This window comes from Panthera onca, chromosome E2 (genome assembly GCF_046562875.1).
Source record: "Panthera onca isolate mPanOnc1 chromosome E2, mPanOnc1 haplotype 2, whole genome shotgun sequence".
Taxonomy (NCBI): domain Eukaryota; kingdom Metazoa; phylum Chordata; class Mammalia; order Carnivora; family Felidae; genus Panthera; species Panthera onca.
In genome coordinates, this window is record NC_138353.1 from 5,920,900 (window position 1) to 6,046,662 (window position 125,763).

A 125,763-nucleotide genomic window follows, 5' to 3' on the forward strand; every position below is an offset into this window, starting at 1 on the left:
TCTCTCTCTCTCTCTCCCCCCCCCCCCACCATCTCTATCTCTCAAATAAACAAACAAGTAAATAGCTTTAAAAAAGTAAAATGAAAGAAACTACCAGGAATGAATCTAACAAAAATGTGTAGAGGCTATATGGGGAAAAAACTAAAACATTCCTGAAATATGTGAAAGGAGAAATAAATGAATGTAAATTTACATCATGTTCTTGGATAGAATATCTCAATTTTATAAAATCCCAATAATATAAAAATCTCAGTATTATAAAAGAAAATCTCAATATTATCAATTCTCCTTTAGCTAATTTATAAATTTAATTTGATCCTGATATAGATATGATCAGTTAGTTTTTCGAACTAATAATGTGATTGCAAAAATGTTACAGAATACTGAACAATAAAAATAGCCCAAAAAGTCTAAACAAAACAAAAAACCCAAAATGAGTATAGTTATCCTTATGAGACGTTATTTATAAACAGACTATTATATCAGTGAAGTTAAAAAGTTAAATGTATGCCAAAGTGCATAAGAAAAGTTAATAACCAGCAAAAACTAAAGTGGGGATAATATTAATGCTTGGTATGCGGGAAATGGGAATTCCTATCAAAATGACAATAAGTGTTCTTACTCTTCACATCCTAGAGTGGGATAAAGGTCAAACAAAAGAGAAGTCTATACAGTAAAAAATAATTAAAAATGATTAAATACCTTCCTAAGACCTGCTTCTCAAGGACCTGACTGTAGCCAACCTCTGGCTCATCTTCATTAAAGAAGTTGCTCAGCAACACTTTTGGCTTGAAAAACATCTTTGTTGAGTTTTGATACAACTTGTTTTGCATGTTCCGAGTGGCCAGTGGTGTATCCATTGGCAGCACCTGCTTCTTAAGTGTCTTCCAGGACATCACGATTGGCCCCAGGAACTCCAAGATGATAGAACTTAAAATAGAGGCTCTGCGTGCCTCTCTAACAGTCAGCTGCCCAATCGTAACTTGGTGGTAAACACCACTTTAATCTTCCTGTGACTGACTGAACCGAGAAAACATCACATAGAAACATGACTGGGGGTGCTGAATACCAAGATCACACAATCACCACTTTTAACCTTCCCTCCTGTCAGACATTTGGGATTCATGCCCTGGGGCAGTATCTCCCTAGTTTTCAAGCTTTTAAGATACAAGCAGTGGGTCCAGCACATTTACAGGAACATCTCCAGAATTTCCCCAGAGGTGAGGTCTAAGGCATCCTTGTCTTGGTAAGCACCTTTGTGTCTTTTTAAGCTCCCTCTTCCACCTTTTCATGTCATTTGGCTCTTTCTGAAAATCCCAGTTGGTGGGAGCTGAACCCCTGTGCTCTAATCACTCCATGTTTTTTTTTTTCTTAACAGTCAGCCCTTTTGTTCTCTGGAGCCCTGACCTTAATTGTGTCCAGGATCGTCTCTGCAGGCTGCAGAAGGAATACACAACTGTCTAAAATGACAAGATACCTATAAACTATTGTAAACTGTTAGACAGTGAGTAGTTACTTTTTAATTCACTCCTTGCAGAGATTTAAGCCCTGGAAGGGTCAGTCACATAATAGAGAGGATGTGAAAAGCAAATGCAGCCAGCACCACCTTCAGAATTTCCACAGGAAACAGAAGAGGAGCTATTAACTGGCACATTTCCTATTAAAAATTATTAAGAGTGTATATGACGCTGCTGAAAACGTGAAACACTAGTGGTAGAATTTGCTTGCACCATTTACGTACAGAACAGAAATCCTTATCACATGTTTGTGGAAATACTTCAAAACCAGTATTGCATCAGTACTAGGAAAAGTTACATCTCTCTGAAGTAGTCCACCTTTTAGAAGCTTCCTTATCGGCCCTTGACACCAAGCAATCAGAAACAGAAAACAAAAGGATCAGTTAAAATATCTAATTTTCTGGGTACCTGGGTGTCTCAGTTGGCTGAGCCAGGGACTCTTCGTTTCGGCTGAGGTCATATCTCAGGGTTTGTGATATCCAGTCCAGACATGGGGTGAGGGGCGGCGTACAGAGGGCTCTGCTCAGAGCCTGCTTGGGATTCTAGATCTAGCTCTCTGCCCCTTTCCGCTTGCATTCCCTCCCGTGCTCACTCTCAAAATAAATAAATTTTTAAAACTCTGAATTTTCAAGAAAAAAATAGACTTCTAAAATACCTGAGAACAATTTAATTAAAATTGCAATGAAATTTGGCAATTAAGGGCTTAAGCACATACAGGTCCCACTGGTAGGTCTCAAAGACATTTGGATTTGTAATTCATCTGGAGAGGTGTGGAGTTGAATATCAAATTTAAGAGAGAGACATTAATCAACACCCAGTGACGCAGAAACTTTTATTCCTTTAAAGCAACGTGCCAGCGCTCCGTCCCACAGCCCAAGGCCCGGCGGGGAAAGCCTGGAGTGCAGTCCAAGGAATAGCGAGAAGTGACAGTTGAGTGAAAATTCTGAGGACGAGTTAATACCGAACAGCACAATTCCCACAGGACAGTGTTTATTTCTTTTAATGTTTATTTTATTTTTGAAAGAGAGAGAGTGCGAGCGAGGTAGGGGCAGAGAGAGAAGGGAGACAGAATCCAAAGCAGGCTCCAAGCTCTGAGGTGTCGGCACAGAGCCCGATGGGAGGCTCCAACCCACCACAGGGAGATCAGGACCAGAACCAAAGTCAGACTTAACCTACTGAGCCACACAGGCGCCCCCCGCCCCCCAGAACAGTTGTGCGTGCCGCATTCTAGCGTCCATCACCGACACTGACCACCCCGGCTTTTACTTCATTTAAACAAGGAGCTGTCACTATCCGGGTCTCAGTCGACCCACAAGGACCCCGGGCGCCAGGTCCCCACACTGCTCCGCCTCCCCGCTAGAGCGCATGTCCACGGCTCTCTAAAGACTTTTCTCTCACCCCCCCACCCCAACCAGCGCCCCCCCCCCCCAAAAAAAAATTGCTTCCCCGGGCACCGGGCTCAACTTGTGAAATACCGCCGCTCCCAACAGAAGCGACCCACCCTTCCCTGAGGTTGCACCCAGCCTGGCTCGAAACGACACCAGCGGGATTGGGCGGAATCCAAAAGCGGAACCCGAAACCGCGCGGCCGGAAGAGAAAACAGACCAGCAGACGCTGGGAGGAGAGTGGTGCGCTGGACCCGCCCCACCGGATGTGTCCTGGACACGCCCCGGCACCGCCCCGCGACGCACGCGCATGCGCCATTTTCTGCAGCCCCGGAAGCTGATCCAGCAGGGTAACGTGCGCTGTGGGGTGAGCGAGTCTCCATTTTTCTGGTTCGCACCAGCGGTTGCGCTGCTCAGTGCCTGGGGCTCCACCCCAGGTTCCGGGGTCGCCTGGTAAGGTAAAATTCTTGAACCGTCTTCTCCCTTTCATCGATCGCGGCCTGGCTCTAAGACGTTCCAAGTCCTTTCTCTCGGGGCGGGTCCCGGGGGTCTGTGGTCGTTTTCGGTTAAAATCGCTCCGAGGCAGGTTCGGGCCAAGCCGTTCTGCCTGTGGCCCTTGCAGACCCCGATATCCTTGCCGGTCACTTTCCTGCTCAGAACCTTTCTCTGACTGCCGAGTGTCCCCCGTGCCCCCAGCCCCATATTGCGTCGGGCACAGTGGTCACTAGGGAGGTGGGTGCAGGCCGTTGGCCGCAGGGTGGCCGTCCGTCTGGGTGTGGACGGAGATGGGGGGGGGGGGGGAAGGACGCAGAAATCTGCGGAGTTAGAGGGTCATCAGAAAGTGTGGGGAGAAAAACCGGCGGGGGTTGACACAGGCTGCCGCAGAATAGGGTGAAACTGTCTGTTGGAGGAGGAATAGCGACGGAGGGAAACGGAAATGGACAAAAGGACTGAAGAGAAACAAGGACACAGACTTCTACAGAGAAGAAAACGCGTAGGGGTCACAGACAAGGCACAGGACCCAAACCGTAGTGAAGAACCGAGGATATCAAGTTGTGAAGTACCGACTTGAAGTTTTATGACCTCGTTAATCTAACATTTGGTGAATTGTTTCAGTTGTGGAGAAGAGATTGAGAGTGTGAAACCTGGTGTTTGAGGCATCTGCGCTTTCTAAGCATTGCATCAGAAGATCATGCCATTGGCAACCCCTCCTCATCCCGGGGGAGTAGAACTGTCAGTTAAAGGGGACTTTCTGTAACCACATGGTGCTTTTACGATGGCCATTGTTAACAATACTGTTTGTCTCTCCCCCTTTTTTCGTGGCTCGTGGCATTCTTTTCTGAATTTGATGTATCCTCACACTTGTTGTGACTTTAATCTCAGATTCCACTGGAGAGCTTTTCAACTTCCAAATTATTTTTTCTTGTAATTTTATTGTTCAAAGTAAGAGTTTTATATGCTTTCTACTCTACCATATGTTGCAAGGATTCTTTGATGTCTGTTAAAGAACTTTATGGTATTTCATTACACATCCGTTAAGGATGTTGGTAACCTTTTAACACTCAAAACCTAGTTTAGTGTGCTATTTTAATAATTCAGCAGTTCTCTTCTTGTGTTAAGGCAGTTTATAAATTATCAAGCTTTGAGCTGAGTTCTCCAGCTAAGTAGATGATCCCCTCAAGTCCCCTCTGTCTTCTCTGTACAGATGTTGAAGGGTGGTCTTGATTGATGTGGAACTTGGTTCCAGCAGAGCTCATCCGTTCATAATACAGAGAGTGTTCAGACCTCGTGCCCACAGGTGACCCTTTTTCATGTTTTCCAGGACCAGTAACTATTTGTAATTTCATATAGCTTTTCTGGAAAAGAGGAATTAAATGCTTGGGTTTGCTTAAACCCATAAAAGAGAAGCTTCTCTCCTTCAGGAACATGAAAGGTAATCTGGAATTAGGACAAGGCCTTTCTACTTCAACCTGACCAGGCCACCTTTTCAGAGATTTCTTACACCCAGTTCTGCTCATTCAACTGAGACTTCTTCAGGGTAACTTGGCAAATTAACTCCCCCTCTAACCCCTGATGGACCCACCTGTAACAGGAGACAATAGACCAAGAATTCTGAACTTGAGTTAATAAGATGCGTGAAATGATTTTCAAAACTAGGTGCGTCTTTGGTAGTGTTGTGGGAGAGAGTGTGCAGTTATAATGGGAGTTCACAATGTGACCCAGTTCCAAAAATATCGAAAGCCACTAAGAAAGAAGCAGGAGCATAGCTCAGAGACAGGGATGTGCCTCTGTCACCTCCACCCTCTGTGTATCCTGGCTAAATCTTAAAAATTTGATTGTGTCGTCTTTTGACATTAAACTCTCTTACAGGCTTCCCATCAGCATCAGGACAAAGGTCTAAACTTCTCAGTATGGCTTCCAGGGAGCTCTGGAGCTGGGTGGCCCTTAAGAGTTGGTCCATATTGATGGCATGGACAGGCTTCTCTGTCCTGCATCATCCATTCCTTGGATGCGGGCTACCTAGGGAGGAGCCAAGAACTTGAATGAGCCCATTCCCTTTGGCCAAGTGCCAGGTAGACAAGACAATGCAGTTGCAGTGGAGTGTGTAAGTTTGAGCCGTAGGGGAGGCCTTCGTGAAGAAGTGGGTAAAAAATGCACTTGTTGGCCTCCACATAGGACCTTATTGTCCCCGCATCCCTCCTGTTGCAGTGGGCAGCAAAGGCCTTTTTCCCATGGCAAGTTTCTCCCCATATGTATATTGTGGCAGAGGATGGGGTCATGTTGATTCTGAAAATTAAACAACATCCTTTTTGTCACACAGTATAACCTTACTTGAGAAAGAAGACCAGAAGAAGGGGGAAAAAAGAAGGAATGGCTCTTTTCCAGGTAAAATCCCATTTTTTGTTGATTTTTCTTCCTAAAATGTCACTTTGGACTTGTTAATCTTGTCTGTCTGTGAGGTGTCCTGCCTGAGTTGTTTACTCACACCCAGGGCTTTCTCCCAATCTCCCTCCTCTCCATGCATATTTCATCTTACTGTGACCAAGTGACGCGGAACTTGGGAAGAGGCACCTGTTTGGTGGTCATCCTGGGAATGTTGTTCTACACAGGCTAGGACTGGAGATAGGGAGTTAGCTCTTTGGTATCTTCAGGAAGGATTCTTCAGAGATCCCTCCTGGATCCTTTTTCAGCTCATATAAACCAGGATTAAAGAGATTATGTATGTAAGTCATGTATTAACGTGCAAAAGTACCTGAGGAACCCTGGAAAATAAGAGTGCTGGAAATTTACTTCATCCGGTTTTACAAATGCATTTTGATGTTAAACCAGGGACTCATTGTGCTTCTGACTCCACGATATTAATACTTTGGAATAGAATAGAAAGTTGAAAGTAGGAATGAGAAGTAGAGAGGGTGTCTTGGTTTATTAACATAATTGGTTTTCAAATGTAGAACCAACTCTCATGTCAAACAGTGTCACAGACGATGAGACTGGAGTTCTCTCTTGTCCAGAAGAGAGCAGATGCAGAATGGAATACGAGAAAGGGTGACGTCTGCGAGGAGACAGGGGCCCCCAACAGGGGTTTTGTCTCAGTATTTATTGACCTCACAAGATATTACGAGGTACACGTGAAGAAAACAAGATCTTACATACATGAACACGGAGAAAACCATCAAACAGGAATCATTAACTTGTGTGTGTAGGAAGCAGAGGGTGTGGGAGGCAAGTGGAGTGTGTAACCAAAGTACATTAGTAGATTGGGGTCAGATGGAAAGGAATTTCCTGCAGGTGATCTAAGAAGTTACTCGTGATCCCATTGCAATATCTCGCTAGCTAACTTCGGACACGTTCGCCCCATGGTGGGAGATTTTCGCCCTAAGCTTTTCTCTAGCTAATGACTTCACCTTGGGTGCTTTTGTCCCGTGGTGGCAGCTTTCTGCCCTAAGCTTTCTAACCTGTTTGTGGAAGTCTAAGGGATTTTTGATCCCCCTGGCTCCCCATTTTGGTTTTTTTCATCTTTAAGTTTGCGTGTGAGGACAGTCATGATGGCTACCTGATCCGTATTTTGCTGTCTGGTGGTTTGGAGAGTGATTCTGCAATGGCATAAAAGGAGACATCGTATAAGTATTCCGCTTCACAGAATTACAATAGAGGATTAGCACCTTTTGTCCTTTTCCCATAAAATGGATGGCAGCCATAAGGGCTTTTAGGCATGCCATTATTTGTTTGTAGAAGTTTGGCTTATTAGCTCTTCGATAATGTTGACCATAACTGGGTTAAGTTACATGTGCAGTTTCATAGTGTGCTGAAGACTAATTCGAGCAATGGTAGCAGAGGCTATAACGCTTACTGTGGCTTGGATCCCCATGATTAAGAGGCCTATGAAACGCCTTTGCCTGCTTAATACCAGTGGCGGAGATCATTGCCATCAGATGCAGATCAGGTGTGTAGGCAATACCACTGCGTTGTAAGAGGAAGTGGGCCTGGTTTGACAGGCGTTTAGGCTTCCCTCATGTTCTATGAGGAGCTAGGAATTGCATTTGTGGAGCGACTTCAGGATGATGGATGAACAGTGAAGTGGTTTCTTCCATCCTGAAAATGGAGCGGTGGTCGTTCATTCTGAGTCATTCTCTGGAAGTCCTGGTTGATGGGAAGGTGTTCTGGGGGTCTCCCCCATGCTATAATACGGCTTCACCAACCAAGAGGGAATCCCCAGAGGTCCGGAATCTGAAAGAATACAAGCATATTCTCAAACCCAAGTGAGAAGTTTGAACTGGCACCATAGGTGAGAGGGTTTATGGAATTTAGGAAAATGGAGCTTAGCTGCGTTAGTCCTTGAGGGTCAAGATTTGAAAACGTAAGAGTGATCATAGTGTGATCGAGGAGAAGTTGAGCTTGTAATGTAGACAACCATGGGTAATTCTGCCTTTTTTGTTGTTTTTAACATATTTTAACATATTTTTTAATGTGCTCATTCTACAACTGCTTGTCCTTGTGGATTGTAGGGAATTTTAATTTCATTTGCCATTTCCTTCTTCCTTTGTTTCCCACATTGTTCCCCCCTGAAAGTTTTGACTCTTAAAATCTTCAAGGTTGCTGAGGGTGGATGGTCTTCTCTTCTGTAACTTCTTCTTGCTGAATAGGGTCATAGAGAGTCCATCCCTAGGGGCAACATTGGTAAGTTGGGGTAGGTATAGCAGAGTTAGGAAAAGGAAAGACAGTGCAGGGGAAACAGCCTCCTTGAGCATAAAGGATTATCTGTCTACTGGAAGTGGTAGTGGTGAGGAAGTATTCCAACAGGAGTCACAAAACTATGACAAAAAAGACACAAAAATGGACATGATTAAAAGATCTAATGGAGGTGAGAAGGAAATTCAGTTACTTCTGTGGCACATAACACTTCAATTATCAGAATATCAAGTGATGACCCTATGCTAAAAAATATTAAAACTAGGAATTACATATAATCTCTATAATAGGTATAGCATGTACTCAAATGTAACCTAAGGATTATTATTTGTTTGACAGTGCTTCCAGAGTAATTCAACTTACTAAAGAAGCCTAATCGGTCAAAAAGACTTCATTTACAATTTAAATCTTTGAAAATTTGTTAGTAAAATACTCAGAAAGTTGTAATCCACCAAGTGTGTTTAGCATCAGACCCCGATATCCTCACTTTCCCTGCAATAAGAAGCTGAAAGCAGATGAGCCTTACTTAGGAATCAGTGATTTAGCATCCCATCCTATTTAGAAAAGGCCTAGATGTCCCAACAAATTCAATCCCAATTTATCATGCACGGAAAACTTTTCGAATTACTAAAGCCTTTGAAAGCTAGTGTAACAATGACTCATGAAACCTGTGAGACCAAGTTTCCAATTACTTTAAGTTGTAACATGAGCTTATTTGACCTTTGATTAACAGGTCTGTTTCAAACCAACAAACTTACATTAGGGTCCCCCTAACACAGTTTGTTCCCCATGGTTAATTTTTACCTGAAACACTGCTGAGGAAATCTCAAGTGGATGATCTTGGCTCGTTGACATATCAGAGACCATGTTTAAGGATTGGGAAAGGTTTCTATAGGTCATAATATGGCTGAATTTTGGGTAGACCCCGGTATAGTGTATAATATATGCTCCCAGTTTTTTCGAGTTTTCCAAGGGCAAGATGTCTTGTGAGTTTTCCCGTGGTGTTTGTAAACATAGTAAGGGCATTCTTAATAGGTAGTTGCAAAGGAGTGAGGATGTCTTCAGAGGGAATCTTTTGTTCCTTTGACAAGTCAGATGTTTTCCATTGACAAATGGTATAGTTGGCATTCTCAGGGTGTAGGGGTGCTGACGGGGCTGGCTGACAATAAGGAGGTTTAGGTTCCATGGAAAAAGTTTTTATTTACTTTGAGTGCGTCTATATGTTCATAAACATCATCCGCACATAAGGGGAGAGTGTCTGTCAGAACAATAGATCATGTAAGAATAACTCAGGCAGAACATTGGCGCCTTCCATATGTCATGCCTTTAGTGTTTTACCTATTCATTCCCAAGTGTCTAAGTGAAAGGTTCCTTGCTTAGGAGACCAAGGACAGTGTTGCTGGATAATCATTAATAATTTAAGGAGTGCTATATGAATGTGTTTTTTCTGTTCTAGGGATAGAGAGTCTCCCATAATAATTCTCTCAAAAGTTCAGTGGCAGTGAATCCCTATAGATTCGGTTTCTCTTACCTCATCAGGAGAGATTGTAGTCCCGTGCATTTTTCTATTTTTGGAGCTCTAGTTGTTACACAACTAGTTGTTTCCGCATCCTTGAGTAATGTTGGCTTCGTAGCCATGTCGCCTTCCAGTCTCGTCAGCCCTTAGCCACATTGGGTTCTCCCACATTGTCTTCTTAGCCACGTCCCCTGCTGACACATCCACTTCTTAGTCACGCTGGCTTTTCTTCTAATCATGTTGACTTCTTGTCGCCTTCTATCACATGGACATCTGTCACCTCTGCTTTTATCATGTCGACCTCTATCCTGTCGGGGTCACCATCTGGCGAAGACTAGGAGCCTGGAGTTCTCTCTTGCCCAGCAAGAGAGCAGATGCAGATGGAATACGAGAGAGGGTACTGCCTGGGAGAAGACAACAGCCCCCAACATGGGTTTCATCTTGTATTTATTGAGCTCTCAAGATACTACATACGTTGGGAACATGAAGAAAAGAAGATCTTACACATGTGAACATGGAGAAAGCCATCAGACGGGAATCATTAACTTGTGTGTGTAGGAAGCAGAGGGTATTGGGGACAAGTGGAGTTTGTGATCAAAGTACATTAGTAGATTGGGGTCAGATGGAAAGTAATTTCCTGCCGGTGATGTAACAAGTTGCTCGGTATCCCATTACAATATTTCCCTAACGAATCTCGAGTGATTTTGCCCCTTGGTGGCGGCCCTCCGCCGCAAGCTTTCGTAACTTATGTAGGTAAGTATAAGTGGTTCTAGAACCTATTTCCCCCCATAACAGTAAATGTTTTATAAATTATTGGTAGCACATCCATCTCATAAAGACCATGGTGTTCTTTTAGGAACTCTCACATGTTGCACATCTTTTAGAGAAAAATGTGTATAATTTAGCCAGACATAGGAGCAGAACTTTCATCACAGAGGATGGTGCTCAGTTTTAATTTCACATAATATTATTAAATTCTTTTTATTATTTTTGTGTGTATGTATTAAACTTCAGTAGTACAGATTTTTGCAGTTCAGTTCCACACACTAATACATTTTTGAAACTAAGAAGGAAAACATGTTCTTCCCTGTCATATCTTCCACCATCACTGATTTTCTTCAGTAAGAACCAATGTTCTCTTTCGTACATATTTTCCAAACGTGCGTTTATATATTGTAGCATGAGTTTAGAATATATTCTTCTGTAAGTGTGTAATCCTATTTTATTCTGCAAATTGATATCTTTACATGCGATATGACTTGAAGTCGTTTTCATGAGAGTCAGCAAGAGATTACTGCTTTTTTAGATCCTCATGGGAGCATTCTCTAAATGAAGATACATGGGTCCTTTACAACTCCTTACTGTTTCAAAGAATGCCACGATGGCTGCTTCTGAGCAGGCCGACTTCACTACAGACTTCTAAGGATGTTTTAAGATTGTACATCTTTTAAGCATGATTACCAGGTTGATGATGGTCTTTCTGAGGAGGCACAGACATTCCACTTAGTAAATAAAGATTTTAAATCAACCGTCTTGACCATCCTCAGCTAAAGGAAAATGTGGAAGAGAACTAAGAAGTAGGAGAACAATATTTCAACAAATAGAAAATATCAGTAAAGAGATAGAAATTATAGCAAAAGGAGGAAATAGAAATGCTGGAGTTAAAGTATAAACACCAGAATTGAAAATTCACTAGAGGGTTCCTCAGCAGATGGACAAAAAGAATAAAGAATCCGTGAACTTAAACAGAGGTTAACTGAAATTGTCAAGTGTGAGGAGGAGAGAGGGGAATAAAGCTGAATAAAAGGGAATAAAAGAAGAAAAATGGCCAGAGGCAAAGAAACCTTTGGGACACTATAATACTCCTATAAACGTAATAGGAGTTCTAGAAGGAAGGGCAGAAAGAATAATTGAAGAAAGAAGAGCTGAAAACTTCCCAAATTTATCAAAGAGAACCTACACACCCAAAAAACTCAGTGAACTTCAACTAGGTCCAATGCATGGAGATCCCTGGCAGTCACATAATCCGTCAAGTTTTATAAGATAGAGTGTGGAACGTAGCAAGACAGAAACAACTTCTCATGTACAGGGATTCTGAATAAGATTAATGGTCTGTTTCTCATTAGAAACTGTGGAGGCCAGGAATCCATCTCCTTTGGTATTAAAAGATTGAAAAATTTTAAAAAAGCTGTATCAGGAATTCCTTATGAGGCAAACTATACTACAAAATTGATAGTGAAGTTGAGATTCCTAGATGAACAAATGCTGAGGGGGTTCACACTTACAGACATAGACTATAGGCAATGCCACGTGGAGTTCTTCAGGCTGAAATGGATAGAAACTAGCAGTACCTCAAAGCCATAGGAACAAGTAACGCTAGTAAAGGTAATTACATAAGTAAATATAAAAGCTCATTATTGTGTTTGTTTTGTAACCCATTTTTTCCTACATGTCTAAAGAGATAGATGAGTAAAACAATCAGAAAAATCTGCTCTTGAGTGTATGCAACATCTGTTCATATCTTTTATGAAGTAGTTTTTGACAACAGCATAAAGGGAGAATGTGTAACAGCAGTTGTTTGTATGGCATTAAAGCTAAGTTAGCATCAACTGAAATTCAAATATTAGTGGTTTAATATGTAAGCTGTAATCCCCAGGATAACCACTCAGAATATAACCTGAAAACATACAGAAAAATAAATAGACCATCAAAATGGTATGCACGCACAGACACCCGAAGAAGGAAGGAATTATGTAACAAAATATTAGCCATACAAACAGCAGATGTTAGAAGTAATTCCTATCAGTAACAACTTGAAAAGTACCTAAATTAAACTCTTCATTAAAAGAGGAATTTTTAAAAATGGTTCCACTCTATGTCTACATACAGCTCACTTTATTTTTCAAAGTATTTATTGATTGTGAGAGAGCGTGAGTGGGAGAGGGGCAGAGAGAGGGAGAGAGAAATTCAAGCAGGCTCTGCAGTGTCAGTGCAGAGACCGTTGCTGGGTTCGGTCTCACAAACTGTGAGATCATAACCTGAGCTGAAATTGAGAGTCCGATGCTTACGCGACTGAGCCCCCAGGCACTCTGAAGCTCACTTTAGATATACAAATAGGTTGAAAGTTGAAGGATAGAAAAAGATATTTATGTGGATAGTAATGAACCCTAGCTGGGTAGCTATACAGGTTTCAGACCAAATGGGCTTGAAGGTGTAAAATTGTTACCAAGCATGTTGAGATTCATTATATATTGAAAAAAGGGCAAATCATCGAGGAAGTAAAACAACTATAAATAACAGGTACATAACAACAAAGCCCCCAAGCATTTGAAGCAAACATTGGGGAGATTGTTCTACTATACTAGTTGGAGCACTCAATGCTCCCTATTTAATAGTTGATAGAACAACCAGACATCAGTAATAAAGCAGTGAGCAACACTAAACCAGCAAGGCTCAGCAGACATATACAGAACAGTGCATCCTGCAAAAACTCAAAAGTTAGGGGTAGAAGGGAACTGGCTTAGTCTGAAAAAGCTTATTACTAAATTTCTATAGCTAACCTCATATTCGCTGGTGAACACCTGAAAACATCCCTTAATGCTGAAAACAAAACAAGCATGCCCCGTGTTGCCGCTCCAACTGAGCACTCTACTGGAAGTTCTAACCAGAGAAATTACAGAAGAAAAATAAATAAAATGTGTCAAATGGGAAAAGAAATCAAATTATGTTTACTCATAGTATACATGATCTCCTCTTTAGAAATAAAGAATACTCATTCCTAGAATGAATTTACTGAAGTTACAGAATACAATATCAACACTCAAAATTCAGTTGCATTTCTGTACACTAGCAGTCAACAAAGGGAAAGTAAGTCAACACTTCCATTTGCAAGAGCAAGACATCAAATGGGAATAAACTTAATTGAGTTTGAAGTTGTATACAGAGTGAAAACTACAAATGTTGGTGAGGGAAATTAAAACCTAAGTAAATGTCAAGATATCTTGTGTTTCTGCCTTGGAAGACTGTAAAATGGAGAGCTCCCCAGAGTAACATAAAGAGTAATGCAGTCCTTGGCAAAACCTCAACAGTGTTTCTTGCTATATTGGGAATCGTGATTCTCAAACTCATATTGAATTGGTATGGACACCACATAACCAAAATAAATGTGAGAAGGAACAAAATTGGAGGACCTACATTTCCCAACATCAATACTAATATAGTTACGTGAAGTAATGAAAAGCATAATTGCACCAGAGGCTAGAAATATTGATCAAAACGATAGAGCTGAGCATCCACAAGTAAACCCACACATCTTCAGTCCATTCCTTTTTTTACAAGTGTGCTGAAAACAGACACTGGAAAAATAAAAGTCTCTTAAATGGTACTGACACATTTAGATATCTGTGTGAGAATGAAATTGAAACTACCTTGTGCTGTGTAAGGAAATGAATTCAGATTTAATCAAAGACTAAGTGTAAGAGCCTAAACTATAAAAGTCTCACGTGAAAATATAGGGGGTAAGTCTTCATCACCTTTGGGTTGGCAGTGGATTTTTACACATGATCCCAAAAGAAAAAGAGAACCAGACAAAGTAGATAAATTGGTCATCATCTCAATTATTCATGTCTGTTCACTGGAGGACATCATCACCTAAGTGGAACAATCTAGCAAATGGGAGGAAATAATTTGCCAGCACATATCTACTAAGCATCTACAACCCAGAATATGTGAAGAACTTATACAACTCACAACCAACATACAAAGAACCCAACTTGAACAATGGTCAAAGGATTTTAATAGACATTTCTCCATAGAAGATACACAAATGAACCCAGCACATGAAGAAATGTTCAATGAAAGTAGTCATTATTAAAATGTAAAATCAGAACTACAGTGAGCTATCGTTTCACATCCACTAGGATGACTGTTGTGAAACAAAAATAAAGATGTGGAGAAATTCGAATCATGACACGTTGCTGTAAAAATATAGGTACTGTGGAAAAGAGTGTGACAGAGTCTGAAAAAATTAAACCATGTGCCCCAGTAATTCCACTCCTAGGTATATAACCAAAAGAATTGAAAACAGGCATCCAAACACTTCTACTGGAACTTAGTAATATTAGCCAGGGTCATAACTACCAAATGATTTACAGTAGTTGAGTGAATATGGTCTACTCCTGTAATCGAATATTCTGCAGCCAGAAGAAAGGAAATGGACCACTGATACATACTATATTGTGGATGAGCCCCAAGGATGATTCTATGTGAAAGAAGGCAGATGCAAAAGGCCACATATTTGATCCTTTTCCTTTTATATGAAACGATCCCAGATTGGTGAATCCACAGAGACAAAGCATTAGTGGTTGCCAGGGACTGGGCAATAGGAAGCACCTGTTAATGAGTAAAGTCTTTCCTATGGGGCTGATAAAAAAGTTTTGGATCTAGACAGAGGTGATGTTTGTGCAATATTTGAGTGCAATAATTGCCCCCTAATGGTATTTTAAAGTGGCTAATTTTATGTTCACTGTAACTCACTCAAAATTATCTTACACGGATCAAAGAACACTCATTCTAGTCAAGTCAGTCTTTACACATCTGTGCTTCTCTTGTCTTTGGTCAAATAAGAGCACATTCCCTGTGCACTTGGTGAAATGTGTTTTCCTTTCAGGGGCGGTTGACATTCAGGGATGTGGCCATAGATTTCTCTCAGGAGGAGTGGGAGTGCCTGGACCCCGCTCAGAGGGCCTTGTACAGGGACGTGATGTTGGAGAACTACAGGAACCTGGTCTCCGTGGGTGAGGATAACTTGCCTCCAGAAGTCGGTAGTTACTTTTTATGTCTGTGCTGTGCATTTTCTAATGAGAGCCCCTGTTTTGATCATAAGAGTTCCAATTCCTTGTTCTTAAGGGAGTGATTGCAGCTGTTTTGATTGAGAGTGGAAAGGGTTCATAATGTGGCAAGTGGACTCTAACTTCCCTTTCCTTCAGAAGTTCTGCATTCCTGCTTGTTGATGTGGTTGCAGAACTTAGCAGTCAGAAAAGCCTAAGGGAGGGAACTGGTGATGAGGAGCCTTGGGTGTTCTGTGTAAGTGAAGAATCTCTAAATTCTACCCCTGAAACCAGCATTACATTCTCTGTTAACTAGAATCTAAGTAACAATCTCAGAGTTGGGGAATAGGATCTAAAACCCTTATATTCTTAGCAAAGTCCAAGTTTGCTGACATCTTGAAAGATAAGGCTCAGAGAGAAAAACCGTATTTAAAGTAGGAGGGAAAAAAGGAAACCTCGTGGTGAATTTATTTAAATCTCTGATTCTGTCGTCTTACCCTTGTGCCTTTGGTTAAGTGGTTCTTGGAAAAAACCCAGATGTCTGCACACCTAAAATAATCCTTAAGCACACAGGCACTCATTTGAGTAATTTTTGAAATATGTTTCTACACCACTTAAAATGAATATCCTTTCTTGTTTGCTGAACCAAGAGCAGGGAATTTGTTCTGGAAGAGCCAAGCAGATCATGTTCTGTTTTTCTTGATAAACGAAAATCTATTCTTGAGGTGAATATCATCTCTGTTTTGGAAAAAGAGAAAGAGACTTGGATAGTGGAAAGTGAAATGAAGACAGGGGAACATCCACATAGTGGGCAATGTATTGGGGTGTGAGCACAAGTGAGAGCTCAGATGAGCAGAGGAAGGTGCTCCAGTAAATATCGTTTGGGAAGAATCTGTGAGAAAATACAAGTTTATTTCTTAGGAACTTTCAAAGGAAATCCGCCTCCACCCCCCAAACATTTCTCAATCTGTTAAATGTGTAGAAATTTAAACTTCCACTATTATACCTACAACCCTGTTACCTAGCCCCTCCGACCATACTGGTGCCGTGGTTTGAGAGGGACTGGGATTGCTGTCCCTATGGCGTCTTTTCCCTGATCCCTCTTGGTTCTCATTCCATACAGGTCAGAGGTGAGGCCTTTGTAGTGCAGACCCCAGGATGTATTCACTTTGCATTTCCATTTTGTATCCTTGGAGAACTTCTCAGGAGACACAAAAATTATAGTATCTGTCTAATAAAGTAGATAAAAGTCTGTGTCTTTCCTCGGCCATCCTGGCTTCTGAAGATCACTGCCTTGTGCATAAATTGGGCATAAGTCACGATGTGGATAATTCCAAAAGTGAAAAATCCAAAAGTAAATGTAGTATAAATACAGCTCAGCTTGGTGATATCTCTAGTTTGTTTTTCTGTAGGAAAACCATGTATCATTCTACAGATGTTTATTGCATTCCTGGTATACTGTAACTACCATATTGATTTTTTTGGTTTTGTTTGTTTGTTTTAAGAACTCAAGAGGCAGCAGCAATTTTTGATTTTAAGTAATTTCTACAACCAGAGTGGGGTTTGAATTCAACTGCAAAGTCAAGGGTTGCATGGTGTACTGACTGAGACAGCCAGGCAGCCCAGTTTTTTTCTTTATTAACCTTTTGATCACCTTCACCCTTTTCTGCTCAGCTACCTGTGTGTAGCAACCACCAGTATGTTCTCTGTATCTAATGGGTTTTTGTTTCTTTAAGATTGCACACATAGGAGCAATCATACTGCAGTGGTCTTTGACTCATTCCACATAGCATATTGTCCTCAGGGTCCATCTCTGTTGTCACAAATGGGAAGATTGTATTCTACTTAGTGGCTAGATAATATTGTGTTGTATATACACATCTTTATCCATTCACCCATCAACGGACACTTAGATTGTGTTCGTATCTCAGCTGTTATAAATAGTGCTGCAGTGAACATCAGAATGCTTCTATCTTTTCTAGTTAGTATTTTTGTTGTCTTCAGATAAATACCCAGTAGAATTGGTGGATCACACAGTAGTTCTCTTGGCTACACCAATCATTCTCCACCCGTTGACAACACGTGTTGTTTCTTGTCTTTTTACTAACTGCCATTCTAATATTAGGTGTGAAGCGATATTGTGGTTTTGATTTGCATTTCCCTGAGGATGAATGACGTTGAGCACCTTTTCATGGTCCTGTTGGCCATCTCTAAGTCTTTGGAAAATGTCTATTCAGATCTTGTGCCCATTTCTTAAATTGGGTTATTTGAGCATGTTTTGGCGATGTTTTAGATTACCAGTCCATTATCAGAAGCATGATTTGCTAATAGTTTCTCCCATTCAGTAGGCTGCCTTTTCATTTTGTTGAAAAAGTGTTCCTTTGCTATGTAGACATGTTTCAGTTTGATATAATTCCAAACGTTTTTGCTTTTGTTGTTTTTTCTTTTGGTTTTGAGAGTCAAAAAACAAAAGCAAAAGTCATTGCCTAGACATGTTTCAAGAAGCTCATTACCCCCTAACTTTTCTTAATAGGAGTTTTATGATTTCGGGTCTTAGGTTTAAGTCTTTAATCCATTCTTAGTTAACTTTTGTGTATGGTGTCAGATAGTGGTACAGTTTCATGCCTTTGCCTCTGGCTGTCCCGTTTTCCCAAACCATCAATTGAAGAGATTGTGCTTTCCCCCTTTGTATAGTCATGTCTCCTTTATTGTAAATTAAGTGACCATGTGTGTGGGTTTATTTCTGGGCTGTATTCTGTTCTGTTGATCTATTTGTGTATTTTTATGCTAATACCATACTGTTTTAATTACCACAGCTTTGTAGTCAGGGGGTTTGAAATCAGGGAATGTGATGCCTCCAGCTACGTACTTTGTTGTCAAGATGCTTTGGCCATTCAGGATCTTTAGTGGCTCCATAGAAATTTTAGGATTTTTCACTTTTGTGGGTATGTTTTCATGTGGACAGAAATTTTCCACTTATTTGTGTGAATACCAAAGAGTGGGACTGCTAGGTTGTATTTAAGGGTACGTTTAGTTTTGTAAGAAAGTGCAAACTGTTCCAAAGAGGAGTACCATTTTGCATCCCCCCCAGCAATGAATGAGAGTTCTTATGGCTCCACATTCTCACTAGTATTTGGTGTTAGTGTTGTGGATTTTGGCCATTCTCATAAATGTGCAGTGATATCTAATTGTTACAACAGATATTTTCCTCGATTAAAGTTATGACTTTTCTTTAATGTTTGTTTACTTTTGAGAGAGAGAGAGGAGGGAGGGAGGGAGCATGAGCGGGGTAGGGGCAGAGAGAGAGACACAGAATCCGAAACAGGCTTCTGGCTCTGAGCTATCAGCACAGAGCGTGTTGCGGGCTTTTGAAGTCCTAAGCCTGCAATCATGACCTGAGTCTATGTCAGACACTTAACTGACTGAGCCCCCCAACTGATGCTATGGTATTCTTTAAGAATTTGTGGTATCTTGAAAACATATTTTTTAAGTTCCTGTTTAGTTCCAGAAATATCATTAACCTGATTTGCCATAGGTTTTTCTGTAATGACACATTATGTTGGGGTGCTTGGGTGGCTCAGACAGTTAAGGATCTGACTCTTGATATTGACTCAGGTCATGAAGTCACATATGTGAGTTTGAGCCCTGCATTGCACAATGCGCTTACAAGCTGGAGACCTCAGGGGAATTTCCCCCCTCCCCCCACCCCCCACCCCTCCCCCTTTTGCAAGCTCGCTCCCTCTAAGCAACAACCTTAAAAAGCATTCTAGTACATTTCTCCTGGAACATGTATACATTATGTAATTCTCTTGAGTATATACCTAGAAGTGGAATTCATGGGATAGTTTGATAATTTTTAGAGCAAATACTGAAATAGATACAACTGTACAGTCTTCCTATGACCCTGTCTCCCTGTTGAATGTTTTCCACCTTTGCTTCATGCCCATAGTTGCATTCCTACAGAATGTGTCAGTATTATCCCTTTTGCTGAATGTGTTTTCTTTTTCCCCAAGGTCCTGCATTAAACTTACACCACAATCATATTCCCATAGATATGCAAGCACAAGCCCTGTCCCCACGTGGTCAGTTACTTCTTATGCTTCATTTTTGCTTTTCTGAATCCAAGTCCTGGCCTTTCCTCAGATGTTTCCTTGAGCTAAACAAACCATCCTCGTATATCCCGGTATATTAATTTTGATCAACAAAGCACCTCAGTTTACACAGCACCTGACTCCCCTGTCCCCTGTACTGCAGAAGGATCCCTATTCATACAGGGGAACATGCATATGAATTGCTCAGGACAGCAGCTTGATCTGGTGGTTAATTATACTGTGTGTTTAATAATGTGTGAACATATGATGAGAGAAACAAGATATTTTAAAGACTATGTTACAACCTACATATTGATAGATCTAGGAGGTTAAGTTAATAAGTAACCATAGTTACACAAACTAGTAGTCCCTGGGATTCTAAAGCAGTTTTTCTTGGAGACATAAAGACAGGATTTACATTCCATAAGGAACACATACTAGGAGGAATGAAAGATTCGTTGAGCATCACTGAAATATGAGATACTGGGTTCAGGTAAACACGTTTTTATAAAGACTAAGATTTAAGGAAGATAGACATCTCTATGATATTCATGCACAGTTATAAAATAACCAGTGTGTAGATGGGCTCTGTAATCATGAAGTGTCATTTAATTATCCAGTTATGTGTCCAAAAAATATGGATAGTGTAAAATGTGTTTCGAAAAATTACCTTAAAATCAGAGAAATTATTAATATGGAAAACGTTATAAAAAGAGAACTCAAAAACATTGTATATGACAAAAGTGTTTGAAGACCATTGTTGACTAACTTCCTTTATTTACTGTAATTATTTAGGTGTGTAATTATTGAATTTAGTATAAAATATTTACCTTCCGACTCTATTTGATAGGAAGCCTTTCTGCTGGATTTGCACTCATGGAATTGTCACCAGGGGAGGACATTTATAAAGAAGTATTTTACCACTTAGTGATATTGGAGAGAAATGAAAGCCATGGCATCAAGGATTTTGGTCTCAAGGAAGTCTGGGAAAATAGGCATGAGTTTGAAAATCGGTGGGAAGATGATGCAAGAAATTACAAAGAAGTGCCTTTGACCCATAACAAAAATCTCACTTGTAGGAAAGATCAGCCACTTAATCAGCCCTCAGTTACTCTTCCTGAAAAGCAGAGTGTTTCTGTGAGAAAAAATACATACCAGTATGTCATGAATAATGGACCATTCATCAGGACTTTGTTACAACAGGACAGTAACGTAAGTGGTTCTGGAAACCAGTACATAAACTGCTTGGAAAATAGAATTGGATTAAATTTGCAGGCACACCTGGATGAACTCCAGAGGTTTCACAGTGAGGAGAAAATGTATGAATGTAATCCAACTGAGAAGTCTGTCAGCAATGGTTCCTCAGTCTCACCACTTGAAAGAATTCCCAGGACCCAAAACATTTGGAATAAATCTAGGAAGATTTTTCATTTGTTACTTGCACAGGCCAGGAGAGCATGCACTAGACAAAAATCTTATCAATGTACTGACTGTGGGAAGGATTTTAGCAAAACCTCAAACCTCATGAATCATGAGGGTATTCTTTCTGGACAGAGACCTTACAGATGTAATGCATGCAGCAAAGCCTTTGCTGAGCGTTCAAGCCTTACTCAAGATAAAATCCATAGTGGAGAGAAACCTTACAAATGTAGTGAGTATGGCAAAGGTTTTAAGCAGTGCTCACACCTCTTTAGACATCAGAGTACACATCCTGGAGAAAAACCACACATATGTGATGTGTGTGGCAAGGCTTTTATCAGAAGCTGTAGGCTTAATCAACATCGGAAGATTCACACAGGAGAAAAACCTTATTCATGTAGTAAATGTGATAAGGCTTTTCGCACGCGTTCTCACCTCTCGGGTCATGAGAGAACTCATACTGGAGAGAAACCTTACAAGTGTAGTGAGTGTGGCAAAGCCTTTACCGATGGTTCACATCTTAGTCAACATAGAAAAATCCATACTGGAGAGAAACCGTACAAATGTAATGAGTGTGCCAAAGCATTTACCCAATCTGGAAACCTTACTAGGCATCAGAAAATACACACTGGTGAGAAACCACACAAATGTAATGTGTGTGACAAGGCTTTTATCCAGAGTTCAAGCCTTATAGCACATCAGAGAATTCATACAAGACAAAGACCTTATAAATGTAATAAATGTGATAAGGCTTTTATCAAACATTCACAGCTTTGCGGACATGAGAGAACTCATACTGGAGAGAAACCTTACAAATGTAATGAGTGTGGTAAAGAGTTTACCCAGTCTTCACGCCTCTCTACTCATCAGAGAGTCCATACAGGAGAGAAACTATATAAATGTAACATATGTGGCAAGGTCCATAGTCAAAATTCAAACCTTGCAAATCATCAGGATATGTATACTGGAGAGAAACCTTACAAAGTCAATGAGTGTGCCAAAGCGTTTTCCCAATTTGGAAACCTTACTAGGCATCAGAAAATACACACTGGGGAGAAACCACTCAAATGTAATATGTGTGACAAGGCTTTTATCCAAAGTTCAAGACTTATGGCACATCAGAGAATTCATACAGGAGAAAAGCTTCATAAATGTACTAAATGTGATAAGGCTTTTATCAAACATTCAGAACTTTTGCGTCATGAGAGAACTCATACTGGAGAGAAACCTTACAAATGTATTGATTGTGGCAAGGCCTTTTCATGTAGTTCACATCTTACTCAGCATAAGAAAATCCATACTGGAGAGAAACCGTACAAATGTATTGATTGTGGCAAAGCCTTTGCGATGCGTACACGTCTGACACAGCATAAGCGAATCCATACAGGAGAGAAACCTTACAAATGTAATGAATGTGGTAAGGCTTTTACCCAACGTTCACATCTTTGGAGTCATGAGAAAATTCATACTGGTGACAAACCTCACAAATGTAATCAGTGTGGCAAAGCCTTTACCCAGCCTTCAAAACTCACTAGACATCAGAAAGCCCATACAGGAAAGAAAACATGTAAATGTAACATATGTGGCAAGTTGTATACTACAAATTCAAACTTTGCAAATCATCAGAGAATCCATACTGTTGAGAAACCTTATAAATGTAATGAGTGTGACAAAGCGTTTACCCAATTTCAAAGTCTTACTAATCAACAGAAAATACACACTGGCTAGAAATCACACAAACAATATGTGTGTAACAAGGCTTTTATCCAAATGTCAAGCCTTTTGGCATTTCAGAGAATCCATACAGGTGAAAATCCTTGTAAATGTACTAAATGTTGTAAAGCTTTTAGCACAAGTTCAAACCTTTTTGGTCATGAGAGTACTCATACTGGAGAGAAACCTTACAAATGTAGTGAGTGTCGCAAAACCTTACTGAATGCTCAAATCTTACTCAACATAAAAAAAATCAATACTGGGGAGAAACTTTACTAATGTAATGAGTGTGTCAAAGCGTTTACCCCATTGGGCAACCTTGCTAAGCATCAGAAAATATACACTGGCATAATGTATACCATTATGTAATTACAAATGGTAATTTGTAATTTTCCAAGCATTATGTAATTACAGATGTAATGTGTGTAACAAGGCTTTTATCCAGTGTTCAAGCATTACAGAAGATTAGAGAATTCATTCAGGAGGAAAACCTTTTAAATGTAATAAATGTGGTGAGGCTTTTATCAAATGTTCTCACCTTTGGGGTCATGATGGAACTCATACTGGATAGAAACTGTACAAACGTATTGAGTGTGGAAAAGCCTTTATGGAGCATTCACATCTTACTCAATGTGAACCTAATATGTGTGGCAGTGCTTTTATTCAAAGCTCAAGCTTTGGGGGGCGCCTGGGTGGCGCAGTCGGTTAAGCGTCCGACTTCAGCCAGGTCACGATCTCGCGGTCAGTGAGTTCGAGCCCCGCGTCGGGCTCTGGGCTGATGGCTCGGAGCCTGGAGCCTGTTTCCGATTCTGTGTCTCCCTCTCTCTCTGCCCCTCCCCCGTTCATGCTCTGTCTCTCTCTGTCCCAAAAATAAATAAAAAACGTTGAAAAAAAAATTTAAAAAAAAAAAAAAAAACACAAAGCTCAAGCTTTGGGAAGCATCAAAGAACTCGTAGGAGAAATAAACAAATGAGCAAGTGTTCAAGACTTGCTCAGTATCAGATTTCACCATGGAGAGGAACCATATGAAACTAACATAAGTGGGAAAGCTTGTAACCAGGGTTCATACCTCACCTGATAGAATAGAAGCCTCTGAAAGAAAGCACACACTAGGAATGTATGACAAGGCTTATCTAAAGCTTCTTATACTTTGGGGAATGTAATTTCTTCTAGAGAGAACCCTTACAAATAAAATGAGTGTCATCTGGGTTATAAAAAGTGTACAAGTTGGGGATGGGTTAAAACAGGTGAATGGAGTTAAGAGGTACAGACTTCCATTGATAAAAAAACAAAATATACAACTTTGTTCTTTGTGGTCTAGAAAGAATTCACATAACATGGAAACCATATAAATGTATCAAAGTCTTTACATCAGCATACACCAAAGAATTCTTACTGGACAGGAACATTAAAGAGTAATGAAGGTGATAACTTCGCCAATTCTTCAATGGACTACAATTTAAAACTTCATGCTAGGGGGACCTCGGTTTGCTTTGACAATTAACCAATCTTAGGTGTTAAATTCCAGAAAATAAAAAGTATTTAAAACTCATGAGATGATGTGTGTCAATGGAATAAGTATATATGTGGAAAGACCTAATCATATTCCGTTGAAATCTTTTTATAAAGATTTTATTGTCAGGGCGCCTGGGTGGCTCAGTTGGTTAAGCAACTGACTTTGGCTCAGGTCATGGTCTCACAGTTTGTGTTCAAGCCCCACGTCGGGCTCTGTGCTGACAGCTCAGAGCCTGGAGCCTACTTCAGATTCTGTGTCTCCCCATCTCTCTACCCCTGCCCTGCTCACCCTCTGTGACTCTCTGTCTCTCAATAATAAATAAATGTTAAAAAAAAGTTTTTTCAAAGATTTTATTTTCCTCTGTATATCCAACATGGGGCTCACACTCAGAACCCCAAGAGCAAGAGTAACGTGCTCTTTTGACTGAGCTAGCCAGGTACCCCTATAACTTTTTTTACTCACTTATTTCAGGTTTCTTGACACTGAATTATCATTGATGACTTGTAACCTCAAGTTTGGACTCCACTGATGTTATACTTTAATTTTATGCATTTCATTTGTCAAGTGTAGTGGTGGTCTGAGAGAAAGCATTGGTAAGGTGAAAGGAACCTCTTTCATTGGGGGTGCTTAGCCATACATATATACCCTGGAAAAGCTAGGATTCTAAGCTTAAGATAAAGTGTACTATACATTTGGAAGCATAGGGAGTGGCAAGGAATAAACCTAACACTGATATGTAAATTGTCATATTTTCTGAGGTCATGGCCCCTTCTCTGGATTTGATGGTATGATTGAGTTCCTTTGTTGATTATTATAGGAGAGAATTACTCTGTCAGATAGATGATCATGAAATAGTAGGTTGGGACATGGAGAAAGAGATTTTCTTTTTTTTTTTAATTTTTTTAACATTTATTTATTTTTGAGACAGAGCATGAACAGGGGAGGGTCAGAGAGAGAGGGAGACACAGAATCTGAAACAGGCTCCAGGCTCTGAGCTGTCAACACAGAGCCCAACGCGGGGCTCGAACCCACAGACCACGAGATCATGACCTGAGCCGAAGTCGGACGCCTAACCGACTGAGCCACCCAGGTGCCCCGAGAAAGAGATTTTCATGTGAGAACTATGGGTTACTTGGGATAGCATTTGTACTAGAGAAAATAGAGGGGGGGATGATGGTCTGTCCATGTTTTGAAAGGTAATGGCTGTTGTATATCACAGATGAGTAAAAACTAGTCTTAATTTTGGAAACTGAAGAGAAAATTTTAGAGCATTTAAAGGAACCAAAGTAGGCGTGCTTGGGTGGCTCTGTTGGGTGACTGACTCAATTTCGGCTGAGGGTCATGGGGTTGACCTCTGTACTGGGCTCTCTGCTGAGTGTAGAGCCTGCTTGCTGTTTTCATTCTTTCTCTGTCTCTCTCTGTCTCTCTGTCCGTCTCGCCTACTTGTGCTCTAAAAAGAAAAAGAAAAACTAAACTCAAATGTAATATGCTTGAGAAAGACTCAATTTTGGCCACTTAAATTGCATTTTGATACCATTTTGTTTGGGATACCCTATTTCTCATTTTTGGGTCATTTCATAATGAACACTAATAATACATCCTTAGGGTTTGTGGTTGAATGTCATGTATAACAATGTCATTTCATGTTAGATTTAAACATACAGTTTTGGAAGTATATATTCATAAGTTGTATTTGAGAGTTACCTACCCAACGTATATCCCATAGTATTTTTGTGGCTCTAATGAAAATACTATTGCAATGCAATTTCAAACTCTCACCCTCTACCACCGGCCTCCCCATTCATGAATATACACCATATGATTCTGTTTCTCCCTGTCTTTTGTGCTGAAATGTGACCCATGGTTTGCACCTTTACATTAAATGAAATTAGAAAAATGGCAAGCATATGAAAAGTATTAGGAACTAAGAGAAAATGTGAGAAGGAGAAAAGTAACACAATCTTTATTTTGTGCTATAGTGGTTAGAGAATAATTTGAAAAGATAAATTATAATGACTTTACCCTCAAGAATGAACATTACACAATGGGAATCCTATTTGAAAACTAGAAATCTCCTATTTACCCTCTAAAACATTTTTTGCTCGTTTGCATTTGTGCCTGCTCCACTGGAACAGGATGTTCACATGTCAAGAATGATGGCTGCATGCAGCTAAGTGTTAGGAGGAAGTTGAGTATCTGATGATGCTTTCTTGGGAGCCCAGGATAGATTTCTCAAGTTCTGAAAATGGCTAGGGAGAACAGGGAATAGTGAACTACTTTGTTATGATGCATAATGTGCAGCGTCAGGTTGATGATACTCATTGACACTTTGAACTTACAACTACTGCCAAAGGAAAGGCTTGTCTGCCTTCATTATTAGCTTTTCCTGCCCAGATGGGCAGAATAGTAAGAAGTTGTAATGAAGCTTCACAGGTATCATTAGTCTGGTATCAAAAGTACAGTCAGATCCTGTAATACAAAACTGAAGTTTACTCCTTACTGACTTGCTTGGGAAAGACCACAATCTTCCTCGTGCTAACTAATACCTTCTTCTTTCTGATGCATTCATAGCCCCACCACACAGTATGATTGTGGAAAATGGTTGTGAAATACTGTTTATTTCAGTTACTGAAGATATTTTTAGACTTTTGATGTCACGATTCTTCTATAAAGTTTTGGTCTAATATTAAATACATTCAGACATGATAGAATATTCTCAGCTACAAACCTTCTGTAGATGTTTCACTTTAAAGGAGAATGGAAAGAATGGAATCTCAAAATCATTCCTTCCATTTTGCTACCAAGACACTAGAAGCAGGGACTCCCTGGGTGGCTGTCGGTTAAGCATCCAACTCTTGATTTTGGCTCAGGTTGTGATCTCATGGATCATGGGATTGAGCCCTGGGTCAGATTCAACACTGAGCATGGAAAAATAAACAAAATTTAAGAAGCTTTTTAAAAAAGGTACTAGCATCGGAAGCTCTGTATTGAAACTTGGCAAATTCGTGTCAAATTCAGGTAAATAAAATTAAAATTAATAAATTTCAAAGGAAATAAATGTGTAAGTTAGAAGACACTAAAGACTAATAACTTTTCACTCATTTGGAATACCTACGATACTGGTCATGGGTTGCATGTGATACTATACACTCAGGATAAAGAAAATCTGTGATGAAATCGGTCTTATCCACAGTTATCCTTCACTACCTTTTCAGTATTATTGAGTACGTATTTTTTGTTTTAATTTTTTAACATTCATTTATTTTTGAGAGACAGAGCACAAGTGGGAGAGGAGCAGAGAGAGAAGGAGACACAGAATCCTAAGCAGGCTCCAGACTCTGAGCTGTCAGTGCGGAGCCCGACACGGGGCTCGAACTCACAAACTGTGAGACATGACTGGATCCAAAGTCAGATGCTTAACCGAATGAGCCACCCAGATGCCCCAGTTATGGGGTATATTTAATTTGGTCTGCAAAATATTTTCTTTACGATCTTTTACTTTCTGTTGTTTAGTCATGAATATGAAATTTGAAAATTCCCCAATACCCTTATTTTAATTTATTCATTTATTTTACAGTGAGGGTGGACGCTAGTAGGGGACAGGGGCAGAGGGAGTGGGAGAGAATCTTATGCAGGCTCCACAGTCAGTGCAGAGCCTACCCAGGTCTCCATCCTACAACCCTGGGATGTTGGCCTGAGCCCAAATCAAGAGGCAGATGCTCAACTGACTGAGCCACCCAGTCATCCCCCTAAGACCCTTATCAAAATTAAATTACAATGTGTAGCTGATTGGGATGAACCTCCTGGGATTATTTCCATGTAAATAAGACAAAACCTAATAAAGAAAAGGCCTTTGCCCCTCCCCATTCATCCTTCTTGGTCCTACAGCGGCCATCCTGCTGTAAGGAGAGACAGTGCTGAGTGCTAAGGGAGGTGGAGCAGGCAGAGGACTGCCCAGGGGACCCGTCCCATCCCAACCTGCATCTCTGGGCCTCCTGTTATGTGAGAATGATAAACTACCTAGTTGTTTCAGCCACTGATTTCCAGGAGGTCTGTCCCTCACAAATGAACACTGTCTGACCTGACCAATAACATTAATGTTTACACTGAGAGTAGAATGGAGCATTTGAGAGGGAATATTGAATTTAACATTTTGTAGCTGAGAAGATCTACAAAAGGCATCATCCTTCACAGATGGGTTAGAGCTGTTTGGCACGTGCTGCCTAAAACTCACAAGATGAACCAAACAAAATACAGCTTGAAAATTTATGAGGAATGTGCAGAATGCTGGATAGAGAGTTACAGGAGTAAGGAATTTGGTGCCACAAATGAAATTACATGTTTACTGGAGCATGTGAACTATTAGTCTCTTAGCTTTTATGCAATACAGTAACTTTCTACTTTGTAGCAGGAAACAAAAATCCATGTCTTCAAGTAACTTAGATTCTCTCAACGGAAGTGTATAAAATATGATAGTGGTAAGTACCATGAACGTGTTCGTGTGTAATGATCGACTGACAGCGTTTCCTAATTTAAACAGTGTTTTCAGGCAATGCCCACATGCTGAGGTCATCTTTGTGCAGAACCACTGAAAGCGTATCATGCAAATACAAATGGGGAAGGGCAAGTGGGTGGAGTAAAGAAGCCGAAAATTGCCCAAATGGGAGCATACTAAACTGGTTGAGGAATATCCACAATTGTTGTTTGTCTTGGTGAAATGTGATACTACATTTCCACTATAGACATTTGAAATTTGGGACTCCTCGTAGTTAGAATTTTTATTTTTTATTTATATATTTTTGAAGTTTTTTTAATGTGTATTTATTTTTTAAGAGATGGAGAGATGGTGTGAGTGGGGAAGGAGCAGAGAGAGAGTTACAGAATCCAAAACAGGCTTCAGGCTGCGATGTCAGCACAGAGCCTGATGCGGGGCTCAAACCCAGCAGCCATGAGATTATGACCTGAGCTGAAGTGGGGCGCTCACCCAACCGAGCCACCCAGGCGCCCAGTAGTTAGAATTTTTGAAATTTTAATAACAAAACTCCCCAGAGGGCTTAAGATTATATGTGATAGATCCAAAACCATGACCTGTTTGGAGAATGCACAGACCTATTTCTTTACGTCAGACTTACCACTACCGAGAACACAGTGGTGGGGTAGGGTAATGAATTAATGGACAGATAGTAAATCTCATTTTTCAAAACTGTCTAGGTATTTGATCCCAGGACTTGTTAAGATACATACTTTTCCTATTGTCTACCCTTATACCCAGCCAGGGGTATGTTGCTTCTTCCACTTACAAAAGTGTATCAAGTAATATTGGGTGTGTCTTTTACACCTCAGTTATATCTTCAATGTCCATATCATCAAAAAAAAATTGTAAGATATAAGAAGATATTGTACTTGCAAATTGAAAAGGAACAAAATCGCATTATTTCATGTTTTCCTAATTTAAGACCTAGTAACTCCCAGTTCCTAGTTTTATTCTTACAGTTGAGAGCAATCTTGTGTTACCATTGCCTAATATTTTGACTATAAGATTGACCTTTCAGTACGTTTTATGTCCCAATTTTATACTAACTGAGATGTGATGAGAATGGGACTCTATGTGCAAGATCGGCAAATTTTTATGTAAGGAACATATAGTAGATATTTTATTCTTTGTAGGCCATGCTGTTTCTGTTATCGCTCTTCCAGTATGTCCTCATTGGGTCAAAAGTACCTAAATATGAGTGTGGCTGCATTCCAGTTACACTTCACATAAAAACAGACGGTAAGCTGTACTTGGCTCATGTTCTATAGGTGGCAGAGTCCTGATCTACACAAAGGAATTAAGAGCACTAGAAGTAGTAATTATATGAGTAAATAAAACCTGTCTTTCCTATTTTTAAGCCTCTTTAAAATATAGTGGACTGTGTAAGACACTAACAGCCTAGCATATACGTGTATAGCGTTTGGAAAAGAAACCTACACTAATGGTTACGCAGGGCAGGAATTTAGAGATGGAAGTCCATGTGGAAAGGAAGGGTCAGGTCAGATGCTCTATATGAAGAAAGTATAGACTCACGTGAAGGTAGATTGTGGTAAGCTGTACAGGATAACCCTTAAAGCAAACAAAAAACAATAGTTACAGCTAACACCTGTGAACCAAAGAAATGGATTTAAAATAAAATCATTTGTAAAAATTCAGTCATTTCAAAGAAGACAGAAAGACAGGGAACAGAGGAAAGGAGACATTATAAAAGCAAGAGGAAAATAATTTACGTCTATATATGTGTAAAAGGAAATCGTCTAAAGGCCCCATTGACGAGCAAACATTGTCACTGGATTTTTTTTTCTTTTTGTTTTTTTGCTTATTTCTTTTGAGAGTGAGGGAGAGTGATAATCTCAAGCAGGTTCTGTGCTGTCGGTGTAGGTCCATCATGGGGCTCCATTTCAAGAGCCGTGAGATCATGACCTGAATGAAATGCAGAGTCTTACACCAATAACCCTGTGAACCAACCAGGCGCCCCTGACAATTGGACTTTTTAAAGACAGGCAACACAATGTATCCTAAGAGAAATTCACTTCATAAATTAAGAACACAAAATAAAATCCTAGACCAAAGATAAATGGAAACGCTATAATGAATATAGTGGCTATATTAAGATTAAAGTAATTTCAAGAACAAATAATATGACCAGGGATAATGAGAACTATTTCAATATCATAAAGAGGTACATTCACCAGAATGACATGAAAATCCTAATTAATCCCTTGTTTTCACTACAAACAAATATGTAATCAAATACTCCCTATTTCCAAGTCAGACACTAGGACCATGATGGTGGACATCCCCTAGTTCACAAACACACACATACAAACATTACACATAGATGCAAATACATGTGCATATACACAACATAATCTTAAATGCACAGCCATATACCCTCACACTCTCAACATACACTCCATACCAACTCACACTCATGCACACACTCGTGAAATACAAGCACATATGTTTACACACACCCGTACTCCCACATTCCCAGTCCCTTGTATGTAATTACATTCAAAGAGTCTGCATGCACGTGTGTATCTCAACAATGTGCTCATATGTTGGAAGAATACAGGCATCGCCTGACCTTGGATGCCTGAAAATGGGGGGCACTTGCCACCTTTTTTACTTCTTCCATCCTTTCAACAACCCCCAAGGATGATATTTGTCACATGCAATATCTTAAACTGCTGTGGGCATTGCCACCTCAGGTCCAGGTGAACGGGGCAGAGTTGGAAGGTTACAGACGAGTGATCCAGCAGGGTCCAAATGAGGCCAGAGGGAGGGGGTTATAGGCAGTGTGCAGAGAGCATGGGAGCGTGGAGGAATAGATGGAAAACTCTTCAAAGGTGTATGATGCCATAGTACTTGACAAATAAAGATAGGGACAGAGAACCTAGGGGAGAGGTGAAAATGAACCTTGAAGTATGGGATCTGAGTCATCTACATCAGTATGAGCACAGAGTTAGCTATGGATAAGTAAATAAAATGGCAAAGAGAAAACTATAGATCTGTGTGAGGACAGGTAATTCCCAGGTTGGTCTACTCAGAGAACCTAAGAGCAATGACACCCCAGTAGCAAGGAGAACACCCAGCACCCACATCTTGGTTTCTAACACTATTCTCTAAAAAAAAAAAAAAAAGTGCTCCTTGTAATTATGGCTGATTCTATGGCAGGAGCAGGGAAAATACAAGATGAGCCTGGGGGATCTTATAGTGACAATGTTAAGAGTAAGGAAATAATGTTTTTTAAAAAAATGGGGACATATCTAGGGGACATAATGGCCAAACCTGAACAGAACTCCTGCAGCCTGTCACCAAATCTCTGATACCAACTCAGTGTCCGGTGATGCAATGTAATTGTGACTTCATTTGGTCTTAGTACAGACCCCACAAGTTAAGGGCAAAGTTGTTCCCGGGACTGCCCCCACTTCAGACACCAGTCATGAGTCAGGCATTCCCAAACCTCCCACACATTTCCAGCCAGCTAAAAATTTAAGGTTTCCTCCACAGTTCCCTCTGCTTCAATATTTGCTGGGATGACTCACAGAACTCGGAAAGTGCTATATGTATGATAATCGTTGATAATTAATTTCTATATTGGGACCTAAAAAATTGTAGGCCACATTAGTGGCCTGACCCACATCACAAATCTAAACCTAAATCAGCCTGCTCTTACGTGAAACATCCAGCAAAGAAACCAAACATACACCAATCACAGTCCTCCAATGAAGCTTCAGGTAGCCGATCTTACCCTGTATTCAGCACCTCCTGGTCTTCCAAGGAAATTCCTGACTTCCTAGCCAATCATGCCCTAATCATGCCCTTTAGATTGAGTTCTAAAAGTCAATCTTGCCCCAAATCCATCAGGAAGAGCACTCCACTCCCTGCATGGGAGGCTCTGTCCTCCCCAAATCAAGGGTTGTCTTCCCTGGAATAAAAGACAGCAAACTTGTTACTAAATTGTTTTAGTTTTGTCATTTCACATTTTATTGTAAAGGATAGCAGTAAAGAGCCAGATGAAGGCATCCATAGGGCAAGGTTTGGGAGGACTGCCCATACAGTAGCTTTTGTCCCCCACCACGAAGCTCCCAGGAGCTTCTCCAGGAGTTTAATCAGGGCTTCGCTTAAGTCATTGGCCATATGACTGAACTCAATCTCCAGGCAGACTCGTTCCTCTCCCCAGAGGCTGGGGTGCTGAGTGTTTCCATCCAATCATGTAGTTGGTCTTTCAAAGGTGTCCAGTCCCCTATTTTGAAGTTCTGTGGGGGAACTCGACAAACCGCGAGTTAATGACCCAACATGAAGTCAGAAGTCCAAGCAACTGAGCCACCCAGGTGCCCCTAAAGTATTTCTTTTTTTAAATTTTCTATTTTTAAGCAGTCTTGATACCCAATATGGGACTCAAAGTCACTATCCAGAGATTAAGAGACACATGCTCTACTGACTGAGCCAGCCAGGCCCCGCAAAAGTCTTTCTATGTTTCAGTTATATCTTTTGTTTTCCTTTCGATGGTGTCCATGTTGCCTTGGGGGTGATTTCAAAAGCAGTACTACCCCATGTTAAAATACGTTCCTATACTCCTGTCACAGAACCTGGTCTGGATCACCCGGTGAAGAATCAAGTGGCACTTGAAGAAATTGGAAGGCAGGAGGTTTATTTCACACTGGCGGGCTCAGAGGAGATCACTCTCCAGAGATCTGAGCCCCGAGCACAAGGATGGGGAACAATTTATAGTCTGTTACTTCTGCATTAGTAGTAATTTGGTGCGCGGCAAGCAGGGTAGGAAAAAGAACCCAGAAGGGGAGTCTTCGGGCAGCGACTGAAATTCTCCTACCAGTCCTGTCGGTCATCTTCTAACATAATTTTTCCCTATCACTCCCGCTTCAAATTGCTAGTTCTCTCTGGCACCAAGCTTGATGAAAGGGTCCTCCATAACCTCTTGTATCCTCAAGTTGGAAAAGCAGAAATCCGTCTTGAAATCTCTTTGTCGCCAACACAGCCAACTGCCATCAAGATTTAACACAGTACAGGGGCGCCTGGGTGGCGCAGTCGGTTGAGCGTCCGACTTCGGCCAGGTCACGATCTCGCGGTCCGTGAGTTCGAGCCCCGCGTCGGGCTCTGGGCTGATGGCTCAGAGCCTGGGGCCTGTTTCGGATTCTGTGTCTCCCTCTCTCTGCCCCTCCCCCGTTCGTGCTCTGTCTCTGTCCCAAAAATAAATTAAAAAAAAAAAAAAAAAAAAGATTTAACACAGTACAATCTACCTTCTAAACATCTCAAAAGTCATTTAGTCTTTTCCCACATACCAATCTGTTCACTGGCTCCTTCCCACCTGCTCCTTTTGTAAAATTCAGCTGACACTTCCCCCTTGTTCCTCTTTGTCCCCTGCAGTTTACTCTTCAGAAGTTGACCAGAAAATATTTTCATGCACTCCTCTTGCTCCTTAAGCGTTACCGCATTTTCAAACATCCCCAATTTCTCTTAGATATGAGGCATAATATTCATAGCATAGCCTCCAAAGCCAGCAATAAATAAAACCTGCCCCCCCTCCTCCCGCCACCTTCACCCAAGGCCATTTGCATGACAAATCAGGCTTTACAATTGCATTCTCAAGTACATCTTGGGAAAGTTTAATATCTCAATTTTAAAGTTACACATTGAAACATAATTCCAGTATGTTCACAGTATTTCAAGACTGTTTTATGGAATCTATCCTTCTGTGACCAGTAATAATACAACTATAGAAGTACATCGATATTAATTACAGATGATTTCATGTACCATGCTCTTTACCATTTCATATTAGGTTAGTGTCAATGTGTCTCATTTACCCCTGTCTATGCAATGAAATTGGCTCATTGTTCTTAACATTCTTTGAGGTCTCAGTGCGTCTATGACTGAACAGGTAGGTGGAAGACAATTCATATTTCCCTGATGGGATGAGGGAATTCTAGATTTCTTCCACAGCAGACATGGTACAGCCTGAATATGCTTGGGTCATGATTCATGAGAACAAAACGGCTAATAGTTGAAAAATATGTAGTGATTAGTCCAGTGACATTCACCAGCTACCAACTAGAATTATCAAGGAGATCCAAGTAAACTTGAACGATGGACAAAACGGCATAAAACGATACAATGGTGGTCACCAAAATAAGGGTGCTTTCGGTGGCTCTGGTCTCATGGTCTCACAGATGGGTCTGGGGGAGAGAGTGTTCCTATGGATGCATTGGACCGTCTGCTTGTACCTGTGAGGGAGAAAAACCATGGAGCTGGTGGCCAAGGTCATGAATCCCAAACACAAAATGTCAAAGAAAGATGTCATTGCTGCATATAATAAGCCTGTGATCTTGTCGCTACACTGTGAAGCAGAACAATGTCCCAAACCACTTTTTTTGGTAGTAGTTTTGTTGTTCCATTTACCAGCCATATAAATAGGAAAAAACAAGTTTATGAACATGCAGAACACCCCACACAGGATACTGGAGGGGCCAATGTATTTCGGAGTTTTTACTTTAAGCTCTATCCACCTAGAGTTCCCAGGGTTGATTGGGATAGCTTGGAAGACCCTCAGGGGGCAGGTGGAACAAATGGACATACCTCTGGTCACTCTGTGAACATACAAAAGAACATAGCATCCATAATAATTAGTGAAATGTTTTAGTCCTAAAGCTATCATGGTCTCTGGGATTCCTCTGGAAAGAATGACCAAGGAGTTGGCTACAGACAGGTTCCTAAGAATCAAATTCATGGATCTCGGCTTGCATCCCTTGAAGCAAAAGGACGTCTAATGATAGAAGAGTCAGAAATTGCCCAGAATTCCAGTGACTCCCAGGATAGGAAGATCATTGCTATATTCACATCCACCGAGGCCATTCTGTCATTGTCTAGAATTCAGTACTCAAAATCACAGGCAGCGAGTTCTGCATGAAAACATGAGTTTCAGCCTACATTTTCCTGGAAGACAAAATCTGCACTTACATTTCATTTCCCGAGAATGAACATCTAAACTATATTGTCTTTTGTTAAGAGATTTCCCAAGGTACATATGTGTCTCTTTATAGCACTTACAATGTGTGAGTCTGTTATTAACGCTTTCCCTATTGTAACATATAATATTCACAACTCTATGAGTTAGGAATTAACATTACCCTCATTCTATAGACGAGGAGAATTTAACCGTAGGAAGTTAAGTGACTCATGTAAATAGCAGTAGAATCAGGATTTGAACCTTGGTGGCCTAGTTGCCATGACACAAATGCTTTCTACTGCTCTCTACTCTGCCAGGAACCTCGTCGTGGGTACATGCACGCACACACACACACACACACACACACACAGACACCTCATATTTTAAATTTATTTTACTTTCTAAACCTGGTTTGGTCATTTCCCAGTTTTAAGTATTCTTTATAACTAATATAACTAAAGAATGAAGATTGAAAGCTTTAATAAATTTTACATGCATTGAATAATTTTATATGAGCCAGTCTGATTTATTTAATGTAGAGAACTGTTAGGATGACAGCAGAAGTCATTTCATTTTTTGCCTGGACCAAAAGGACAATGGCATCCATAACAGAAATTATTGTGCGGAACTGCTCTGTGTGCTAACGTATGGGACATGAAACATCACATAGTGATAAAGCTTATTAGGGCAGAAAATAAATTAATCATACTTAAAGATCACATCACTGTATATTTGTTATTTTAGAATACACAAATTGAAACTCGAATTGATATTTGATTTAGAAAAGCTATTCAAATACAATACAAACCTGCAAAATGGATTTGTAGACTTGGAGTCTTGGGCATTTAATGAGTTGAAAAGTAAGAGAGGTGAGTAGTGAGCTGGGAATACTGTTGAAATAATTTTAAACCAGAAGAAATGTAGCTTAAAGTTGTCTTTTTTTCTTGATGTGATTATATTTTTTAATTAATTTATTATTTTAAAATTAAAATATAAATTAAAGTCCTTCATTTCCCCCCCTTGAATCACTCTATAGTTAATAACCTTATCTTAAAGGACCTTTCTTAATTTCAGGAAAGAAGATTGTCTCACAGATCAATATTGCACAGAGGTTTTCAGTAGAGACACAGTTACTGTCTCCATTAAGCACATCACACTCAAATTACAGAAGAATAAATTTCAGCAATTCCCATTAGACACGCTGTTTCTGCTGTGAATCAGGTTTTTCAGTTAGTTCCATCATACACTTTATCACATGCACATGCCTTTACAGTGCTCACAATATTGCTTCTAAAAATGTCTCTCTGACTCTTCCTCACGGTATTGAATGGCTGCTTAATTCTGGAAGTATTTTTTTTTTTTCTAAATAGACTGTCCATGCCCAGTGCGGAGTTAGAACTCACATCCCTGAGATCAAGACCTGAGTTGAGGTCGAGAGTGGATGCTTAAACGACTGAGCCACCCCGGTGCTCCCTGAAATTACCATCTTGACGTATCTTAAATTCAGACTCTGATGGCACTTGGATCAAACACCAAGAACCCCGTTAATGGGGGTTTTATTAAATTTCGTTAGCAGCACTCATGCACTGATTGAGCAGTCTCTCTCACAAGCTCAGCCTGTGCCGGAAGATTCTTTTCCCAGACATGCTCACCTATGCTCAGCAGATTCCTGCTGCATCTCCCAACCGTAGAGACTGTGGTCTCACACTAAACTAGAAGATACTCACAGACTCCTTCCTGCTGCCAGGACTGGAAGCTGGGTGTAAAGTAGCAGGCAAAGCATGTGTGGGAGGGAGGAAGCCAAACCCTGAGATAGAGGTTAGTGATTCTGTGACCTCACCTCCCCAAAGAATTGCCATCAACATGTCAGCTGTAGTGACAATGATAGTTCAACACTTGGGGAACTGAGAACGGTTCTGAAAAACTCTTTAATTACCAGGATCTATTAGAAGTTTGTAGTGAGCAGGTCCAAAGGGACCGTTGGAGTGTTTTAGAGAGATTCTTCCATTATTCCTGGAAGCAGACAGGGTGTCACATGGCAGGAGGAAATGCCAAGGGATGAGCCCTGAAAGACCAGCCGAGAAGCACATGAGCCTCATTGGATTCTGTGCTTCCCTGAGGATTTCTCTGACCCCAGTCTAATCCTTTGTTACTCCCCAGACCCGAGGACCACCACCATTTAACTTATGGGCAGAGAGAAAGAATCCTCCAAATGATCCAAGAAGGATTTTCTGTTTTTAAAATTTTCAATAAATGCAAATAAAGAGCTTGGTGAACAAATGAGATTAAAAATCATTTGTCCACCTCTGCAATTCAAAAATAACTAGAAAGCCTATATAAAGTGGACATTTTCTCAGAAAATACATTTTACCAAAATTGACTTAAGTAAGATAGGGAGTCCAAACAGACCAATATTCATAGAGAAGAGGAAGTCGTCTTTTTTTCATTTATCAGTCCCTCACAAAAACAAACAAACAAACAAACAAACAAAAAAAAAAACCCACCAGGATCAGATAAGCCACCAGATTCTTCCATTTCTTTAAATAGAAGACATGCTAATGCTGCTTACTGAATTCAAGAGCATTAGAGTGGAAGTAAAATTTCCAAATTATCTTTATACTTCAAATGACATTCTGAGACTAAAACATCCTAAAGTTTATACTAAAAAGAATACTATAGAAAGATGTCATCTCTCCCTACAGATGGTACCATGGACAATAAACAGCCAAAACCCTGAAGAAGAATAAAGAATTATAATGAGCCAAGAAATTTGTGTCTCCCATTCATGAATGAGTCACTGTTAGGAAATTAATATACTTCATATTTTTGAAGAGAAATCAGAAATCTTACTCATAGTTACAAAAACATTATTTGGAAGAATACAACATCTAAGGATGTTAAGTCAAAACACTTGAAATTAGGAATTTCTTTCGGATCTTTCCCAACTTGGCAAAACAAAATCTTCTTCTTGTTCATAGGGAAGTGCTAGAGATACTCCACTAAGGCCAGAAAACAACACTAAAAAAAGTACATGATCACCTGTTGTATTCATTTCTCATTGTGTTGGAGGTTAGCCAGGGCAATGTAAAATGGCATAGAAATTAGAAACAAAGACATAGAAGTATGTTTTTCAGATGATAAAAGTTTGTCTGGAAACACAAAGGAACTGTTAGAAAATCTACAACAAAAAATAATTCCATAAGCTAACAAGACAGGATACTGACATTCAAAAACAGTAACGTCTTTTTGCATAGGGTTTTTTTTTTTAATTTTTAAATGTTTATTTATTTTTGAGAGAGAGACAGAGTGTGAGAGGGGGAGCGGCAGAAAGAGAGGGAGACAGAGAATCCAAAGCAGACTATAGGCTCCGAGCTGTCAGCACAGAGCCCAACATAGGCCTCGAACTGACCAACCGCGAGAGCACGACCTGAGCCAAAGTTGGACGCCCACCCGACTGAGCCACCCAGGTGCCCCAATAGGGTAGTATTTTTAAGATTTCATTTTCAGAAATCTCTACACCTAACATGGGGCTCAGGTCATGATCTTGAGGTCAAGAGTGGTAGGCTCCACCAACTGAGTCACCGAGGTACCCCTGTACATAGGATATGTTTGTACAGTAGCCTATGTACAACAAATAATCGTTTATGACTTACAGTAGGAGGGTCATGCAGTTACAAAATTGTAACATAAAATGAAATAGGGGCACATGTGGTCCTCAGTCGGTTAAGCATCCAACTCTTGATTTCAGCTCAGGTTGTGATCCCAGGGTCAAGGGATTTAGCCTTGTGCCTTGTTCTGTGCTGAGCCTGGAGCCTGATGGGATTCTCTCTCTCCCTCCCTCTGCCCTTCTCCCTCACTCTTTGTGTAAAACTAACAAACAAATAACTTTAAAATCATAAAATGATATACTCTAACCAGGAATGAATCTAACAAAAATTTGTAAAGCCTATAGGGAAAAAAAAAACATTCCTGAAATATATGAAGGTAGAAATGAATGTAAATTACATCACGTTCCTGGGTAGAAAAACTCAATATTATAAAAAGGTCAATTCTCCTTTAGCTAATTTATTAATTTAATTTGATCCTGATAAGAGATACCATCAGTTTTTCAAACTAGCAATGTTGCCGCAAAAATCTCAGAGAATAGTAAGAATAGCCACAAAAAGCTCTAAAAAAAAAAAAAAAAAAGAAGGAAAACCCAACCCAAAATGACTACAGTTATCCTTCTGAGATGTTTATTTTTGAACAAACTATTAGATCAGTGAAGGTAAAAAGTCAAAAGTATGCCAAAGTGCATAAGAAAAGTTAATAACCAGCAAAAACTAAAGTGGGGATAACATCATAAACACTTGGTATTTGGGGAATGGGAATTCCTTTCAATAAATGGACTTATTCTTCACATCCTACAGCGAGACAAAGGTCAAACAAAGAGAAGTCTATATGGTAAATAATAATTAAAATGGTTAAATTCCTTCCTAAGACCTGCTTCTCAAGCACCTGACTGTAGCCAACCTCTGGCTCATCATCTTTAAAGAAGTCATTCAGCGATAGCTTTGTGTGTGAAACGTCCTCATTGAGTTTTTATGCTAACTTGTTTTTTTAATGCTTTTATTCATTTTGGAGAGAGACAGATGCGAATGGGGGAAGGGCAGAGAAAGAGGAGGAGACACAAATTCGAAAGCAGGGTTCAGGCTCTGAGCTGTCAGCACAGTGCCTGACATGGGGCTGGAACTCACAAACTTCGAGATCGTGACCGGGAGAGAAGTCAGATGCTCAACCCATGGAGCCACCCTGGTGCCCCATATGCAAACTTGTTTTGTATGTTCACAGTGGCCAGTGATGTATCCATTGGCATCACCTGCTTCTTGAGTGTCTTCAGGACATCAAGATTGGCCCCAGGAACTCCAAGATGATAGAACTTAAAATAAAAGCTCTGCATGCATCTCTAACAACCAGCTGCTTGATCCTAAGTGTGATGGTAAATACCACTTTGTCTCTTCCTGGGACTGACTAGGAACAGTGAAAACATCACAAAGAACTTTGACTGGAGGGGCGCCTGGGTGGCTCAGTCAGTTAAGCCTCCGACTTCAGCCCAGGTCATGATCTCAGTTCATGAGTTCGAGCCCCGTGTCAGGCTCTGTGCTGACAGCTTCAGATTCTGTCACTCCCTCTCTCTCTCTCTGCCCCTCCCCAGCTCATGCTCGCACCCTGTGTCTGTCAAAAATAAATAAACTTAAAAAAAATAATTAAAAAAAGTTTTTAAAGAAGTTTGGGGATTCTGAATAACAGTATCTCACAATCACCACTTGCCCTACTTTTAGCCTTCCCTCCTGTCGATATTGGGATTCATGATCTGAACCAGGAACTGCATAATTTTCAAGCTCTTAAGATATAAGCAGTGGGTCCAGCACATTCAGAGGAACAACATATCCAGATTTTTTCCGGAGGTGAGGTCTACCCAAGGCATCCTTGTCTTGGTGAACACCTTTGTATCGTTTTAGGCTCTCTCTTCCACCTTTTCATGTCATTTGGCTCTTTCTAAAAACCTCAGTTGGTGGGTGCTGAATCCCTGTGCTCTAATCACTCCATTTTTTTTTTTAATAATCAGCCCTTTTGTTCTCTGGAGCCCTGACCTTATTGTGTCCAGGGTCGTCTCTGCATGCTACAGAAGGAATACTCAACCCTCTAAAATGACAAGATACCTATAAATTATTGTAAACTGCTGAACAATGTGTAGTCATGTGTTCATTCACTCCTTGCAGAGATTTAAGCACTGGAGGGGGCAGTCACATAATAGGATGCGAAAAGCAAATCCAGCCATCACCTCCTTCAGAATTTCCACAGGAAACAGAAGAGGAGCTACTAACTTGCATATTTCCTGTTAAAAATTATTAAGAGTGGATATGATGCTACTGAAAATGTGAAAAACTAGTTTTACAATTTGCTTGTATTATTCACATAAAGAACAGACATCCTTATCACATGTCTCTGGAAATATTTCAAAACCAGTATTTCATCAGTACTAGGAAAAGTTAAATATCTCTGAAAGAGTACACTTTTAGGAAGCTTCATTATCTGCACTGGGCACCAAGCATTCAGAAACAGAAAACGAAAAGATCAGTTGAAATATCTAATATTCGGGGTGCCTGGGTGACTCAGCTGGCTAAGCCTCAGACTCTTGGTTGTGGCTCAGGATCTCAGGTTTTGTGATATCCAGCCCAGAGTTGGGGGGGGGGGGGGGGCGGCGACAGAGGGCTCCGCTCAGAGCCTCCTTGGGATTGTAGATCTAGCTCTCTGCTTCTCCCCGCTTGCACTCCCTCCTGTGCTTTCTCTCAAGATAAATACATTTTTAAGAATCTAATTTTCAAGGAAAAAATAGCCTTCCAAATAACTGAGAAGAAAGATTATTAAAAATGCAATTGCAATGATATTTAGCAATAAGGGCTTAAGCAAATACATGTGCCATCTGGTAGGTCTCAAAGGCGTTTGGATTTATACTTCCTCTCGAGAGGTGTGGATTCGAATATCAAATTTAAAAACAGAGATTAAATTAATGAACTCCCATAGAGGCAGAAATGTTTGTTCCTTTAAAGGAACATGCCAGCCTTCATCCCCCACCGCCCAGGGCCCAGAGGGGAAGGTCAGGGAACACAGTCCAGCTAATTAGAAGTGACAATTCAGGGAAAAGCTTTGATGGGAGCTAATACCAAACTGCACATTCCCCAGAGAAGAGTTTTCGCATTTAGCGTCCATCACCGACACTGACCACCCCGGCTTTTGCTTCATTAAAGAAGGAGCTGCCACGTCCGGGTCTCAATCGTCCCATGAGGACCCCCGACCCCAGGTTCCCGCACTGCTCCGCCTGCCGCTGGACGCGCGTCTCCACTGCTCGCTACAGAAGTTTCCCCGAGCACCGGGCTCAGCTTGTCAAATACCGCCGCTCCCAACACAAGCGGCCTACCGTTCCCTGAGGTTGTACCCAGCCTGGCTCCAAAGTACACCAGCGGGTCTGGAAGGGATCCAAAAGCAGAACCAGAAAACGCCAGACAGGAAGGACAAACGGACTGGCCGACGTTACGAGATGGGCAAACGGGGTAGCACCCTGCGCGCCCAGGCCCCGCCCCCAACCAACACGTCCTTTACCTGCCTTGGCACCGCCTCGCCACGAACGCGCCTGCGCGGTTTTCTGCAGCCCCGGAAGCTGATCCCGCAGAGCAACGTGCGCTCTCGGGTGAGAGAGTCTCCATTTTTCTGGTTCACACCAGCGGTCGCGCTCTTTAGTGCCCGCCTCCACCCCAGGTTTCGGGGTCGGCTGGTAAGGTAAAGTTCTTGAACCGTCTCCTCCCTCTCCCTTCTTGCGGCGTGGCTGTAAGAAGTTCCGAGTTCTTTCGCTCGGGGCGGGTCCCGGGGGTCTGCCGTCGTTTCCGGCGTAAATCGCTCCGAGGCGGATTCGGGCCCAGCCTTTCTGCCCGTGGTCCTGCAGATCCCGATATCCCTGCCCGGTTACGTTCCTGCTCAGAACCTTTCTGTGATTCCCGAGTCTCCCCCCGACCCCATCCCCCAACTGTGTCGGGCGCAGTCGTCACTAGTGAGGTGGATGCAGGCCGTTCGCCCCGCCACAGGGAGGGCAAAGAGGGGACACACACGGCGGGGAAAGACGCAGAAATCTGCGGAGTTAGAGGGTCATCAGAAGGTGTGGGGAGAAAGAACGGCGGGGATAGAAACAGAGGCTGCAGCAGAGTGGGGTCACACGGTTGGAGGAGGAATAGCGAGGGAGGGAAACGGAAATGGACCAAAGGACAGAAGAAAAACAAGGACACAGAGAGACTTATACAGAGAACAAAACACGTAGTGGTCTGGGCCAAAGCACAGGACCCAAACTCTGGTGAGTACTGAATTGATTGGGTATGGGATGTTACGTCGTGACGTACTGATTTGTGGCCCTATGACCTCATTCATCTAAAACTTGGTGAATTGTTCCAGTTATGCAGGAGAGATTGCGAGTTGTGACACCTGGTGTTTGAGGCATCTGCACTTTCTAAGTATTGCATGGGAAGATAATGCCATTTGCAACCCCTACTCATCTAGAGGGCAGAGGCCTAGCTCAGTCAGTCAATGAGGGAAGACTTTCTGTAACCACATGGTGCTTTTTACAGTGGCCATTATTAACAGTACTGTTTCTCTCCCCCTTTTTTATGGCTCATGGCATTCTTTTGTAAATTTGATGTATCCTCTTTATCTTTAATATCATAATCCATTGGATAGCTTTTTAATTTCCAGATTATTTTACCTCTTAATTTTATCGTTCAGATTATGAGTTTTACATGCTTTCTACTCTATCATATATTCGAAGTATTCTTGGATGTCTGGCAAATAACTTTATAGTGTTTCATTACACATCCGTTAAGGATGTTGATAATCTTTTAACACTACCTTAAACCTACTTTAGTGTGCTAATTTAATATTCAACAGCTCTCTTCTTCCCTTAAGTCAGTTTTTAAATTACCGAACAGTGAGCTGATATCTCCAAATAAGTAGATGATACCCCCAAGGCCCCTTTATCTTTTCTGTAAAGAAGTTGATGGGTGGGCTGGATTGATGTGGAACTTTGTTCCAACACTGCCCATCCTTTCATGATTGCTCAGAGCTCAACCCCACAGGTGACCGTTTTTCATGGTTTCCAGGACTAGTAACTATTTGTAATGTCATACAGTTTTTCTGGGAAGGAGGAATTAAATGCTTGACTTTGATTAAACCCATAAAAGAGAAGCTTCTCTTGTTTATGAGTATGAAAGGTAATCTGGAATTAGGACAAGCCCTTTCTACTTCAGCCTGTCCAGGCCACCATTTCAGAATTTACTTACATCCAGTTCTGCTCACTCAACTCAGACTTCTTTCTTTTTTCACAAACAAGTTGGATTTATTTTAGGAATAAAAGAATGGTTTAACATTTCAAAGGCAATAATGTAATCCATTACATTAACAGAAAAGAAGACTATATGATCATCAGAATAGAGGCAGAAAAACATCTTTGATAAAATTCAACACTTATTCATGTGTGAAAAAATCTTGGAAAACTAGGAATTGAAGGAAAGTTTCTTAATTAGATAAAGGGTTTTAAAACATTCCCAACACAAGGCATGTTAATAGTGAAATATTGGAACCTTTCCCTCTAAGATGACAAATGAGAACTGGTTGTCTGTGTTACCATTTCTAATCACACTTGAACTGGGTGTTTTAGAAGATAAACTAAGAAAGAAAAACAGATCAGGGTGCCTGGGTGGCTCTGTCAGTTAAGTGTCAGACTCTTCAGTTTGGGCTCAGGTTGTGATCCCACAGTTTTCTGAGTTGGAGCCCCACATCAGGCTCTGTGACAACAGTGCTGGACCTGCTTGGGATTCTCTCTCTCTCCCTCTCTCTCTGCCCCTCCCCCGCTCGTGCCATCTCCATCTCTCTCAAAATAAATAAATAAACTTAAAAACAATGAAGAAAGAGAACCAGATCTTACAAAGATTGAAAAGGAAGAAATAAGTGTTTCATTACTTACAGATGACATGGCTGTGTGTGTGGAAATTCTAAAAGTATTTGCAGAAAAAACTTACGAGAATTAATAAATAAGTTTAGCAAGTTTAACAGATAGAAGGTCACCAATAGGATATATTTAGGAAAGGAGGTATTATGAGCAATTGCTTTACACAATTAGGGAGGTTGTGAAGTTCCTCAATTTGCCATCTGCAGGCTGGAGATCCGGGAGAGCCAGTGGTGTAACTCAGTCAGTCTGAAGGCCTGCGAATGAGGATCCAGGCCAGCAGGAGAAGATTGATACCCCAGCTCAAGCAGTTAGGTAAGAAGGGCTCAATTCTTCCTTTGCCTTTTTTTTTTAATTTCATTTTTTTTAATTTACATCCAAATTAGTTAGCATATAGTGGCAACAATGATTTCAGGAGTACATTCCTTAGTGCCCCTTACCCTTTTAGCCCATCCCCCCTTCCACAATGCCTCCAGTAACCTCAGTTTGTTCTCCATACTTATGAGTCTCTTATGTTTTGTCCCCCTCCCTGTTTTTATATTATTTTTGTTTGCCTTCCCTTATGTTCATCTGTTCTGTCTCTTAAAGTCCTCATATGAGTGAAGTCATATGATTTTTGTCTTTTTCTGACTAATTTCACTTAGCATAATACCCTCCACTTCCATCCACATAGTTGCAAATGGCAAGATTTCATTCTTTTTGATTGCCGAGTGATACTCCATTGTATATATATATGTATACCACATCTTCTTTATCCATTCATCCATCAATGGACATTTGGGCTCTTTCCATACTTGGCTATTGTTGATAGTGCTGCTGTAAACATGGGGGTGCATGTGTCCCTTTGAAACAGCACACCTGTATCCCGTGCATAAATGCCTAGTAATGCAATTGTTGGGTCATAGGGTAGTTCTATTTTTAATTTTTTTTTTTTTTTTTAATTTTTTTTTTTTTTTTTAATTTTTTTTTTTTTTCAACGTTTTTTATTTTTATTTTTGGGACAGAGAGAGACAGAGCATGAACGGGGGAGGGTCAGAGAGAGAGGGAGACACAGAATCAGAAACAGGCTCCAGGCTCTGAGCCATCAGCCCAGAGCCTGACGCGGGGCTCGAACTCACGGACCGCGAGATCGTGACCTGGCTGAAGTCGGACGCTTAACCAACTGCGCCACCCAGGCGCCCCTCTATTTTTAATTTTTTGAAGAACCTCCATACTGTTTTCCAGAATGGCTGCATTGCCACCAACAATGCAAAAGAGATCCTCTTTGTCCGCATCCTCACCAATATCTGTTGTTGCCTGAGTTGTTAATGTTAGCCATTCTGACAGGTGTAAGGTGGTATCTCATGGTGGGTTTGATTTGTATTTCCCTGATGATGAGCATTTTTTCATGTGTCGGTTGGCCATCTGGATGTCTTCCTTGGAGAAGTGTCTATTCATGTCTTTTGCCCATTTCTTCACTGGATTATTTGTTTTTTGAGTGTGGAGTTTAATAAGTTCTTTATAGACTTTGGATACTAACCCTTTATCTGATATGTCGTTTGCAAATATCTTCTCCCATTCTGTCAGTTGCCTTTTAGTTTTGCTAATTGTTACCTTCGCTGTGCAGAAGCTTTTAATTTTGATGAGGTCCCAACAGTTCATTTATGTTTTTGTTTCTCTTGCCTCCAGAGACGGGTTGAGTAAGAAGTTGCTGTGGCCAAGATCAAAGTGGTTTTTGCCTGCTTTCTTCCCAAGGATTTTGATGGCTTCCTGTCTTACATTGAGATGACCTGTCTTACATTGAGGTCATTTTGAGTTTCTTTTTGTGTATGGTGTAAGAAAGTGGTTCAGGTTCATTCTTCTGCATGTCGTTGTCCAGTTTTCCCAGCACCATTTGCTGAAGAGACTGTCTTTATTCCATTGGATATTCTTTCCTGCTTTTGTCAAAGATTAGTTCGTCATACATTTGTGGGTCCATTTCTGGGTTCTCTGTTCTGTTCCATTGATCTGAGTGTCTGTTCTTGTGCCAGTATCATACTGTCTTGATGATTACAGCTTTGTAGTATAGCTTGAAGTCTGGGATTGTGATGCCTCCTGCTTTGGTTTTCTTTTTCAAGATTGCTTTGGCTATTCGGGGTCTTTTCTGGTTCCATTCAAATTTTAGGATTATTTGTTCTACCTCTGCGAAGAATGCTGGTGTTATTTTGGTAGGGATTGTATTGAATATGTAGATTCCTTTGGTTAGTATCAACATTTTAACAATATTTGTTTTTCCTATCCAGGAGCATGGAATCTTTTTCCATTTTTTTGTGTCTTCTTCAATTCTTTCATCAGCTTTCTGTAGTTTTCAGTGTATACGTTTTTCATCTCTTTGGTTGGATTTATTCCTAGGTATTTTATGGGTTTTGGTGCAATTGTAAATGGGATTGATTCCTTGATTTCTTTCTGTTGCTTCATTGTTGGTGAATAGGAATGCAACCGATTTCTGTGCATTGATTTTATATCCTGCAACTTTGCTGAATTCATGAATCAGTTCTAGCAGTTTTTTGGTGGAATCTTTAGGGTTTTCCATATAGAGTGTCATGTCATCTGCAAAGAGTGAAAGTTTGACCTCCTCCTGGCTGATTTGGATGCCTTTTATTTCTTTGTGTTGTCTGATTGCAGAGGCTAAGACTTCCAGTACTATGTTGAATAACAGTGGCGAGAGTGGACATCCCTGTCTTGTTCCTGACCTTTGGGGGAAAGCTCTCAGTTTTTCCCCATTGAGGATGATATTAGCGTTGGGTCATTCATATATGGCTTTTATGATCTTGAGGTATGATCCTTCTATCCCTACTTTCTTGAGGGTTTTTATCAAGAAAGGATGCTGTATTTTGTTGAATGCTTTCTCTGCACCTGTTGAGAGAATCATATGGTTCTTGTCCTTTCTTTTATTGATGTGATGAATCACATTAATTGTTTTGCAGATATTGAACCAGCCCTGCCTCCCAGGTATAAATCCCACTTGGTCGTGGTGAATAATTTTTTTAATGTATTGTTGGATCCAGTTGGCTACTATCTTGTTGAGAATTTCTGCATCCATGTTCATCAGGGAAATTGGTCTGTAGTTCTCCTTTTTAGTGGGATCTCCGTCTGGTTTTGGAATCAAGGTAATGGTGGCTTCGTAGAATGAGTTCGAAAGTTTTCCTTCCATTTCTATTTTTGGAACAGCTTCAAGAGAATAGGTGTTAACTCTTCCTTAAATGTTTGGTAGAATTCCCCTGGAAAGCCATCTGGCCCTGGACTCTTGTTTTTTGGGAGATTTTTGATGACTAATTCAATTTGCTTACTGGTTATGGGTCTGTTCAAATTTTCTATTTCTTCCTGTTTCAGGTTTGGTAGTGTATATGTTTCTAGGAATTTGTCCATTTCTTCCACATTGTCCATTTTATGGCATATGGCATATGGCTTCTGATTTCATTGATCTGTTCTACTGGTTTTTTTGGTTTTGATAGCATTAATTTCTGCTCCAGTCTTTATTATTTCCTGTCTTATGCTGGTTTTGGGTTTTATTTGCTGATCTTTTTCTAGCTCTTTAAGGCATAAGGTTAGGTTGTGTATCTGAGATCTTTCTTCCTTCTTCAGGAAGGCCTGGATTGCTATATACTTTCCTCTTATGACCTCCTTTGCTGCGTCCCAGAGGGTTTGGGTTGTGGTGTTATCATTTTCATTGGCTTCCATATACTTTGTAATTTCCTCTTTAACTTCTTGGTTAGCCCTTTCATTCTTTAGTAGGATGTTCTTCAGTCTTCAGGTATTTGTTACGTTTCCAAATTTTTTCTTGTGGTTGATTTCGAGTTTCATAGCGTTGTGGTCTGAAAATATGCACAGTATGATCTCAATCTTTTTGTACTTGCTGAGGGCTGATTTGTGTCCCATTATGTGGTCTATTCTGGAGAACGTTCCATGTGCACTGGAGAAGAATGTATATTCTGCTGCTTTAGGATGAAATGTTCTGAATATGTCTGTTCAGTCCATCTGGTCCAGTGTGTCATTCAAAGCCATTGTTTCCTTGTTGACTTTTAGATCAGATAATCTGTCCAGTGCTGTGACTCGGGGGCCTTTTTGATTTGTTCAGGCTCTCCACAGATTGGATGATACCAATTCACCCTGTGGGTGTGTTTGTTTTTGGCAGCTTTCTGGGAGAGGGTGTGCAGTTATAATTGGAGTTCACAATGTGACCAGTTCCAAAAATATTGAAAACCACTACGAGGCAGGAGCATAGCCTCAGAGACGGGGACATGCCTCTGTCCGCTCCACCCTCTCTGTTTATCCTGGCTAAATCTTAAACATTTGATTGTGTCAACCTTTGACATTAAACCCTTTTACAGGCTTCCCATCACTATCAGGACAAAGATCTAAACTTCTCAGTATTGCTACCAGGGAACTGTGGAGCTGGGGTGGCCCTTAAGGGCTGGTCCATATTGATGGAATGTACTGGCTTCTGTGTACTGCATCAACCATTCCTTGGATGCTGGCTGCCTAGGGAGGAGCCAAGATCTTGAAAGAGGCCATTCCGTTTGGCCAAGTGCCAGGCAGACAAGACAATGCAGTTGCAGTGGAGTGTAAATTTGAGCAGTAGGGAAGGCCTTCGTGAAGAAGTGGGTAAAAAATGCACTTGTTGGCCACCACATAGGACATTATTGTCCCTGCATCCTCCTGTTGCAGTGGGCAGGAAAGGACTTTTTCCAACAGTAAGTTTCTCTCCTTATGTATATTGTGGCAGAGGAAGGGGTTATGTTGATTCTAAAGGTTAAACAACATACCTTTTGTCACACAGTATAACCTTACCTGAGAAAGAAGACTAGAAGAAGAGGGAAAAAAGAAGGAATGGCTCTTTTCCAGGTAAAATTCTTTTTTTCGTTGATTGTTCCTTTTCCTAATGTGTCACACTTTGGACTTGTTAATCTTCTCTGTCTCCAAGATGTCCTGCCTAAATTGTTTACTCACACCCAGAGCCTTCTCCCAGTCTCCTCTCCTCTCCGTGCAGATTCCATCTCACTGTGACCCAGTGACGTGGAACTTGGGAAGATGCTCCTTTTAGGTGGTCATCCTGTGAAGGATTTTCTTCACAGTCAAGAACTAGAGATGGGAAGTAGGCTCTGTGGTGTCTGTGAGGTTGGGCAGTAAGAATTCTTCAGAGGTCCCTTCTGAGTGCCCTTTCAGGTCATATAAACCAGGATTAAAGAGATTACATATGTAAGTAATGTATTAATGTACACAAGTACATGATAAGCCCTGGAAAATACGTTTGACGGAAATTTGTTTCGTCTGTTTTTACAAACGCCTTTTGACGATAAAGATGGGTCATTGTGCTTCTGACTGTGCAATATTAATACTTTGGAATAGAATGGGAAGTTCAAAGTAGAAATAAGAAATATAGAGGGCGTTTTATTAACATAATTAGTTTTCAACTGTAGAATCAACCTGCTGCTCTAACAGTGTCACAGTGTATGAGTCTGGAGTTCTGTCTTGTCCAACCAGAGACAGACGCAGAATGGAACATGAGAGAGGCTAATGTCCAGGAGGAGACAAGATCCCCAAACAGGGGATCTCTGTATTTATTGAGCTCACAAGATATTACACACATGGTAAATGTGATGGAAACAAGATCTTACAGACGTGAATGTGTAGAAAACAATCAGTAATCATTGTGTGTGTAAGAAGCAAAGGGTCTGGGTCAGGAGGTGGAGTTTGTCATCAAAGTACATTAGTATATTGACGTCAGATGGAATGTAATTTCCTGCAGGTGATGTAGTAAGTTACTCCTGATCCCATTACAGTATTTCCCTAGCTAACCTCAGGAAGTGTTCTTTAAATTATTTATAGCACATCCATCACATAAAGACCATGGTGTTCTTTTAGGAACTCTTACACGCTGCACATCTTTTAGCCAGACATAGGAGCAGAACTTTGTATCATCGGAGAGGCTGGTGTTCAATTGTCATTTTGCAAATTATTGTTAAATTTTATTATTTTTGCACTAACCCACTCTAGTATATATTTTTCTGGTTCAGTTCCACGCAGTGATGCAATTTAGAAACTAATAAGTAAAATGTCGCCTTCCGTGTCGTATCTTCCAGCATCATTGATTGTCTTCATCAGGAACCTGTTTTTTAGTGCAAATCTTCTAAAAAATCATTTAAATATTGTAATGTGATATTAGAATATATTCTCCAATAAATGTTTAATCATATTCTGCAAATTGAAATATTTACATACCATATAAATGCAAGTTGTTTTCATCTTAGTAAACATGGAAATAACTGCTATTTTAGATCCTCATTGGAGCATTCTCTAAATGAAGATACTTGGGTCCTTTAAGGAATGTTTTAAAGAATGCCATGATGGCTCTTTTTGAGTAGGCTGACCTCACTACAGACATCTAAGGATATCTTAAGATTGTACATCTGTTAAGGATGATTAGCAGGTTAATGATGGTCTTTCTGAGGAGGCAGAGACATTCCACTTATTAAGTAAAGATTTTAAATTAACTGTCTTGAACATCCTCAGCTAAAGGAAAACATGGAAGAGAACTGAGAAGTAGGAGAACAATGTTTCAACAGATAGAAAATGTCATTAAAGACAAAGAAATAATAGTACAGGGATGGAATAGAAATTCTGGAGTTAAGAAAGTATAAACACCAAAATTGAAAACCACTAGAGGGTTCATCAGCAGATGGTCAAAAAGAATAAGAATCCGTAAACCTAAACATAGATTAATTGAAATTATCAAATGTGAGGAGAAGAAAGGGGAAAAAAGCTGAATAAAAGGGAAGAAAGGAAGAAGAATGGCCAGAGACCAAGAAACCTTTCGGACACTATAACAAATACTGATACAAACGTAATAGGGGTTCTAGAAGGAAAGGCAGAAAGAACATTTGAAGAAAGAAGAGCTGAAAACCTCCCATGTTTATCAAATACAACCTACACGTCCAAAAAAAATGCAGTGAACTTGAACTAGGTCAAATGCGTGGAGATCTCTGGCAGTCACATAATCATTCAACTTTTACAAGACAAAAAAAATGTGGAACGTAGCAAGACGGAAACTTCTCAGGTACCGGGATTCTGAATAAGTTTAACGGCTTGTTTCTCATTAGAAACTGTGGAGGCCAGGAAGCATTCTCATGACATAAAGTTTGAAAGATTAAAACAGAATCTACCAGAAATTCATTATCAGGCAAACTATACTTCAGAATTGATAGTGAAATTAAGAGACTCCTAAATGAACAAAGGCTGAGGGAGTTCACACTTACAGACTTAACCTACATCAAATGCCAAATGGGTTCTTCAGGCTGAAATGGGTGGAAATTAGTGGTACCTCAAAGCCATAGGAACAAATAAAGAACACTAGTAAAGGTAACTACATAAGTGAATATAAAAGCCAGTATTAATTTATTTTTGTTTTCTAACTCAGCTTTTCCTGTGTGTCTTAAGAGACAAATGTGTAGGGGTGCCTGGGTGGCTCAGTCGGTTAAGCGTCCGACTTCGGCTCAGGTCATAATCTCGCAGTTTGTGGGTTCGACCCCCGTGTTGGGCTCTGTGCTGACAGCTCAGAGCCTGGAGCCTGCTTCGGATTCTGCGTCTCCCTCTCCACCCCTCCCCTGCTCATGCTCTGTCTCTCTCTGTCTCAAAAATAAATAAAAACATTAAAAAATTTTAGAAAAAAGACAAATGTGTAAAACAATAATAAAAATCTGCTCTTGAGTGTATGAAACATATGTTCATATCTTTTATGAAGAAGTAGTTTTTGACAAGAAGATAAAGGTTGTATAACAGGCTTGTTAGTATGCTATTAAAGCTAAGTTAGTATCAACTGAAATTCAAATATTAGTAGCCTAATATGTAAAAACTGCAATCCCCAGGATAACCACTCAGAAAATAACAGGGATATATACAGAAAAATCAATACAAAGGCAGTCAAAATGGTATGCGCACACAAATACAGACATCCAATGAAGGGAGGAATTACGAAAGAAAATAGTAGACATACAAGCAGCAGATGTTAGAAGCAATTCTTAACTAGTAGTAACTTGAAATGTGCATAAATTCAACTCTTCAGTAAAACACAAAGGAATTGTATAAAATGATTCCACTCTGTTTACAATGGCTCACATTTTTTTTTTAAGTTTTTATTTATTTTGAGAGAGAGTGTGAGTGAGGGAGGGGCAGAGAGAGAGGGAGAGAGAGAATCTCAACCAGGCTCCACACTATCACCGCAGAGCCTGATGCAGGGTTCAAACTCATAAACTGTGACATCATGACCTTAGCTGAAATCCAGAGTCAGACACTGCATCCAACAAAAACTCAAACATTAGGAGTGGAAAGGAACTTGCTCAGTGTGAAAAAGGTCATTATGAAAATTCCGTGGCTAACAACACACTCAGTGGTGAACAACTGGAAACTTCCCCCTCTTACCAACAACAAAACAGGTGTGCCCCATTTTGCCACCACAAATCAACACTCTACTGGAGGTTGTAACCAGAGAAAATACAGAGTAAAAATAAATAAAATGTGTCAAAATTGGGAAAGAAATCAAACTAGCTTTATTTATAGCATACATGATCTTATATTTAGAAATAAAGAATCCTCAAACTTAGAGACAATGTATTGATGGAAGTTACAAAATACAATGCCAACACTCAAAATTCAGTTGCATTTCCATGCAGTTACAACCAATGGAAAGTAAACAGTTTCATTTACAAGAGCAAGAAAACAAATGGAGATAGATTTAACCATGAGAATGGAAGATTTATACACAGTGAAAACCAAAAAGTTACTGAGGAAGATTAAAGAAAACCTAAATAAATGTCAAGATACCCTGTGTTTGTGGATTGGAGGACCATAAAGTGGGAGTCCTCTCCAGAGTGATACAAAGAGTAATGCAGTCCTCAGCAAAATCACAACAGCGTGTTTTACACAAATGGGAATCCTGATTCTAAAACTCATATTGAATTGGTAAGGATGCCAAATAACCAAAATAAATGTGAGAAAGTACAAAATTGGAGTGCCTACAATTCCCAACATAAATCTCACTACAGTCACTTGGAGTAATCAAAACTGTAATTTCATCAGAGGCTAGAAATGTAGATCAAAGTGATAGAACTGAGCATCCACAAATAAACCCATACATCTGCAATCCATTCCTTTTTCACAAGTGTGCCAAAAACAGACAGTAGGAAAACAATAGTCTCTTAAATGGTACTGGCACAACTAGATATCTGTGTGAGAATGAAATTGAAACTACCTTGTACCATATAAGGAAATCAATTCAGAATTAATCAAAGACTAAATGTAAGAGCTAAAACTATAAAAGTCTTAAGTGAAAAGATAGGGTTGAGTCTTTATGACCTTAGGGTTGGCACTGGATTTTTATCCATGACCCCAAAAGCAAAAGAGGAAAAGACAAAGAAAATAAATTGGTCATCATCAGAATTAATCATGTCTGTGCACTGAAGGACATTATCACATTAAGTGAAACAATCTACCAAATGGGAGGAAATAATCTGCCAATCACATATCTATGAAGGGTCTAGACCTAGAATAAAGGAAGAACTTGTACAACTCAACAACCAAAATACAAAGAACCCAACTTAAAAAATGGTCAAAAGATTTTAATAGACATTTCTCCATAGAAGGTACACAAATGAAACCAGCACATGAAGAGATGTTCCATGAAAGTAGTCAATTAGTAAGATGCAAAATTAAAACCACAATGAGGTATCCTTTCACACCCACTAGGATGACTATTGTAAAACAACAACAACTACAAAAATAAAGATGTAGAGAAATTCGAATCATGACACGTTGCTGTGAAAACATAGCTGCTGTGAAAAAGCTTGTGGAAGATTCTGAAAAAAATTAAACCATGTGACCTCGTAATTCCACGGCTAGGTACAAACGAAAAGAATTGAAAACAGGTATCCAAACACTTGTACTAGAAAGTTCATAGCAACTTATTAACATCAGCAAAGGTAACAACAAAATGCCCATCAGTAGTTGAGTGAAAATGGTCTAGTCCTGCAATGGAATACTCTGCAGACAGAAGAAAGGATATGGACCACTGATGCTACTATATCATGGATGAACCCCAAACGATTCTATGTAAAAGAAGGCAGATGCCAAAGGTCACATTTTTGATACCTTTCCTTTACATGAAAAGATCCAAAATTGGCAAATCCATAGAGACAAAGCACTAGTGGTTGCCAGGGACTGGGGACTAGGAAGTACCTGCTTAATGGGTAAAGGATTTCCTTTGGGGATGAGACGTGATGTTTGTGCAACATTGTGAATGCACTAAATGTCACTGAATGGTACTTTAAAATGGCTAATTTTATGTTATCTGCTCTTCAAATTATCTTACATGGGTAAAAGAACACTCACTCCAGCCAAGTATAATTTTGCTTCTCTCATTTGTGTCAAAATAAGAACAGTTTCCGTGTTCACTTGGTGAAGTGTGTTTTCATTTCAGGGGCGGTTGACCTTCAGGGATGTGGCCATAGAGTTCTCTCAGGAGGAGTGGGAGTGCCTGGACCCCGCTCAGAGGGCCTTGTACAGGGACGTGATGCTGGAGAACTACAGGAACCTGGTCTCCCTGGGTGAGGATAACTTCCCTCCAGAAGTCGGTAATTTTACGTGACTTTGCAGTTTCTTGAGAGGCCCTGACTTGATCATAGGAGTTTCACATCCCTATTCTTTTTTTTTTTTTTTTTTTTTAATTTTTTTTTCAACGTTTTTTATTTATTTTTGGGACAGAGAGAGACAGAGCATGAACGGGGGAGGGGGAGAGAGAGAGGGAGACGCAGAATCGGAAACAGGCTCCAGGCTCCGAGCCATCAGCCCAGAGCCTGACGCGGGGCTCGAACTCATAGACCGTGAGATCGTGACCTGGCTGAAGTCGGATTCTTAACCGACTGCGCCACCCAGGCGCCCCTCACATCCCTATTCTTGAAAGGACTGATTGAGGCCGTTTTGATTGAGAATGGAAAGGCTTCATAATGTGGCAAATGGACTCTTAACTTCCCTTTGCTTCAGAAGTTCTGCATTCCTGCTTGTTTAGGTGGTTGCAGAACTTAGCAGTCAGAGAAGCTAAAGGGAGGGAACTGGTGATGGGTGTTCTATGTAAGTGAAGAATCACTGAATTCTACTCCTGAAACCAGTACTACACTCTGCTAACTAACTAGAATCTAAGTAAAAATCTCGGAGTCTGGGGAATAGGACCTAAAACCCTTAAATTCTTAGCAAAGTCCAATTTCTCTGACCTCTTTAAAGACAAGGCTCAGAGAGAATAACGTTATTTAAAATTGGGGGGAAAAGGAAACGTTATGGTGAATTTATTTAAATCTCTGATTCTGTGGTCTTACCCTTGTGCTTTTTATTCAGTAGTTCTTAGAAAAGAACCAGATCTCTGCATACTTAAAATACTCCTTAAGCATTCAAGCAGTCAGTTGATTAATTTTCACCCACATATAATGAATGTCCTTTCTTCTTTTCTTTGCTGAACAAAGTGCTGGGCATGTGTTCTGGAAGAGTAAAGCAGATCATGTTCCTTTTTTCTTTTAACTGGAAATCTCTTCCTGAGCTGAATATCATCCCCATCACCTGTTTCCAGAGAAAAGAGCCCTGGACTGTGGAAAGTGAAGTGAATATAGGGGAACATTCAGGGAATGTATGGGGATGTGAGCACAAGTCAGAGCTCAGATGAGCAGAGAGTAAGCTGCTCCAGTAAATATTGTTTGGGAACAATTTGTGGGAAAATACAAGTTTATTCTTAGGAGCTGTCAGAGGAAATCCTTCCCCACCCACACACACTTCTTATTCTGGTATTCAGATGAGTAAGTCACATGTGTAGAACTTTAAACTCCCACTGATAGGACCTACAACTGATAGCACCTGGCCCCTCTGACCATACTGGTGCCTTGGTTTGCGGAGGACTGAGCTGAGGCCTCTGTAGTGCAGACCCCAGGACCTATTCACTTTCCGTTTCCATTTTGTATCCCTGGGAGAACTTCTCAGGAGACAAACAAAACGTAGTATCTGTCTAATATAGTAGAGCTAAAGTTTATCTCTTTCTTTCCTGGGCCATCCTGGCTTCTTGAGGTTGGATGCTTGTGCATTAATTAGGAAGAAGTCATGATTTGGATAATTCCAAAAAGTGAAAATCCAAAATTAGATATAGTGTAAGTACAGCACAGCTTACTGATATCTCTAGCGAGCTTTTCTGTGGGAAGAACTTGTATCTTTCCATAGATGTGTATTGTATTCCTGGTATACAGAAAGTACCATATTGATATTTTGGGGGGCTTGGTTTTGTTTTGTTTTCTTTTTATTGTTTTAGGAACTCAAGTGGCAGCAGCAATTTTTGTTTTGTTTTTAAGTAAACTCTGCACCCATGGTGGAGTTTGAACTCACAACCCCAGGATCAAGGGTTGCATGCTCTACTCACTGAGCCAGCCAGGCATCCCTCATTTTTTTTTTAAACATTTTAATCACCTTCACCCTTTTCTGCCACCGTCCCCTCAATACCTGCCTCTAATAACCACCACTATGTTCTCTGTATCTAAGAGGGGTTGTTTTGTTTTTTTAAGATTCCACACATAAGAGAAATCATAATGTATTGGTCTTTGACTCATTCCTCTTAACATAATGTCCTCAAGGGTCCATCCATGTTGTCACAAATGGCAAGATTCTGTTCTTTTTTATGGCTGGATCATACTGTGTTATATATACACAACTTTACCCATTCACCCATCAGTGGACACTTAGATTGTGTCTGTATCTCAGCTACTGTAAATGATGCTGCAGTGAACGTCAGAACGCTTCTATCTTTTCGAGTTAGTAGTTTTGTTTTCTTCAGATACATACTCAGAGGTAAAATTGGTGGACACACGGTAGTTCTCTTGGCTACACCAATTTTGGCTCCACTAACAGTGCACAAATTCTCCACCCCATCAGCAATACTTGTTATTTCTGGTCTTTTTGAGAACTGCCATTCCAATAGGTGTCAGGTGATATTGTGGTTTTGGTTTGCATTTCGCTGATGATGAATGGGCGTTAAGTCTCTTTTCACAGTCCTTTAGGCCATCTCTAGGTCTTCGAAAATATCTATTCAGATCTTCTGCCCATTTCTCTAGTTGGATTATTTGAGCGATTTTTGTCTATGTTTTGGATTATTAGGCCCTTATCAGATACTTAATTTGCTAATATTTTCTCCTATTTACTAAGGATGCCTTTTCATTTTGTTGAAAAAGTGTTTCGTTTGCTGTGCAGACACTTTTTAGTTTGATGTAGTCCCACTTCTGCATTTGTTGTTTTTTCTTTTGCTGTCAGCAGTCAAAAACAACAACAAGAAAAGAAAAACCACATCATTCCCTAGACCTCTATCAAGGAACTCATTACCCCCTATCTTATAGTAATTTTTTGGTTTCAGGTCTTAGATTTAAGTCTTTAATCCATTGTGAGTTACTTTTTGTGTATGGCGTTAGACAGTGGTCGAGTTTCAGTCTTTTGCCTGTGGCTGTCCAGTTTTCCCAAACCATCTACTAAAGAGATTGTTCTTTCTGCATTGTATAGTCATGTCTCCTTTGTTGTAAATTAATTGACTGTGTGTGGGTTTATTTCTGAGCTCTTTTCTGGTGATCTGTGTGTCTATTTTTATGCTAATACCCTGCTGATTTAAAAAAATTTTTTTAATGTTTGTTTATTTTTGAGACAAAGAGAGACAGAGCATTAATGGGGGAGGGTCAGAGAGAGGGAGACACAGAATCTGCAGCAAGCTCCAGGCTCCGAGCTGTCAGCACAGAGCCCAACGTGGGGCTTGAACGCAGACTGTGAGATCATGAACTGAGCCGAAGTTGGATGCTTAACCGACTGAGCCACCCAGGCGCCCCTAATACCCTGCTGATTTAATTACCACAGCTTTGTAATTAAGGAGTTTGAAATCAGGGCATGTGATGCCTCCAGGTTTGTTTTTTTCTCAAGATGCTCTGGGCTTTCACAGTCTTTTGTGGTTCCATACACATTTTAGGATTCCTCTATTTCGTGTGTAGGTTTTTATGGGGACATAAATTTTTAACTCATTTGTGTGAATACCAAGGAGTGTGATTGCTAGATCATATTTAAGAGTACACTTAGTTTTCTAAGAAAGGGCAAACTGTCTTCCAAAGTGGCATACCATTTTGCATTCCCATCAGCGATGAATGAGAGTTCTTACTGTTCCACATTCACACTAGTATTTGGTGTTAGCATTCTGTATTTTCACCATTCTCACGTGTAGTGATATCTCATTGTTATAATACATATTTACCTCAATTAAATTTATCTCTTTTTTATTAATGTTTATTTTTGAGAGAGAGCGAGCATGAACAGGGTACGGGTGAGAGAGAGGGAGAGAGAGAGAGAGACAGTGTCTCAAGCAGGATCCAGGCTCCAAGCTGTCAGCACAGAGCCTGAAGCAGGGTTTGAACCTATAAACGGTACGATCATGACCATAGTCAAAGTCGGGCACTCAACAGACTGAGCCTCCCAGACGCCCCTGTGGCATTCTTTAACCTTAGTATTTTTTATATTTTGAAAGCGTACTTTTTTTTTTTTAAGTTACTGCTTTAGTCACAGACATATCATTAACTTGATTTGCCATAGCTTTTGTATATAATGATACATTATTTTGGTGAACTTGGGTGGCTCAGACTGTTAAGTGTCTAACTCTGGATTTTGGCTGAGGTCATGATCTCATAGTTCCTGAGTTTGAGCCCCGCATTGTACAGTGCGCTTACAGTGTGAGGACTTCTTGGGATTCTCTTTCTCTCCCTGTCCGTCCCCCATTCACAAGCTCAGTCTTTAAATAAACTTCAAAAAAAAAATTCTTGTATGTGTCTCCTGGAACATGTATATATTATTTAATTCCTTGGAGTATATACCTAAAAATGGACATGGGATACTTAGTTTGATAATTTTTAGAGCAAATACTGAAATAGATGTAAGCCTACAATCTTCCTATAACACTATACTGTCTCCCCGTTGAATGTTTTCCACTTGTCCTTCATATCCATAGTATAAGTTCTTACAGGATGAGTCAGTATTATGTCTATTGCTACATCAGGTGCTGTTTGTAAGGTCAGGCTTTTAATAACACAATCATATTCCTATAGATGTGTAAGTATAAGCACTATCCCCACATTTATAAAAAGAAACTTAAAAACATTGTATTTAGCAATAGTGTTTGAAGACCATGTTTGAGAAACTTCCTGTGTTCAGTGTAAAGTATTTTGGTGTGTAATCATGTAATTTGCTATAAAATATTTACTTTCCAACTCTATTTGATAGGCAGTACTTCTGCTGGATTTGCAATCAAGGAATTATCACCAACAGAGGACATTAATAAAGGCGAATTTTATCACTTAGTGTTATTGGAGAGAAATGAAAGTCATGGCATCAAGGATTTTGATCTCCAGGAAGTCTGGGAAGATATGCATGAGTTTGAAAGTCAGTGGCAATGTGATGCAAGAAATTACAAAGAAGTGCCTTTGACCCATGACAAAAATCTCACTTGGAGAAAAGATCAGCAAGTTAATCAGTCCTCAGTTACTCTTCCTGAAAAGCAGGGTGTTGCTGTAAGAAATAGTACATACCAGCATTTCATGCATGATGAACCATTTATAAGGAATTTATTAAAAATGGACAATAACAGAAGTGGTGCTGGAAACCAGTACATAAACTGCTTGGAAAATAGAATTGGATTAATTTCTCAGGCACATCTGCCCAAACTGCAGACATTTCATAGTGAGGAGAAAATGTATGAATGTAATCCAACTGAGAAGTCTGTCAGCAATGGTTCCTCAGTCTCACCACTTGAAAGAATTCTTCCCAGTACCAGAAACATTTGGAATAAATCTAGGACGATTTCTAAATATCCTTTGTTACCTGCACAAGCCAGGAGAGCATACACTAGAGGAAAATCTTACAAATGTAATGAATGTGGGAAGGCTTTTAGCAAAAGCTCAAACCTCATGAGTCATGAGATAATTCATTCTGGACAGAGACCTTATAAATGTAATGACTGTGGCAAAGCCTTTTCTGAGCGCTCACGTCTTATTCGACATATGAAAATCCATACTGGAGAGAAACCTTACACATGTAATGAATGTGTCAAATCCTTTAACAGGGTTTCGAGCCTCACCAGACATCAGAGAGTCCATACAGGAGAGAAACCATATAAATGTAACATATGTGGCAAGGTCTGTAGTCAAAATTCAAACCTTGCAAATCATCAGAAAGTGCATACTGGAGAGAAACCTTACAAATGTAATGAATGTGGAAAGGCATTTATCCACCGTTCACAACTTTGGAGTCATGAGAGAGTGCATACTGGTGAGAAACCTTACAAATGTAATGAATGCAGCAAAGCCTTTTCTGAGCGTTCAAATCTTACTCAACACAAGAAAATCCATACTGGAGAGAAACCTTACAAATGTAATGAGTGTGGCAAAGCTTTTAAACAGTGCTCACATCTCATTAGACATCAGAATACACATCGTGGAGAGAAACCACACAAATGTGATGTATGTGGCAAGGCTTTTATCCAAAGTTCTAGCCTTATAGAACATCAGAGGATTCATACAGGAGAAAAACCGTATAAATGTAGTGAATGTGATAAGGCTTTTATCAGACGTTCACACCTCTTGGGTCATGAGAGAACTCATACTGGAGAGAAACCTTACAAATGTAGTGAGTGTGGCAAAGCCTTTGCTGAGCGCTCAAATCTTACTCAACATAAAAAAATCCATACTGGAGAGAAACCTTACAAATGTAATGAGTGTGGCAAAGCTTTTACCCAATTTGCAAAGCTTAGTAGGCATCGGAAAATGCACACTGGAGAGAAGCCACACAAATGTAATGTGTGTGACAAGGCTTTTACCCGAAATTCAAGCCTTGTGGAACATCAGCGAATTCATACAGGAGAAAAACCTTGTAAACGTAATAAATATGCTAAGGTTTTCACCAAACGTTCAGACGTTTAGAGTCATGAGAGAAGTTATACTGGAGAGAAACCATACAAATGTATTGAGTGGCAAAGCCTTTAGGGAGCATTCACATCTTATTCAGCATAAGAAAATCCATATTGGAGAGAAACCTTATAAATGTAATGAGTGTGGCAAAGCTTTTACTCGATTTGCAAAACTTACTAGGCATCAGAAAATTAACTGTGAAAATAAAGTATAAACCTAATATGTGTGGCAGTGCTTTTATTCAAAGCTCAAGCTTTGCAGATCATCAAAGAACTCAGAAAGAAACCTTACAAAAAATGAGCAAGTGTTCAAGCCTTACTCAACATCAGAGATTCCATCAGGGAGAGGAACCATGTGGAACTAATGTATGAGGGAAAGCTGATAACCAGGGTTCACACCTCACCTGATATCAGAAACAAATCTCTGAAAAAAGCACACAAAATGGATGTATGGCAAGGCTTATCCAAAGCTTATTATCCCTTATGGAACATAATTATTATTAGAGGGAGCCTTACAGATGTAATGAGTGTGATCAGGTTTATTAAAAATGTAGAAATTGGGGAGGGGGATAAACAAGGTTAATGGGATTAAGAGGTACAGACTTCGAGTGATTAAAAAGACTGTAAACAGTGATTTAAAAACACTGATTAAAAAAATGTACAACGTTGTGCTTTGTGGTCTTGAAGAAATTCACATAACATGGAAACCATACATATGTGTCAAGTTCTGTACTTCAGGAAACACCAAAGACTTCATACTGGACAGAAACATTACACATTTGTAATGAAGGTCATTTTTTTTTAATATTTTTGAATGATTATTTTTGAAAGAGAAACACAGTGTGAGTGGGGGAGGGGCAGAGAGAGAGAGAGAGAGAGAGAGGGAGACACAGAATCTGAAGTAGGCTCCAGGCTCTGAGCTGTCAGCACAGAGTCTGACATGGGGCTCGAACCCACCAATTGTGAGATCATGACCTGAGCTGAAGTTGGACGCTTAACTAACTGCCTGAACCACCCAGGTGAAGGTCATCATTTCTTTAGACAATTCTGTCAATATAAAAATTCATACTAGGGGGAACTAGGTCTGTGTTGTGAATTAACCAATCATAGGTGTTAAATTCCACAGAAAATTAAAATTATTTAAAACTCATGAGATGAAGTGTGTCAATGGAACAAGTGTATCTGTGGAAAGACCTACTAATCATCTTCTGTTTAAATCTTCTTTAAAAATCTCATTTTTCTCTCTATATCTAACCGTGGGGCTCAAATTCACAACCCTGAGATCATGAGTCACATGCTATTCTGGATGAGCCAGCCAGGCACCCCTATAACTTTTTTTACTCAATTATTTGAGGTTTCCTTTTTCTTTTTTTTTTAATAATGTTTTTTTTGTTTTTTTTTTTTTTTACTATTATTTGTTTTTTAATTTACATCCAAGTTAGCATGTGGTGCAACAATGATTTCAGGAATAGATTCCTTAATGCCCCTTACCCATTTAGCCCATCCTCCCTCCCACAACCTCTCCAGCAACCCTCTGTTTGTTTTATATTTAAGAGTTGATTATTTGAGGATTTGTGAGGCTACATTGTTATTGATGACTTACAACTTCAAGTTTGCAATCCACTGATGTTATACTTTACACGCTTTTTATTTATCAACCATGGTTTTCACAGAGAAAGGATCGGTTATGTGAAAGGAACATGGGGCTTAGTCATACCTGTATATCCTGGAAAGGCTAGGATGCTAGTTTTAAGATACAGTGTAGTATAAATTTGAGATCATGAGTAGTGACAGGGAATAGATGTAAAAGTATTATCTAAATTGCCATGTTTTCTGTGGTCACAGCCTCTCTAGATTGGTTAGTATGATTGAGAGTCTTTGTTGATTAGTACAGGAAACGATTCCTCTATCAGATGATCATGAAACACTATAGGTGGGGACATTGAGAGAATGTGATTTTCATGTGAGTGATGGGTTACTAGGGGTGGCATATGTGGTAGAGAAAATGGAGGGGGAATGGTGGTCTCTCCCTCTTTTGAAAGGTAATGTATAAAATTACTCTTATTTTTGAAAACTCAAGGTTATAGAGGACATTTTAATCAGAACCAAGGTAGGGGTTCTTGGGTGGCTCAGTATGTTGAGTGTCTGACTTGATACCAGTTCAGGGTTGTGTCGTTGGGCTCTCTGCTGAGCGTGGAGCCTGCGTAGGATTCTCTCTGCCCCTCTCACCTACTTGTGCTGTCTGAAAAAACAAACAAAATGCAAAACTAGTACGCTTGTGAGGATTGAAACTTGGATTTTGATACATTTTGATTTATTGTACCCAATTTCTCAGATAATATCTAAGTACGTAAAATATAGGCTTTTGTGTAACCCTAAATGAATGATGTTTTATTAGCCCATGTGCATCCCACCTCATTGGGCCATTTTATAATGAACACTAATGGTACATCCTTGTCCTCTCTAGGTTGAGTGTCGTCCATAACATTTTTTTTTCCGTGTTGGATTCAAACCTGCAGTTGTAGAAATATATATTCATAAGTTCAATTTGGGAGTTACACACTCCATAGTATATCCCAGATTATTTTTGTGGCTATAATGAAAATAACATAGCAATGCAATTTCAACTCTCACCCTTTACAACCTGCCTTCCCATTCAGAAATATACACCATATGATTATATTTCAGCATGTCTTTTGTACTGAAATAAGACATATGTGTTGCACGTTACATTAAGAGAATAGAAAAGTAGTGGGTATATGAAAACTATTAGGAACTAAAAGAATATTTCAGAGGTAAGGATAAAGGTAACAATGTATACTTTGTGCTGGAGTGCTCAGGGAATAATTTGAAAAGAAATCTTCATGAGTTTACTCTCAAGAATGAACATACTCAATGGGAATCTTTTTTGATAACTAGAAATCTCATTTACCTTCTAAAACATTTTTTGCTCGTTTGCACTTGTGCATACTCCACTGGAACAGATGGCAGATGTCAAGAATGATGACTCCATTGTCTGAAGTGTAAGGAGAATGTTTATTACATAATGATGCTTTCTCGGGAGGGCAGGATAGGGTTCTCAAGTTCTGAAGATGGGTAGAGAAAGCAGGAAATGGTGACTACATTGTTATGATGCATCCTGTGTGGGGCTGGGGAGAAGGTACTCATTGACACTGTGAACTTACAACTACTGCCAAGGGTATGGCCTCTTGGGCGTCATTATTAGCTTGCCCTGCCCAGATTGGCAGAATAGTAAGAGGTTGTAATGACCCTTCACAGGCATCATTAGTTGGGCATCAAAAGTGGAGTCAGACTGTTTAATACAAACCTGAATGTTTACTCTTGACTGACTTGGTTGGGAAAGACCATAATCTTCCTCATGCTGACTACTACCTTCTTTTTTTCTGATGCACAAATAGCCCCTACTGCATAGTATGATTTTGGAAAATGGTCATGAAATACTGTTTAGATCAACTACCGAAGATATTTTTAGACTGGTTATGATATGGATATGATAACTATTAAGTTATAGTCTAATTTTAAAATATATTCAAAAGTAGTAGAATATTTCTCAACTCCAATCCTTTTGTAGATCCTTTTGTAGAATGGAATGAATGGAATCTCAAAATGAGTTCTCCCATTTTTCTACCAAGATGCTAGAATCAGGGAATGCCTGGGTGACTCACTGGGTTAAGCTCCCAACTCTTAATTTTGGCTTCAGTCATGATCTCACGGTTCAAGGGATCAAGCCCTGTGTTGGGCTCCACACTGAGTGTTGAAAAATAAACTTTAATAAACTTTTTTAAAAGGTGCTAGAATCAGTATATCTGTATTGCATATTGGCAAATTAGTGTCAGATTCAGGTAAGTAAAATTAATAAATTTCAAAGGAAATAAATGTGTAAGTCAAAACATTAAGGACTAATTATTTTTGACTTATTTGTTACACCTATCAGACTGGTCATGGGTTACATGCAATGTTATACTCTCCGGATAAATTACAGAGTCTGCTGATAAAATCTGTCTCAGCCTACAGTTATCCTGACAACCTTGTCATTTAATTTTAATAAGGGGTAATTTTACATTTGATTTGCAAAATGTTTTCTTCCCCATCTTTTTCTTTTACCTTCCTTATTTAGGCGTGAGCATGAAATTTGAAAATTCCTCAGTATCCTTATTTTATTTTAATTTGTTTGTTTTTGAGAGAGAGGGAGAGTATGCAAGTGGGGGACAGGGGCAGAGGAAGAGGGAGAGATCTCAAGCAGGCCCCACGCTTGGTACACAGTTGACACAGGGCTCAATCCCATGACCCTGGGATGTTGGCTTGAGCCAAAATCAAGAGTCTTGACGCTCACCTGACTGAGCCACTCAGCCGCCCCGAATATCCTTATCAAAATGGCATTATTAAAATATGTATCTAATTGGAAAAACCTCATAGGATTATTTCCATGTAAATAAGACAAAACCTAATAAAGAAAAGGCCTTTGCCCCTCCCCATTCATCCTTCTTGGTCCTACAGCGGCCATCCTGCTGTAAGGAGAGAGAGTGCTGAGTGCTAAGGGAGGTGGAGCAGGCAGAGGACTGCCCAGGGGACCCGTCCCATCCCAACCTGCATCTCTGGGCCTCCTGTTATGTGAGAATGATAAACCACCTAGTTGTTTCAGCCACTGATTTCCAGGAGGTGTGTCCCTCACAAATGAACACTGTCTGACCTGACCAATAACATTAATGTTTACACTGAGAGTAGAATGGAGCATTTGAGAGAGAATCTTAAATTTAATATTTTGTAGCTTAGAAAAAGCTTTCTTAAAACATTACTTCCCTGATGAGTTAGAGCTGTTCAGCATATGTTACCTAAAACTCACAATGCGAATGAAAAAAAAATACAGCTTGAGAACTTATGACAAATGTTCAGAATGTTATGTTAGAAAGTTACAGGAGTTAGGGGCACCTGGGTGGCCCAGTTGGTTGGGCGGCCAACTTTGGCTCAGGTCATGATCTTGCAGTCAGTGAGTTCGAGCCCCGCATCAGGCTCTGAGCTGTCAGCCTGCTGAGCAGAGCCTGCTTCAGATTCTGTGTCCCCCCTCTCTCTGTGCCCCTCCCCCACTCGTGCTCTGTCTCACTGTCTCTCTAAAATGTTAAAAAAAATTTTTTTTTAAGTTACAGGAGTAAGAAATTTGGTGGCACAAATAGAATTACATGTTTACTTGACCATTTCAACTATTAATCTCTGAGATAATGCGCTGCAGTAACTTTCTACTTTGCATGGATAAATGCATTCACTTCTATCAGGAACTATTCTAATCACTGACATTAGCAGGAAACAAATTTTCTGCCTTTAAGTAGCTTATATTCTATACGGGTAAGTCTATAAGGATAAAATATGATACTGGTAAGTACCATAAATGTGTTCATGTGCAATAATAGAGTGACAGGGTTTCCTAATTTAAACAATGTTTTCAGGCAATACCCACATGAGGTCATCTTTGACCAGAACCACTGAAAGTGTATCATGCAAATACCAATGAGGAAGGGCAAGTGGGTGGAGGAAAGCAGCAGAAAATTGCCCGAATGGGAACATATTTACAGTTAATGTTTGTAATGTTTACACATTGGTATCCACAATTGGTGGATTGTGGAATATCCACCATTGGTGTGTGGCTTGGTGAAATGTGGTATTAAGTTTCTACTGGAGACATTTAAATTTTGGGACTCCTTGTACTTAGAATTTTTAAAATTTTAACAATAGAACTCCCCAGAGGGCTTAAGAGCATATGTGATAGATCCAAAATCATGACCTGTTTGGAGAATGCACAGACCTATTTCTTTATGGCAGCCTTACCACTATTGAGAGAACACAGCAGTGAGGTGGGGTAATGAATTAGTGGAAAGATGGTAAATACCATTTGTGAAAACTGTCTAGGGAGTTGATCCCAGGACTTATTAAGATACATACTTTTCCTGTTGTCTACCCTTATACCCAGCCAAGGGTTTATTGCTTCTTCCACTTACGAATGTGTACCAAGTAGTGCCTGGTGGGTCTTTTACGCCTCAGTTATATCTTCAATGTCAATATCATCAAAAAGTCTTTAACCTGTAATAAGATACTGTACTTGCAAATTGAAAAGTAACAATTGCATATTCCATGTTCTCTTCATGAGTACAAGACCTACTCCCAATTATTCTTAGTTTTCCAATTGAGACCAATCTTGTGTCACCATTGCCATTTCATTATGTTTCATATCCCAAATTTTATACTAATTCAGATGTGATGAGAATGTGACTCTGTGTGCTAAGTTGGCAAACTTTTATGTAAGGAACATACAGTAAATATTTTATTCTTTGTAGGCCATACTGTTTCTGTTACCATTCTTCCAGTATGTCCTTATTGGGTCAAAAGTACCTAAATATGAATGTGGCTGCATTCCAGTTACACTTCACGTAAAAACAGACGGTAGGCTGTACTTGGCTCATGTTCTGTAGGTGGCAGACTCCTGATCTACACAAAGGAATTATGAGCACTAGAGTAGTGGGGTGCCTGGGTGGCTCAGTTGGTTAAGCATCCAACTTCGGCTCAGGTCATGATCTCACAGTTTGTGAGTTCAAACCCCGCATTTGGCTTTGTGCTGACAGCTTAGAGCCTGGAGCCTGCTTCCAATTCTGTGTCTCCCTCTCTGCTCCTCCCCCACTCATGCTCTGTCTCTCTCTCCTTCAAAAATAAGTAAAAACATTTTTAAAAAATTTAAAAAAAGAGCACTAGAAGTAGTAGCTATATGGGTAAATAAAAACTGTCTTTCCTATTTTTAAGCCTCTTTATAGTGGACGGTTTAAGAAACTAACAGTCTAGGGGCACCTGGGTGGTTCAGTTGGTTGAGCGTCCGACTTAGATGCAGGTCATGATTTCAAAGCTCATGAGTTTGAGCCCCGCATCGGGCTCTGTGCTGACAGCTCGGAGCCTGGAGCCTGCTTCAGATTCTGTCTCCCTCTCTCTCTGCCCTTCCTCTGCTCACTCTCTATCTCTCAAAAATAAATAAATGTTAAAAAAGAAAAAAGAAAAGAAACTAACAGTCTAGTATATATGTGTATAGTATATGTAAAAGTAATCTATACTAATGGTAGCACGGGGCAGGAGTGGAGAAATGGAACTCCTTGTGGAAAGGAAAGGTCGGGTGCTCCATATGAAGAAGTATAAACTCACATGAAGGTATAATGTGGTCAGCTGTATAGGATAACTCCTAAAGCAAACACATAAAAAATAGTTATCGCTAACACCAGTAAACAAAGAAACAAACAAAAAGTATTTAAAGCAAAATTATCTATAAAAATTCAGTTATTTCATGGGCACCTGGGTGGCTCAGCCCATTAAGGGTCTGACTTCGTTCAGGTGATGATCTCACGGCTAATGAGTTTTAAGCCCTGCATCTAGCTCTGTGCTGACAGCTCAGAGCCTGGAGCTTGCTTCAGATTCTGTCTCCGTCTCTCTGCCCTTCCCTCACTCAAGCACAGTATTTCTCTCTCTCTCTCTCTCTCTCTCTCTCTCTCTCTCTCTCTCTCTCTCTCTCAAAAAGAAACATTAACAAAAATTCAAAAATAATATTCATATACTTCAAAGAAGACAGAAAAGGAACAAAGGAGACGTTACAAAAGCAATAGCAAGATAATTTATATATTAATATCTGTAAAACAAACTTAAGGCCCTGTTGTAAAGCAAACATTGCCACTGATTTTTTTTAGTTTTATTTATTTTAAGACAGAGAGAGAGGGAGAGAGGGAATCTGAAGCAGGCTGTATGCTGTCAGTGTAGGCCCAACATGGGGCTGAATCTCAAGAGCCATGAGATCATCACCTGAGTTGAAATCAAGAGTCTTGCACCTAACCATGTGAGCCAACCAGTTGACCCCATGAATTGAATTTTTAAAAGACAGGCAGCAAAATATTTCTTACAAGAAATTCACTTCAAAAATTAAGGACACAAAGTAAATCATGAAAAAAAGATAAACATAAATGGTATTAACAATAGAGTAGCTATATCAGATTAAAGTTAATTAAAGAGCAAATTGTATGACCAGGGATAATGAAATCTATTTCACAGTCATAAAGGGATACATTCCCCAGAATGACATGAGAATCCTAAACCATACACGTGGCAACAGAACTTCAAAACCCCTGAGAAAACGGACAGGAACGCAATGACAGACCAATCAACAATGACAGTCAGAGATCTCCATGTCCCTTCTCTCCATAATAGAACAAGTAGACAAAATCAGTACCTCAGCGACTGTAACATGACTATCAAGGAAACTGCCCCAATTGACATTTACAGAGCTGTGAGATAAAAGAAAAAGTATGTATTGTTCTCTGCTCCTGGCTCCTGCACAGAACTCCTAACGTCCTTGTATTTCCTAAGTGACGAGGGTAACAGCAGCATCTTTTGTTATAATGAGGCCTCTCCTGTGTGGGCTCTTTGGGTGGGGCTGCTCACCGGAAGGATGGTGATTTTGAGCCTTATCCCCTCATCCTCCAGAGAGAGGACAGGGGCTGGAAATGGAGTTAATAATGACTGGTCATGCATATATGAGGAAGTCTCCTCAAAAGCCCAATGGCTGGAGGTTCAGAGAGATTTCAGGCTGGCGAACACCGCCCCTCCAGGAGGTGACACACCCCAACTCCATGGGGACAGAAGCTTCTGCACTGAGGACCTTCCCAGACCTCATCCCGTGTGTCTCTTCATCTGACTGTCCATCCGTATCCTGTATCATAGCCTGTAATAAACTGGTAAATGTGTTTCGCCCAGTTCTGTGAGGGGCTCTAGCAGGCTAGTCACAGACAATGAGGGGGTTGTTGGCACCTCTGATCTAGACCAGTTTGCAGAAGCACGTGAGTCAGCCTGGACTTGCGGGGCGGCTGGAGTGTGTGGAGGGGCATCCAGGGAGAGGGTGTCACAGTTGAGGTGAATGGTAGGAAGCCAGCTGGTGTCGGAGACTGCTTGTGGGTGGGGGAAACCCTCCATGTATTTGTGACCAGAAGTGTCAGAAGTGAAGTCTTCTGTGTGAGTAGTGAGGGAGACAGGATAGAAGCACACAGTAGGGGAAAAAACAGACTTTTCTCCCTACACAGGAGAAATACTGATTTTTTTCATTCATAAGAACGCTCCACCTAACCAGGGAATTAAACACAATCTTTAAAAGTGCACACAGTACTTTCCCAAGAGAAACCATATTCTGGGCCATCAAACTAGTCTCGCTAAATTTTAAAAGAATTCACATCACACAAAATATGTGTACGACCACCATGGAATTATGATAGAAATCACTAATAGAAAAGCCTCTGGAAAATCCACAAATACTTGGAAAACAATGACCTCCTTGTGACTAACCCTGGGACAAAGAAGACGTAGAGAAAGAAATGAGAATGTAGCCTGAAGTGAATGAAAATGAAAGCAGAACATTCATTATTTGCCACCACAGCGGGAGAAACTGAAGACCACGTCCTTGGAAAAGGGCTAGCCACAGAACACCTAAGCCAAGGACTCTTCCTTTTTGTTTGTTTGTTTGCTTTGGGTGTTTAACCAAGGGGTGTGAACCTCCTCCTAAGTGAGCTCATGTAGTTCTGAGGCTTACTTAGGTGAAGCAGGACAGTGAAGACGGCAAGGTTCTTGAGGTTATTTATAAATATTTGATTGTGATAAACCAGCTGAAAATGTTGTGACTGAGAACACATAGTCCACTGATGGTAGGTGGATTGTAAAGAGCAATATATTTCTAGATGCATTAAAATAAATGGGGGTACCTGGGTGGCAGAGTCAGTTGAACAGAGCGTGGAGCTCCCTTAAATTTCTCTCTCCCTCTCTCTGTCTCTGCCCCTACCCCACGTGTGCATGAGCTCTCTCATGAAATAAAGTTACAAAATTAAAACAATAAAATTAAAAATAAATGGATATTTTAATGGAAGTAGAGAATATAACATGGCAGATATGAGGGTAGTAATATAGGGAGGGAGTAAGTGAAAACATGATTTCAAAGGTGGTACAATGACTGGAGACAATGACTTTGGGTAGTTAAGATGGGTAAGGAGAAAAGAAAAGGTCACAAAGTACCAGTCAGCTTTCTAGAAGGGTTTTGTATGGTAACAAATATCCCTGAATTCTCTTGGGTTCATCAGAACAAACATTTATTTCTTCCTCATATCACTTCTATCATTAGTCACCTCTTGCTTGGTTCTGTCATTTGAGTCTGGGATTCGGGATAGAACTTCAGTCTATGTGGTTATAACTATTCTTGCGCCAGAGAGAGAGAGAAGGAGCAAACAAAGCTTTGAAAGCTTCTGTTTACACTTAAAATATGCCATTCTACTCACACTGCATTAGTCAAGGTGGCTATAAATTGGGAAGGACGTGTAGTCCCCTCAAAAAGAAGAAGGGCTGTGTAAGTCAAGTGGCCAAACTTGATATCAAAGAGCAGAGACATTTAATCTCACAAGAGGGTGATAATTAATTGGAAATATTACAATGTACGATAGTACAACTTCTATCAGAAATCATTTATCCCTTCTTTGTATTTCACACAAAATACACTTAGGTTTGTCCCGAAAGAAAAAATTTCTACCCAAACATGACTACAGTCACATGGGAGGGTCTCGCGACAGTCTCGTGAGATTCCTCTTGGTTGAGAGCCTGACGTGGAGTCCTCACTCCTAACACATTATGGTGGAACAGAAAAAAACTCAATAAACCCTCCCATTCGGAAAAGAAAAGGAAAGGAGGGACCCAGCAGTCTCTGGTCCACAGCAAACAGGGAGGGGCAGGAACGAGGAAGGATCTTTTCTTAGGTTCTTACTTTTCCCCTGAGAATAGCTTTCCAGTCCTTTGTGTTTCACCGTTCTTGACTTCATGTAGTTACATCTGCTAAAGTGTCAGAAACCCTGTCTTCCTTGCACAACCAGCCGTTTTCCCCAGTGACCTCCTTGCCATCATAATGTACATCACCAAACATTACTGCATGATCACAGTTTCCTTCTGGTGCAAACTTGGCGCATCGTGGACAGCACAGTATTTTTAAATAGCACTTTATGTGATACCAAACAGCTACATCTATTAGCTACGCCCACCATATTTAGCTAGACATGCCATGCTCTTCGTATTTATTTCAGGGTCATTGAGCCTCTCGGGCCCCTCTAATAGAGCCACGCCTGTGCTTTCCGTTCACTAAGCCATGCTGTCCAAGAGAAGCAATCCCACAGGACCTACTGCAGTCAACGGCAGGTAACTTCATAGGGCATTAATTAGGGCCATGTCTTTCATGTAGACTTTGCCATGATTTTGAATTTTAACTTGCGCTTGACCTCAAAGGATTTATTAATGGTAAGTTTTACCCGCTAGAGATGAGACACAGTTACGTCCTTAAGTCCTACTTGCAAATCAGGTCATTCACTTCTGACATCAGGTCTTTCTTGGAATACTGTGTTAAATGCAGCTGAGAACAAAGTGGCATGGTAGTATCTTTTGCTTTCCTGATCTCTATATTGGTGGAATTGATATACAGGGGGGATAACCATCCCCCACCTCGGGAGCATTTACAAAGTTCTGGGGACATTTTTAATGTCATCATTGCCGCGGTTCCACTACTATCTAGTGGGTACAGGCCGGCGATGCTGCTAAATATCCCACAATGCACAGTACAGCTTCATACATGAAAGAGTTATCTGAGCCCCAATGTCTACAGAATAGTATAACTTATACCATGTAAACCTCAATCAAAAGAAAGCAGGAATGTCTATATTAATACCAGATAGAACAAATTTCAGAGAAAACAAAATTACTGAGGATAGAGGGGGAAATTACATGATTGACGGGTCAAACAAGGTGACTTTGCAATGCTGAGTGTATATCCACCAAAGAATAGCTGCAAAATATGTTAACCATCAAATGATAGAACTGAAAGGAGAAACAGACAATTTGACAATTACAGCTCGAGACTTGTCTCAATAATTGATAGAATAATGACAGAAAGTCAGCAGGACACTGGTGAACACTACAACACCATCAAGTCACATGATCTCATCAACATTTTTCTAACACCACCCAAACACAGGAGATTACACATTTTTTCCCCCTCAAGAACATATATCAAGACAGTTCTTCTGCTGGGTCCTAAGGCACCCTTCAGCAAAGTCAAAAGAATAGAATCCTAGAGGGTGTTCACTGCCCACAATGGAATCCAAATCCAAAAAGAAAACAAAACAAAAAAATTAACTGGAAAATCTCCAAACATTTGGAAACTAAACAAAATACTTTCAAATACCCCACAGTTCAAAGTGGAAGACTCAAGTGAAATATACAGGCTGAAAGAAAATGAAAATACAACCTGCCATTTTTGTGAGGTTCAACTAAAGCAGTACTGAGAAGGAAACTGATAGGACTCAATGTACTAGAAAAGAGGGAAAATATCCAAGAATAATCTAAGTTGCAGTAAGAAATCAGAAGGAAAAAAAAGAAACACAACCGAAGCAGAAAGAAGGAAATAATAAAGGCAAGAGCAAAAATAAGTAAAACTGAACACAGGAAAACAGTAGAGATAATAAAGCAAAGAGATGGTTCACTGAAAAAAATAATGTTCATGATTCACTAGCCTAACTACCAAATAATATAAGAAAAAACACAAATTCCTCCTAACAAATTAAAAAGGGAATATTACTCCAGAACCTGGAGACATCAAAAGGGTAGTAAGGGATTAATACAAAACTCTACACAGATATACTTGAAAATTTAGGTGAAATAGATCAATTCCTCTAAAGGTACACCTTACCACAAGTCACCCATGTGAAAAAAATGATAGGAATGCTTTGAATTGCAGAATAAGGTTGTAATCTTGAAACTCCCTCCCAAAAAAGAAACCTGCAGGTACATAGAGTGAGTGTTGAGAGTTTAGCTAATACTGGTGCCTCAGGATCCATTCTGTGTGGCCAGGTGGTCTGTAGGGACCTTGAACTGATACTAGCCTTTCCCTTGAGCACATACCCTAATAAGAGCCACGAAGTCAGAAGCAAACTGTACCTTTTCTTTCAATGGTGTCCATATTGCCTTGGTGGTGATTTCAAAAGCGATACTACTCCTTTTGAAACAAACTACATCGTGTACTCCAGCTTCAAATTACTACTCATCTCCTGCACCAAGCTTGATGAAAGGGCCCTCCATAAGCTGGGAGTTATGAGTGTGGGATTCAGGATAGAACTTTGTTTTTATATTTTAATATTTAAATAATAAATTTATTTAAAAATATCTCATCAAGAAAAAAAGACAATTTTAAGCTATATTTCTTCTGGTTTAAAATCATTTCAACAGTATTTCCACTTCACTAACTCACCTCTCTTGCTTTTCAAGATCCTCTCTCTTGTATCCTCAAGTTTGAAAAGCAGAAGTCCATCTTGAAATCTCTTTCTCCCCAACCATGCCAGCTACCATCAAGATTTAATACAGAACAGTCTGCCTTCTAAACATCTCAAAAGTATGTTCAGTCTTTTCCCACATACCCAATGTTTACTGACTGCCTCTCACCTGCACCCTTTCTAAAATTCACCTGACACCTCTTCCTATGTTCCTCTTTGTCCCCCACAGTTTACTCTTCAAATGTTGAGCAGAAAACATTTTCATGCACTCATCTTGCTCCATGAGCATTACCATATTTCAAATGTCCCCAGTTTCTCTTAGGATATAAAGCACAATATTTCACGACATAGCCTCCAAAGCCAGCAGTAAGTAAACCTGGTTTTCCCTCCGCCTTCACTCCAGGCCATTTGTATCACAAATCAGGATTCACAATTGCAATCTCAGGTACATCTTGGGAAATTTTAATATCTCAGTTTGAAAGTTACACATTCAAAGATCTATCCAGTATGTTCACATTATTTCAGGACTGTTTTGTAGAATCTTAACTTCTCCACTGTTACCATTAATAAAAATAGAAACTATATAACTACACACATATTAATTACAGATGATTTCATGTACCATGCTCTTTACTATTTCCTATTAGGCTGGTGTCCGTGTGTCTAGTTCACCCCTCTCCCTGCAGTGAAACTGGTTCATTATTGTTCTTCACATTCTTTGAGGTTTCAGTGCATCCCTGACTGAACAGGTGGAAGACAATTCATATATCCCTGATGAGATGAGGGAATTATGTATTTCTTCCACAGGAGACACAATACAGCCTGAATATGCTGGGGTCATGGTTCATGAGAACAAAAGATCTAATACTTGGAAAACATGCAAGGATTAGTACAGCGACATTCACCAGCCACCAACTAGAATTATCAAAGAGAGGCAAGTAAACATAAATAATGGAAGAAATGGCATTAAACAATACAATGGTGGTCACCAAAACAAGGATGCTTTGGGTGGCTCTGGTCTCAGGGGAGGTCTGGGGGAGAGATTGTTCCTATGGATGCATTGGACCATCTGCGTGTGACTGTGAAAGAGAAAAACTATGGAGCTGCTGGCCAACGTCATGTGTCCCAAACACAAAATGTCAAGGAAAGATGTCATTGCTGCCTATAATGAGCCTGTGATCTTGTCTCTACACTGTGAAGCACAACAATATCCCAAACACTTTTTTGGTAATAGTTTTGTTGTTCCATTTACAGTCATATAAATGGGAAAAAACTTATTTGCTAGCATGTGGAACACCCTGCACAGGATACTTGAGGGGCCAATGTACTTTGGAGCTTTCACTTTAAGCTCTGCCCACCTGGAGTTCCCAGGGCTGATCGTGATGGCCTGGAAGACACTCAAGGGCAGGTGGAACAAAGGGACATACCTCTGGCCACTCCGTGAACATATAAAAGAACGTAGCATCCATAATAAATGGTGAAATGTTTCAGCCCTAGCGCTGCCATGGTCTCTGGGATTCCTCTAGAGAGAATGGGCAAGGAGCTGGGTATACTCAGGTGACTGAGAACCAACTTTGTGGATCTCGGCTTGCATCCCCTGAAGCAAAGGGACATCTAATGATAGAAGAGTGAGAAACTGCCCAGGATTCCAATGACTATGTGGAATAGGAAGATCACTACTATATTCAAATCCACCGAGGCCATTCTGTCATTGTCCAGAACTCACACGTAGAGGATTCTGCATGAAAATAATGAGTTTTGGGCTACACTTTCATGGAAAATAAAATCTTCACTTACCTCTCCCTTTCCCTGAGAGTGAACATCTAAACTCTATTGTCTTTTGTTAAGAGATGTCCAAAGTTACATGTGTGTCTTTTTATAGCACTTACAATGTGTGGGTCACTGTTATTACTGCTTTCCCTATTGCAACTTATATAATATTCACAACCCTATGAGTTAGGAACTAACATTACTCTCATTCTATAGACGAGGAGAATTTAACCATGGGAAGTTAAGTGACTCATGTAAATAGCAGAGGAATCACGATTTGAACCTTGGTTGCCTAGTGGCAGTGACATGAATGTTTGCTACGGTACTATACTATGCCAGGAACCTCATTATGGATACACGCACACACATACACACACACACACACACACACACACCTTCTCATATTTTAAATTTATTTTACTTACTAAACCTGGTTTGATCATTTCCCACTTTCGTTTAAGTATTCTTTATAACCAATATAACTATGGAGTGAAGATTCAAAGGTCTTAATAAATTATACATGCACTGAGTAATTTTATTGAGCCAGTCTGATTTATTTAATGCAGACAACTGTTAGGATGGCAGCTGAACTCATTTCATTTTTTGCCTGGACCAAAAGGACAATGGCATCCGTAACAGAAATTATTGGGCAGAACTGCACTGTGTGCTAACATATGGGACATGAAACATCACATAGTGATAAAGCATATTAGGGCAGAAAATAAATTAATCCTATTTAAAGATCTATCACTGTATGTTTGCTATTTTAGAACAAACGGAATCTGGAGCCAATATTTGATTTGGAAAAGCTATTAAAATACAATGCAAACATGCAAAATGGAATTTGAAGACTTCAACTCTTGGGATCTTGAAAAGCAAGAGAGGTGAGTTAGTGGATTGGAAATACTGTTGAAGTGATTTTAAACCAGAAGAAATATAGCTTAAAATTGTCTTTTTTTCTTGATGAGATATTTTTATTTCTTTTTTTTTTTTTTTTTAATTTTTTTTTTCAACGTTTTTTTTATTTATTTTTGGGACAGAGAGAGACAGAGCATGAACGGGGGAGGGGCAGAGAGAGAGGGAGACACAGAATCCGAAACAGGCTCCAGGCTCCGAGCCATCAGCCCAGAGCCCGACGCGGGGCTCGAACTCACAGACCGCGAGATCGTGACCTGGCTGAAGTCGGACGCTTAACCGACTGCGCCACCCAGGCGCCCCTTGATGAGATATTTTTAAACAAATTTATTATTTAAATATTAAAATATAAAACAAAGTCCTTAATTTTTTGCTCTTTAAATCCCTCTGTGGTGACATTAGCTTTTTCTTAAAGTATCTTTCCTAATTTCAGGAAAGAAAATTGTCTTGCAGATCAATAGTCCACAGAGATTTTCAGGAGAGGCACACTTACTGTCTCCATTAAGCACACAAAACTCAAGTTATAGAAGAATAATTTTCAGCACTTCCCATTCAGTCACACTGTTTCTGCTGAGAATCAGGTATTTCAATTGGTTCCATCATATTCATTATCACATGCACATGCCTTCACAGGGCTCACAATATTGCTCCTGAAAATATCTCTGACTCTTGCTCATGGGATTGAATAGCAGATAAGTTCCTAAAGTATAATCTTTTTTTTTTTTTTTTTTTTTTTTTTTAAGTAGACTGTTCATGCCCAGTGCGGGGCTTGAACTCATGACCCTGAGATCAAGACCTGAGCTGGGATCGAGAGTTGGAAGCTTGACTGAGCCACCCAGGCGCCCCCTGAAATTATAATCTTGAAGTATCTTAAAATTCAGACTCTGAGCGCACTTGGATCAAACACGAAGAACCCTGTCAATGAGGATTTTGTTAAATTATGTTAGCAGCAGTCATGCACTGATTGAGCAGTCTCTCTCACAAGGTCAGCCTGTGCCGGAAGATTCTTTTCCCAGATATGCTCACCTATGCTCAGCAGATTCCTGCTGCATCTCCCAACCGTAGAGACTGTGGTCTCACACTAAACTAGAAGATTCTCGCAGACTCCTTCCTGCTGCCAGGACTGGAGGCTGAGTTTAAAGTAGCAGGCAAAGCATGTGTGGGAGGGAGGAAGCCAAACCCTGAGATACTGGTTAGTGATTCTGAGACCTCACCTCCCCAAAGAATTGCCGTCATCATGTCAGCTGTAGTGACAATGATAATTTAACACTTGGGGAACTGAGAACAGTTCTGAAAAAGTCTTTAATTACCAGGATCTATTAGAAGTTTCTAGTGAGCATAGCCAAAGGGATCGTTGGAGTGTTTGAGAGTGACTCTTCCTTTTCCATTATTCCTGCAAGCAGACAGGGTGTCCCATGGAAGGAGGAAATGCTGAGGTCTGAGCCATGAAAGACCAGCCGAGTAGCACACGTGCCTCATTGGATTTTGTGCTTCCCTGAGAATTTCTTTTACCCCAGTCTAATTCTTTGTTACTCCTCACACCCAAGTACCACCACCATTTAAAACTTATGGGCAGAGAGAAAGAATCCTACAAATGACTCAAGAAGGATTTTTCTATTTAAATTTTTTTTTCAACGTTTTTTATTTATTTTTGGGACAGAGAGACAGAGCATGAACGGGGGAGGGGCAGAGAGAGAGGGAGACACAGAATCGGAAACAGGCTCCAGGCTCCGAGCCATCAGCCCAGAGCCTGATGCGGGGCTCGAACTCACGGACCACGAGATCGTGACCTGGCTGAAGTCAGACGCTTAACCGACTGCGCCACCCAGGCGCCCCGGATTTTTCTATTTAAAAATTCTTCAATATCTGCAGTACATTTTAAATCTTCAATAAATGCAAATAAAGAACATGATGTCAATACATGAGATTTAAAAATATTTGTCCCACTTCCCCAACTCAAAACAAATTAACTAGAAAGCCTATATAAAAATGGACATTTTTTAGGACTATACATTTAAAAAAAATTTTTTTAATGCTTATTTATTTTTGAGAGAGAAACAGAGTGTGTGTGAGCAGGGAGCAGGCAGAGAGAGAGAGAGAGGGAGACACAGAATCCAAAGTAGGCTCCAGGCTCTGAGTTGTCAACACAGAGCCTGACATGGGGCTCGAGCCCACAAATCATGAGATCATGACCTGAGTTGAAGTGGGTCGCTAAATGGACTCAGCCACCCAGGCGCCCCTCTAGGACAATGCATTTTATCAAAATTGATTTCAGTAAGATAAGGAGTCCAAACAGACTAATATTCATAGAGAAAAGGAAGACATTTATCAGAGTCCCTCACAAATAAAAGCACCCAGATTCTTCCATTCTTTTAAATAGCAGATAAGCTAATGCTACTTACTCAATTCAAGAGCATCAGAGAAGAAATAAAATTTCCAAATTATCTTTTTATGTCAAATAAAATTCTGATACTAAAACATCCTAAAGTTGGTACCAAAAAGACTGCCACAGAAAGATCTCACATCTGCTTAGATATGGTACCATGTAAAATAAATATAGGCAAAACCCCTGAAAATAATCTAAAAATATGATGACCAAGTGAAATTTATGTCTGGAATTCAAGAATGACTCACTATTAGGAAATTCATTAATATAAGTTCATCATATTTGTGAAGATAAATCAAGAAACTTACTCATAGTTACAAAAATATTATTTGGAAGAATTCAACATGGAAGAATGTGGAATCAAAATACTCAAAATTAGGAATTTCTTTAGGATCTTTCCAACTTGATAAAACGAAGTCCTGTTCTTGCTCTTAGGGAAGCCCTAAAGATAGTCCACTAAGGCCAGAAAAACCACAGTAAAAAAAGTACATGATCACCCATTGTATTCATTTATCATTATATTAGAGGTTTAGCTAGGGCAATTGATGTGTGTATCTATATTTTTATTATTTATTATTATTATTTTTAAATATAGTTTATTGTCAAATTTGGCTAACATACAGTGTGTAAAGTGTGCTCTTGAGTTTTGGGGTAGATTCCCCTGGTTCATTGCTTACATATAACACCCAGTGCTCATCCCAGCAAATGCCCTTCTCAATGCCCATCACCCATTTTCCCCTCCCCCCATCCCCTCAGTTTGTTCTCTGTATTTAAGAGTCTTTTATGGTTTGCTTCCCTCCCCCTCTGTTTGTATCTATTATTTTTCCCCTTCTCTTCCCCCATGGTCTTCTGTTACGTCTCTCAAGATCCACACATGAGTGAAAACATACAATATCTGTCTTTCTCTGACTGACTTATTTCACTCAACATAATACCTTCCAGTTCCATCCACGTTGCTCCAAATGACAGGATTTCATTCTTTCTCATTGCCAAGTAGTATTCCATTTATATATAAACCACATCTTTCATATCCATTCATCAGTTGATGGACATTTAGGCTCTTTCCATAATTTTAGCCAGGGCAATTTAAAATGGCAGAGGAATTAGAAACAAAGATGTAGAACTATGTTTGCAGATGATACAAGCATACCTCTAGAAACACAATAGAAAATTCACTATGAGAAATAATTCAGTAAGATAATAGGATATAATACCGATATGCAAAAACAATAGCCTTTTTGTACATAGGCTATTTTTTTGAAGATTTTATTTTTAAGTAATCTCTACACCCAACATGGAGCTTAATCTCACGATTCTGTGATCAAGAGTTGCAAGCTCCACCGCCTGAGCCACCCAGGCGCCCCTGTACATAGGATATTTTTATACAATGGCCTATGTATGACAAATAATCATTTACCAGTTATAGTAGCAGGGCCTGCGATTACAAAAGTGTAATGTAAAATGGGGTCGCATGGGTAGCTCAGTTGGTTGAGCATCCGACTTCAGCTCAGGTCGTGGTCTCAAGATTCCTGGGTTCAAGCCCCGAGGGGGGGCTCTGTGCTGACAGCTCAGAGCCCGGAGCCTGCTTTGGATTCTGTGTCTCCCCCTCTCTCTCTGCTCCTCCCCCACTTGTGTGCACTCTCTCAAAAATAAATAAATAAATAAACGTTTAATGAAAAAATGCAACATAAAATGAAATAGGGACACGTGGGCAGCTCAGTCAGTTGAGCGCCTGACTCTTGATTTCAGCTCAGGTAGTTATCCCAGCGTTGTGGGATCCCGCCTTGCTGAACATGGAGCCTGCTTGGAATTCTCTTTCTGTCTGCCCCTCTCCCCTGCCTATGCACTCTCTCTAAATAAATAAATAGCTTTAAAATATGAAATTAACTAGGAATGAATCTAACAAAAATGTGTAAAACCTATATGGGGGAACCAATAAAACATTCCTGTAATATATGAAAGTAGAAATAAATGAATGTAAATTTACATCATGTTCTTGGGTAGAAAAACTCAATATTATAAAAAGATGAGTTCTTCTTCATCTAATTTATGAGTTTAATTCGGTCCTGACCTAGATACCCTCAGTTAGTTTTTTGAACTAGCAATGTTACTGCAAAGATCTTACAGAATAAAGAACAAATAAGAATAGCCACAAAAACTGTAAAGAAAAGAACACCAAAATGAGTATTGTTATTTTTATGATATGTTTATTTATGAACAGACTATTACATCAGTGACATTAAAAATTCAGAAGTATGCCAAAGTGCATAAGAAAACTTAATAACCAGCAAAAACTGTAGTAGGGATAACATCATTAATGCTTAGTATTTGGGAAATGAGAATTCCAATCAAAATGATAATAAATGGTCTTATTCTTCACATCCTACAGCGGGGTAAAGGTCAAAAGAGAAGTCTATATGGTAAAAAATAATTAAAAATGGTCAAATTCCTTCCTAAGACCTGCTTTTCAAGCACCTGACTGTGCCCAACCTCTGGTTAATTGTCTTTTTAAAAAAAATTTTTTAAATGTTTTTATTTTTTTTTTGAGACAGAGAGGGACAGAGCATGAGCAGGGAAGGGGCAGAAAGAGAGGGAGACACAGAATCCAAAGAAGGCTCCAGGCTCTGAGCTGTCAGCAGAGCCTGATTCGGGGCTCGAACTCATGGAGTGGGAGATCATGACCTGAGGTGAAGTCGGACGCCCAACCGAGCCACCCAGGCGCTCCTGGTTTATCGTCTTTAAAGAAGTCCCTCAGCAACAGATTTGGGTTGAAAAACGTCCTCAATGAGTTTTGATGCATATTGTTTTGTATGTTCAGAGTTGCCAGTGGTGTATCTATTGGTTCCACCTGCTTCTTGAGTGTCTTCCAGAACATCACGATGGTCCCAGAAACTCCAAGATGTTAGAACTTGAAATAAAAGGTCTGCGTGCCTCTCTAACAATCAGCGGCTGGATCCTAACCGTGGGGGTAAATACCACTTTCTCTCTTCTTGTGACTGAGAATGAACAGTGGAAACATCACAAAGAAGTTTGACTGGGGGTGCTGAATAACAAGATCACACAATCACCGTTTGCCTTACTTTTAACTTCCTTCCTGTCGGCCATTTAGGATTCACGATCTGGGCCAGCATCTCCATAGTGTTCAAGCTCTTAAGATATAAGCAGTGGTCCAGCACATTCACAGGAACAACATCTCTAGAATTTCCCTGGAGGTGAGGGTTACCCAAGGCATGCTTGTCTTGATAAGCACCTTTGTATCGTTTTAAGCTCTCTCTTCCACCTTTTCATTTCATTTGGCTCTTTCTGAAAATCCCTGTTGGTGGGTGCTGAACCCCTCTGTCCTAATCACCCCATGTTTTTTTTAACAATCAGCCCTTTTGTTCTCTGGAGCCCTGACCTTATTGTGTCCAGGGTCATCTCTGCACGCTGCAGAAGGAATACACAACCCTCTAAAATGACAAGATACCTATAAACTATTGTAAACTGTTAAACAATATGTAGTCATTTGTTCATTCACTCCTTGCAGAGATTTAAGCACTGGAGGGGGCAGTCACATAATAGGATGTGAAAAGCAAATGCAGCCATCACCTCCTTCAGAATTTCCACAGGAAACAGAAGAGGAGCTATTAACTTGCATATTTCCTATTAGACATTATTAAGAGTGGATATGATACTACTGAAAATGTGAAAACCTAGTTTTACAATTTGCTTGTATTATTCACATATAGAATAGATATCCTTATCACATGTCTCTGGAATTATTTCAAAACCAGTATTTCGTCACTACTAGGAAAAGTTAAATATCTCTGAAAGAGTACACCTTTTAGAAGCTACGTTATCTGCCCTTGGTACCAAGCATTCAGAAACAGAAAACAAAAAGATCAGTTAAAATATTGAATTTTGGGGGCACCTGTGTGGCTCAGTTGGTTAAACCTCGGACTCTGGGTTGTGGCTCATGTCAGGATCTCAGAGTTTGTGAGATCCAGCCCCAGTAGGGGCAGGGGCTCTGCCCAGAGCCTGGTTGGGATCCTCTCTCTGTCTGCCTCTCCCTTGCTTGCGTTCTCTCCCTTGCTCTCAATATAAATAAACGTTTTTTAAAATTTTAATTTTCAAGTGAAAAATAGTTGTCCAAAATAACTGAGAACAAGGATCCTTAAAATTGGAATTGCAGTGATATTTAGTAATTAATGGCTTAAGCAAAATATAGGTGTCATATGGTAGCTCTCAAAGGCGTTTGGATTTATAATTCATCTCGAGAGGCGTGGATTCGAATATCAAATTTAAAGAGAGAGAGAAATTAATGCACACCCATAGAGGCAGAAATGTTTGTTCTTTTAAAGCACCGTGCCAGCCCTCCGCCCCCACAGCCCAGGGCCTGGAGGGGAACGCCAGGGAACGCAGTTCAGTGAATGGAGAGCAGAAGTGACAATTCAGTGAAAAGCTCAGTTAATACCAAGCTGCACATTCCCCACAGAACAGTTGTGGTGTGTTTTTTTTTTTTTAATGTTTATTTTATTTTTGAGAGAGAGTGAGACACAGTGCGAGCAGGGTAGGGGCAGAGAGAGAGAGGGAGATACAGATCCGAGGTAGGCTCCAGACCCTGAGATGTCAGCACAGAGTCCAATGGTGGGCTTGACCCCACAACCCGGGGATCATGACCTGAGCTAAGTAGAGGCTTAACCTACTGAGCCACTGAGGCTCACCCTCACAGAAGAGTTTTGCATGTCTCATTCTAGCGTCCAACACCCACACTGACCACCCCGGATTTTGGTACATTAAACAACGAGTTGTCAGGTGGGTCTCATTCGCCCCACGAGGATCCCGGATCCTAGGTCCCCGCGCTGCTCCGCCTCCCTCGCTGGCGTGCGTCTCCACCACTCGTTACAAATGTTTCCCTGCGCACCGGGCTCAACTTGTCAAACACAGTCGCTCCCAACAGAAGAGGCCCACCCTTCCCCTAAGGTTGTACCCAGCCTGGCTCCAAACGACACCAGGGGGATTGGAAGGAATCCAAAAGCACGACGCGAACCCGCCGGGCAGGAAGGACGCACCGGCAGAAACCCGGAGGAGGATGGCCTGCGGGGCGGGATCCAGCGCGCCTCGGCCCCGCCCCACATGCCACGCCCTCGACCCGCCTCGGCCCCGCCCCGCCGCGCACGCGCCAGAGCGCTTTCCCGCAAACCCGGAAGCGGATCGAGCAGAGAAGGGCCGCGCTCGGGTGAGTGAGTCTCCCGTTTTGCTGGTTGGTTCCAGGGCTCGCGCTCCTCAGGCCCCTCCTCACAGCCAGGTTTCGGGGGTCGCCTGGCAAGGTAGAATCCTTGAACCCACTCGTCATTCTCGCTGGGAGTTCGTCCCTTTCGCCTCTCGCGGCGTGGCCATAAGACGTTCCGAGCCCAGTCAGTCGGTGCGGGTCACGGGCGTCTGCGTTCGTTTCCGGTTAAAATCTCTCTGAGGCACGTTGGGGCCCAGCCTTTCTGCTTTTGGCCCTTACAGACCCCAGTCGCCTTGCCGGTCGTTTTCCTCCTCAGAACCTTTCTCTGACTCCCGAGTCTCCCCCCGGTCGCCACCCCCCAACCCCCAACCGCGTCGAGCACAGTCGTCACTAGGGAGGTGGATGCAGGCCCTTCGCGCCGCCGCAGGGAGGGCAGAGTGGGGGCAGAGATGGCGGGGAAAGACGCAGAAGAAATCTGCGGAGTCGGAAAGTGTGGGAGGAACGGCGGGGATTGAAACAGAGGCTGCAGCAGAGTGGGGTCACACGGTTGAAGGAGGAATAGCGAGGGAGGGAAACGGAAATGGACAAAAAGACTGAGGAGAAACAAGGACACAGAGAGACTTACACAGAGAACAAAGCACATGGTGGTCTCAGACAAAGCACGGGACCCAAACCCTGGTGAGTACTGAATTGATTGGGTATGGGATGTTACGTCGTGACGTACTGATTTGTGGCCCTATGACCTCATTCATCTAAAATTTGGTGAATTGTTCCAGTTATGCAGGAGAGATTGCGAGTTGTGACACCTGGTGTTTGAGGCAACTGCACTTTCTAAGTATTGCATCGGAAGATAATGCCATTTGCAACCCCTACTCATCTAGAGGGCAGAGGCCTAGCTCAGTCACTTAATGGGGGAAGACTTTCTGTAACCACATGGTGCTTTTTACAGGGGCCGTTATTAACAGTACTGTTTCTGTCCCCCCTTTTTTCTGTGGCTCATGGCATTCTTTTCTAAACTTGATGTTATCCCCACACTTGTTTTGCCTTTAATCTCAGAATCCATTGGATAGCTTTTTAATTTCGAAATTATTCTACCTCAATTTTATTTGTTCATGAGTTTTACATGCTTTCTACTCTGTCGTATATTGGAAGTATTCTTGGATGTCTGGCAAATAACTTTATAGGATTTAATCACACATCCGTTAAGGATGTTGATAATCTTAACACTCAAAGCTAGTTCAGCCAGTTAATTTAATATTCAGCAGTTCTCATCTTCCCTTAAGTGATCTTTTAAATTTCCTAGTTCTGAGCTGAAGTCTCCAACTAGGTAGATGTTCCCCTCAAGCCCCCTTTGTCTTTTCTTTTTCTTTAAAAAAACATTTTTTAAATGTTTATTTATTTTTGCGAGAGAATGAGAGAGACACACACACAGAGTGTGGGTGGGGGAGGTGCAGAGAGAGAGGGAGGACAGAATGCAAGGCAGGTTCCAGGCTCTAAGCTGTCAGCACTGAGCCCAACGCGAGTCTCGAAGTCATGATCCACGAGACAGTGACCCGAGCCAAAGTTGGTCGCTTAATTGACCGAGCCACGCAGGCGTCCCCCCTTTGTCTTTTCTGTACACATGTTGAAAGGTGGTCTGGATTAATGTGCAACTTTGTTCCAGCAGAGCCCATCTGTTCATAATACAGAGATTGCTCAGACCTCATCCCCACAGGTGACCCTTTTTCATGTTTTCCAGGACTTGTAACTATTTGTAATGTCATATAGTTTTTCTGGAAAAGAGGAATTAAATGCTTGGGTTTGATTACACCCATGAAAGAGAAGCTTCTCTTGTTCAGGAATATGAAAGGTCATGATCTGGAATTGGGACAGGCCCTTTCCACTTAAACATGTCAAGGCCACCATCTCAGAATTTACTTATACCCAGTTCTGCTCACCCAACTCAGACTTGTTAAGGGTAACTTCATAAAGTATTTCCCCCTCTGACCCCCATTTTACTCACCTTTAACATGACACAATAGACCAAGAATTCTGAACCTGAGCTAATAAGATGCTTGGAATGATTTTCAAAATTGGGTGTGTGTTTGGCAGTTTTTTTGGAGAGTGTGTGCAGTTATTATTAGAGTTTCAATGTGACCCAGTTCCAAAAATAATGAAAACCACTAAGAAAGAGGCAGGAGCATAGTCTCAGAGACAGAGGCTTGCTTCTGTCAGCCCCACCCTCTCTGTGTATCCTAGCTAAAGCTTAAAAATTTGATTGTGTCATCTCTTGACATTAAACCCTCTTACAGCTTCCCATCACCATCAGGACAAAGATCTAAACTCAGTGTAGTTACCAGGGCATTCTGGAGCTGGCGTGGCCCTTAAGTGTTGTTCCAAATTAATGGAATGGACAGGCTTTTATGCCCCGTGTCAACCAGTCATTGTATGCTGGGAGGAGCCCAGAACTTGAGTGAGGCAATTCCTTTTGGTCAAGTGCCAAATGGCACTGGTGCCAATGGTGTAGTTGCAATGGTGTAGTTGCAGTGGAGTGTATTTGAGCAGGGGAGGGCTTCCTGAAGAAATGGGTGAAAAATACACTTGTTGGAATTTATATAGGACTTTATTATCCCTGCATGCCTCCTGTTGCAATGGGCAGCAAAGGACTGTCTTTCTCCTACATTACAACTCTCACCAAATGTATATTGTGGTAGAGGAAGGGGTTATGTTGATTCTAAACATTAAACAACATACTTTTTGTCACACAGTATAAACTTACCTGAGAAAGAAGACCAGAAGAGGGAAAAAAGGAGGAATGGCTCTTTTCCAGGTAAAAGTCATAATTTTGTTGATTGTTCTTTTTCCTAAAATGTTACATTTTGGACTTGTTAATATTCTCTGTCTCAGAGGTATCCGGCCTACAATGTTACTCACACCCAGGGCCTTCTCTCATCTCCATTCGGATTCCATCTCACTGTGACCTAGTGACGTGGAACTTGGGAAGATGCCCCTTTTAGGTGGTCATGCTGTAAAGGACTTTCTATGCAGGCAAGGACTGGAGATGGGGAGTGGGCTCTGTGGTGTCCATGAGTTTGGGTAGTAAGGATTCTTCAGAGACTCCTTCTAGATGCCCTTTCAGGTCATATAAACCAGAATTAAAGAGATTATATACGTAAGTGATGTATTAATGTGCACAAGTACCTGAGAAACCCTGGAAAATAAGACTGATGGGGGAAATTTCCTTTGTTTCTACAAATGCCTTTTGATGTTAAACAAGGGAGTCAGTGTGCTTCTGACTCCAAAATATAAGTACTTTGGACTAGAATGGGAAGTTCAAAGTAGGAATAAGGAATAGAGAGGGTGTTTTGTTTTGTTAACATAGATTTAAACTGTAGACTCAACAAATTTGTTTAACAGTAAATGTTTTTTAAATTATTTATAGCACATCGGGGGCGCCTGGGTGGCGCAGTCGGTTAGGCGTCCGACTTCAGCCAGGTCACGATCTCGCGGTCTGTGAGTTCGAGCCCCGCGTCGGGCTCTGGGCTGATGGCTCGGAGCCTGGAGCCTGTTTCGGATTCTGTGTCTCCCTCTCTCTCTGCCCCTCCCCCGTTCATGCTCTGTCTCTCTCTGTCCCAAAAATAATAAATAAAAAACGTTGAAAAAAAAAAAAAAAAATTAAAAAAAAAAAAAAATTATTTATAGCACATCGATCTCATAAAGACCATGGTGTTCTTTTAGGAACCCTTATGCCACAGATCTTTTAGATAAAAATATTTATAATTTAGACAGACATAGGAGCAGAACTTTCTGCCATCAGAGAGGATGTTGCTCAATTTCATTTTGCAAATTATTTTTAAGTGGTTTTTTTTGTTGTTGGTATAAACCCCTCCAGTGTATATGTTTTTTTGGTTTCAATTCCATACAGTGATGCAGTTTAGAAACTCAGTAGTAAAATATCCCCTTCCCTGTCATATCTTCCACCATCACTGATTGTCTTCATTGGCAACGGATGTTCTCTTTATTGCAAATCTTGTAAAAGTGGATTTATATATTGTAATGTGATTTAGAAAATATTTTTCAGTAAATGTTTTATCCTGATATTTTATTCTGCAAATTGAAATATTTACATACTACATGTCTTCAAATTGTTTTCTTGTTAGTGAACATAGAGGTAACCGCTTTTTTAAAAAGACCCTCATTGGAACATTCTCTAAATGAAGATACATGGGTCCTTTACAATCTCTTACTGTTTTGAAGAATGCCATGGTCACCGTTTCTGAGCAGGCCAACTTCACTACAGATATATAAGGATATTTTAAGATTGTACATCTTAAGCATGATTACCAGGTTAACGATGGTCTTTCTGAGGAGTCACAGGCATTCCACTTAGTAAAGATTTTAAATCAACTGTCTTGAACATCCTCAGCTAAAGGGAAATGTGGAAGAGAACTAAGAGGTAGGAGAACAATGTTTCAACAAATAGAAAATATCAGTAAAGAGATATAAATTATAATAAAGGGATGGAATAGAAATTCTGGAGCTCTGGGCGCCTGGTGGCTCAGTTGGTTAAGTGTCCGAGTTCAGCTCAGGTCATGATCTCATGGTCCGTGAGTTCAAGCCCCGAAATGAAAACATAGAGGTAAATCTTCATGACCTTAGGGTTGGCAGTGGATTTTTATATATGATACCAAAAGCAAAAGAGAAAATGACTAAGTAGATAAATAGGTCATCATCACAATCATGTCTGTGCGCTGAAGGACATTATCACATAAGTGAAACAGTCTACCAAAAGGGAGGAAATAATTGCAAATCACAAATCTAGTAAGGGCGCAGAACCTAGAAATATATGAAGAACTTCTACAACTCAACAACCAAAATACAAAGAGCCCAATTTGTGAAATAGTCAAAGTACTTTAATAGACGTTTCTCCATAGAAGATATACAAATGAAACAAGCACAAGAAGAGGTGTTCAATGAAAGTAGTCATTAGTAAGATGCAAAGTCAAAACCAAATGAGTTATCATTTCACACCCATTAGGATGCCTGTTGTAAAACAACAACAACAAAAAATAAGTGTTGGTAAAGATGTGGAGAAATTAGAATCACAGCACATTGCTGTTAAACTATTGCAGCTGCTGTGGAAAAGAGTGTGGTCAATTCTCAAAGTATTAAACCATGTGACCCAGTAATTCCACTCCTAGGTGTATATCCCAAAGAATTGAAAACAGATATCCAAACTTACTGCACTTGAAAGTTCATAGCAACTTATTAACATCAGCCAAATGTGGTAACAACCAAATGCCCATCAGTAGTTGAGTGAATATGGTCAGTCCTATGGAATACTCTACAGACAGAGGAAAGGAAATGTACCACTGATACATACTATATTATGGATGAACCCTAAACATTATTCTACATGAAAGAAGGCAGATGCAAACAGTCACATTTTTGATATCATTCCACTTACATGAAAAGACCCAAAATCGGTAAATCCATAGAGACAAAAGCATCAGTGGTTGCCAGGGACTGGGGAATAGGAAGCGCCTGTTAATGGGTAAAGGATTTCGTTTGGGGATGATAAAAATGTTTTTGATCTAGACAGGTGATGTTTGTGCAACACTGTGAATTCACTAAATGCCACAAAGTGGTACTTTAAAATGGCAAAATAGTTCTTTAAAATGGCTGATTTTATGTTAATTGTAGCTCTTCAAAATTATCTTGCACGGATCAAAGGGCACTCACTCCAGCCAAGTCGGTCTTTACACGTCTCTGCTTCTCTAATTTTGTGTCTACTTGGTGAAATGTGTTTTTATTTCAGGAACTGTTAACATTCAGGGATGTGGCCATAGAGTTCTCTCAGGAGGAGTGGGAGTGCCTGGACCCCGCTCAGAGGGCCTTGTACAGGGACGTGATGCTGGAGAACTACAGGACCCTGGTCTCCCTGGGTGAGGAAAACTTCTCTCCAGAAGTTGGTAATTAACTTTTTATGTCTTTGCATTTTCTATTGAGAGCCCCTGATGTGATCATAGGAGTTTCAAATCCCTATTCTTAAGAGAATGATTGCAGCTGTTTTTATTGAGAATGGAAAGGTTCATAATGTAGCAAATGGACTCTAACTTCCCTTTTCTTCAGAAGTTCTGCATTCCTGCTTATTTAGGTAGTTGCAGAACATTAGCAGTCAGAAAACCTTAAGGTTTTCTGCTCCCTTAAGGTTTAAGGGAACTGGTGATAAGGAACATTGGGTGTTATACGTAAGTGATGAATTACGAAATTCTGCTCCTGAAACCAATATTACACATGTTAACTAACTAGAATTTAAATAAAAATCTGGGAGTCGGGAATAGGATTTAAAACCCTTAAATTCTTGGAGCACCTGGATGGCTCACTCAGTTAAGTGTCTGACTTCAGCTCAGGTCATGAGCTCACTGTTCCCAGGTTTGAGCCCTGCATCGAGTTCTGTGCTGCCAGCTCAGAGCCTAGAGCCTGTTTCAGATTCTGTGTCTCCCTCTCTCTCTTTCTGCCCCTCCCCTGCCCATGCCTTCTCTCTCTCTCTCTGTCTCTCTAAAAAATAAAAAACATTAAAAAAAATTTTAAACCTTGAAAATTCTTAGTAAAGTCAAATTTCACGGACATCTTTAAAGATACGGCTCAGAGACAATGAAGTTGGGGAAAAAAAGGAAACCTTATGGCGAATTTTTTAAAATATCTGATTCTGTGGTCTTACCCTTGTGCTTTTGGTTTAGTAGTTCTTGCAAGAGAACCAGATCTCTGCATACCTAAAATACCCATTAAGCATTTAGGTAGGTAGTTGACTAAGTTTTGAAATATGTTTCTACACCCACATATACTGAATGTCCTTTCTTGTTTGCTGAACAAAGAGCTGGAAATGTGTTCTGGAAGAACAAAGCAGATCATGTTCTGTTTTTCATTATAAACGGAAATCTCTTCTTGAGCTGAATATCATCTCCATTTTGGAAGAAGGGAAAGAGCGCTGGACTGTGGAAAGTGAAGTGAAGATAGGGGAACATCCAGACAGGTGGGAATGTATTGGGGTATGAGCACAAGTCAGAGCTCAGGTGCACAGAGAGTAAGCTGCTCCAGTAAATACTGTTTGGGAACGATTTGTGGAAAAATACAAGTTTATTTCTTGTAAGCTTTCAAAGGAAATCCTTCCTCACCCACACACACTTCTCTTTCTGTTATTCAAATGTATATATCAAATGTGTACATGTCTAAACTCCCACTGTTATGACCTACAACACTGTTACCTGGCCCCTCTGACCATACTGGTGCCGTGGTTTGAGAGGAACTGGGATGGCTGTCCCTAAGGAGTCTTTTCCCTGATCCCTCTTGCTTCTCATTCCATACAGGTCAGAGGTGAGGCCTCTGTAGTGCAGACCCCAGGACCTGTTCACTTTCCATTTCCATTTTGTTTCCCTGGGAGAACTTCGCAGGAGATAAAGTGTAGTATCTGTCTAATAGAGTAGAGCTAAAGTTTATCTCTTTCCTGGGCCATCCTGGCTTCTTAGGGTCGGGCCATTGTGCATTAATTAGGAGGAAGTCATGATGTGGATAATTCCAAAAAGTGAAAATCCAAAATTAGATGTAGTTGAAATATAGCACAGCTTACTGACATCTCTAGTTAGCTTTTCTGTAGGAAAAACATGTATCATTCCACAGATGTTTATTGCATTCCTGGTATATGCAAAGTCATCATATTGATAAATTTTGGATTGTGGTTTTTGTTTTGTTGGTTTTGGTTTTGGTTGCTTTAAGCACTCAAGAGGCAGCAGCAAGTTTTGATTTTAAGTAATTTCTGCATCCAGCATGGGGTTTGAACTCACAGCCCCCAGGTCAAGGGTTGCATGCTCTACAGACAGAGCCAGCCAGGCATCCCTCTTTTGGTTTTTTTTGTTTTTTTTTTTTTTTTTTAACATTTTAATTACTTTCACCCATTTCTGCCACTGTCCTCAACTTCCTGTCTTTAGCAATCACAAATATGTTCTCTGTATCTAAAAGGGGTTGTTTTGATTTTTTTAGACTCCACATACAAGAGAAATCATACTGTATTGGTCTTTGACTTCTTCCTTATAGCGTAAAGTCCTCGGGATCCATCCATGTTGTCACAAATGGCAAAATTCTGTTCTTTTTTATGGCTGTATAATATTTTGTTGTATATATGCATCTTTATTCTTTCACCCGTCAATGGACATTTGGACTGTTTCTGTATCTCAGCTATTGTAAATAGTGCTACAGTGAATATCAGAACACATCTGTCTTTTTAAGTTAGTAATTTTGTCTTCTTCAGATAAATACTCAGAAGTAGAATTGGTGGATCACACAGTAGTTCTCCTGGCTGCACCAATTTTGGCTCACACCAACAGTGCACAAATTGTCCACCTTGTCACCAACACTGGTTATTTCTTGTCTTTGATAACTGCCATTCTAATAGGTGTGAAGTGATAGCTCACTGTGGTTTTGACTTGCATTTCCCTGATGATGACTGATGTTGAGTATCTTTTTATGGTCCTGTTAGTCATCTCTAGGTCTTTGGGAAGTATCTATTCAGATATTCTGCCCATTTCTTAAATTGGATCATTTGAGCTTTTTTTTTGGCTATGTTTGGACCATTAGCCCCTTATCAGATACATGATTTGCTAATATTTCTCTCATTCAGTAGGTTGTCTTTTTGTTGAAAAAGTGTTTCCTTTGCTGTGCAGACACTTTTTAGTTTGATGTAGTCCCACTTATTTTTGCTTTTGTTCATTTTTCTTTTGGTGTCGAGAATAAAAAAAAAAAAATCATTGCACACCTGTGTCAAAGACCTCATTAGACCCTTTCTTTTCTTTTAGAAGTTTTATAGTTTCAGGTCTTAGATTTAAGTCTTCAATCCATTCTGAGTTAAGTTTTGTGTATGGTATCAGACAGTGGTCCAGTTTTATGCTTTTGCCTGTAGCTGTCCAGTTATCACAAACAATCTATTGAAGAGATTGTACTTTACCCATTGTATAGTTATGTCTCCTATGTTGTAAGTTAATTGACCATGTCTGTGAATTTATTTCTGCGCTCTATTCAGTTCTGTCCATCTATGTGTCTATTTTTATGCTAATACCATACCGTTTTAATTACCACAGATTTGTAATCAGGGAGTTTGAAATTGGGAATGTGATGCTTTGTTCTTCTTTCTCAGGCTGCTTTGGCCATTCGGGGTCTTTTGTGGTTGCATAAAATTTTAGATTTTTCTATTTTGTGTGTAGGTTTTTATGTCGACAAATTTTCAACTTATTTGTGTAAATACCAAGGAGTATGATTGCTAGATCATATTTAAGAGTATGTTTAATTCTCTAAGAAGCTGCAAACAGTCTTCCAAAGTGGCGTACCATTTTGCATTCCCATCAGCAGTGAATGAGAGTTCTTACTGCTCCATATCCCCACTAGTATTCAGTGTTAGTGTTCTGGATTTTGGCCATTCCCATACATGTGGAGTGACAGATCATTGTTATAACACACATTGTCCTCAACTAAATCTATGGCATTCTTTAAACTGAGAATTTATGATATCTTGAGAACATACTTTTTTTGTGGTTTTTTAAAGTTACTGCCTTAGTCACAGAAATATCATGAAATTGATTTGCCATAGCTTTTTATACAATAATACATTATTTTGGGGCACCTGGATGGATCAATCAGTTTAGCATCTGACTCTGGATTTGGGCTCAGGTCATGATCTCACAGTTCAAGAGTTTGAGCTCTGCACTGGGCTCTGTGCTGACAGTGTGGAGCCTGTTTGGGATTCTCTCTCTCTGCTCCTCCCCCACTCTCCCTGTTACTCTAAGTAAATAAACTTCAAAAAAAAATTATTGTATGTGTCTCCTGGAACATGTATATATTAAATAGTTCTGTTGAGTACCTAGAAATGGAATTCATGGGCTATTCAGTTTGATACTTTTCAAAACAAATACTGAAACAGATGTCAGTCTACACTCTTCCTGTAACACCATACTGTCTCCTTTTTGATATTTTCCACTTTCACCTCATACCAATACTATACATTCTTACAGGATGAGTCCGTATTATGCCTGTTGCTAAATCAGTTCCTTTCACCAAGGTCAGGCATTTAACTTACAACACAACCATGTTCCCATAAATGTGCAAGCACAAGCACGGTCGCCACATGGCCTGAAACTCCTTGGGCTTCACTCTTGCTTTTCTGAATCCAAGTCCTGGCCTTTCCTCAGATTTTTGATTGAGCTAAGAAACTATACTGGTAACTCCAGGTATATTAGTTTTGAGCACCAAAGCACCTAAGTTTCCACGTGATATGCTCCTCCCCACAGTGCAGAAGGACCCCTCTTCATACACAGTACCAGTTGCTGAAGACTGCAACTTGAACTGGTGTTTAATAATAATGTGTGTTTAATAATGTATGAGAATATGATGAAAGAAAGAAGATATTTTAAGAAACCTGTATATTACAATCTAAAAATTGGTAGCTCTAGCAGGTAAAGTTAGTGAGTAATCACAGTTACACAAAATAATAGTCTCTGGAATTCTAAAGAATTCTTCCTTGAGAACTAAAGACAATTTGCATTCCATAAGGAACACACAGTAAGAGAAATGAAACATGTTGAGATTCACTAAATTATGAAATATCAGGTTCAGGTGAACACACATTTTTTAAAGATTAAGAATTACGGAAGATAGAAATCTCTATGACTGTATGCACAGTTGTAAAATAGCCAGTTTATAGATGAGCTCTTTAATCATGAAGTATTTCATTATACAGTTACATGGCCAAAAAATATGGATAGTGTATACTGTATGCTTGGAAAAATGACATTAAGATCAGAGAAACTATTAATATGGAAAAACTTATAAAAAGAAAACTTAAAAATGTTGTATACTACAGTAGTGTTTGATGGCCATGCTTTAGAAACTTCCTATGGTCACTATAAAGTGCTATTTTGGTGTGTAATTATGTAATTTAGTAGAAAATATTTACCTTCCAATTCTATTTGATAGGAAGCCCTTCTGCTGGATTTACAGTCAAGGAATTATCACCAGTAGAGGACATTAATAAAGGAGAATTTTACCACTTAATAATACTGGAGAGAAATGAAAGTCATGGCATCCAGGATTTTGATCTCAAGGAAGTCTGGGAAAATATGCACAAGTTAGAGAGTCAGTGGGAGTATGATGCAAGAAATTACAAAGTAGTGCCTTTGACCCAGGACAAAAATCTCACTTGTAGAAAAGACCAGCAACTTAATCAGTCCTCAGTTACTCTTCCTGAAAAGCAGAGTGTTTCTGTAAGAAATAATACATACCAGTATTTCATGGATGATGAGCCACTTACAAGGACTTTGTTAAAACGGGATGGTAACAGAAGTGGTTCTGGAAACCAGTACATAAACTGCGTGGAAAATAGAATTGGATTAAGTCTGCAGGCACATCTGGCTGAACTCCAGAGATTTCACAGTGAGGAGAAAATGTATGAATGTAATCCAACTGAGAAGTCTGTCAGCAATGGTTCCTCAGTCTCACCACTTCAAAGAGTTCCTCCCAGTTCCAAAAACATTTGGAATAAATCTAGGAAGATTTTTAAATATCCTTTGTTACCTGCACAATACAAGACAGCATACACTAGAGGAAAATACTACAAATGCAATGACTGTGGGAAGACTTTTAGCAAAAGCTCAAACCTCATAAGTCATGAGAGAATTCATTGTGGACAGAGACCTTACAAATGTAATGACTGTGATAAAGCCTTTACATACCGTTCAAATCTTACTCGACATAAGAAAATCCATACTGGAGAGAAACCTTACAAATGTAACGAGTGTGGCAAAACATTTACCCAATGTGCAAACCTTACTAGGCATCAGATAATACACACTGGAGAGAAACCACACGAATGTAACGTGTGTGGCAAGGCTTTTAACCAAAGTTCGAGCCTTACGGCACATCGGAGAATTCATACAGGGGAAAAGCCTTATAAATGTAGTAAGTGTGATAAGGCTTTTATTAAACGTTCAGACCTTTGGTGTCATGAGAGAACTCATACTGGGGAGAAACCTTACAAATGTAGTGAGTGTGGCAAAGCCTTTGCTGAGCGTTCGAATCTTACTCAACACAGAAGAATCCATACAGGACAAAAACCTTATAAATGTAATAAATGTGATAAGGCTTTTATCAAACGTTCAGACCTTTGGGGTCATGAGAGATCTCATGCTGGTGAGAAACCTTACAAATGTAATGAGTGTGCCAAAGCGTTTTCCCATTTTGCAACCCTTAGTACACATAAGAAAATACATACTGGAGAGAAACCACACAAATGTAATGTGTGTGACAAGGATTTTATCCGAAGTTCAAGCCTCAGGAGACATCAGAGAACTCATACAGGAGAAAAATCTTATAAATGTAATAAATATAATAAGGCTTATATCAAACATTCAGACCTTTAGAGTCACGAGAGAACTCCTACTGGAGAGAAACAGATGTAATGAGTGTGGCAAAGCCTTTACGGAGCATTCACATCTTGCTCAGCATAAGAAAATCCATATTGGAGAGAAACCTTATAAATGTAATGAGTGTGGCACAGCTTTTAGTCAATTTGCAAAAGTTACTAGGTTTCGGAAAATACATAGTGAAAAGAAACAGTGTAAATCTGATATGTGTGGCAGTGCTTTTATTCAAAACTCAAGCTTTGGGGATCATCAAAGAACTCATAGGAGAAAGAAACCTTGCAAATAAAATGAGCAAGTGTTCAGGCCTTACTCAACATCAGAGATTCCATCATGGAGAGGAACCATATGAAACTAACGTACGTGGCAAAGTTTGCAACCAGGGTTCACACCACACCTGGTATCAGAATATAAATGTCTGAAAGAAAGCACAGAAATGGAATGTATGGCAAGGCTTATCCAAAGCTCATAGCTTGCCGACCATAATTCTTGCTAGAGAAAAACCTTACAAATGTAATGAGTATGATCAACTTTATAAAATTGTACAACTTTGGGGAAGGGGATAAAAATAAGTGAATGGGATTAAGAGGTACAGTCTTTCAGTGATAAATGTACAACTTTGTGGTTGCAAGAATTCACATACAATGGAACCCATACCAGTGTGTCATGGTCTGTACCTCAGGAAACACCAAAGATTTCATACTGGAGAGAAACATTACAAATGTAATGAAGGTGATCATTTGTTTACCCAATCCTTTGAAAGGACTACAGTAAGAAAATTCATACTAGGGGGGGAACTAGGTTTATTTACAGCATTAACCAATCTTAGATGTTAAATTCCACAGAAAATTAGAATTATTTAAATTCATGAGATGAAGTGTTTCAGTGGAACAAGTGTATCTGTGGAAGGACCTAATCATCTTCTGTTTAAATCTTTTTTAAAGATTTTATTTTCCACTCTACACCCATCAAGGGGCTAAAACTCCCAACTCTGAGATCCAGAGTCACATGCTTTTCCGACTGAGCCAGCCAGGCACCCCTATAACTTTTTTTCTAAATCGTTTGATGTTCCTTGAGACTACATTATTATTGATGATTTATAACCTTAAGTTTGGAATCCTCTGATGTTATACTTTAATTACATGCATTTCATTTGTCCACTGTGGTGGTCTCAGAGAATCCTGGATCAGTCAGGTGAAAGGAGCCTGTTTGATTAGGTCGGGTTCAGTAATAGTATATACCCTGGAAGAACTAGGATGCTAATTTTAAGATAAGTTTTAGTATAAATTTGAGAGCATGAGGAGTGGCCGGAAATAGATGTAAAAAACTATTATCTGAATTGCCATGTTTTCTGTGGTCACAGCCCCTTTTCTAGATTCGTTGGTATGATTGAGAGGCTTTGTTGATTTTATTACAGGGAAGGATTCTCTGTCAGGTGATCATGAAACAGTAGGTTGGCACACTGAAAGAATGAGATTTTCACATGAGAATGATAGGTTACTAGGGATGGCATGTGTGGTAGAAAAATGGATGGAGAATGATGGTCTTCCCTCTTTTGAAAGGTGATAGCTATTGAGTATCATGGATGAGTAAAAATCAGTCTCATGTTTGGAAACTGAAGGGAAAGTTCTAGAGGAGATTTTAATCAAAAGAAACAAAGTAGGAGCGCCTGGGTGGGTCAGTATGTTGAGAGTCCGGCCTGATTTCGGCTCAGGGTTGTGGGATAAACCGCATTGTTAGGCTCTCTGCTGAATGTGGGACCTGCTTAAGATCGTCTCTCTCTGCCCTTCTCACCTACTCATGCTCTCTCTGAAAAAACAAAACAAAAACCTAAAAGTAGTGTGCTTGTGAAAGATTCAAATTTGGCCACTGAAATTCCATTTTGATACTATTGTATTTAGGATACCCTGTGTTTCATAGTGAGTGAAACGCTTAGTGAGTGAAAGCTTTTGTGTAATGCTGAATGAATCATGTGCCTTCTCTTAGCCCAAGTGCATCCCAACTCATTGGGGCATTTCATAATGAATACTAATAATACATCCTTGGGCTCTCTAGGTTGAATGCGATCCATAACAATTCTTTTCCATGTTAGATTCAAACCTACAGTTTTGGGAATAAATATTCATAAGTTGAATTTGAGAGTTATGCACTCAATAGTATATCCCAGATGATTTTTTTGGCTCTAATGAAAATACCATAGCAATGCAATTTCAAACTCACCCCCCTACAACCTGCCTTCCCATTCATGAATATACACTGTATGATTATATTTCTAACTGCCTTTTGTGCTGAAATGAGACCCGTGTGTTGTACCTTTACAATAAATGAAAATATAAAAGTCATAGGCATATGAAAAGTATTAGGAACTAAAAGAGTATTTCAGAGGTAAGGATAAAGGTAACAGTCTATATTTTGTGCTGGAGTGCTCAGGGAAATAATTTGAAAATCTAAATCTTCATGAGTTTACTGTCAAGAATGGACATACACAATGGGAATCTTTTGATGACTAGAAATCTCACATATTTACCCTCTAAGACATTTTTTGCTAGTTGCACTTGTGCTTACTCCACTGGAACAGGATGTTTGGATGTAAAGAATGACGACTCCCTACAATTAAGTGTTCACAGAATGTTTATTACATAAAGATGCTTTCTCAGGAGAGCAGAGTAGACTTCTCAAGTTCTGAAAATGGCTAGAGAAAAGCAGGAATGGTGGCTACTTTGTTATGATGCATACTGTGTGGGGCCAGGGTGATAGTAATTTACAGTGTGAACTTACAACTACTGCCTAGGGAGGGGCCTCTCAGGCTTCTCTCCATAATAGTACAAGTAGACAAAATCAATACCTAGTGACTGAAAGAACTAGTCAGTTTCGCAGAAGCTTTTCTGCAAGTATCCTTGAATTCTCATGGGTTTATGAGAACAAACATTTATTTCTTCCTTCTATCACATCTATCATTATTCACCTCTTCCTTCGTTCTGTCATTGAGTCTGGGATTCACAGTAGAACTTAAGTCTATGTGGGACATAACCATTTTTGCACCAGGGAGAAGAGAGGGTTAGAAGAACCAAACAAAGGTTTTAAAGTTTCCATTTGCAATTAAAATGTGTCAATCTGCTCACATTGGTCTACTCACATTGGTCAAGCTGTCTATTAATTGGGAAGAAAGTATAATCCCCTCAACAAGAAGGAAGGGTTGCCTAAGTCAAGTGGCCAAGTTGATATCAAAGAGCAGAGACATATACTCTCACAAGAGGGTGATAATTGGAAATATTAAAATGTATGATAGTACAACTTCTATCAGAAATCATTTGTCCCTTCTTTATATTTCACACAAAATACTTTTGTCCCAAAAGAAAAACAAAATTCTACCCAAATGTGACTATGGTCACACATGAGGGTCTCGTAACAGTCTCATGAAATTCCTCTTGGTTGAGACCCTTATGTAGAGTCCTCATTCCTAACATATAGTGGAATAGAAAAAACTCAATAAACCTTCCCATTCAGAAAAGAAATGGAAAGGAGGGACCCCGAATTCTTCCCCATCTCCTAAAGTCTTCCCCTTGTGCCCTGTAGACAAGACCCTCCCCACCCACCTCCAAAAGCTTGCCAAAACCGTGCTCTGTTTGGTTTGAATTGACCAATGCGGCCTGAGCTCAGGACCCCAAAGCATTCCTTTGAGGGACCCTAATAAAGGCATGCGCCCTTGGTCCTGCCCTAGGGATCTCTGCCTGCACCCTGCCTTAATCTTCTCACACAGCCCCCATAGGTGTGCAGAAGAGCTCCCCCACGATCTGTGAGTAATAAACTTCTCTACTTTCCCTTATAATCTGTTGAACCATGGCTCACCATCTGACATCTAGGACTCTACCTAATAAATACTAGTACAACAAAGTCACAACAGCAACACTAGGCAATTCTGTCAAACCTACAAAGAATTAACAGAAATTCTCCACAATTTATTTCAAAAAATAGAAGAGTGAATGATTTTCCCAACTAAATGTATGAGGCCGGTATTAGCATAATTCCAAAACCACACATAAACATTAAGGGTGGGGTGGGGGTGGGGAAGATAACTACCAACCAAATCCCAAATGAAGGTGCAAAAATTCTTAGCAAAATATTAACAGAAGTCAGCAATACACAGAAAGAATTGTACACTATGACTAGATAGATTTATTTGAGGGACAGAAGGCAGTTTCAAATTCCAGTCAATATAAGCCATCATGTTAATAGGCTGGACAAGAAAAACCACAGGATCCTGTCAATTGATACAGAAAAACATTTGATACAATTCAGTGCTATAAACTTTAAGAAAGCTAGGAAGAAAGGAAAATTTCCTCAACTCAGTAAAGAACACCTGTGAAAATCTTATAGCAAACTTCATACTTACTGGTGAAAGATGGGATGTTTTTCCCCAGAGACTGAGATCAAGATAAGGATGTCCACTATCACCACTGATATTTGACATGTTTTTATAAGTTCTAGTCAGTGAAGTAAGGGAAGAGATGCAAACAAAAGTAAAGAGAAAAGATAAAATAGTGTAGCTACTTGCAGAAGACATCATGGTTGTGGTAGGCTGGATAACACCCTCATTCCAAAGTATGGCCATGTCCTCGTGCCTATCACCTGGGAGTGTTACTGTAATGTTGTAAGGGAGTCTGCAGATGTGCTCTGGTGAAGATCATGAGGTGGGCGATTATGCTGGATGATCTGGTAAATGTGATACGGTCCCGAGGGTCTTTATAAGAATGCAGGTAGAGTTACTCATGTAAAGGTTGGTGAAGTGATGACAGAGGTAAACAAGATTGAAGATGCTGTTTTGCTGGCTTTGAAGAGGGAGGAAAGGGACCATGAGGCAGAGAATATAAGCGGACTCCGGACATGGGAGGGTGTCTTCTTTGGAAAACTATCTGTACATCTCTTCTGCTCATTTCTTCACTAGATTATTTGTTTTTCAGGTGTTTGGTAAGTTCTTTATAGATTTTTTATACTAACCCATTATCCAGTATGACATTTGCAAATTTCTCCCATTCTTTCGGTTGCCTTTTTGTTTTGTGGATTGTTTTCTTTTGCTTTGCAGACACTTTTTATCTTGTTGAGGTCCCAGTGGCTCATCTTTGTTTTTATTTCCCTTGTCTTAGGAGACATGTCAAGTAAGAAGTTGCTGCAGCTGAGGTCAAAGAGGTTGCCTGTTTTCTCCTGTAGGATGTTAATGGTTTCCTGTCTCACAGGTCTTTCATCCATTTTTAATTTATTTTTGTGTATGGTATAGGAAAGTGGTCCAGTTTCATTATTCTGCATGTTTCTCTCTAGTTCTCCCAGCACCATTTGCTACAGAGACTGTCTTTTTTCCATTGGATACTCTTTCCTGCTTTGTCGAAGATTGGTTGGCCATACTTTTGTGGGTCAATTTCTGGGTTCTCTCTTGTATTCCATTGGTCTGTGTGTCTGTTTTTGTGCCAATACCATACTGTCTTGATGATTACAGCTTTGTAAGCTAGACTAAACTCCAGGATTGTGATGCCTCTGGCTTTGATGTCTTTTTCAACATTACTTTGCTTACTTGGGGTCTTTTGTGGTTCTGTACAAATTTTAGGTCTTTCTTTTCTATCTCTGTGAAGAATGCTGGTCCTGTTTTGATAGGGTTTGCATTGAATGTGAAGCTTGCTTTAGGTAGTATAGACATTTTGACAATATTTGTTCTTTCTGATCCATGAGCCTGGAATGTTTTTCTGTTTCTTTGTGTCTTCTTCAGTTTCTTTCATGAGCTTTCTATGGTTTTCAGCAAACAGATATTTTATCTCTGGTTAAGTTTATTCCTAGATACTTTATAGTTCTTGGTGCAATTATAAATGGAATCAATACCTTGATATCCCTTTCTGTTGCTTCATTATTGGTGTAGAGAAATGCAACCAATTTCTGTACATTGATTTATATCCTGGTACTTTGCTGATTTAAAGTATCAATTGTAGCAGTTTTTTGGTGGAGTGTTTGGGTTTTCCATGTAGAGAGTCATGTCATCCGTGAAGAGGGAAAGTTTGACTTCTTTGGTAATTTGGATGCCTTTCATTTCATTATGTTGTCTGATTGCTGATGCTGGGACTTCCAACACTGTGTTATTAAACAACAGTGGTGAGAGTGGACATCCCTGTTGTATTCCTGATCCCAGGGGGAAAGCTCTCAATTTTTCCTGAGATTGATACTAATTGTGGGCCTTTCATATATAGCTGTTATGATGTTAAGGTATGTTCCTTCTATCCCAAATTTATTGAGGCTTTTTATTAAGAAAGGATGCTGTATTTTGTCAAATGCTTTTTCTGCATCTATAGACTGGATCATAGGGTTCTTATCCTTTCTTCTATTAATATGATGTATCACACTGATTGATTTGTGAATATTGAACCAGGCTTGCAGCCCAGGAAGGAATCCCACTTGATCATGGTGAATAATTCTTTTAATGTACTGTTGAATTCAATTTCTAGTATCTTGTTGAGGATTTTTGCATCCATGTTGATCAGGGATATTGGCCTGTAATTCTCCTTTTTAGTGGGGTCTTTGGTTTGAGGATCAAGGTAATGTTGGCTTCATAGAGTGAGTCTGGAAGCTTTCCTTCCATTTTTATATTTTGGAACAGCTTGAGAAGCATAGGTATTAACTCTTTTTAAATGTCTGGTAGAATTCCTCCTGGGAAGCCTTCTGGCCCAGGACTCTGATTTGTTGGATTTTTGATAGCTGATTCATTGTCTTTGCCTGTTATGGATCTGTTCAAATTTTCTATTTCTTCCCTTTTGTGTTTTGGTAGCTTGTGAGTGTCTAGGAATTTGTCCATTTCTTCCATATTGTCCAGTTTGGGGCATATAATTTTTTATCGTATTCTCTAGTAATTGTATTTCTGTGATGTTGGTTGTAATCTCTACTCTTTCATTTATGATTTTATGTATTGGGGTTCTCTCTCTTTTCTTTTTGAGAAGTCTGGCCAAGGGTTTATCAATTTTGTTTATTCTTTCAAAAAATCAGCTCTTAGGTTCATTGATCTGCTCTCCTAATTTTTTGGATTCTATATTATTTATTTCTGCCCTAATCTTTTTTATTTCATTTCTTCTGCTGGCTTTGGGCTTTTTTTTTTTTTTTTTTTTTTTTGCTGCTGTCTTTCTAGTTCCTTTAGGTGTAAGGTTAGGTTGTGTATTTGTGACCTTTCTTGCTTCTTGAGATAGACCTGGATTGCAGTGTATTTTCCTTTAGGATGGCCTTTGCATCCCAAAGTGTTTGGACTGTCATGCATTCATTTTCTTTTACTTCTATATATATATATTTTTTGTTTCTATATTTAAAAAAATTTCTTCTTTAATTTCCTGGTTAACCTGTTCTTCTTTTATTAGGATGTTCTTTAACCTCCATGTATGTGGGGGCTTTTCAATTTTTTACTTGTCTTTGATTTCAAGTTTCATATGATCTGAAAAATATTTATGGTATGATCTCCATCCTTTTATACTTGTTGAGGACTGTTCTGTACTTGATGAAGGCTTTTTTTCACCCAATATGTGATCTATTTTAGAGAATGTTCCATGTACCCTTGAGAAGAGTATGTATTCTGCTGCTTTTGGATGAAAAGTTCTGAATATATATGTTAAGTCCATCTGGTCCAGTGTGTCATTCAGAGCCATTGTTTCCTTATTGATTTTCTGCCTAGGTGATCTGTCCATTGCAGCACAGTGGAGTATTAAAGTCCCCTACAATCACAGTTTTAGTATTTATACATTTATTTATGTTTGTGTTTAATTGATTTATGTATTTGAGGGCCCTCAGGTTGGGGGCATAAATAATTACAATTGTTAGCTCTTCTTGATGGATAGATCACTCAGTGATGATATAATGCCTTTTTCATCTCTTGTTACAGTCTTTGTTTTAAAATCTAGTTTATCTGTTATAAGTATGGCAACTCTGGCTTTCTTTTGACATCCATTAGCATGATAGATGGTTCTCCATCCCCTCACTTTCAATCTGCAGGTATCCTCAGGTCTAAAATGAGTCTCTTGTAGGCAGCATATAGGTGGATCTTGTTTTGTTTTGTTTTTTATCCATTCTGATACCCTGTGTCTTTTGATTGGGGTATTTAGTGCATTTATATTTAGAGTGATTATTGAAATATATGGATTTAGTTTCATTGTGTTATCTATATGTTTCGTGCTTGTGATGATGGCTCTGGTCTTTGTAGTCTCTGCTGCTTTTCACTCACAGAGTCTCCTTTAGGATCTCCTGTAGGGCTGGTTTAGTGGTCATGAACTCCTTTAGTTTTTGTTTGTCTGGGAAAGCCTTTATCTCTTCTCTTCTGAATGACAGCCTAGCGAAGTAAAGGATTCTTGGCTGCATGTTTTTCTATTCAGCACATTGAATATTTCCTGCCACTCCCTTCTGGCCTGCCAAGTCCCAGTGGACAGGTCTACTACTACCCTTCTGTGTCTACCCTTGTAGGTTAAGGCCCATTTGTCCCTAGCTGCTTTCAGAACTTTCTCTTTGTATTTGCTGGTTTCACTATGATATGTTGTGTTGTTGGCTTGCTTTTGTTGATTTTCATTGGAGTTCTCTGTGCCTCCTGGACTTGGATGTCCATTTCCTTCCAAAGATTAGGGAAGGTCTCAGCTATAATTTGTTCAAATAAACCCTCTGCCCCCCACTGTCTCTCTCTTCATTCTGGAACTCCTATGATACAGATATTATTTTGTTTCATTGAATCACTTAGGTCTCTAATTCTCCCCTCGTGGTCTAGTAATTTCTTTTCCCTCTTTTTCTCAGCTTCATCATTTTCCATAATTTTATCTTCTATCTCACCTATTCTCTCCTCTGCTTCTTCCATCCTTGCTGTCACTGTATCTTTTGCATCTCATTTAAAGCATTTCTTAATTCATCATGACTATTTCTTAAGTCTTTGATCTCTGCAGCAATAGATTCTCTGCTGGCTTCTATGCTCTTTTCAAGCCCAGCTATTAGTCTTATGACTATTCTAAATTCTTGTTCAGATAAATTGTTAAATCTGTTTTGAGCAATTCTTTTGCTGTCATTTCTTCCTGGAATTTGTTTTGAGGAGAATTCTTCCATTTCATCGTTTTGGCTAGGTTTTTGTCTTTTATGTGTTTTAATAGCTTGTTGTGTGTCCTGCACCTGCAAGTACTACTATATTAAAAAGGGGTCATGGGGCACCTGGGTGGCTCAGTTGGTTAAGCGACTTTGGCTCAGGTCATGATCTCATGGTTTGTGGGTTCAAGCCCTGCGTCGGGCTCTGTGCTCACAGCTCAAAGCCTGGAGCCTGCTTTGGAGTCTGTGTCTCCCTCTTTCTCTCTGTCCCTCCTCTGCTCATGCTCTGTCTCTCCCTCTCAAAGATAAATAAACATTTAAAAACTTTTTTAAATTTAAAAATAAATATAAAAAGGGGTCATACACTGTCCAGAATCTGGCACTTCAGGAAGTGTTTTTAGAGTGTGTTGTGTGCACTCTGTTGTTGCGGCTTTGGCTGTTCAATCCCACCGCTCATAGTGGTGGATTGTTTGGACCTTCCACTAGGTGTGCTTTGATTTGGAAAAAAAGGGGGGAAAGGGGGGGGGAACTTATCCTGTACAGAGAGAGAAATCAAAGGGGCGAGAAAAAAAAGATCAGGCAGAGAATCAAAGAAAATATAAGACTTAATCCAGAGAGAGAGAGAAGAAAGTAAAGAAGGAGATATAGAAAAGGTGAAAGAGAATAGAATAAAAATACCTCATCAAACAACCAGAACAGAGAAAGAAAGGGAACAAAAGACTATATATGTATGTATGTATGTGTGTATGTGTATGTGTGTGTGTGTATATATATATATATATATATATATATATATATATATATATATACATATATGCAGATCAGAAACTAAACCTGAATCCAAAGGGAGAAAAAAAGAGGAGAGTAGAAAGAAAAAGAAGAGAGAAGGGAAGGAAAAAAAAGAAAAAATAATTAAAAACTCAAAAAATAAACAGACTAATACACAAAACCACAGGCCAGTTGTCTGTCAGTGCCTGGGAGTGATGGCTTTGCTGGTCTGGAGGAGAGTCCATCTTGCTTGTTCAATGTCAGTCTCATTCCAGTAGATAAGCAGTTACCAGCCACAGAGGGGCAGGGTTTGGTGTAAGCAGGTCCTGCCTCCACTAGGGGCTCTGTCTTGTTCCCTGAAGCCTCACCATGTTAGTGATAGGGGGATAAATGATAACACCCCAGTCTCTCCTCCCTGGACCATGTGTCTCAAACCACATTGTTCAGTGGTTTTGTTTGTTTTTCATGAATTTGATGTAATGGGGCACAAAAATAACGTTACTTTCTATACAAGTTATATGTTATATTTATTCCAATGGGAAATTAATGAAATGTGAGCACTAAAATATTCCATGCTAGAAAGAATGCATTCCCACCCCCACCCCCCCCCCCCCCGCGCATTATTACTGTCTTATGTTTTTATCCATGGAGGACCTACTACCTGCCAGGTGCCAGTAATAAGGAAATGGGTAAAACACAGTTGAAAATCCCAAAAGAGCCCTCACAGAGTAAAGTAGGTGGTCTGCCTGTCCTGCTTCACAGTTTCCCGTGCCTCCTGGGTGCTGTGCTGGGATTGAAAACCCAACGTCTTAAAGAATCCAGCACCCCACAGATCTGGTTTTGAGGCAGAGCCACTCTGCGCAGCCGACAAAGGGCCGGTGGCTGACCCTGGCAGGGTCTTTTGTCCTTGGGGGCAATAAACCCTCTTCCCACAGTACTCGAGGGAAGGGACTGCTCTCTCCCAGTGTTCTCCCAAAATCCCTGCTGCACCTTGGGCCGGCTGCCCTTCATCCCAGGCACTCACAGCAGCAGCTCTGGTCCAGAGAAAGTCGTGCATGCCTGAAAACTCTCATCTTTAGCTTTAAGGCTGTTTGCAAAATAGAAACTGGTTTCTCCCAACTTTTGGTTCTCCTGCCCCTCGTGCAGGGAGGTTTTTCTCTTGTCCAAGTACAATCTCACACTTCCACAGTCTCTCTTTCTCTTCCTTTTGTCTCTCTACAGAAGGCGTCCCCTCCCCTCCTGTGCCTATGCTGCCCACAGCTTTATCTATCCCGATTCGCAAACACACACCTCTGTCCTGCTGAGCTGTCTCAGTGCACCTGTGGAGATTATTCTGTCACTCCACCGACTGATTTCCTGGGTGTTCTAAGTGTTCTGACTTCAATATAACTGTGTTTGAGGGAGGAGGGAAATCCTGGTCCCCCTACTTTTCCGCCATCTTGACTACTCCCTCTGGGAATTTTACAGTTTTATGACTCATGAGTTTAGGTGTCTGATCCATTTTGAGCTAATTTTTGTGTATGATGTAAAATAATGAACCAACTACATTTTTTTTTTCATGTGGATATCCAGTTTTTTCAGATCTTTCATTGAACAGACTGCCTTTCCTCCACTGAGTGCTCTTAATACCCTGGTGGAACATCATTTACTATATACAGAAAAATTTCTGACATCTGTATTCCATTTCGCTGGTCTCTGTCTTTCTTTATGCCAGTACTACACTGTTTTGATTACTTTAGCTTTTAATAAATTTGGAATAAGGAAGTGTGAGACCTTCAACGTGGTTCTTGTTAAGTTGTTGCTATGCAGTGGTCCTTGAGATTCCATATGAATCTTAGGATAGGATCATGTACTTCATCAAAAGATTTTATTAGGGATTGTATTGAATCTGTTGATTGCTTTGAAGAGTATTGACATCTTGGCAATACTAAGTCTTCCAATACATGAACTTGGAATATCTTTGCATTTATTTGTGTCTTCTCCCCAAATTTCTTCAGCAATGTTCTTAGTAAGAGTGTACAAATCTTTCCTCCTAGGCTAAATTTAAGCTTAATTATTTTATCCCTTTTGATGCTATTGTAAATGGAAATGTTGTCTCAATTGCCTTTTTGGATTGTTCATGGATAATGTGTAGCAACACAATTGATTTTTGCATGTTGGTTTTCTCTCTTGCAATTTTTCTAGATTCATTCTTCAGTTCTAGCAGTTACATGTTTTGTGTCTGTGTATGTGTGTGTAATACACAGGATTTTCTACATATAATATCATGCTGGCTGTGAACAGAGGTAATTTTGCTTATGCTTTTTTTTATTTGAATACCTTTTATCTCTCTTCCTCTTTTTGCAGGGGCGGCTATCTGTTACGGCTAGGACTTCTAGTAGTACGTTTTATAGAAATAGAGCAGGCATCCTTGTATATATAAACTCTGTGAGTCTACTCACAGGGTTGGAAAAATGCTGCTAATTTAGCTGAATTATTTAAAAGCAAATTAGTGCTGTTAGATGCACTGAATATTGCATGTTTTATAGTAGACTCAGAAGTTACTTTTGTAAGATGAGAGGTCTTAACAAATGTAATGAGTGTGGCAAGACTTTTAGCAGGGATTTACACCTTTGACTTCATGAGAAAATTCATACTGGAGAAAAGCCATACAAATGTATTGAATGTGGCAAGGCTTTTAGACAATGGTCTGACCTCAGGATTCACCAAAGAATTCGTCCTGGAGAGAAACCTTACAAATGCCATGAGTGTGGCAAAGCCTTTACTCGAGGCTCACCCCTCACCAGTCATCAGATAATCCATACTGGAGAGAGCCTTATAAATGTACTGAATGTGGCAAGGCTTTTAGATATTGCCTTAAACTCAGGGTTCACCAAATCGTTCATATTTACAAATCCAACAAATGTAGCAAAGTTTTGAATTAGTACTCTTCACTAGATATGAGTAAATCTCCTGGAGAGAAACCACACACATGTAATGTGTGTGGCAAGGATTTTACCCAAAGATCAAAATTGCAGGAACATACTAGAGCATTTACCTTATAAATGCAATGAGTGTAGCAAAGCTCTTAGCTTGAGTTCCAAGTATTTTGCAACAAGAGTCCATGTTGAAGGGAAACCATGTAAATGTTTGTGGCAGAGCCATTTTCCATGCCTTACAATGAGATTAAAATATATACCTTTCAGACAAACCACACAAAACTAATGTGCATGGTAAGTCTTTTGCCTCAAGGTCAAAACTGTGGAACATCAGAGGATTTATATTGGAGAGCCACCTTATAAATGTAAAGAATATCATAAAATTTCAATAAATTGTCATGCCTTTAGAGTAATGAGAGAATTTATTCAGGGGAAACTATACCAAATATGCTGAATGTGGAAATACCTTTAAAAAACTGTGTGTCCTCAGGATTTGACAACAAATTTGTACTGGTGAGAATCCTTGCAAATCCTTACAACTTTGGTAAATATTTTGACCAATTCACAGAACAGACCACACATTAGAAAATCCAGGAATAACTGGATCCAGCTGGAATAACTAAGTCTGTAGGTCTCAGTGATTAATGTGAAATGTTACACACTGCAGAATAATTATGTCACAAAATGTTAAAACATCTATATCACGGGAACAAGGACATGTGGAAGTAGCTCATGATTTTCTGTGTATAAGATATTTGAGTTCTCTTGAAAAGGCTACATTACTATTTATGAGTTTCACCCTCAAGTTTGAAATCTGTTGATCTTAAGCCTTCCTTACAGGCCTTTCCTGACGGTCTCTGAGGAGCAGTCATAAGATGAAGGGGCCTACTTCCTTGGGTGTGACCCATTCATATCCATGTTCCCTAAACTACAAGGACATGGAGTTGTCAGATTCAATTTTGTGTGAATTTGCTTTGGGGAGGGGCAGAGAATAATGCAAAACCACCATAGAAGTCATCCTGCTTGTTATGTTCAAGGCATTCTTCTCTAGATAGACGCTTCTTTAGATGAGTTACAGGGACTGACCTTTTCAGGAGATGATGGTGATAGTTTGTTTGCTAGGGACGGATTATGTGGTAGAAACAATGCAGGGGAAGATAGGAATAGCTGTGCTATACTGTCAATGACAAACTGATGGATCATTAATGCCATTTCCCTTTTCTTGGAAAATGAAGAGAGCAGTTATCTGAGAGGGCAGTTGAATCAAAAGAACCAGAACAGTTTGTGCATGATTCATACTTAACCCCTGCCGTTACATTTTGCTATTGTTTACTTTGGAATGTATCACAAGTCTCATGTTTTCATTAATGAAGTTTAACTAATTTTTCTCCATAACCCTGAAGGAGTCATGTTCTTTTTCCAACATAGTTTTATCCCATCTCTATAGAGTACTTTGTAACACATAGTAATAAGGTGCCATTAGGCTCTCAAGGTTGAAAGAATCTATAATAATTTCCTTCCATGATGGAATAAAAGAATGGACAGTTTGAAGATTATATACTTAACACTTTGCATTTGAGTTGTTCTCTCCACACTTTGCCCCAGGATATTTATGTGGCTATAATAAAAAATGCCACAGCAGTGCAAGTTCAAGACTCTGATTCCCTAAAACCTGCCCCCCATTCAAGAATCTGCACCATATGATTCTCTTTCTTCATGTGTTTTGTGCCCAAATAAAACCCATGGTTTCTAACATGGTTTAAATAAAGTGAAAATAGGAACATAGTACACATGAAAAATTCAGAAATAAAATTTCAGAAATAAGGCTAAAAATAATCATTTTTAGCTTGGAGCACTAAAGAAGTAATTTAGAATGAACAGCATACAATGGGAGCATTTGTTTCATAGTTAAACTAGAAATTTCACATATTTATTGTCTAACACATTTTTTGTTAACTTCTACTTGTGGCCATCCACTGGAACAGATGGAACCCTAACCAAAGTTGGGTTTGGATATCGAGACTGGTGGTGCCATGCACTAAAAGTGTGATGAGAACACATGTAATTAAGATTTCTAGGGAGAGCACAGACTTCCAAGCTGGTCAAAAAAAAAAAAAAAAAAAAAAAAATGGCTTGAGGGAACAGGAAATGGTGAGTGGTTTGGTGTCTTTTGGGTGGTGACTGGGTGGAGCTGGGGGGAGGATGCCTTCTGTGGTTTGAACTTCCAGCTGATACCAAAGGAAGGAGCACCAGGCTTTTCTCTCAGCTTGGGCAGGTGGGCAGAACAGATGTAGTGGTGAGGCTTAAAAGGTGTCAGTCATCAGCCACCAAAAAATGGATACTCTTTAGTAATATACTGAATATGTAGTCTTGAAACTCCTATTTCTTGGTTGGGAAAGACAAACTTTTCTTCATGCTAATTTGTTACATTCTTTTTCCTTCTGTACACCTAGATTCCATTGTATGATGTGCTTGTTGATATGCTTATAGAATACTATTGAGATAAATTGCCTTAAGATATTTTTATCCTAGCTTAATGAAGATGTTTGGAAATGTTTATTAGATCATAAATGTTACTAAACAATTTTATTAGAACAATTTTCCAGAGGATTTTAAAATGTGAATTTCAAAGTATGGTCTTGAACAATTCGTTCCATGGTTCATTTTCAACTGTAGTAAAACTTCTTCTTTTTATACAATTTTCCCTTGTCATTATCTTTTCTTTCCACACATTGTGACCCAGATTATATGTTTCATTTACATTTTTTTCCCAGTTTACACCAAGGGTTACATAAATCAGTGGGTTGTTGGGAGACTCTTGTGACGTGAAAAATGCATATGAGATGGGGACAGGTACAAAGTAGGTGCTAAATCTGAAGAGTTCCTTCAGGTCTTGAGTGAAGTAACTTGAAACGTCTTAACTGTAGTAGTTGGCTGTGGTCTGGTGCTTGGAAACCAAGTGTGTGGAGGTTAACGAGCACACAGTGAAGTAAATGAAAAAGTAAATAAAAAATGAAAAATGATGAATAAGATAGAGTCCCCGCGATTCCAACCCCGGTGTGTGACAAGGAGATGATGGCCTCAGTTGCCTGGAGGCCATTCTGCCATTTCCCAGTGACTGATTCTTGTCTTCAGAGCCACAGGTCCCTGCACTGGAATGTGGGCTCATATTTCTTTTACTTTTTATTTTCTAAGCAATCATACATGGATTGTTTTTAAGTAGGTTTCATGCCCAGCTCAGAGCCCAATGGACGGCTTGAACTCCTGACCCTGAAATCAAGACCTGAGCTGAGGTCAAAAGTCAGACACCTAACCAACTGAGCCACCCAGGCACCCCGGTATTGTACTTTTTTGAGGCAGGGAGAGACACAGCATGAACAGGGGAGGGTCAGAGAGAGGGAGACACAGAATCTGAAACAGGCTCCAGGCTCCGAGCTGTCAGCACAGAGCCCGACGCGGGGCTCGAACTCACGGACCGCGAGATCATGACCTGAGCTGAAGTCAGCCGCTTAACTGACTGAGCCACCCAGGCGCCCCTGTACTTTTAATTTCAGGTTCAAGGTGTAAATTGCTAGTATATAGAAATGCAATGGATTTTTGCATGCTTCTGTGTTCTGACACTTTGTAAATTTTCGTTCTTCTAGAAATTTCTGTACGTTCCTTTGTATTTTCTATACGTACCACTTCAAAAATATTCCTGTTGATGCTGTGACAAATCACCACAGCCTGAATGACTTTAACAAATTTATTCTCTTACAGTTCTGGAGGCGAAATGTGTAAAATGGATCCATAGCGCCGTGCTCCGTCTGGATATGCCAGGTCAGATTTTGTTTCCTTACCTTCCCATGTCTGGAGGCCACTTATATCCTCTGCCTCATGGTGGTCCCCTTCCTCCCTCTTTGAAGCCAGGAGGATAGCATCTTCAAACTTGTTTACCTCTGTCATCACTTCAGCAACCTTTACATAAGTAACTCTACCTGCATCGTTCTTATAAGTCCCTCGGGACCATATCGCATTTACCAGATCATCCAGGATAATCGCCCGCCTCATGATCTTCACCAGAGCACATCTGTAGACTCCCTTACGACATTTACAGTAACACTCCCGTGTGATAGGCACGAGGACATGGCCATCCTTTGGGATGGGCGTGTTATCCAGCCTACCACAACCATGATGTCTTCTGCAAGTAGCTACGCTATTTTATCTTGCTTTTCTCTCGTTACCACTTTTGTTTACTCCTCTTCTGTCACTGACTAGAACTTCTACTAACATGTCAAATGTCAGTGGTGAGAGTGGACTGGACGTCCTTGCCTTGTTTCCAGTCTCTGAAGAAGAGCATCCAGTCTTTCACCATTAGGGATGAAGTTTGCTGTAAGTTTTTTGCAGGTGTTCTTTACTGAGTGTAGGAAATTTCCCTCTGTTCCTAGTTTTCTGAAAGTTTAGATCATAAATAGGTGTTGAATTTTGTCAAATGCTCCTCTGTATCAGTTGACAGGATCCTGTGATTTTTCCTGTCCAGCCTGTTAACATGATGGCTCATACTGCTGGAATTTGAAACTGCTTTCTGTCCCCCAAATAAACCCATTTGGTCATGGTGTACAATTCTTTCTGTGTATTGCTGACTTCCAGTGTTAATGTTTGCTAAGAATTTTTGCACCTTCATTTGGGAATTCTTTGGTAGTTATCTCCCCCTGCCTCCTTAATGTTTTTGTGTAGTTTTGGTATTACGCTAATACCGGCCTCATACGCTTAGTTGGGTAAAGTATTCACTCTTCTATTTTCTGAGAGACATTGTGTAGAATTCCTGTTAATTCTTTGTAGGTTTGATAGAATTGTCTAGTGTTGGTGTTGTGACTTTGTTGTACTAATATTTGTTAAGTAGAGTCCTAGATGTCAGATGGTGAGCCACGGTTCAACAAGAGATTGTAAGGGAAAGTGAAGTAGAGAAGTTAATTACTCACAGATCGTGGGGGAGCTATTCTGCACACCCATGGGAGTCATGTGAGGAGATTAAGACAGGGTGCAGGCAGAGATCTTAGGGCAGGGTCCCTCAATGGAATGCCTTGGGGTTCTGGGCTAAGGCCACAATGGTCAATTCAAACCAAACAGAGTAGGTTTTGGTAAGCTTTTGGAGGTGTGGGGGGTATTATCAAAAGGGGACAAGGGGAAGACCCTGGGAGATGGGGAAGAATGCTTATCATAGGGAAGATTGGGAAAGTCCTATCAGGAAATCACGTTTGCTTCTGTGTCTGTGGGCTCTTATCTAGGGTATGTGTTCAAGGGAAGGGCTGGTTATCATTTCGAGGTCCCTACAGTCCAGTCCACCTGGCTACACGGAATGGATGCTGAGGAACACTCAACACTCACTGTGTGCCTGCAGGTTTCTTTTTCGGGAGGGAATTTTCAGATTGCAGACTTACTCTGCAGTTCAAAGGATTCCTATCATTCCTTTCACATGGGTGATTTGTGGTAAGGCGTACGTTTAGAGGAATTGGTCCATTTCCCCTAAGTTTTCAAGTATATGTGTGTTTTGTATTAGTTCCTTACTATCTTTTTGATGTCTGCAGGTTCTGGAGTTATATTCCCTGTTTAATTTATTATGAGTCATTTATGTTTTATATTTTTTGGTAGTTTTGCTAGTGAATCATGAACTTGATTTTTTTCAGTGAGCCGGCTCTTTGTTTTATTTTCTCTATTGTTTCCTATGTTCAGTTTTACTTATTTTTGTTTTGCCTTTATTTCCTTCTTTCTGCTTCATTTGTGTTTCTTTTTTTCCCTTCTGATTTCTTGCTGCAATTTAGATTGTTCCTGGATATTGTCCCTCTTTTCTAGTATAAGCATTGAGCATCAATGTCCCTCTTAGTACTGCTTCAGTTGAATCTCACAGATAATAACATGTTGTATTTTCATTTTCATGCAGCCGTATATTTCCCTCAAGTCTTCCTCTTCTTCCTGTGGATTATTTGGAAGGTGTGTTGTTTAATTTCCAAGTGTTTGGAGATTTTCCTGTTAACTTTATGTTTTTGTAGTTGGATTCCATTGTGGGCAGTGAACACCCTCTAGGATTCTATTCTTTTGAATTTGCTGAAGGGTGCCTTAGGACCCAGCAGAAGAACTGTCTTGATATATGTTCTTGAGGGGAAAAAATGTGTAATCTCCTGTGTTTGGGTGGTGTTATAAAAATGTTGATGAGATCATGTGACTTGATGGTGTTGTAGTGTTCACCAGTGTCCTGCTGACTTTCTGTCATTATTCTATCAATTATTGAGACAAGTCTCGAGCTGTAATTGTCAAATTGTCTGTTTCTCCTTTCAGTTCTATCATTTGATGGTTAACATATTTTGCAGCTATTCTTTGGTGGATATACACTCAGCATTGCAAAGTCACCTTGTTTGACCCGTCAATCATGTAATTTCCCCCTCTATCCTCAGTAATTTTGTTTTCTCTGAAATTTGTTCTATCTGGTATTAATATAGACATTCCTGCTTTCTTTTGATTGAGGTTTACATGGTATAAGTTATACTATTCTGTAGACATTGGGGCTCAGATAACTCTTTCATGTATGAAGCTGTACTGTGCATTGTGGGATATTTAGCAGCATCGCCGGCCTGTACCCACTAGATACCAGTGGAACCACCGCAATGATGACATTAAAAATGTCCCCAGAACTTTGCAAATGCTCCCGAGGTGGGGGATGGTTATCCCCCCTGTATATCAATTCCACCAATATAGAGATCAGGAAAGCAAAAGATACTACCATGCCACTTTGTTCTCAGCTGCATTTAACACAGTATTCCAAGAAAGACCTGATGTCAGAAGTGAATGACCTGATTTGCAAGTAGGACTTAAGGACGTAACTGTGTCTCATCTCTAGCGGGTAAAACTTACCATTAATAAATCCTTTGAGGTCAAGCACAAGTTAAAATTCAAAATCATGGCAAAGTCTACATGAAAGACATGGCCCTAATTAATGCCCTATGAAGTTACCTGCCGTTGACTGCAGTAGGTCCTGTGGGATTGCTTCTCTTGGACAGCATGGCTTAGTGAACGGAAAGCACAGGCGTGGCTCTATTAGAGGGGCCCGAGAGGCTCAATGACCCTGAAATAAATACGAAGAGCATGGCATGTCTAGCTAAATATGGTGGGCGTAGCTAATAGATGTAGCTGTTTGGTATCACATAAAGTGCTATTTAAAAATACTGTGCTGTCCACGATGCGCCAAGTTTGCACCAGAAGGAAACTGTGATCATGCAGTAATGTTTGGTGATGTACATTATGATGGCAAGGAGGTCACTGGGGAAAACGGCTGGTTGTGCAAGGAAGACAGGGTTTCTGACACTTTAGCAGATGTAACTACATGAAGTCAAGAACGGTGAAACACAAAGGACTGGAAAGCTATTCTCAGGGGAAAAGTAAGAACCTAAGAAAAGATCCTTCCTCATTCCTGCCCCTCCCTGTTTGCTGTGGACCAGAGACTGCTGGGTCCCTCCTTTCCTTTTCTTTTCCGAATGGGAGGGTTTATTGAGTTTTTTTCTGTTCCACCATAATGTGTTAGGAGTGAGGACTCCACGTCAGGCTCTCAACCAAGAGGAATCTCACGAGACTGTCGCGAGACCCTCCCATGTGACTGTAGTCATGTTTGGGTAGAAATTTTTTCTTTCGGAACAAACCTAAGTGTATTTTGTGTGAAATACAAAGAAGGGATAAATGATTCCTGATAGAAGTTGTACTATCGTACGTTGTAATATTTCCAATTAATTATCACCCTCTTGTGAGATTATATGTCTCTGCTCTTTGATATCAAGCTTGGCCACTTGACTTACACAACCCTTCTTCTTTTTGAGGGGACTACACGTCCTTCCCAATTTATAGCCACCTTGACTAATGCAGTGTGAGTAGAATGGCATATTTTAAGTGTAAACAGAAGCTTTCAAAGCTTTGTTTGCTCCTTCTCTTCTCTCTGGTGCAAGAATAGTTATAACCACATAGACTGAAGTTCTGTCCTGAATCCCAGACTCAAATGACAGAACCAAGCAAGAGGTGACTAATGATAGAAGTGATATGAGGAAGAAATAAATGTTTGTTCTGATGAACCCAAGAGAATTCAGGGATATTTGTTACCATACAAAACCCTTCTAGAAAGCTGACTGGTACTTTGTGACCTTTTCTTTTCTCCTTACCCATCTTAACTACCCAAAGTCATTGTCTCCAGTCATTGTACCACCTTTGAAATCATGTTTTCACTTACTCCCTCCCTATATTACTACCCTCATATCTGCCATGTTATATTCTCTACTTCCATTAAAATATCCATTTATTTTTAATTTTATTGTTTTAATTTTGTAACTTTATTTCATGAGAGGGCTCATGCACACGTGGGGTAGGGGCAGAGACAGAGAGAGGGAGAGAGAAATTTAAGGGAGCTCCACGCTCTGTTCAACTGACTCTGCCACCCAGGTACCCCCATTTATTTTAATGCATCTAGAAATATATTGCTCTTTACAATCCACCTACCATCAGTGGACTATGTGTTCTCAGTCACAACATTTTCAGCTGGTTTATCACAATCAAATATTTATAAATAACCTCAAGAACCTTGCCGTCTTCACTGTCCTGCTTCACCTAAGTAAGCCTCAGAACTACATGAGCTCACTTAGGAGGAGGTTCACACCCCTTGGTTAAACACCCAAAGCAAACAAACAAACAAAAAGGAAGAGTCCTTGGCTTAGGTGTTCTGTGGCTAGCCCTTTTCCAAGGACGTGGTCTTCAGTTTCTCCCGCTGTGGTGGCAAATAATGAATGTTCTGCTTTCATTTTCATTCACTTCAGGCTACATTCTCATTTCTTTCTCTACGTCTTCTTTGTCCCAGGGTTAGTCACAAGGAGGTCATTGTTTTCCAAGTATTTGTGGATTTTCCAGAGGCTTTTCTATTAGTGATTTCTATCATAATTCCATGGTGGTCGTACACATATTTTGTGTGATGTGAATTCTTTTAAAATTTAGCGAGACTAGTTTGATGGCCCAGAATATGGTTTCTCTTGGGAAAGTACTGTGTGCACTTTTAAAGATTGTGTTTAATTCCCTGGTTAGGTGGAGCGTTCTTATGAATGAAAAAAATCAGTATTTCTCCTGTGTAGGGAGAAAAGTCTGTTTTTTCCCCTACTGTGTGCTTCTATCCTGTCTCCCTCACTACTCACACAGAAGACTTCACTTCTGACACTTCTGGTCACAAATACATGGAGGGTTTCCCCCACCCACAAGCAGTCTCCGACACCAGCTGGCTTCCTACCATTCACCTCAACTGTGACACCCTCTCCCTGGATGCCCCTCCACACACTCCAGCCGCCCCGCAAGTCCAGGCTGACTCACGTGCTTCTGCAAACTGGTCTAGATCAGAGGTGCCAACAACCCCCTCATTGTCTGTGACTAGCCTGCTAGAGCCCCTCACAGAACTGGGCGAAACACATTTACCAGTTTATTACAGGCTATGATACAGGATACGGATGGACAGTCAGATGAAGAGACACACGGGATGAGGTCTGGGAAGGTCCTCAGTGCAGAAGCTTCTGTCCCCATGGAGTTGGGGTGTGTCACCTCCTGGAGGGGCGGTGTTCGCCAGCCTGAAATCTCTCTGAACCTCCAGCCATTGGGCTTTTGAGGAGACTTCCTCATATATGCATGACCAGTCATTATTAACTCCATTTCCAGCCCCTGTCCTCTCTCTGGAGGATGAGGGGATAAGGCTCAAAATCACCATCCTTCCGGTGAGCAGCCCCACCCAAAGAGCCCACACAGGAGAGGCCTCATTATAACAAAAGATGCTGCTGTTACCCTCGTCACTTAGGAAATACAAGGACGTTAGGGGTTCCATGTAGGAGCCAGGAGCAGAGAACAATACATACTTTTTCTTTTATCTCACAGCTCTGTAAATGTCAATTGGGGCAGTTTCCTTGATAGTCATGTTACAGTCGCCGAGGTACTGATTTTGTCTACTTGTTCTATTATGGAGAGAAGGGACATGGAGATCTCTGACTGTCATTGTTGATTGGTCTGTCATTGCGTTCCTGTCCGTTTTCTCAGGGGTTTTGAAGTTCTGTTGCCACGTGTATGGTTTAGGATTCTCATGTCATTCTGGGGAATGTATCCCTTTATGATTATGAAATAGATTTCATTATCCCTGGTCATAGAATTTGCTCTTTAATTAACTTTGATCTGATATAGCTACTCTATTTTAATAACATTAAAAGCATCTATGTTTATCTTTTTTCCATGACTTTACATTGTGTCTTTAATTTGTGAAGTGATTCTCCTAGGGAATACATTGTTTTCTGTTTTTTAAAAATCCAGTTGACAGGAGCGCCTGGTTGGTTCACATGGTTAGGTGTAAGACTCTTGATTTCAGCTCAGGTGCTCTCACGGTTCCTGAGATCAAGCCCCTTGCTGGGCTCTGTACTGACAGTACAGAGCCTGCTTGAGATTCTTTCTCTCCTTCTCTTCTCTCTCTCGAAATAAATAAAACTAAAAAAAAAAAAAAAAATCAGTGACAATTTTTCCTTTTCAATGGGGTTTTTAGACTGTTTCCTTTTACAGATATTACTATATAGATTTAAATTATCTTGCTATTGCTTTTAGATCTCCTTTGCTCTGTTCCCTCATTTTCTGCCTTTGAAGTAACTCAATTTTTACAGAAGATTTTGTTTTAAATCGTTTTTATTCTTTTTCGGATTACTGGTATTACCTATAACTATCTTTTATGTGTTTGTTTCAGGGGTTATCCTATACACCTTACCACAGTCTACCTTCACGTGAGTTTATACTTCTTCATGTAGAGCACCCGACACTTCCTTTCCACATGGACTTCTATTTCTCTGCTTCTGCCCTGTGCTACCATTAGTATGGGTTTCTTTTACATATGCTATACACACATATACTAGAGTGTTAGTTTATTAAACAGTCCACCATATTTTAAGGAGGCTAAAAAATAGGGAAGATATTGTTTATTTATCCATAGAGTTACTACTTCTAGTGCTTTTAATTCCTTTGTGTAGATCAGGAGTCTGCCACCTACAGAACATGAGCCAAATACAGCCTAACATCTGTTTTTAAGTACAGTGTAACTGGAATGCAGCCACGTTCATATTTAGGTACTTTTGACCCAGTAAGGACATACTGGAAGAGTGGTAACAGAATCAGTATGGCCTACAAAGAATAAAATATTTACTGTATGTTCCTTGCATAAAAGTTTGCCGACCTCACACATAGAGTCACATTATCATCACATCTGAGTTAGTATAAAATTTGGGATATGAAACATACGAAAAGTCAACTTTGTATAAATACTAGGCACAAGATGGAAGCACAAGTCTCACATGGAAGCATAAGACTAGGAATAATTGGGGGTTAGTAGATCTTGTACTAATGAGGAAACATGAAATACGTGATTTTGTTACTGTTCAATTTTTAAGTACAATATCTTATATGTTAAAAATTTGTTTGTTGACGTTGACATTGAAGATATAACTGAGGCGTAAAAGACCCAGCAAATTTTACTTGATTCACATTCTTAAGTAGCAGTATACCCCTGGCTGGCTACAGGGGTAGACAAGACGAAAAGTATGTATCTTAACAAGTCCTGGGATCAAATCCCTCAGACAGTTTTGACAAATGGTATTTACTGTCTTTCCTTTAAGTCCTTGTCCACCCCACCACTATGTTCTCTCAGTAGGGGTAAGGTTGCCATAAAGAAATAGGTCCATCCATTCTCCAAATAGGTCATGGTTTTGGATCTGTTACATATAATCTTAAACACTCTGGGCAGTTTTCTTATTAAAATTTTAAAAATTCTAACTGCAAGGATTCCCAAAATTTAAATGTCTCCAGTGGAAACTTAGTATCCCATTTCTTTAAGCCACACAACAATTGTGGATATTCCCAATCCACTGTAAATATGTTCCCATTCTGGCAATTTTCTGCTTGTTTCCTCCACCCACTTGCCCTTCCTCATTGGTATTTGCATGATACGCTTTCAGTGGTTCTGCTCAAAGATGACCTCATCATGTGGGCATTGCCTGAAAACATTGTTTAAATTAGGAAACCCCGTGATCTATCATTGTATATGAACATGTTTATGGTACTTACCAGTATCGTATTTTATCCTTACAGACTTAACCTTATAGAATATAAGCTACTTGAAGGCAGGGAATTTTGTGTCCTGCTAATATCAGTGATTAGAATAGTTCCTGACTGGTAGAATGATCGAATGCCTTTTATCTGTACAAAGCAGAAAGTTACTGTAGTGCATAAAAGCTACGAGACTAATAGGTCACATGCTCAAGTAAACATGTAATTCCATTTGTGACACCAAATTCTTTACTCCTGTAACTTTGTACCCTAGCATTCTGCACATTCCTCATAAATTCTCAAGCTGTATTTTGTTCGGTTCATCTTGTGAGTTTTAGGCAGCACGTGCCAAACAGCTCTAACCCATCTGTGAAGGATGATGCCTTTTGTAGATCTTCTCAGCTACAAAATGTTAAATTCAAGATTCCCTCTCACTTGCTCCATTCTACTCTCAATACAAATACTAATCTTATTGGTCAGGTCAGACAGTGTTCATTTGTGAGGGACAGACCTCCTGGAAATCAGTGGCTGAAACAACTAGGTGGTCTATCATTCTCACATAACAGGAAGCCCAGAGATGCAGGTTGGGATCGGACGGGTCCCCTGGGCAGTCCTCTGCCTGCTCCACCTCCCTTAGCACTCAGCACTGTCTCTCCTTACAGCAGGATGGCCGCTGTAGGACCAAGAAGGATGAATGGGGAGGGGCAAAGGCCTTTTCGTTATTAGGTTTTGTCTTATTTACATGGAAGTAATCCAAGAGGGTTCTTCCTAATTAGCTACACATTTTAAAAGTGCAATTTTGATAAAGATATTGGGGGGGGGGGGGCGGTTTGGTCGCTCAGTCAGTTGACTGTCACGACTCTTGATTTTGGCTCAGGCCATGATCCCTGGGTTGTGGGACTGAGCCCCAGGTCAGTTCTACACTGAACATGGAGCCTACTTAAGATTCTATCCCTCTCCCTCTGGCCCTGTCCCTTACTTGTGTGCACCCTTTCTAAAATTAATTAATTAAAATAAAATAAGTATATTGAGGAATTTTCAAATTTCACATTACCACCACCTCAACAACAGAAGGTAAAAGGAAACAATGCTGAAGAAAACATTTCATAGACCAAATTTAAAAATACCCTTTATTAATATTAACTGACAAGGTAGTCAAGGATAACTTTGGGGTGAGACAGATTTTTTGGTGGACTTTGTTCTTTATCCTGAATGTATAATATTGCATGCAACCCATGACCAGTCTGATATGTGTTCAAAATGAGTCAAAAATTATTAATCTTTAGTGTTTTCTAACTTAGAGATTTATTTCCTATGAAATTTATTGCTTTCATTTTAAGTTAATTTTATTTATCTGAATCAACACATAATTTGCCATGTTTCAATACAGATGTTCTGATTCTAATACCTTTTTTTAAACTTTTTAAGAGTTTGTTCGTTTATTTTTTCACACTCAGTGTGGACCCCAGCGGGGGGCTTGATCCCATGAACCATGAGATCATGACCTCAGCAAAATGAAGAGTTGGATGCTTAACTGACTGAGCCACCCAGGCACTCTCTGATTCTACTATCTTGGTAGAAAAATGGAAAGAGTGATTTTGAGATTCCATTCATTCCATTCTCCCTTAAAGTGAAAGCTCTATAAAAGGCTTGTCGTTGGGAAATATTCTATCACTTCTGAATGTGTTTTAGTAATAGACTAGAACTTAATAGAAAAAGAATTGGGACATCGTCTAAAAATATCTTAGGTAGTTGATCTAAGCAGTAATTCACAACCAGTTTCCACAATCATACTGTGCAGTGGGGGCTATTTGTGCATCAGGAACAAAAGGAAGCATGAGGAAGATTGTGGTCTTTCCCAACCAAGTCAGTCAGGAGTAAATTATATTAAAGAGTCTGACTCTACTTTTGATGCCTGACTAATGATACTTGTGAAGCATCATTACAACCTCTTACCATTCTGCCCATCTGGGCAGGAAAAGCTAATAATGACGCCCGAGAGGCCCTTCCCTTGGCAGGAGTCATAAGTTCGCAGTGTCCGTGAGTACCATCACCCCCGCCCCACACAGGATGCATCATAACAAAAGTAGTCACCATTCCCTGCTTTCTCTACCCATTTTCAGAACTTGAGAAGCCTACCCTGCTCTCCTGAGAAAGCATCATTATGTAATAAACATTCTCCTTACACTTCAGTGCATGCAGTCATCATTCTTGACATCTGACATCCTGTTCCAGTGGACTAAGCACAATGCAAGTGAGCATAAATGTTTTAGAGGGTAAATAAGAGATTTCTAGTTATCAAAATTGCCATTGTGTATGTTCATTCTTCTTTTTTAAATTAATTTATTTATTTTTGAGACAGAGAGAGACAGAGCATAAGCAGGGAAGGGGCAGAGAGAGAGGGAGACATGGAATCTGAAGCAGGCCCCAGGCTCTCAGCTGTCAGCACGGGGCCCGATGTGGGGCTCGAACTCACAGACCGTGAGATCTTGACCTGAGCTGAAGTCAGACGCTCAGCCGATTGAACCACCCAGGCGCCC

The 125,763-nt window shown here is 40.0% G+C and overlaps 4 protein-coding genes and 1 pseudogene across 14 annotated transcripts; 3 read left to right on the plus strand and 2 right to left on the minus strand.

Moving 5' to 3' along the window:
* Nucleotides 1–2,995: 2,995 nt before the first annotated feature.
* LOC144612731 (uncharacterized) lies at nucleotides 2,996–62,186 on the plus strand. 6 transcript variants are annotated; one of them, XR_013552467.2, is made up of 6 exons: nucleotides 3,251–3,360; nucleotides 5,724–5,788; nucleotides 15,277–15,403; nucleotides 19,450–19,518; nucleotides 20,378–23,012; nucleotides 62,110–62,186. XR_013552467.2 is itself a non-coding variant. In XM_078438745.2 (6 exons), the coding sequence occupies exons 3-6, from the start codon at nucleotides 5,774–5,776 to the stop codon at nucleotides 22,672–22,674; spliced, it is 2,508 nt and encodes an 835-aa protein (XP_078294871.2). In that variant the 5' UTR covers nucleotides 3,268–3,355; nucleotides 4,608–4,700; nucleotides 5,724–5,773; the 3' UTR covers nucleotides 22,675–23,520. The 6 variants fall into 6 exon arrangements, 5 of the variants coding, with proteins under 5 accessions (XP_078294870.2, XP_078294868.2, XP_078294873.2 ...); XM_078438745.2 differs by lacking the exon at nucleotides 62,110–62,186 and adding an exon at nucleotides 4,608–4,700 and having other exon boundaries at nucleotides 3,268–3,355; nucleotides 20,378–23,520; XM_078438744.2 differs by lacking the exon at nucleotides 62,110–62,186 and having other exon boundaries at nucleotides 2,996–3,269; nucleotides 20,378–23,520.
* LOC132689962 (vomeronasal type-1 receptor 2-like) lies at nucleotides 34,709–37,360 on the minus strand. Its single transcript, XM_081791429.1, is given in 2 exon segments — nucleotides 34,709–35,563; nucleotides 37,335–37,360. Coding segments are annotated over 2 exon segments (732 nt in total). The 3' UTR covers nucleotides 34,709–34,857.
* On the plus strand, nucleotides 42,824–62,351 carry LOC132691085 (uncharacterized). Its single transcript, XM_081791387.1, has 5 exons — nucleotides 42,824–42,913; nucleotides 45,421–45,526; nucleotides 50,010–50,074; nucleotides 55,701–55,827; nucleotides 60,554–62,351. The coding sequence occupies exons 3-5, from the start codon at nucleotides 50,060–50,062 to the stop codon at nucleotides 62,245–62,247; spliced, it is 1,836 nt and encodes a 611-aa protein (XP_081647513.1). The 5' UTR covers nucleotides 42,824–42,913; nucleotides 45,421–45,526; nucleotides 50,010–50,059; the 3' UTR covers nucleotides 62,248–62,351.
* A 14,053-nt stretch (nucleotides 62,352–76,404) lies between these two features.
* On the minus strand, nucleotides 76,405–77,986 carry LOC132674843 (vomeronasal type-1 receptor 2-like; annotated as a pseudogene).
* A 7,876-nt stretch (nucleotides 77,987–85,862) lies between these two features.
* LOC132691138 (zinc finger protein 677-like) lies at nucleotides 85,863–125,410 on the plus strand. 6 transcript variants are annotated; one of them, XM_078438762.2, is made up of 7 exons: nucleotides 85,863–85,905; nucleotides 88,647–88,708; nucleotides 91,697–91,850; nucleotides 114,863–114,922; nucleotides 117,024–117,073; nucleotides 121,872–121,908; nucleotides 124,681–125,410. In XM_078438762.2, exons 2-7 carry the CDS (start codon nucleotides 88,694–88,696, stop codon nucleotides 124,710–124,712), a joined length of 348 nt encoding a protein of 115 aa, XP_078294888.2. In that variant the 5' UTR covers nucleotides 85,863–85,905; nucleotides 88,647–88,693; the 3' UTR covers nucleotides 124,713–125,410. The 6 variants fall into 6 exon arrangements, with proteins under 6 accessions (XP_078294888.2, XP_078294889.2, XP_078294890.2 ...); XM_078438763.2 differs by having other exon boundaries at nucleotides 125,347–125,410; XM_078438764.2 differs by lacking the exon at nucleotides 117,024–117,073.
* The last annotated feature ends 353 nt before the right edge of the window (nucleotides 125,411–125,763 follow it).

Bases quoted from the DNA above. Each gene is read 5' to 3' on its own strand.
- LOC132691138 (XM_078438760.2), top strand. The intron at 91,851-96,900 runs GTAATTAACTTT...TCTATTTGATAG, and splicing joins AAACTTCTCTCCAGAAGTTG to GAAGCCCTTCTGCTGGATTT.
- LOC132691085 (XM_081791387.1), top strand. The intron at 55,828-60,553 runs GTGAGGATAACT...TCTATTTGATAG, and splicing joins CAGGAACCTGGTCTCCCTGG to GCAGTACTTCTGCTGGATTT.
- LOC144612731 (XM_078438744.2), top strand. The intron at 15,404-19,449 runs GTGAGGATAACT...TTTTTCCCCAAG, and splicing joins CAGGAACCTGGTCTCCGTGG to GTCCTGCATTAAACTTACAC. The intron at 19,519-20,377 runs GTCAGTTACTTC...TCTATTTGATAG, and splicing joins ACAAGCCCTGTCCCCACGTG to GAAGCCTTTCTGCTGGATTT.